Raw genomic sequence first — 144,179 nt, 5'->3', positions numbered from 1 at the left:
ATCCATACATAGATACCATATTGTAAACATAGCAATCGATCCTGTTTCTCATTTTCATTTGAATGACCACATTGCCAGTTACCAAGTCTTGTTCTTGAAAAAAATATAGGAGACAATTTACATCAAGCACAAAAAATGTTGGAAGTGTAGCCTTAAAATCATTCATGTTGCTTTACAAAGTAGTAGAAACTTTAAACATGCTCCACCCATTAAAATCAGCCCACAAGCTTCAGTTCTTTGATTTCAAATAGAAACAAAATTTATAAGATAAGTAGATCCAAAAAAAAACCCAAAAAAACTCAACACCTATGACCTATTGAATCTACATAGTATAAGATAACAATATTGAATGATTTAATATGGGAGCTCACGAGTTAGGAGTTGACCCATTACCGCAACATCCGTTGCTACAACTTACCTGGGCCAAGTATATAAATGGATTAGGTTCCCCACTCTCTGGTATTGCTTGTGCTGGTCTTTGATCAGCCATTGGGCATTAAGTATGGCCCCATGGCAGGCCTCTTTCTAGCCCCATAGTCAGCTTTAACTATGGGCTAACAATCAGCCCATGATGTTAACAAGGGTGGCCCATCTATAAGAGGTCAACATCTCATGATGTCACCTAGAGGGAGAGGGCCTTGCTTTTGGGTGTGCCCACCCAGTGAGTGAGGCTAGGGTAGATGAGTCAGAGCTTGTGTTGTCGGTGTTCCCACCCCTTGCGAGCGTAGAGTAGGATAGGCTCTCCTAGATGCATGTGTTGTGGGTGTGCCTACACCCTGTGAGGGTAGAGTAGGATAGGTCCTCTTGGAAGTCTATGTTAGGGCAATAGGTGTCATCTCTTGGAGAGGGGCTGTGTAGCCATGGGGCAGGGCCTATAGCCTTCATATAGGAGCTCTGCAGCTACTTTGTAACACTCCTAATGTAAATTTACTCAATCACCATTGCATAACACACCATGGTTGCTACTCAAAATATCCACGAAAGTAAGATAAGGGATAATCTCCACCATCCCTACATTCACTTAGAAGTGAACAATCCTAAATGCGAAGTGAAAGACAATCGGCCTATATACACTATCAATTGTATAATGATGATATGTACATCTATATTGTGGATACAAGTTGTCCAATAATTAAACCTTAAGGCTAATAACCTTAACCAACAAGAGGACACAATTTGTGTGCCCGACAGCACTGCCCCATTATCTATGGTCTATAATGAATAGTGGAAGCTTGGAAATTATCTGTGACTTATAATGAATGGTGTAAGCTTGGAAATTATATATGATCTAATAGGGGGCTATGAGGACAAGATAAAGTGGAGGAAGGTGCATGAGGAAGGTTGCATGCCACAACTTCCCGAAAACTTGAGACTCACTAGGTAACATGGCTAACAAGTGTCACATAACCCAATTTCAAAGGGAAAATGACACGATGCTAAGTGAAAATTAGATTATGAAAACTAGATACGTTCATTTAGCTTTCTCTGCACAACTCTATAAAGTGCCACACTAGTGCCTTACTAAGAAGTGATTGAAGCTTGTATATATATTCCATTATTTGATATTGTAACTTGAATTACAATCCAAAACTCGAAAAGATGTCATAAAAGACAAAGGAGCTGGCTGATGACGCAAATTAAACTGGTTCTGATGACTCGCTTCAAAGAATTGAGATAGAAAACGAATCAGACTCTTCTGTTGAGGCCCATTGGACATATTTTGTCCGCTCCAAGATTATGCCAGTAATGGCTTGAGTAATCTACTATTTGACCTTTTCGTCCATTTAGCAAGAGGGCAAGTCAGCAAGTGAAGGTTCAATAGACTGGAGCGGCCCAAGCCCGTTTTCAACGAGAAAAGCCGTTTCCAGGCCCCATGTCCTGTGGATTTCCAGATGGCAATGCATGAACCAGATTCCTGGAAAACCCCAAGACAATTGGATCAGTCCAAGCATGCTGCTATGATCAGACGTGGTAGGTGTTTACGTCATTTGGGCATATGTATACATTTGATTGCGATAGATCAAAATAAGCCTCGTATGAATGCAAAATAGGCACCCCAATATGGCAACGAAATTGACAATAGCTTGAGAGGCTGATCAGTCGTCTTTGGGGAAATTGAATCGCACCCTAGCCGACTGGATAGAGAATTAGCACAGCTTGAATAGTTCAAAGGGCCTTCTCTTTGATACATACGAGGTGGTGGCCTACAAGGCAGAGAACGAGGCAAAGATGAGGCATAGACAAGGAGATTGATGGAGGGGAGAGGAGAATTGTCTACCTTAAAGACAAGGAGATTCATGGAGGGGAGAGGAGAATTATCTACCTTCAAGCATGGAAACTCAAGTGCTTATTCAAGGAGGCGGAGAAGGTAGGGGAAAGGATGAGGGGAGCTATGGGGGAGCAAATCTGAGCTCTTCGAGGTGGAAGGGAGCATCCCTTGTTGCTTTCATTGAGTGATACATCTTGGCAATTTCCCTGCCACCTTCATTGAGACTAGAATTCTCCAAATCGGTCACCCTCAAGCAAGCAAAGGTACCTTAAACCTAAATGACGATTGTTGCACCAATTCTCTTCTCTTGCTGCTGATGCTGCTCTGCTCAGTTCATGAGGCAAACGATGAAGAACCCCCTCAAACGATAAAGAACCTCTTGAAACGAGCAAAAACTGCAACTATCTATCGGCCACCTACACAAGATAATGGCGCAACTATAATTGATGCATGATTTGCAAGCCAACACGAGCTCACAATCTTTGAACAGGATGCATACTAGATCAACAGCTCATTCTACACTGTTCCTTACTCTCACCTAAGTCGCCTTAAAGTAGCGTTCTTCTCAGTTGTTTGCAATACGCTCAGTCACCTTTCAGATAAACCTCACCAACTAGGTACGATGATTTGTGTGAGAAGCTGGAAGATAAGGAGGCCCCAGATAAGCAGGGTCCCCATGAGCAACAGATCAAAGAACTGCAACAGTGGTGGTTGGATCTATACAAAATTCACGTGTCTCAAGCATAGCAAGGTCCCTCTATCATTAAGGTGCATGGATGCTTGGTGAAAAATGGTTCGCAATGCATGTCTCTTAGCTTTCCGCAGCAGAATGCCCGACTCTCGTAGCCAAGGATGTCACGCTTGAATACAAGTAGATTCTGTCTTTAGTTCTTCGACAAATTCTAGTGAAGCAACAACAAAACAAGACGTTCATCCTCATTCTGCACTCAACGGTGATTTCGATACAACAAATCAGATAATAGTCTACATGCACTATGCAGATTTTAACCAGGTTTGGAAAGCAGGTTATCACATGCTTGCCAACTATCCGCAGATCACTCCAATGCCACCCGAATTCAAAGGAGCAACTTAATCGTTGCTATAGCCAGGGCAGTGCTAACAAAACCACAACTCATCTTATCAACAAGGAAGCATGTCATCATCAAAGTTAATAAAAACAATTATAAACAAGAGGCACCGGGTGCCGGTAGCACTACCCTTACAAAACTAAGGTCGTTGTTGCCCTTGTCTCACTCTACGGGAGCCTCGTGGCAGCCTTCGCTTCTCCAACCTTGGACTGCAGACTTCGATTACTAGAACCCCAAGGCTCCCGGGTTTGCCGTTGGCCCTTAGACCTCTTCTAAAAGAGATTGCCTCAGCCTTAGGAGAGGTCAGAGATGTTGAGCCAGACCACCTCTTTAATAGCTCAACCCCTAAGGCTTGTGTTGAGATTGACACGACCTATGAGCCTCCCTCGCAGATAGAGCTCCCCGACTGGAGACTGGCAAGGCATTTTTACAAGAGGACTTCTCCAAATAGAATCATGGAACTACTTCAATCCTGGGCTGCCCAATCTGCAGAGAAGAGGCTTGCAAACAATACCACTTTTCATTCAGTTAGTGAGACTGGTATTTTGTGGATGCTACTTCCCAAAAAAATCGTTCATATAATGCAGTTTGCACTTGCAGACAGTAAGTGAGCAGATTGCTGAAATGCTTGTTCAGGGATAGAGAAAAATATGATTCAATTGTGCAGGCCAATTTCTGGCAGAAACAAGAATGCTGCAGGCCTGGTTTGGGGATGTATGCTCCCAGAGAATGGAGTGCAGACAACCAGAATAGATGTGCCCGGAATTCGCGTAGTAGGTCCTCTAAGAATTCTGTTGTCAGCCCAGAAATGTGCGCCAAAATTCAGCCTATCAACAAATTTGAGAAATAGCAGCAAATAGAGAGACTTTCGCCATCAGAGCTAGCCAGGGAAAGGAGAGGACTATCTGTTGATTTCAGGCAGAGAAAGAGGGTGATTTTATAGGTTGTATTCAGTAGTAATCAGCATCGTACAAGGAGGAAGAAGGAGAGTGATTCAACAAGTGGCTAGGGCCTAGCGTGGAGCATATGCTGAAGGTAGAATCCATAAGATGGTGAGTAAACATGGCAATAGAAGAGCGATGAGAATTGCATGATGCTTTTATGTCTGGAAGGAGACCATCGTGCGGAAATATGAAGGTGAAGGACCAGCAGCATGCAAGGCCATGACATAGTGCACCTCCATTGCAAGCTCTGTCGCCCAGCATCTCGCTTCCTTGCTCTGCCCGTGCAACCAGCCTATTCGCATGCTCCTTGGGTCTCCAGCTGCAACCTTGACATCGCTTATCTTTCAGTGAGATTCGCCTCTCCTTGGTTAGCTGAGGGATTTGCTTTACGTAGTCACCTCAAGCGCAGTGGCTTGGCTAGCAGAGGAAGGCCCTGCCTCCTTCTACAAGGCCTATCCTCACAATCTGGTTCTAGTGATAGATCAAGCTAAGGTATAGAACCTGAGGTTCGATTCTTCAAAGGAGGACTACAAGAGCAAGAAAAGATCTCGAAGTCTAGAAATCTCTCAAAAGTGCAACCACCAAGGCAAACACCTTTCACAATCATTAATTTAAAAAAATTGCTATATCTATAATTAAAACTTCTAGGTCCCCATTATGCTTAACACTTTCTTCAGACAATATATGGCAATTCTTTGACTAACAAAAAGATGTGCTAGACAAAAGCATGCATAGGGACAACAGAAATAGTCTCTACACTTACTATATGCAATGTAAACCACACATTATATTATCATGTCATCACTCATCTTAATTACAATGACATAAATCATCATTGATCACTATGTGCTGGTGAAGATACCTGCTGCTATCATTGCTGCAAACTCACTCTCATCTGTGTGCCTAAGGCAAGCTTTGATGGATGGGTGAGGTAGTGAGAGCCAAGGTGGCTCCTAGTTATAGGTGAGGGAGGAGTAGTCTGTCCTCCCCTAAACCTTTTTCGCTGACCATTTCACTAGAGAAAGCTGACTAAGGTTGGCTTTGTTGACCCAGATCTAGGACTAACCTAGCCCTTATTCACCCAAGAAAACCTACTCTAAATCCAACCAGTTGGCTGACCCTCGTCCTGCAGTAAACCAGCCCCTAGGCAATCAGATCTGGCCCTTGGCCAAGTCTTCCACAAAGGCCTTCTCTAGCCCATAAACCTCCATGAGCAAGGCCATCAGCTTTCCATGGCTGGGCATTCATCTGCCACATATGGCAGTCATGCTTGTTGCCCATATAACATACCACAAGTAGCCCTTAGGCAGACAGTCATGTGGTCGTCCCGTGTGGACTCCAAGTGCATAAATGTGGGTTGCGTGCAATGCTCATGTGGCATCTGTATCAGTCTTCAAAATAAAATCCAAGGAGCATCCAAGGGTGTCAAGCCCTGTTGCACTCCCCCTTTGTAGACTCACAGCTAGGGCATGGACCCTTCTGTCAGGACACCCCCAGTCAATGACCACCAGTGGATCCACACCCTCATGGCCAAGATATCCTACAACTACTCCCTTGGAAAAAATACTCGAGCATACTGAAGATGTCCTCGGTTGTTGAGCTGTACACCCACACGTCCTGCTTGTTCTATTACAGCTCACTAATCAAGTGGCACTGAACATACGTCTTGCTTGTCCTATTACACCTCCATGTGCTCCATCCAAACAGCGTCCATCTAATCTTCTCCATTTGAGCCTGAGAGGATCATGGATGTTGCTCTAAGCTCCATCAAAGATGCATCAACTATTTGATGTAACACCATCAAGAAAACCTGTCCTAAACTATCTTAATGCCTAGAATCCCAATCCCCAACCCACTCAGACCCACATTACGCACCAAATTTAGTACTGCCATGCTAAGTCACATATCTGCCAGAATCTCTAAACTGCATGAGTAATTTGTAATCCCTGGCTAGATCCGAAGCACAAGCTGTTATCAAACCTCCTACTCTGTCCTGCTGCTGCATGCCTCTCGAGCGAGATCTTGATTGGCTTAGGGAGGAACCCTACCATGGCTTTGTCCAGCACCTTATCTACACCTCTGTGCTCGTTGATTGAGCTCTCCACATGTGATAAGGGCTCCTACTTGCTGGTGTCTTTGCTGCACCATGCTGCTGCTGCCACTATGTGCCTCCTCTAGTGCCTAGGGTTGCACTCCTGAAGGGCTGATATGCAAGTATGATAGTTCTACTTCTGCCCCCACACTGAGAACTATATATAGGGCTAACTGCTTGCTGATTTGGACTATCTAGTTCGTGGATCTGCTGACCCCACAGACCAGACTAGTCTGTTGACCAATATATGCAATGCACAAACTGCCCTTTGACTGGCCGACCAATCCCTCCTTCCTGACCTATGAATGGCCCATCTCCAGCACACCTTTGCTGGGCTGTGCTGCCCAGCTCCATTGCCCATATATAGGGATATATGCTGGGTTTAATCCAAGCCTTGATCTCTCCAACAGGCCGATGAGCAGCCCCAACAAAGGGAAGCTCCATAGCAATCCTACATGGGCTGTTAAGCCCTATGTGGAGGGCCCAATCAAACACAAGAAGGTAATCAGTATAGTGCCAACATGGCTGCCTATGTTATGCCCTAGTGCTCTCTACATATGTGGGCTTACATGTGGGGACTCGGGGGTTGATCCATATGATCAAACACTCCCTCTCAATGAGCCAATGTGAGCTGATAGCCCCCTCCATTCCCATGGGATCATTGTGTCATCAACATTGTTTGACGCTTGATTACTTATGAGAGTATCGCCAAGAAACTTTAATCTAAGAGGCATCGGTTGGAAGCCCATCGATTCAAACTACATTCCCATGGGATCATTGTGCCATCAACATTGTTTGACCCTTGATTACGTATGAAGAGAATCACCAAGGTTCCCTATAGTTACTTGGACCTTGTAGATAAATAATGTCATACTGGCGATGCTCCACATACAATGAGCCTCAGCAGGACCTCTGCTAGCATTTAAAACAGGAAAGGAAACATGACCAAATGCAAGACAGCCATGTAAGATCCCAATCCCTTTGGTGATAACCACAGTAAGATATCAGATCAATTGATTGAGACGCAAAGCCACACTAAAAATGCAAATCCATCCCTGAAATGAGTCAAAATACTCATACTCACCTGGAAACAAAACTCGTGCATGCCATGCCGCAAGACAGAGGCCCAAGCGTTGCAAACGGACTTCAAAGATAGGAAGGAATAGGACTACATGAGTAGAAACGGCAGCCATAGTTATTGGCGAATCCACGTTGCTCGACAATGCATATCCTCGCTGGCATGCAAGCTGACTCCGTGCGATCAAAATCTCCCACAAAAATGGACCGACCAATGAAGCAATGGCCTAGAAGAGACTATCTGAGGCTGCGAGGAATTCCTTTCTGCCTCTATCCCACCCCCCCTCCGCTCGATCTCCTCGCTCTGCCTCCCCTTTTGCTTGCCGCAGCTACTCTTTCTCATGAGCTCCTCCTTTGCTTCAGTCTGTTGAGCGCTTCGTCGCTTCTGTCCCCCATGTGCTCGTGACGCTTCCACTTGCTGCTCTCACCAATGACCCTTCAGTCCCCCATGTGCTCTCCACTAGCAAGGACGTGGTTTTTTTTTCCCAAAATCTATTTCTCCCAACTTCCAACCCCCCTTAACTCTGCAATCGACTAAAATTAGCTTCAAATTAGCATAGTTTCTTGATTTTCCCCCACAAACCCCCGCTGCCCCCCCCTTTAACTCTACAATCAACTGAAATTAGCTTCGAATTGCCTGCATTGAGTGCAACAATGTTTGCACATAGGACCGGTGTAGTTGCAGATATTGATATCTGGCACAAATGCATTGGTCATGTTAATGTACAGTGACTTACATTAATGTAGGCCCAAAATATTATTGCAGGATGCCTAAGTTCAAGGTTGCAGAAATGCATAAGGTATGTGAAGCCTGTCAATTTGGAAAACAGGCAAGGAAACCATTTCCTAGACATGTTCAAGAGAGTAAGAGGCCATTGGAATTAATCCACTCTGATGTGTGGACTACTAAAATTGCATCTATTGGAGGCTGTCATTATTTTGTCTCTTTTATTGATGACTACAACAAAAAAGTTTGGGTGTATTTTATGAAAAAGAAAAGTGAAGTGTTTCGGCATTTCAAAGCTTTTAAAGCTATGGTTGAAAAAGAAGCAAGCCTGCAAATAAAATGCCTAAGGTGAGATGGAGGGGGAGAGTACCTCTCAAATGAGTTTGCAAGTTACCTGCAGGAGCATGGCATAAAGCAGCAATATTCATGCAGTCATACCCCACAGCAAAATGGACTTGCAGAAAGGAAAAACAGGCAGATTGGAGAGGTATCTCGTGCCATGCTCAACGAAAAACACTTGCCAGATTATTATTGGGCTGAAACAGTTGCTACAGTAGTCTACATAATGAATAGGACTCCCATTGTAGCAATACATGGCATGATGCGAGAGGAGAGGTATACTAGTAGGAAAACAGATATTTCTCATTTGAATGTTTTTGGTTGCATTGCCTATGTTCATGTGCCAGATGAGTTGAGATCCAAGTTGGATCCAAAAGTTGAGAAATGCATCTTTATTGGTTATTCTCTGCAGCAGAAAGGGTATAGATGCTATATCCCTTCTACTCGTAAGTTTACAGTGAGCAGAGATGTTATTTTTTATGAGATGAGCAGCTGGTATAAACCAGTAAATGTGATTGATGATGTAGATGCACAAAATGGTAATGCTGCACCGAATTCACAGCAGCAATCACAAAATATTAGTTGACCTATAGTGTCCTCTAGCAGTGGTTCACATACTTCGCCATGGATAGGCAGATTGAGATTAGGAGGATCTCCTCAAAGCAATGCAGATAGTGGTATGCAAGTATCACGAAAAGGAAAAGAGAAAGTAGATCAGCCCATGGTTGATGTGAATGCAAGTCACTCTTATGTGGATGGTGAATCCAGTGACTCAGAACAGAGCCTTGATGATGAGTTGGGTATTCCTTCTGTTGTTACACCGGGAGTAAGGAAGACAAGGGAAGTTTTGAGAGCACCTAGTAGTGAGCCTATTTTGCGCAAGTCTACCAGAGCTAGGTATCCTATGGATATTGGTTGTGGTGACTCCAAGCCCAAGGATTGGCTAGATGTGATGATGATGACTGTAGATTCAGTGCTTCTACACTCAATTTGCATGAAGAGCTTGTCAAACTTGGAAGATACTTATAGATCTATGCACTACCTACAATACAATGCAAATAGAAATAATAACATTGGATGAGGCAAAGTTTTCAATGACCATTTGGTCAAGGTGAAGATTCTGAAAGCTCACATGCGAGGGTTGGCCAATAGGTTGATAGCAATCAGTTAGTTATGATATTCATATGCAAGCTTCTATGCAGCTTCAATGGCTTGGTGACTATTGCGATAGTTGGAGACCTCCATGCACCACCCCTCCACCTAGGTGGTCCCACGCCTGCATTTAGTGAGATATGGCCCAAGGACTATGGGAGAAGTAATATAAAATAGGTGGAGATGGATATTATATTGGATTATTCCCTCCATGTAGGATAGGCCCATGTGGGGGGGTGTAGAAAGTCTAAGAATGCAAGTTAAATAATGGGAAAGTAGGATGAGGTGGCAAGATTCCTTGTTCCAATCCTCCACTTTTCCTCCTAGATGTTTGAACGTATTATAAAATTGGGAAGAGACCAAGGGAGTATCTTAGACTTGGGATATGGGGGTTGATGTATGTGGAAAAATAAGGCAAAGGGTTGTCACACACAATTGAGAGTGTGTAACCGCCTAGCCCACATGGGACACTCTTCCACACACACCATGCATGTGGGAGGATGCATTTATTGGGAGAGACCCCCTTTCTTGGCTATAAAAGAAAGGGGCTATTCGTTGATAGAACACGCTCATTCTTGTAAAGCTACCTAGCTGGTACTTTGATTTCCCCCCCCATCTTTTCAATAAAGCATGACTCTCTTCCCTTGATGTCTCCATCTCTACATTCCACCTCCCATCATGTACGCCATAGTTCCCCTCTTCATTCCCACCCCTCTTAATCTTTTTTCCCACCTATGTTAACGCTTCTTCCCTCATGTTCCCTTTTCCTCCATCGCCCTCAAGTGTCGCCATGCCTAGCATCTAGCCTCATGTGTTGAATTCTTTTCTAGTTAATAGAATTGGTGTGGCTATTGTGATCGAAATCTCCACGGTTAGTGGTGTAAAATTCGTTACTCCTATGGTTGTGCGGTTCTTTGCTTTTGCGCCTCCAATCTGCGTATCTCCTACTCGTAGTTCTCTAGCCACAGCGAAATATGATGGATTTACAGCCATTCACTATGATGGATTTACAGCCATTCACTATGCCTATATGGTCAAAGTGATACATGGACGAGAAGCCACTTCTTTTGAGCAAGCCATGGGAAAAGAAAAATGGGAGAAAGCCATGGATGAAGAAATGGATGCCTTGGAAGCAAATGCTACATGGGAATTGATGCCTTTGCCTAAAGACAAGAATGCAATTGGCTACAAGTGGGTTTATAAGGTGAAGCACAATGCAGATGGTTCTGTGAACAGATACAAGGCAAGATTAGTTGTTAAGGGGTATGCACAGACATATGGCATTGATTATGAAGAAACATTCAGTCCGGTTGCAAGGATGGCAACCGTAAGAGCAGTCATTGCTATGGCTGCATCAAAGGGATGGTCTTTACATCAGATGGATGTAAAGAATGCCTTCTTGCATGGTGATTTGCAAGAAGAGGTGGGAAGTAGCAAGCTAAGGATGTCCACTTTTTGTTCACTCCCCAATCCTTAGGAGGTGGAAAAACAAGCTTTTTAGCACACAAAAATGCAAATCTCACCTACTTTCCTATGGATCTAGTCTTTGAAGTCTTCAGACACAACATCACACATGCTATTGTGCACACAATGGTATAGTCTGATCGAAAATTCGATGCACACACAAAAAATTTCTTTGTATCACACGGCATGGTTCCAAGGTGGTCACACCTTTGTCATGAATAGAGAGTGTCATATTAAATTCTAAATTTCTCACTCATTTTAGATTAAATGTTATTGAAACTTTGTAGGTGGTCTCTTTACATTATGTAGAGCTTAGCTTGATTTATTGGTAATTATTTGAATGATTTATCTAATTATAAATAATAGTAGCACAACACATTTTTTTAGTATTTTGAATAATTAAGCAAATCCAATTCAGTGGAAGGTTAGTAGGCACATAAGGGTGTGTGGTTCAATCATCAAATCCCAAATCCAACGGTTAGATTTAGGAAGATTGAAGTTTAATATTTACTTTTACTCCTTAGAGGATCAACAAAGAATATTAAAAATAAATCTAGTAATTCTCAAACATGACCAAACATTTCAAAAATGTCAATATTTTTAGTCCTCCACATGATGAATAAGTGGAAAAAATTTTGGTTAAATTTGAGTAAGGGAAACGTACAATATGGCCTCCAAGATTAAAATCTCCCTTTTGTGGGGGAAAAAGGGCCACCCAAGCCTAATACCAAGACAAGGTAGGCTTAGTATAGGGCTTGGTGAGGTAGGCTAGGAGCATCACCGACCCTAGTGGCAAGCCTTTAGAGTGTGCATCCTACCCATGTGGAAGGCTAAGCCATCTATTTTTGCCTTGCAACCATGCCACGTTAGACTGCATGGTGCCATGTCATCAAGGAGATGTGACATCACTCCTTGCCATGTCACTTTAGATTGCCACACGTGCTACCACATGTGCCACCTCATCATTCCACATCATAGGAACTCTTGGAGCCATGTCATCACACCTTGCCACCTTGGCATACCTCGTCAACATTGCCATGTCACCAATCCCTCCACCTCAATTTGTCATGTCAATCTACCACCTCATGAATGCCAACTCATCATGCCACATCACATTTCCACGTCATGGAAGAGACTCATATATTCCACACCATATTGCCACATCATCACCATGCATGGTTCCACATCAGCCACATGTATACACATCATGATGATGGTGAGCCACATCATCAACATGCATGGTAAGTTATACATGCATGTGTTTTGAGTGTGTGAGGCATAGAATACCACGATCGAGGTTAAAGACCACGATGTGCGTGAGGCATAGAATACCACGATCGAGGTTTATGACCACGTCTGCGTGAGGCATAGAATACCTCGATCGAGGTTTATGAACACGATGTGTGTGAGGCATAGAATACCTCGATCGAGGTTTATGGCCGAGGCATTCTAATACCTCGATCGAGGTTTATGACCACGATCGAGGTATTTGGAGGTATTTGAAAATGGCAAAATAATCAAATGACAAATCAAATTGTCATGGTTTATGACCGCGATCAAGGTATTTGGAGTAGACCACAAAAATTAGTTTCAAAACAAAATCCAACGTAATTTAGTAGCCAATTATTTTCAATCTTAGCACCTTCTCCACCAATAATAATCAAGAGCAATCTAGTGGGTAAATGAGTAAGAGCAATCTAGTGGATGAGTTGAGGCTCTCTATAAGACACCATGTTTTGGTTCATTTCACCCATTCTTAGCCATTCTTGTCTCCCCATCACTTTGTCACACCTTCCATCCTACTTTCATTGAGAATGGGTTTTGGGTTCTCAAAGCCATAGAGTTGGTAGACGTGAAAGATGTAGGAACCCCCCCCCAAATCTCATTGATGAGGAGCGCAAGCGGAAGGCTCGTGAGCACAAGAGAGCCTCTAGAGCTAGAGCTCGTGCTGCCACCACCAATCCACCTCCACCTCTACATCCCACCTCCACCCCCACCCCCACCTCCATTGTCCCCCCCTCCACATCCTCATCCGCTCCCCTACCTCCAGCCTCCACCCTTCCCCTAGCCACCTACATTTTTCCCTCCACCTCTACCTCTTCCCCCTCCACCCTCCCCCGCCCCCCTCCCCCTCTTCCCCTTGGCGCCTCCCTTCCCCCCTCCACCCTACCATCTCCCACTGATCCCCTTGCCCCACCTTGCAGCAGCAGTGTTGCTTCACGATGTGACTTGCCGAAGTCAACTATCCGTCATCGTACTAGCAAGATTGTGCAGTCTTTTTTTAGTGACCTCACGCCAACTTCGCAGTCTACTTTTCGCACGTCCCTGATTGATCACCCTGACTTGGTAGTGTAGGAGGCTTGCTGGTCTTGGTGCACGTAGAGATAGGGTTGTATGTAGCAAGGTCCTTAGCAGTGTTCGACGTTCCTATGCTTCTATTAAGCATAGGAACTCCAGTGATGCCTTGGTAGCACGTCGTGCTATTGTGGCTGACATTAGTAGACCTCATATGACATGCCATGTGTGTACTGCTTCACGTCTTCTTTAGATTGCACCACGCACATTGCAAGCAGGCATGATTAGGAGGCAGAGTCTAGAGGATAGTGAGACTGATGCTCTTTGGGCTTCGCGTGGTCATGCACCTCGTAGCGATCGATTGTGGATGATTCCACTAGGTCCTTCATACAATTGTTTTGGGAGGAGCATTGTAGAGCATCCCCGATGTTCAAGAAGGCATTGTGGAAGAGGGTGTCACGCAGTGTGTACATTGAGCATGGTGCATGTTTTTTGGAGTGTACCCAGACTGAGTTGTACACTCAGTTTGTAGAGGCGCACCCGGAGTTCAGGATTGGGCAGAGGTCATTTGAGCGATGCAGGCCATGGTTTGTGCGATGCTCTCAGGAGCGTGACACAGGCTATTGTCACTACCATGTGGATTTTGGATTGATGTATGACGTATTATATTGCCTTGATGGTCATAAGGGAGTGGTTCCTACTAGCCCTCGCGACTTTATTCATTCCATATTGTGTACACGAGATGGCGATGCTTTATTCCACTCCCTTGATTGTGTGGAAGGTAGGTGTACTTTGTGTGGTGACTTTGCTAGAGTGCCACGAGTTGCACTAGATACTTATGATGTGCAGATGGTTCATTGGCAGCAGTAGGAGTACAGTACCCTGACATTAGATGGTGGTGCATAGTCGAGGAGGTTGCAGCTTGTGGGGAAGGAGACACCACGTGTTGTATTCATTGATAGTTTTTGAGGGAAGCTGTACTGCTACATACGCCACTCGCACACTGCAAAGTGGGAGGATCATCAGTTCCATGCATGTTTGAGGACATTTCCTATAGGGTGGTTGTCTCAGTGGTGGACTTTGTGGAGAATTATACCTTTGCACCACAGCATGAGATCCAATCGGAGTATTATTTCTTAGAACAGGTGACGTGTGATTGAGTTATTGGTTTTCAATAGTCATATTTTTTTTCAATGCCATATTATAGGTTGCTATATTTGTGCACATTAGCTATCGTCATGCACAGGCTCGTGGATGGCATTGATAGCACCATGGACTCACGCGTCATTGTGCGAGAGTATCACTTCTACATTAGTGATGATCGATCGCATGATGCCCATTTTGTGTAGCATTGCTTCACTTTGCATGATAGTTTCTTGAGGGATCATGGTGTCACATGGCAGCGGCACTGGATCTGGTCAGATGGTTGTGGTGGTCAGTTCAAATCTGCTAGATAGTTTTATTGGTTCTACAGATGGCACCGTGAGACAGGCATTCCGATCACATGGAGCTACTTCGAGACAGGGCACGGTAAGGGAGAGCATGATGGTGCAGGTGCTTGCATGAAGCATGCTTTGCGTCAATACCAGTTGCGTCACAGTGCCGATCGCTTCAAGGATGCACATGATGTGGTGCAATGGTGCAGCCAGCACTTATGCACTAGTGCTATCTCCTCGTTTCAGTCGCGTGACGATAGGGTGGTGAGCCGGTATTTTTGGTGTGTGGACATTGGGAGTCTTGATCGGTCTAGGCCTTTTGATTGTCGTTCAGTGTCTGGCACTCTTGATTTCCATTCCATCAGGAGCATAGGTGAGTCTCACCCCATGATCTTTTCTCGACAGTTTGCATGTTTTTGCTCCGCATGCATTGATGATGATTGGGGAGGGTGCTCCATGATACCATGGGCCGATCCATGGGCACGGTGAGTGCTTTCTCCCTTCCAGCCTTGGGAGGAGGTACATGATGATTAGGATGCAGGATTCAGTTCCTCTAGAGATTATGACCAGTTTACAGATATTTTGTGTATTGGTGATATCTTCGCGGTCATTGCTTCGGAGGACAATGAGGAGGGTGTGGATTATTACTTGTTGCGATGCTCTATGGTGAAGAGTGTGCTGAATGAGGATATAGTGGATGGGCATGGGATGCACTTCAATGCTCATAGCATGATTGTAGGTGGCCACTATTTTCAGCAGATACAGAGGTGTGGTCGCTATATTGAGTTCCAGGAGTACATGCGGATCTGGAGGCATACACTATTCTCATATTGTTGTTGCGATCAAGATTACTTTGAGTCGTGTTCGCACTCGCAAGGCGACGTCCACTCCACGATGGCGCCTTGCAGTGGAGGATCACGAAGCATACTTGCAACTATTGGCATGAGAGTCGATCCTAAGGAGTAGCACATTACATATCATAGTTTTGGGATCATCAGTTGATCAGATAGATTTTTTTGGGGTATCACTAGTTGATTACATATTTTTGTATTCGATATGTATAGGCTCACTGTGTGACTGTACCTTTGTAATTTTCATGGACTCATATTTTGTATTTCACTATGATGGTTTTATACATGTTCATACACATCATTGTATTAGATTCTATTTTATACATGATGTCCGTTGTCTTCTCAATGGGATTTTTTGTTTCTATAAAACAAAAAATTGTTTATTAGTAGTAATGTTGTAATTGTGTTTTGTGCTTTAGGACATTTTAAAAATGTTCGTACTAACCAAATACGTATGTGGACTTATCTGTTGGGGATGAAACTCTTCACGGCTCTTAGGCTATCCTATACCTATATCCACGCAAGATTGGGTCTCCAACTGATTTAGTATGTGCCATGTGGAAGGTATAATGCATACATTTTTACAATCCCTACTAGTGACTATGTATGAAAAATGACACAAGTACTAACCAAATACGCATGTGGACATATCTACTGGGGATGAAACTTTGCATGGCTACCCTAGACGTACATCCATGCAAGATTTGGTCTCCAACTGATTTGGTATGTGCCACGTGGAAGGTATAATGCGTACATTTTTACAATCCCTACTAGTGACTACGTATGAAAAATGGCGCACATACTAACCAAATACGCATGTGGACTTATCTGTTGGGGATGAAACTTTGCACGACTCTTAGGCTACCCTAGACGTACATCCATGCAAGATTTGGTCTCCAACTGATTTGGTATGTGCCACGTGGAAGGTATAATTTGTACATTTTTACAATCCCTACTAGTGACTACGTATGAAAAATGACGCACGTACTAACCAAATACGCATGTGGAATTATCTGTTGGGGATGAAACTTTGCACGGCTCTTAGGCTACCCTAGACCTACATCCACGCAAGATTTGGTATGTGCCACATGGAAGGTATAATTTGTACATTTTTACAATCCCTACTAGTGACTATGTATGAAAAATGGCGCACGTACTAACCAAATACGCATGTGGACTTATCTGTTGGGGATGAAACTCTGCACGGCTCTTAGGCTACCCTAGACCTACATCCACGCAAGATTTGGTCTCCAACTGATTTGGTATGTGCCACGTGGAAGGTATAATTTGTACATTTTTACAATCCCTACTAGTGACTACGTATGAAAAATGGTGCACGTACTAACCAAATATGCATGTGGACTTATCTGTTGGGGATGAAACTTTACACGGCTCTCAAGCTACCCTAGACCTACATCCACACAAGATTTGGTCTGCAACTGATTTGGTATATGCCACGTGGAAGGTATAATGCCCCTTCGAGGGAGAGGCATTGGGTGGCCCAGAGATTGCCCCGAGACGCATCCGTTCCAGGTTTTGGACGTGGTATGTGGCCACATCAATGTCAGCAAAGCATACAGGGCACACTGATCATGCCAGCATGTGGTGGGTCATGCAATGGAGATGTGTGATGTGGCCGCACCCTAGTCCAAACCACCCTACGGTGTCAAAATCCTTGTGGCAAAGGACGCAAGTGGTGGTAGGAAGCCTGGCTATGACTGGTGTGTCTATGGGTCTCCTAGTCGGCACATCTACAGGAGGAACAGGGTATAGGGCCACACTAGGGTCGATCCTATAGCGAGATGGATCACGACTAATATGTCTCAACTACAAAATATAGTGCTCCGCTCGATGATAGGCTATGCATGTTCGAATCCTCTGCTCCTCCAAATCTGCCTCCAACAGTCGTACATGGTAATAGAACCAAAGCCTTCTGATTGGGCAGAGAAACTAAATGTAGCCTTATGGGCATACCAAACCACAAGGTCAGTACAGGGAATACACATTTTCAATTGGTGTACGGCCTTGAAGCTGTGGTCCCACTAGAATTTGTAATACCCAACCTATGCATAGCAACACAAGAACGTATGGGAGATCATGCATCATGAGAGAAAAACAAATACCTTCTGAGCAGGCCACACATGAAGCTACAACTGAGCTCAATGGTGATACTAGTTCTAGCAGTGAGTCAAATGATGCTACTATGTTGAATGCACAGCTTGCAAGTGCAGTGACTGCTTTGACTCAGCTGACTCAAAATTTGGCTCAGATTGTGCAAACAAATGCCAAGAAGAAGAAGAAATCAAGAAAGCACAAGCACGGAAAGAGTGAGTACACACATGCATCAGCTTCTCATGGCGGACTGCACACTCATGCATCAGTTTCCCATGAGGGACAGCCGCCTTAGCAGAAGGCATAAATCGAATTCTATTGGACAGGATTGGTAGCATGCTACGATATGCAGGTCTTACCGAATGCTATTGGGCTGAGGCATGTAAGACAGCTGCATACTTGCTTAACAGGTTACCCAGGAGATCTCTGAATGGTAGAGTGCCATTTGACTTCTTGACAGGCAGGGCACCATGTTATGAGCATTTACGTGTATTTGGCTGCGAGGCTTATGCTCATGGTTCCAAGGAAGCTATCTCTAATACTTGAAGGACCTTGCTAGGCCACCGCCCTACTATTCTGAGTCAATGTGCATCTACTTCCTAGCTTACAACCCTCTGAATCCTAGACCTCAAGGTGCCACATGAACGGCTACCTCGAACTCTTCCATGTAAGAAATGCTAGTCCAAATGAATCCCCCAAGCCAAACATTGCCAGACCCTGGAAAGGCTCTTAATAAGGGGGGATCCCATCCCTATTAGGGGGCCTCCTTTGAAAAAATCTCACCTATGGGACTTCTGCCACTGTCTAGGGGTCTACACTTAGGGTGATACCTCATATCACTAGCTTGCCCAAGAGGGTTCTACTATCCATCTCTAGATCAATGATACCCATTCCTCCTCATGCTTGTGGCATATCTACCATGCAACTCAGGCTCTAGTATTCCGCATGTCATCCAGTCCCACCCAAAGGACTTTGAGCACTAAGCGTCTAAGCTGCCCCATCCACTCTTGATGTGAAAGCACTAGTAGAAGGCTATGTAGCAGTAGGCCATGGCAAGAAGACCTGGTTGACAGACATCTATTGGCAATGGTTTTAGTCCAAGGAGGAGTCACCCTAGACTCTTTTAGCTTGAGAGGCAATTCGGTAGCAGGTTTCATTAGTAGTCCCATAGAGCTTAAGTAGGCGTTTAGAGGCTCTGTTCGTCGCTTTACTTGTTGATACCATTTACAAGACTGATCACTTTACTAGATACCATTTACAAGACTAATTGCTTTATTGGATACCATTTACAAGACCTTGGCCAAGGTCTTGAGCTTGCAATTGTGGTTCCACCTTCCTAATATCATTCATGACACACATGCATATTCTGTTCAGGGGGATGCAGCACCTTGGACAACATCTTCACCTTTTGGGAGACAGTGGATTTGCCTAGGGAAGAGTCAGGGCCTCTTGCTATACTTCTTTTGATTTCGAGAAGGCTTATGACAGGGTGGAGTGGTCTTTCTTGGAGGACACTATGCAGAGATTAGGCTTCTCAGAGAGGTGAATCAAAGGGGTCTCAACTCTTTATGCAGAGAGTTCCAATTAGGCTACTAGGCTCAGCTACTGCGTGATGCACCTCCGCCTCCTCAAGTAGATCATATGGGATGTAGACCCCCTTTCAGGGAAGTTTGAGGCAGGGCTACTCTAAATGGAGTACAATAGGGGAGTGATCCGATATGATGGTGCCTGCTAAAATTCCAATGGAGGCTCCCCTATGCAATGCCCAATCCCCATGTAAATCTATCAAGGCACTCAAATAGTTCGCCATGCCTCCTCTATCTAAAGGAAAAGTGGAGGTTGCCAAGGAGCCTTCTGAACTGTGCCTCCCTTAGACTCATGGTTTATCTACTGCTCATCTACTAGTAGACTCTGGTGTTCTTGTAAATATCCTTCAAGAATGCCAAAACCTTATGATCAAAGACCTTTGGGGCCAGGCTGAGATGTGAACCACTCCACTCTGGCCTACTAAGGGGGACCAATCCTCTAGGCCCCTCCTTAGGAGAATGTGGAGGTGGCATCCGATGTCCCTTGGTGAAAATATGTGCTCCTAAATCATTAGAAAACCTACTATCCATGCTACCACTACTCTTTGTAACACTTGGTGAAGTAGTAGATATTGTGGCTATCTATGTGCATGATAATGAACTCCATGCATGTTTCAACTCACCATGTTTAGCTCATGTGGAGGGGGAAAGAGGAAACAAGGCTCACTTATGAATGGGAGTTTACACAAAAAAACCCGACTTCTGCGATGTTGAAGGGGGTTCAAAAGGAGAGTAGTTTGCATTTGTGCAATGGCGAGCAAGGATCACGACAGGCTTTATGGATACCTTCCCTGCCCACTGCAACATGAAGGGGACATCTGTCCCATACAAGTTGACACACAGCTGAAGTGATCGATAATTCTTTTGGTGAGTAATCTCCAATTCTCGTGGTTGGTGAGGATAGATCTGGCACTTTCTAATTTTGGAGAAACATTACCAAGAAGATTTTTGGGGGATGCTGCTATGGGGGGTACAATAGGTGTTTACGATGCCACCAAATTGTACAAACCTTCACATAACCCACTATCTTGGCACCCTAGAGCAACAATATTGCAAAAAGTGGAGGAGGAAAAGCAATAAAAATATATTTTAAATTGAAATCATATTGTAATGATGTATACCGGCAACACTATAAATATGCATTATTGAAATATAATATTTAATTTACTTTTTTCTAAGATGTTGGTAATTTTGCGATCCCATTAAATTTGATTGTGGTGAAATTGCATTTATATGATTTGCATTCATTGTAAATAAGTTTTATGTGGAATACCGATTGAAAGACTTTAAAGAAAATATCTCGAAAATGTGTCAGTAATTTGTAATGGATTTGCCAAGAAATTCGGACAAAAGGCAATTAAAGTGAATCATAGAGGGTAGGTTTACAAATTATATCTTCTAGAACAAGAGCAAGGCATCCTTAATTAGATAATTCTATTATTTTTAAAATTTCAGGGGAAACATCCAATCAAATGTTTCAAAAGAATGTTCATCTGGCCCTATGAAATTTCACTATGAAATTACTGTTTATTGTTTAAATTTGGAAACCTATAAGCCACTTGCCCTAAAACATTTTCAAAAACCAAAGGACATGTGGCCCTATGTAAGGATTTGCACAAATACCAAAATCTTAGGCATTTCCCCTACATTGCCATCTGGCCCATTTTCACGCTCATGCATATATGGGCCTGAAATGGCCAAATTTCTTTAAAGCATCCCTCCATGGAAGCCATGGAGGCCCAAATCACTGCAAACATGAAACTATTGATATCTATTGATGATGTTTTTGGGAAAATGGCTATGGTTTCTTTTTTTGGAGCCCAAATGTGAGGTAGATGCCTAATGATGCCTTCTTTGGGGTCCAAATGGCCACTTTGTTTGTGAATACATGTCCCATGGCTGCCATGGAGGGATGCCAAAAAGAAAATTTACCAAATTTGTTATTTTCAGGCCCATGTGCAACAGGCACAAAAATGGGCCATATGACATTTCTTCAGGGCATCCCCATGGGGCAGTCATAGAAGGCTAAATCACTACAAACATGAAACTATTAATGCCTATTGATGCTATTTTTGGGGGCCCGAATGTGGGGCAAATTCCTATTCTTCTTGCAAAATACACTTCTCATTGAAACCATGGAGGATTGCCCAAAATAAATTTGCCAGTGGATCACTCTTGCTGTCACTGGCCTCTCTGGGGTAAAAAGCCCGAAGTTGGGTTCTCTGAGGACACACTGTCTCCCCTTGGTAGCCACAAAGAAGTAGAGTCTTGCAGTGGGAGGGGTGGGTTGTTGGAGCAAAGAAGAGGCTACATACCAGGGGAAGGGGGGGGAGGAGCCACGGCCTTATCCTTTCCCAAAGGTTGGGAGTTAAGGCTATGATCAGGGAAGGGAGGAAGAAAAGCAGATGAGCCTATTGTGGTGGAGGGGGAAGAGGAGGGGACAGGGGTGCAGATGGTGAGGGAAATGACAGCAGGGGGGACGGGCAGAGGGGGAAAATCCAAAGAGAGCAATGGGGCAAGGGGGGAGAGGCCAACAGATAGGAAGGGGTGTCACCTGTTGGCAAGGTAGAAGCCCGTTGTGCTGATTGAGTGCCTAAGAGTTGTGAGTCCATTCCTCTATAATCATAGCAAGGCAAGCGGGATGGTCGGTGACCATTAAAGCAGCATGAGCTCCTATGTCCTATTTCTATTGTGAGGGTGCCTAGGTACTCTAGACTCCTACCCTAGGGGGATCTATGAGAAGGTCTAGTCCTCTAGCAGAGTCTACAACTGTCCTGAAGGCGGGTTCCCTAGTTAATCCCCCTAGGTGTTGAAAACTACCTCGTGCGCTGCGCTTTCCCTCTCTATCTTCAAGGCCCACTTGCTTGATTTCTTCCTTTTCACCTTGGTCCACTTTCTGACCTCTAGGGAAATCTCGAGTTGGATGTCCCAACTATATGTAGTGGAGGCACTATCTTGGTAGCCCAAGAATCTTGATCCTCTGACGGAGCCCACCCATCAAGGGTCTCGAGAAAGATCGCAGAAGGGCCTCAAGGCTCTCTATAACTAGCTTAAGATGGGGAACTCCATCATCCGCCACACTAGAGACTACAGACTCAAAGAGGGACTCTAGCACTATGCCAAATTCTTGTCCAATGGAAGGAAGAATAGCCCTATAGACGAGAAGCATAGTGTCACGAGGAAGTGAGGCTTGTGATGTATTATATCCATGTCCTCCACTATGAAACCATGGTACCAAGGAAGAAGGTACACAAATTACAGGGTCTATTCCACAAGAGATGGGGTAGTTTTGGAGGAGCTCAAGTGGAGGAGGAAGACCCCCTTCCCATATATGGTGAACTCCTAAATGTGATCATCTTCCAATGCTAGGCTCACCTGGATCCAGTCATGGGCCTAGTGCTTCGAGGGGGTGAGACCAATAATCCTACCTATCACTACATTCTCTTGAAGAGATTGGATCGCTTGCTTAACATGTTGCTTGTTGGAAGGAGAGAGAAGGACCTTGATGGTTTGGGGACTCAAGGGTGTTGCCCTGAGAGCCCCTCTAGCTAGGCCAAGGGTCACCTTCTCTCCATGTCGAAGCAAAAACCCAGTGTTGCAAAGAGGGAAAGGGGGGGCAAAAAAGGAAAGGAGGAAATGAAAAAAGTCAACCAAAAGTTTGGAAAGGGAAGATGCACCAAACTCTAAGGAGGGTTGCCAAAAAGGGGAAAAAAATGCCGCTCTTTGCTCATGAAGGGGGCCTATAAGGGCCAGGCAAAGGGTCCTATTCCAATGGCCTCCAAGAGGGCAATCGAGCTCAATGTAGAGCTTAGCTGCTACTTAGAGAGGCTGCCTACTACCTTTGGACTCCAATAAGCTACAGCAAGCTACGATGAGGGAACCAGGGGAGCTACACCAAGCCTGATGGGGGCATGAGGAGAGCGAGCATGTGCCTATGGCTCCTCGATTAGCTAGGTGGGATGGGAACACTGCATAGCCAAGAGCAATGCACATCAAAACATGCACGAGCGGGAGCCAAAAGGGTGGTGGGAGAAGGAGAAGAAGGGTGGGGGGAAGGAAGGAAGGTGAGGGAGAAGTAGAGGTGAGGGGAGCTATGGCGAAAGGGGAAGGTCGAGGAAGCGAGGGGGAGAAAGTGCAAGTTGGCACGGAGATTGATATATTATGAGGTGGGCATGCTACAAGCTTAACCTTATATATAAAATATATTTACATAGTCAATGACAATTTTACATTTTAAAGCAATATCCATTTTTATATGTAGAACTTACCATTTACATGGATGATCTCAATGCATGCACTATTCTTCTGGTAGCTCTACCATTTCTATAGGGCCTAAAATTCTTCAAACAACAACACAAATTTCATAAATAGTCAACTAAATGTGTGTTTAATTTGCAATCCATTCTTAGAATACTACGTGAAATCATATATCAACAACAAATATAGCTAAAGCATAAAAGAACAAAGCTAAATCATATGATTAACTTCCAAGCTACATTAGGGATGAGTGTTGGAAAATGGGAGTTGAAAGAGGTTCTAAATGTGCAAAATTAAACATTTGAGGTGGATAAGTTTATTTTTTCAAAAAGAAAGAAGAAAGAAGAAAGAAACACAAATGGTATTCTATAGGTTTTGTCAACACTCATTTTTGGTGCCTATCAATCTTTCAAAAAGAGAAAAAAATGCTCATCTTTGCTATAGTGTGTTAGTCTCAATCAAAATTATAACATCAGGCATAGTTCGTGTTGTCCACTATATTGATGCTCATCCTTTTATTTGTGATTGTGCGAGAGAGAGAGAGAGAGAGAGAGAGAGAGAGAGAGAATCAATGGACATGAAGAGCAGATTCTTTCATAGTTAAATGAATAAATTCTCTTATAATTTAAGTAATGCTATTCTAATAGGATTTTGTTAGATGATTAGGTGTATATATATATATATATCCCTTATTAATGGCCGTGCCACCTTTTCCATATAAATGAAGAGTAACTTAAGCCCTAATAATGTGGTGGGAAAAGGGGTTTTATGGGAAACACTAATTCCCCATGTTAAAAATAATAATGTCTAGTAAGAATATGGATTTTATGTCATTTTCACCCCTCAAATGCTTCACAAAATCATTTTTCCGCACAATAGCTGAATGGGCTTTTTTTCCAAAGACACCCCTTGAAAAAGGAGCACCTAAGTGGCCTATCCTACCATCGTTATCCTTGAGAAATGATAGCTTAAAATGGGTGATCGTGCTTAGCTTCATAAAATGCTTATTTTGATGCATGCAACTTTACTACATGCCTGATAACTATGTAAACCATGTCTCGTCATTTGAATTGATATGCTATATGACCCAATTTGAATTTGTCAATCAAAACTTACAGGTTGTCAAAGTTTGGCAGTTTTAGCGACCAACATAGATTTTTCAAAGAAACTTGAATGCCATGTTCTCCTAGCTTTTCGTCCGAAACTCAATGAAGCCTAATTTCTAACATTTGCTTAGAAAAAGAACACTCATTTTTTTTTAAAATAGGAAAAAAGGTGGGGACCACATGCAACACTCCCCCATGTTACTGCCAAGGTTGAAAGTCAAACAATGCAATGCTCAAGCTAAGATACATCCCCATGAAAGCTAGCTTGATTTTAGGTTAGAATTGATGAGGCTTGATAAGAATATTGCAGGCTCTCTTTGCCAATTGCATGCAAGATCAAAATCAATGAGCCAATCAAAATGCTTGGGCACTATAATGCTATGCTTCTAACATTTGTTTATTTATTGCTGCAGTACGGTTATATCTCAGTTTCCTAGATCAGTACAGAATCGCGTCTGTATGCTCGATTCTCTTCTTTCAGCTGTACTTAGTGATACCAAGAAGACAGTAGATGATGTTTGTTCAATTCTACAACCTTTAGACTTGGATGGCATACTACTTGTCTTTATGCCATACTATGAGAAGTAAGTATGGTCTCAATCTTTCTTTTACTCTCTTATTTATAATATTGTGTCAATTAATACTTAATATTGTGATAAATCTTATCGCTCTTTATTGGTGATGTAGTTCACATTGGAGCTTGATAGTATGGGACCTTGATGACAACCATTGTTGGTTTGTCAACTCAATTACAGGCTTTCACGGGGTGTTCAAGTAAGTGTTCTTTTATCATATCATTATGAACATGCATCAAGTTACTATTTACTACACGAATTCACTTTGTCATATGGCATGATGGACAGGTCTGCAAACAAGTTAGTTTCTGCGATTATGAAAATCAGGGAGCATCAAGACCAACCAAATCTCCAGACACGCCTCGCAGTGGACCAAAAAGACATGTTTAGTAGTGGGTGGAGAATTGCCTACAACTTCATGTTGTATCTCAATGAAATTTTTGAACATGTCTCCATAGAAGCATTCGAGCTACAAGAATTTGTGACTAAGACTATTCACTATCTAACTGCTATCATTGGGAAACAACATGATGGACTCAATGAAGAACCTGAGGGAGCCAAAGAAAAAGAAGAGACAATTCAGTCTCCTTCTGTATCACAGCCTCAAGTAGAAGCATTACAGTCTACACTTGAATTAGAGACTCAATGCATTCTTCCTACACAAGAAGTGGAGACTCAATGTGCATCTACAACATCACATCTTGTAAAGGAGGAAGAGATTAAGTCTTTCCCGATTGCACCAGAAGTAGAATCTCAATGTACACCATCCACACAAGTAGACTCAATGTACTCTTAGAGAATCACAGCCTCAAGAGGACTCATCAGACTCTATTCAGTTGTAAAACACGGGCAGGTTATGCAAGCTCCTATGTGGCTTAGGGTGGGTTCAAACGGGGTGGACACCGTCCATCTCACGTGGGCAAAAGACCACGAGATGGGACATGTCCGATAGAAGCAGAGTTCGCCTGGACTCTGGCAACCCTCGCTCGCCCGCCCAAGTATCGGTCGAAATACTTTGGACCAATTACAGGGTTTGGTGCCCAAGTACCGGTCAATGACTTTAACAGAGGGACGGTGTGAGATGCCCGGGCCCAAATAGTCACTTCAAAGTATTCAAACACGTGGCTGAATGTGGAGCTGATATAAATACGAGAAACTACTGATCAATCAGCTGGAGGTTCCAAGCTATGGCGTCTCGAGCAACATGCAGGCTTGCACGCTGGCTCTCTCCTCTCAATCATTGTTACTTCAACGCTCAACCACGTCTCCTTGCCTCTTCTCTGGTATCCCTTCCCTCTCCCTCCCAGTATGCTTTCTCGACTTACTCTTTCGGGAAAGAGGAAGCCACAGCAATGGACATGATCAAGTACGCTGCATCCCTCAAGAGCGACGGTAATCTACCCACCTTTTGCTGCTATTATATGGGTTCGCTTTCAATTTATGGAAAAACACCGGATTGGTTTACTGCCCGACAGATTAGCAGAATTTAATTGTGTGCAGAAGCTTCATATGCTGAAGCTATTAGAGTTTTGGAGCAAGGGCTTACGTATTTTACTGGGGACGAACTATCTTCTACCATTGCTGCTGGAAGAGTGCAACTGGCTCTAGCCACAATACATGCCAACAGGTACTATTTTGCACCTTCCAATTATCGTCCACTCTGGTACTCATGTTACAGTCATGTGATCAAAGAAGAAGAAGAAGTTGCTACTAATTGCAGCGTTTTTTACTGCTGCATTACAATGAGACAACCACTTCTTATAGGCAAACACAGCAGAGCCAAGTCTTTTGCCACTGCAAATTTAGAAATTCAGTCATCAAAGGCTAGCCACCCACCCAAAAACCTTTGCCAAAAACCATGGCAACCAATAGGTCAAATAAAGAGCTGATGTTGTAAAACTCGCTCACGTGTTGAGTTTCTATCGTGCTGCTCGGAGTTTTCAGCTTCCAAACGACGTCCATCCCCATACGCGATTCATGCTAGGCAGTTGCGATAGTCTTGCCTTGCTGTGAGTTGAATTCCAGCCTGTTCCAGAGCTCGTTTCCGTGCGAACCAACAACAGAGCTGCATTTTGACCACGGGAGTTCAGTTTGGGGTTTGGTTAAAGTTTTAGTGGTATTAGAGCATGGCTTGCCACTTTTCTTGGTGGAAACGATCCTAGAACAAGTCAAATTGAGGAGGGACATCAACGATTTGGGAGAGCCAGAAAATTCCCGGCCTGAACAAGAGTTTTTCAATGCCAAGATCTGGACTAGAAGCTCCTTCTTGCCCCAAACCTTGACCAATTGGTTCAGCCCTGTTTGCTGTCCCAAATCAGCAATCTTCTTGATCGAGAATATGGCACCTTCGCAAGATAAAATCAATAACGAAGGGATTCCAAAAGAAGAGTCTAGTCAAGAAAAGAATATGGAAAGAAGGCAGCTTGGAGATGAAGATTAATATAGAGTTTGTTGTCACGACTTGCTGAAGCAAGAAAGCACCTCCTTTTTAGGTAGCTTGTGGATGATATGGACAAGCGTCCTTCTACACCTGCACTATGTTCCGTTTTTAGAGGATAAGTTTGGGAATGTTCCTGGATTCATCTAGGTATATGGTTCTACCGTATTAGTAGACATGCAAATTTCACCCTGTGAAGTTTTGTCCAAGTTGCGGCCTGCTGGTATTGCGATAATTCTTTCTATCTTAAATGGTGCGTTGCCTATCAGCTAGATTTAGATGCTCGTTTGGGAGAGACTAAAATGAAATCGTTTATACTTCACAAGTAGTTGTAACTTGAATGAAGAGATATTGGACTACTTTTTGATTAGCCTTCTCCTATAGTGCTAGCCTTTGTCATGGCTGAGTCTGTCCTTCACCTTCGGAGTGCCGACAGAAACTCAGTATGAAGACTTTGAATAAATGGATGCTCAAGTATTTGTGGGTGTGTGGATTTGTATGTGTGAGAGCATATTTTTATACTAGGGTCTACACCCAGTATTGGGCGCTGATGGGAGTTTGAAACCGGCCTCTAATCACTCAGAGGGTAGTGGAACTAAACCTTTAATCACTTCAGCACTTATTTACAGCTCACAAAGCATATATCACAACCATTAACCATTGCATGATCACCATTTGGCATTTACCCATTTGTTCACAAACAAAACCACTGAAAAAGGGATGGAGGCTAGAATGCCCTTGCTCAACAGACATAGACAAGTGCACCCGATTGGCCCCAAACATCGTGACGCCCCTTTCGGTATTTCTTTATATTTCACAGTGAAATGATTACAAGTTGCATCTGGGAGACCTTCCCTGCAACTGAGCACGCAGCCCCAATTCACTAAGCCTTCGCAAGGCTTTCAAGCATAGAACACCATCACATAAGTGCACTTAACCCATAGGCTCAATCCAAAGGCATTCTCTTTTCCGAGTGCAATTCCATTGGCTGTCCAGATGCAATCACACTGCACCCCAGCTGCACTCTCTTTGAGTGGTTTTCAGAGGGCATTCACAAAGCTTTTCAAAGCTCCAAAATAAAATTAGCAAAGTAGCCAACCAAAGAATGACTCATGTAGCACTGCCTGGGTACCTGTGAGCCAAGAAAGAGATGGCACACGAGGCCAACCAATAGCTTATGGCAAATAGAAATTGGAGCAGCAAAATCACAACTCACCAAGCCCTGGAAACTCGAACCAAGTCCTCAATCGCCAAGAGGACATAGTAGCCAATGCCCAATTGCATTCTCAGCCAAAGAGGAGTGCAAAAGCATGAAGAAAGAGCATTTACAAGAGCCGACCAGCAAGAATTCCACTGAAAAATGCGAAAAGAAGCACTTTTGTCGCGAAGAAATGGGAGTTCTTGGGCTCAAAAGAAGCGTGCTTTAGAGAGGAATGCATTGAGAAGGTTTTGGAGAAGTTTCATCGCCGGAAAGTTCTCCAAAACTGAGAAAAACCAGTCAACCAGTGCGTGGGACCACTCGAAATTCAACAGAAAGCTGTAGCTTTGCAAGAGGAGAGGCCCAGGAGGCGGTAGAAGCAAAAAGGTCACTTTTGCAAATTTGACCAGCAAAAGAAGTTCTCAGCTCTGCCCGTTCTACCAAATGCACGGAGGGAAAAGCATATCACTACGAAGGGGAGGCAGAGGGGAAGCCATCGGGCCAAACGGAAGTCGAGGAATCCAAACGGGTGAGGAGTTATGAAGAAAAACGGAATTCAGCTGAAAGAGGCTGAAAAACCAATCCAAAGTCTCAACAAAGGGAGAAGATGAGAGAGAAAACCACACATGTGAAGTTTAGAAGGCCCAGGAAGGTCCAGGAATGGCAAAGGAGCATGTAGAAGGCACTAGAGCCACCTGGAACTCTAGGGGGGCCACTGAAGGTACATGGCCCTCTAAGGGGCCCATTAAAAATGCCACATCATCATTTCCCAACAACCACTCTTTTAGTTCCTTGGAATGCCTTTGGGCCTAGGGATTAATTACGCTTATGTGCTAGGCACCATGCCGCCTTTAATTACACATTATTAAGCCCACGCTTGGACTTTTAAAACCAAAGTTGTTACGGTCTTGTAGTATATTAAAGTACTTAGAATTTCACGCCCCCAAGACAGAGTTTATGGTTTTCAATCTTATGAGTGACTCTTGTGAGATTGAAAGTGTTTTTAGAGGATGAGTTTGGGAATGTTCCTGGATTCATCTAGGTATATGCTTCTACCGTATTAGTAGACATGCAAATTTCACCTTGTGAAGTTTTCGTCTAAGTTGCGGCCTGCTGGTATTGTGATAACTCTTTCTATCTTAAATGATGCGTTGCCCTATCAGCTAGATTTAGATGCTGGTTTGGGAGAGACTAAAATGAAATTGTTTAGACTTCACAAGTAGTTGTAGCTTGAGTGAAGAGATATTGGACTACTTTTTGATTAGCCTTCTCCTTTAGTGCTAGCCTTCATCATGGCTGAGTCTGCCCTTCACCTCCAGAGTGCCGACAGAAAATTAGTACGAAGACTTTGTATAAATGGATGCTCAAGTATGCGTGGGGGTGTGGATTTGTATGTGTGAGAGCATATTTTTATACTATGGTCTACACCCACTATTGGGCGCTGATGACGTCAGTGGGGATGTCATAGTAGCTAGTCCTTGCAATGTGTGATGGAGTTTATGGTTTTCAATCTTATGAGTGACTATTGTGAGATTTAAACTGCACTATGTTGTGTTTTTCGAGGATTAGTTTAGGAATGTTCCTGGATTCATCTAGGTATATGCTTTTGCCGTATTAGCGGACATGCAAATTTCACCTTGTGAAGTTTTCATCCAAGTTGCGGCCTGCTGGTATTGCGATAATTCTTTCCATCTTAAATGATACGTTGCCCTATCAACTAGATTTAGATGCTCGTTTGGGAGAGACTTAAATGAAATCGTTTAGACTTCACAAGCAGTTGTAGCTTGAATAAAGAGATATTGGACTACTTTTTGATTAGGCTTCTCCTTTAGTGCTAGGCTTTGTCATGGCTGAGTCTGCCCTTCACCTCCGGAGTGCTGATAGAAACTCAGTACGAAGACTTTGTATAAATGGATGCTCAAGTATGTATGGGTGTGTGGATTTGTATGTGTGTGAGATATTTTTATGCTATGGTCTACACCCACTGTTGGGCGCTGATGACGTCAGTGGATGTCATAGTAGCTAGTCCCTGCCATGCGTGATGGAGTTTATGGTTTTCAATCTTATGAGTGACTATCATGAGATTGAAACTGCACTATGTTGTGTTTTTAGAGGATGAGTTTGGGAATGTTCCTGGATTCATCTAGGTATATCCTTCTACACCTTCACGCAAGAAGAGCAGTTCAAAGCATGTATCTAAGGCACATGCCTCCGAGTCATTATCCTCTTCAAAGCGAACCTCTTGACCTCGACATAGAGCCAGACCAGAAATGTAGAGAAGATCCCCTAGCTCCAGCTCATCATGTTCTAGTAGCTCTTCTTCCACAATAGCTAGCCAGCAATCTCCACATGGTCAAAAAAGGAGGAGATCGAGATTGTAAACAAGGTGGTAAGGCCATTCAACTCACCACTTTTGATTGAAGGTATGGCGAAAGTGGAAAAGCTTTACAATTCATCTGCCAGTTTGACATAGCTTTTAAGACAGACATTATAGAGAGAAGTCAAAGCTGAAGCTAGCAAGTTCACATCTTACAAGCAGCGCAATTGCATGGTCTAGAGCTCTCCTTGTTGTTTTGTAGATGAATCACCAGAGTGGTGGAAAGACTTCAAGAAACGGTTCTATGAGCAATTTTTGCCCAAAGATTTCTATGATGATGTTCATGCAATGTGGGAGAGCTTAAGTATGACAGCTTTAGATACTGTCAAGACTTACAACAAGAAGTTTTGGTCAGCTTATCATTAGATTATTCCCTTCAAAGATGTTACAGAAAAGGTGAAGCTTCGGAAGTACAAGGCTGCTTTGCAACCTAGTATTTGTGCCTATGTGGGTATTGATCCCAAGATAAAACTTTGAGACTTGATGCATTCAGCTTCAGTGGTTGAGTTAATGAAAGAAGATTTACTACGGTCAGTAGCAGCATCAAAAAGAAAGAATGGAGACACCATCAAGAAGAACGTGGTATCTGCCCAAGGTCAAAGGAAGGAGGTTCAGCCACAGAAGCCAAGGGGTGAACCAAAGCCCTATAAAGGAAAGTCTGGATCCACTCCAGAACAGATTGCATTCAGCTTCACTAGTTGAGTTAATCAAAGAAGATTTACTACGGTCAGTAGCAGCATCAAAAAGCAAGAATGGAGACACCATCAAGAAGAACGCGGTATCTGCCCAAGGTCAAGACTCAAAGGAAGGAGGTTCAGCCATAGAAGCTGAGGGAAGAACCAAAGCCCTATAAAGGAAAGTCTAGATTCACTCCAGAATAGATTGAGACCTTCTGAACGAAGGGGAAGTGTTCTGGATGTGGGATAGAAGGACACTTGGTAGCTGACTGCCCTGAAAGATCCAAGAACTCAAAGGAGCAGACAAAGCCAAGACAAAGGACACTTGGTAGCTGACTTCCCTGAAAGATCCAAGAACTCAAAGGAGCAGACAAAGCCAAAAGAACTGCCAGAGACTTTGGTGGGAGCAGCCCCTGACATATTAGGGAAAGTACGCGATCCAAAGGCCAGAGAAGTTTCTTGTGGCAAAGTCAGAGATCAGACACTTTGATTTTGTTTTATATTGGAGCAAGAGATAACTTTATTTCTCATGACCTAGCCATGCAGTCAGGAATTAAGATCGAAGGGCCAGGACAGTCTCTTGATGCTCGGCAGATTTTCCAAGGACAGTCACTACCAGTGACACCTCATTGGGAAGCTTAGGATCTATATTCAGGATGATGGTTTCACCTTTGGAACAATATGATGTAGTTTTGGGGCTGCCTTGGTTCTATCGGAAAGAAGTGCATCTCAAGATGCCCGAAAAGACACTTGTTTTCAATCATAGAGGAAGACAGCATCGAATTGTTGCTAAGGGGAAAGGAGAAACTATTCCTGTTGTATCTAGTGCTCCCTTGGAAATTAATAAAGTCTTCAATTTCGGCCTACATGATTTATGTCAAAGAAAGAGAGAATGAAATGAGAGTTGAGCTAGATTCTCTAGAGCAATAAAAATTTCAGTTTCTAGATGCTTTTAAAGACTGTTTTTTAGATTCGTTGACAAGGGAGTCACCTCCAGAGCGGTCAGAGGACCACGTCATCAAGCTCATTCTAGGGAGCGAGCCTCCTATTCAGCCACCTTATCGGGTGGAGATCATTGCTGGGGTATAGGATTTGCTCTCCAAAGGACTAATCCATACACTAGAGTTATAGAGCCCAGGAACTGGTATATTTAAATCTCAAACTTCTGTCCTTAATGTGTACTATGCAGAGATGTGCAGATAGTAGAGTATATTTCCATCTAATGTGGGCAGAATACAAAATTCATCTCCCATGCCTCACCCTCTATCGGTGGAGTGCTGACTAGATGTGGATCCCTGTACATACACAAGCTGTTCTCCTACCTCCTTGGCACTTTCAAAACTCTAGGCTTGCATGCTCTCCTAGAGCTTGACTTGGCCTCACCTTCTGACTGATCCTCTGGACTGTTAGAAATGACCCAACAGAGGGTACGCACAGCGGAAGACTTATAGTAATGCCCAGGAGCTCACACAGTGTGCGTGTGGGGTGTGGAATCACAAACTTCTTTACTTAATGTGCATCACATAGATGTGCAGACTCATCAATAGACAATGAATCAGCCAGATATAGAAGACACCAAAACTTATATATTTCCGTCCAAAACTATGGAGACAATACAAAAGAGATAGATCCAGAGTCCCACCAATGGTGTGGTCGTCTGATCTAACCGCAAGGTCCTTCTCCTATCGGCCGGCTATCTCTAGACTCGAGCCCGCGTGCTCCACCTCGAGCGTAAGTAGACTTTCCGTCCAGATCACAACACCTTGCTGCCCTGAGAGACAGCCAAGGTTCAGCCCTTGAGAGCTCATTCTGCAGCACACCTACTCTCCTTCACCTCCAAGATGAGGCCCAAGGAAATGTCTTCTGGCTGCTCCTGTCTGCTGCCTGTTCTGCTGAACTGTTGGATAATGAAATGAGGCAAGTGCCTCTCCTTTTATAGCCCCCAAGGCCTGCTGCAAAAAACCAACCAGCCTGCTCTAATCTGGCCGACCAGACTGTGGCTGGTCCAGCCCTTTAAGGGCTCTAAAACCGGGGCCCTTTGGCCCACACTTCTAGGGCCTTTGGCCCTCCAATCTAGGCAAGGGCCCAGCCCTATATAAAGCATGCCCCTGCCCCCTAGCAGCCCCATTTGCTGTTCCACCTGGAGACCCTATTGCAGGCTGTACACCTGCCCACAGACCCCCGCCATGCTGCGCCATGTGCCAGCTCTGCAGGCGCCTTTTGCTGCGCCACATGTCTTAGATCCATCGCAATCTGTCCCAGACTATCTTGCCTCTGCTCCAGGCTTGTTCCAGCTCTAGGGCTCTTGCCCGAGCTCCGTACATGTCCCTGAAACCAGCCGTACAGCAGGCATCTGTAATCCGTACAGATCTGCCATGCTTCTGCACTATTCTGACCCTCTGATCTGCCCATAACAGCTCTAGATGTGCTGCCCACATGACAGCCAAGATGCTGTCCATGTGGCAGCCCATCTTATCACTCAATCCCTTCTGGCTCTTGTCCACATGACATCCAATCAGATGCCCATGTGGCAGACACTCAAGCCCTAGGTTCCCCCCCCCCCCCCCCCCCCCAATGCTCTCCTCATATGGGGGCTTACAGATGGGGAGGTGACCTTTCCAACATGGACAGCCTCTTGTGAGCCTGTGCTTGCTATGGAACCTTGACCTCCCTGCTGCTCTGAAGGCAGCATAATCTGAGGCACAAGCTTCCTCCATGATCCCATCTTCCTTGCTGTTCTTTAGGGCAGCCAATGGTGAATACTCTTGAGCTTCTTGATCCCTGCAATCAACCAGTTCCCTTGCTGCCTTTGTACCCTCCTAGAAGGCTGCTTGAACCAGGCTAAAACGCTCCACAAGTTGCTCTTAAATTGAATGGAGAATGGGCCCTGAAGGGCTCCCTTTTATAGGCCCCCAAGGGACTGCAGAAACAGCGGACTGGAACACCCGGCCGCTCCAGTGTGTAAACTAACCTGGACAGTTAGCTATTTGGTGACCCGCCTGACCACGTGGCAGCCTGCCACTGTTCCAGGCTGGTACTGTGCTGCCCTGGGTGTTTCCCAGGCCTTTGCCTGTCCAAATCTCCACGCAAATCAGTCAGGGGATCCTCCTGGTAGCCCGCCTCCTTCCTGGACCTGCACCTGCCCTGAAACCTCTGCTCCAGCTCTGTACAACCACCTGTAGCCATCTGTACTGATCCGTACACACGCGTTCTTGTTCCATACTGCTTCTACTTGATCCTGGGCTGCTGACAACCTGTTCCGGACCACCAGACCTGCACCAAACTGCATCGTACTAGTCCTGCGTGCCATGTGGCAGTTTTGTACAGGCTCTGTCCTCCAGGGAAGCTGCAACCTGCCAAGTACCCTTTTGGTTGTGCTGCCCATATTTGCAGCCCATATACTGTCCATGTGGCAGCCCTGTTTTCTCTGTGTTCTATGTTTACTTGCTGGCCACATGGCAGCTGTCCATCTGGCATCTTGTCTTCTCAGTTAGATCTGCCCATGTGGCAGTTTCTTCTCCTGCCCACATGACTCCTAACCTACTGTGGTCTACCAATGAATGCAACCCTAGTGATAACAAGACATGGCACATTAGACGCATTCTATTCGATGCATGTGTGTGAATGTTAACAAAACCAAATGATGGCAGTGAAAACAGTACAACAGAACAACACCCCAGGCATTATGTACAACGGACAGCAAACCGAGACGGTACGATCATTCAAATGTCTGGGGCCAGCAAACTATAGATGGAACCAGTGCGTATAGAGGAGGACTGATGCTGAGTGGGGAAAATATTTATCATTTTGAGAATGACTGCAGCAGTAGTGATAGCAAGACATGGCACATTACACGCATTCTATTCGATGCATGTGTCATCTCTGGGGGCTAGAAGTATAGAATGGGAGTATTTCATCATCAACAAGGAATGACATTGAGAAAACGCAAAGGTCATTCCTTAGAAGGCACTTGGGAGTCAAAACTACAATGTCTAACTTGATATTACTCCTTGAAACGGGCAGTGGACCCATTCAGCTCAAAGTGATAATATTTGCCCCACCCAGCATCAATCCTCCTCTGTACGCACTGGTTCCATCTATGGTTTGCCGGCACATCAACTCCATTTGAATGATTGTACCATCTCGATTTGCTGTTTGTTGTATATGGGGTGTTGTTGGGCTGTAGTGTTTTCACTGCCATCATTTTGGTTTCATTAACATTCACTGCCAAGTCACTGCCATCATTTTGGTTTCATTAACATTCACTGCCAAGCCACTTTCCTTACAAAACTTATGAAGCATGTGCATCATCTGCTGCATGTTTGCTACTGTATATGAGAAAAAGACTACATCATCTGCAATATAGTATATCCACAAATCTGAGGGTGATCTAACTGTTCAACCTGCACTGTTTCCTTGGCCACCTCTCCGAACCTATTAATGCATAGGCCGAACAATGTGTTGAGAGAAGAAGAAGAAGAAGAATGTATTACCGTCCTCTGGGGGCCGAGAAACCGACCCATGGGACCCATGAAAATCACAATACAAGTGTCTCCCTTCTTTTATGGAAGGGGTAGGAAAACAACTATTCTGAAATACATTGAGTAATACAACATTCCCGATATTGAAGAATCTTGGCAATAAAATTGCCCAGAGTGGCTATATGGGTATGTGAAAGCAAGCTTGCGAGGGTGTCGTGTTCCTTTGTAATGTTGTTAAAGTCCCTCCTTATGCATGCATATCGTGGGCATGTAAGGAGGACATGTGCCTCTGTCTCTACTTGTTCTTGGTCACATAACTTGCAAAATCTTTGTTCCCTTGAGACATCTCCCCAAGCACCTTTCTCTACCTCCAAAGTGTATGATCGGGTGCGGATGAGTGCAATACTTCTTCTTGCATTTGCAGGTATGGGTATAGTTATGTACTTTTGTGCATTATCTTCCTCCTTGGAGTAGGTGTCCCAATAGATGGGATTGATATGTGTACAATAGTACTCATACTTAGCCCTTTTCTCAGCTGATTGCCATTTTTGTTGCAATATTCCCAACAAAGCTTTATGAAATGCCTTCTCATCCATTTCCCCGGATGACATCTCAAGGTAGGATGTTACTCTCCATCTTTGGAACCATCTTTGAATGTCTTGCCACCAACCAGATGATAACATCTTGCTTTTGTTTGTCTTTTGAGGCCTTTTACTTGCTTCCCATGCTTTCATTGGTAATCTCTGCCACCCCATGTTCTTGACCTTCTTCACATATTTGAAAACCCTTCGTAGTGCTCTCAGTTCAATGGGCCTTGTACCAGTCTCAATAAGCATGATTGAGTACGGTGTAGTAATTTTGACTCCTAGATGCCGTCTTAGAAATGATTTCTGTATTTTTTCAATATCATTCCATTTTGATGCTGAGATGCTTCCTCCCCATACTTCTACTGCATATAGCACTGTTTGCACCACATATGCATCAAATAGAATCCGTTTGATGCTCCATCTCTTAGTGTCACTATTTCTGCAGTCATTTTCAAAATGATAATACTTTCCCCACCCAGCATCTATCCTTCTATGGACACAATCATTCCATCTATGATTTGCTGGCACATCTATTCCCAAGTATTTGAATGTGTTTACCCTCTCAATTTCCTGCTCATTGAACTGAGAGAGAGAGAGAGAGAGAGAGAGAGATCCACATGTGTGACGTGTCAGAGCTTTCCCCATTTCGGAGCTGTATTGTGCAGAATCTTCTTGAGTGCACTTTTGGTTTTGTCATTTATATTCCTTGCTCTAGCATGAGTGCAAGAAAGTGCCAAAGTACTTGTATTCAATCTTTAGTTCAAGCATCTTATGTGGACATGACATCATTATGTAGACATACCTTAAAGCACTTAACTGGTTCTCAGCTCATCCTAGATTTATGTCTCCAACACACTTTTTGGAAGCTATGTAGGTATATGTAGGCTGTGCACAATGTGGAATCATGAACACACACGACATGCTTTTCAGGTCAAATGTTGAAAGTGCAGCTGAATGCTTACAGAAATTGGTGAATACGACATCTGCAACTTTGGAAGTCAAGGGTAAGATGTGAATTTTATGACAAAATGATAATATTTCATAAATTTCAATGGATGTATTATCTATCCTTGAGAAAACTGCAGTATTATGCAAGTGGCAAGTAAGAAGCCCATCTAGATGTGAAAGTCAAAGGAGACTAAACATAACCTAAGGATCTTTGCTATTCAATGTCTTCAGTAACTGATTAACATTCTATGTAAAGCAGCTTGTGGGCTATGTTCTGCATGTCTCCAAAGGATTACTGAGTAGCTCTTGGGCAAGGTTCTAGACTCACTTTTGGGGGATCATTAGAGCTAAGGCAGTTTCATACTTTCTTTGGATTACCATTCACAAGGGTGTCTAGTGGGCTCTTGGGTACAGTAGATGGGTAGACCTTCTCTTTGTATGAGATGTCGAGATCTTGGGATTGTTCCCTTGTTTTCATTTGACACTACTTGGGATGTTGTGGCACTATAGACCACCCCCTTGGCTTTTCTGTCATATTGTAGAGGTCAAGGATGGAGTTCTTACTCTCCCACGTCTTGCATGATTTGTTTTGCGTGGAATAAATTACCACATTTTGTAATTGTGTGAGCCAACCCACAAATCCCCAGTGATGTAGCAAGTACCTCTTCTCACCTTGCCAAGCATGACTTGCCAAAACCTCTTCGCCTCTTTTTTAAGCGCTAACTACATGCTGAATTTATTCCATGAAGCAGCATTGTGGGCATTTGGGATTTGTACCAAAGGCATGTTTGTAGGTGTTGATCGAATCCACTGTGCTTGAAGAGCCAAAAGAACATGGAAACTTCTCTCATGGTATGATCTCCAGAGTTGTCTCCAAAAGCAATATTCTTGACTGTGTTGTTGAAGAAGGAGAGTAGTTGATCCTCTGGTTCTAGCTAGAGGAGGAGCTCAAATGGCTGTAGGAGCTCAACAAGAGAGCAATCATTGGGCATCTGGTGGATCTTACCCCGTCTAGACATAACGTGGCTCTTGGGAGTGGGGCCTCCTAAGAATACCAGCTAGGAAGAAGACCGTCTAGGCCTATGATTCCCTAACAACATCAATGCGTTGATAGGGCTATGTGGTATGGGACACACAGTCTTTACTTGGGAGATCACTGGTCTGGTGTTAGTTTGACCTCTAGCTCGAGCGTGATCCTTGCTAGGATCTACAATTGGTGGTGACGCACTAGCCTATAGTGTGTGTATCCCTCTGTTTGTATACTAACATTGGTGGTGTTTGTGTAATAAAGGGGTAGGGTGGATTATGAGAAGAGGACATAATTATTAGAAGTGAGAGAGAGGAAGGGGGGAGGAGTGAGAACTGAAGAAAAGGAGTGGATAGAGACAGAAAGAAAGAAAGAAAGAAAGAAAGTTTATTAAAAGTCTTCGGAAGACCAAGGGTCTATGAGACTGAAAGAAACTGGTACAATGGGCTGAGGGGTGGAGCCACTAAGCGGCCATGGCGAATACAAAGGAAAAAACAAAATCCTAAACATAATGGTGTTGATACATAGAGAGAGAGCTCTTGGACCACGAAGTGGAAGCTAGTGGGGGCATCAACTCTGGGAGGGGGCGTTTGTGTGCGAGGCTGATGTGGTGGCATATAACTTGTGATAGGTCACTGGCGATTGTGGACGTGTGTGGTCCACTTTGATCTCCTGGCTATGGCCGTATGACGAACAAGTGCCACTGTCACTCCTGTGGATCTGGCCTCCGGTTTGATGAACGTGGAGGGAAGGTCCCCTAATGTGATGTGTCTCAATGTGCCAATGAGTCTGGCGTGTCTCTTGCTCTGGTTCGGGTCCTTGAAGTTGCCATCTTTGTGGGTTCTGCTGTCTAGCTGGGAAAACTCAGTGATCATACTCTGAGTGGGGTCTAGCTATGGGTCCTGATCACCCCTATGTGCTCTGAGCAACAGCTCCCTATGTCGGACAGCCTCATGGATGAAGGCCACCAGGCATCTTTGGTCTGGGTAGGACATGAATCTTGATAGGGATCCAAGACCATCTCTAAAAAGGCAATGATAGTGAGACCTTTCATCTTGTAGTACATAGGGCATCTAAAAGCAAAATGCTCCTCTGACTCGATCTCCTGGGACTCACATAAAGTGCAGATGCAGCCCTCTCTAGGTATGCCCTCTACCCAACCACTGTCAATATGGAGACGGTGTGGCGAGACTCAGAACTGCCCTACGCTATCTTCAAGCAGTGGGGGAGGTGGATCCAGGTGTACCTTGGTGGGTCGATGAAGCCCTTTGCTGAAACCCGGAGATACAAGATACAAGCAGTATATCCACTACTTTTCAGCTATGTGAGCCACACCCTTATCTTACAATTTTGACCACACAACTCCATACCTGTTGGTTGGACCAAAGAGTCAAATAGAAGAGTCTTGGTCTGACGGTCCTGAAGTTGAGAATGAAAGCATTGTCGCTTGAGTTTGGGTAGTGCAGCGTACTCCCTGCTCAATCGAGCATGTAACGTTGGTCGCATCGTAAAGATTGATAGGATCCCTAGGTATGTGTAGGATGCAACCACCTCCACATGTAACCCATCCAAGGTAAAGTGCTCTCTGTGCATGGCTGCCTAGGACATGTTGAAGATTATGACCTTGATTTTACCAAGGTTAACCTTCAAGTCATATGTCTTACAGAAGGTATGGATTAGGTATGGATTGCATCTAAATGTCATTGGAAATCCTTAGCTGAGGAAGATAGTAAGACCACGTCGTCTGCATAAAGGATAATTTGGAGCAAAGATCCGGCTAGAGGGCAACCAGCCCCTCCAAGGGTCCCAATAAAACTCTCAAGCTCCTCGATGTAGAGGCCAAACAAGGTTGGTGATAATGGACAACGTTGTTTGACCTCAATGGTGCTCATGATCCTCTGTCCACCTTGTGCGTGTTCAAAACCCTACCTGAGACTCTCTCATAAACTATAAACCCCACCTTAAACCCTAAACGAGAGAGAGAGAGAGAGAGAGAGAGAGAGAGAGAGAGAGAGAGAGAGAGAGAGAGTCTTTTAACGTCCACTGGAGACCAAAAGGTCTATGGGACAGCAAGAAACCCTCTAGTACATCTGCTTTAGGGAGAGCACATGGCGGCTCCCAAGGAGTGCAAACGCAACCCCCATTAGAGTACCTACATAATAGTCTGAAAGAGTAAACAGCCATATGAGTTTAAGACTGAGAGTCTTTTGGTTTTGATTTAAACTCTCTGATTAGGGCTATGCCTTCACGGTAAACTGCCCATTTTCCATCCTTTCTAGCAGCCTTGACTTTAGCTAATTAAGTTGCCTTATTCTTGAGTTCAGCTTGTGTAAGCTCCTCTGCTATCCATACTTTGGTACCCTTCAACTTGTAAGATTGTCAAAGAAGCTTGATCCGCATATCTTTTGACTTCAGTGTAAGGATTGCATGACCTTTATAGTGCATAATAGAAGCTGGCTGGAGTCGTCATCATCTTGCTCATCATCATCCACCCATTCAATGTTGGGCAAGCTTTCCTTGATCTTTACTTGGCCAACACCAGAGCATTTTATGAAACTCTAAAATCCTACGAAGCCATGTGGCACATTCTAAGCCATTAGATCAACAGGCCTATGATTAGCTGTTTACAATATTTTTAGCAGTCGGCCAAGCATTCTAGTTGTCAATATTTTACTATATGTGTCCTCCTCTTTGTACCAATCTTCTGGGAGTCCCCCTTTTCTGATCTTCAGTGCATTATCACATCTAGCTTCGTGTTCTTTAATCTCTGCTTGAATATCAGATTTACTTGCTTTTGTTGGAAAGGTCACCTCCCCATCTGTAAGCCCCCAAATGAGGAGAGCATGTGGGAGGGAGACCTAGGGCAGGATGTGCCCAAAGAGAGATTACCTGGATGTGTGGATCTGGGACAGATCTAGAGCATTCATGGTTGGTGGGGTATCCCAAGGATGAAAGGTTGCATCAGGAGCAGCTCATGTGCAGGAAGATGGTGGGGACACAGTGTCTTGGATTAGGCCTGGCATGAGGCACTCAGTGGAGTGCAGCAGGACCCTATGAAAGGCGCTCTGACATCAGCATGTGTACGGAGCAGGGTACAAATCTGTATGGATCTGTACGGGCTGCTGCAGGGCAGTGTACGGAAGAGGTACGGCTAGGACAAGGCGCCGGCAAAGGGCTGCAGCAAGGCGCAGTATAGTGGGGGTCTATGGGCAGGTCTATGGCTTGCAAGCAGGGCTGGCAGGTGGCAGGACAGCAGCAAAGGAGCTGGACCCTGCATGGAACAAAGGGCCAGCAAAGGGCCCTTATATAGGGCTGGTTGGGCTGAGCCAACCAGGTCGGTTGGGCCAGCCAACCTGGTCTGTCCAGTGACCAGTCAGCCCAGTCAGGGCAGACTGGTCGGTATTTTTGCCAGGCCTCAGGGACTATAAAAGGAGAGGCTTCAGGCCTCATTTCTCATCCAGCAGAGCAACTTTGGAGGAGCAGACAGGAGCAGCAGATAGGGCTTCCTTGGGCCTTTTCCCAGGAGGTGAAGGAGACCTAAAGAGTGCTGCAGACTTAGCTCCAGGGAGAGGCTGAACCTAGACTGTCTTCTAGGGCAGAAGGTTGCTGAGATCATCATCACTTGCAGCAGCAGGAACCAGCAGATTGGAGCAGCCAAGGAACCCTCTCTTGGGCCTATATATCAGGAGGTGAAGAAGGTGACAAGGAGCTGCAGACTGAGAGCTGGAAGAGCTGCCCACCTAGGCTGGTGCAAAGACAGCAAGGTGGAAGGGATCTAGACGGAAAGTCTACAGAAGCTCGAGGTGGAGCACGCGGACTAGAGTCTAGAGATAGCCAGCAGATAGGAGAAGGACCTTGTGGTAAGATCAGAGGACCACATCATTGGTGGGACTCTGGATCTGTCTCTTTTGTATTGTGTCCATGTTTGTGGACGGAAATATATATTTTGGTGGTTTCTCTATCTGGTTGGTTCATTGTCTACTGATGAGTCTGCACATCTATTGAATGCACATAAGTAAAGAAGTTTGTGATTCCACACCCACACCGCACACTGTGTGAGCTCCTGGGCATTACTATAAGTCTTCCGCTGCGTGTACCCTCTGTTGGGTCATTTCTAACATGGTATCAGAGTCCAAGTAGGAGGCTCACAGGTGTGGGAGCCTGAAGGCAGGGACCTTGCTGAAGGACGACCCTGATTCAGAAGCTCTAGGGAATCGACTTCCACAACTGGAGGATTGTGCCCTTGCAAGAAGGAGGGTGACTCAGGTTCAGTCAGGTGCGTTTAAAGTTCGCAGTCCAGGTGATCTGGAGATGTACTTTTGTTGCACACCTTGCCAAAGGAAGGACGGGTTCAAACAGACCCTTAGAGCATGGTGCCTGGAAGACTCCAGGTTGTTCACTCATTATGAGGGGGACGATTGGAAGATCGTGGATGTTGGGTTGCTCGAATACAAAGGCAGGAATGTGACGGAAGGGGGTGGTGCCAGGAGGTGCTACCAGAGATGGACCTGTGTACGAGGATGGTGTGCGGAAGCGGAACCGGACCTGGTGGAGCAGGAGCCACTGGATGAAAAGCCAGGAAAAGATTTCGACATCGAAAAGTTCCAGAGGACTACGACTAGGGAGTTACTGGAGCATCTTCATTGACGTGTTGGCATTGGGCCTGGATGTGTCGGTGAGAGGGGGTGTTGGAAAGGTCACCTCCCCATCTGTAAGCCCCCAAATGAGGAGACCATGGGGGAGGGAGACCTAGGGCAGGATGTGCCCAAAGAGAGATTACTTGGATGTGTGGATCTGGGGCAGATTTGGAGCATTCATGGTTGGTGGGGTATCCCAAGGATGAAAGGTTGCATCAGGAGCAGCTCATGTGCAGGAAGATGGCGGGGACACAGTGTCTTGGATCAGGCCTGGCATGAGGCACTCAGTGGAGTGCAGCAGGACCCTATGAAAGGCGCTCTGACATCAGCATGTGTACGGAGCAGGGTACAAATCTGTATGGATCTGTACGGGCTGCTGCAGGGCAGTGTACGGAAGAGGTACGGCTAGGACAAGGCGCCGGCAAAGGGCTGCAGCAAGGCGCAGTATAGTGGGGGTCTATGGGCAGGTCTATGGCTTGCAAGCAGGGCTGGCAGGTGGCAGGACAGCAGCAAAGGAGCTGGACCCTGCATGGAACAAAGGGCCAGCAAAGGGCCCTTATATAGGGCTGGTTGGGCTGAGCCAACCAGGTCGGTTGGGCCAGCCAACCTGGTCTGTCCAGTGACCAGTCGGCCCAGTCAGGGCAGACTGGTCGGTATTTTTGCCAGGCCTCAGGGACTATAAAAGGAGAGGCTTCAGGCCTCATTTCTCATCCAGCAGAGCAGCTTTGGAGGAGCAGACAGGAGCAGCAGATAGGGCTTCCTTGGGCCTTTTCCCAGGAGGTGAAGGAGACCTAAAGAGTGCTGCAGACTTAGCTCCAGGGAGAGGCTGAACCTAGATTGTCTTCTAGGGCAGAAGGTTGCTGAGATCATCATCACTTGCAGCAGCAGGAACCAGCAGATTGGAGCAGCCAAGGAACCCTCTCTTGGGCCTATATATCAGGAGGTGAAGAAGGTGACAAGGAGCTGCAGACTGAGAGCTGGAAGAGCTGCCCACCTAGGCTGGTGCAAAGACAGCAATGTGGAAGGGATCTAGACGGAAAGTCTACAGAAGCTCGAGGTAGAGCACGCGGACTAGAGTCTAGAGATAGCCAGCAGATAGGAGAAGGACCTTGTGGTAAGATCAGAGGACCACATCATTGGTGGGACTCTGGATCTGTCTCTTTTGTATTGTGTCCATGTTTGTGGACGGAAATATATATTTTGGTGGTTTCTCTATCTGGTTGGTTCATTGTCTACTGATGAGTCTGCACATCTATTGAATGCACATAAGTAAAGAAGTTTGTGATTCCACACCCACACCGCACACTGTGTGAGCTCCTGGGCATTACTATAAGTCTTCCGCTGCGTGTACCCTCTGTTGGGTCATTTCTAACATGGTATCAGAGTCCAAGTAGGAGGCTCACAGGTGTGGGAGCCTGAAGGCAGGGACCTTGCTGAAGGACGACCCTGATTCAGAAGCTCTAGGGAATCGACTTCCACAACTGGAGGATTGTGCCCTTGCGAGAAGGAGGGTGACTCAGGTTCAGTCAGGTGCGTTTAAAGTTCGCAGTCCAGGTGATCTGGAGATGTACTTTTGTTGCACACCTTGCCAAAGGAAGGACGGGTTCAAACAGACCCTTAGAGCATGGTGCCTGGAAGACTCCAGGTTGTTCACTCATTATGAGGGGGACGATTGGATGATCGTGGATGTTGGGTTGCTCGAATACAAAGGCAGGAATGTGACGGAAGGGGGTGGTGCCAGGAGGTGCTACCAGAGATGGACCTGTGTACGAGGATGGTGTGCGGAAGCGGAACCGGACCTGGTGGAGCAGGAGCCACTGGATGAAAAGCCAGGAAAAGATTTCGACATCGAAAAGTTCCAGAGGACTACGACTAGGGAGTTACTGGAGCATCTTCATTGACGTGTTGGCATTGGGCCTGGATGTGTCGGTGAGAGGGGGTGTTGGAAAGGTCACCTCCCCATCTGTAAGCCCCCAAATGAGGAGACCATGGGGGAGGGAGACCTAGGGCAGGATGTGCCCAAAGAGAGATTACTTGGATGTGTGGATCTGGGGCAGATCTGGAGCATTCATGGTTGGTGGGGTATCCCAAGGATGAAAGGTTGCATCAGGAGCAGCTCATGTGCAGGAAGATGGCGGGGACACAATGTCTTGGATCAGGCCTGGCATGAGGCACTCAGTGGAGTGCAGCAGGACCCTATGAAAGGTGCTCTGACATCAGCATGTGTACGGAGCAGGGTACAAATCTGTATGGATCTGTACGGGCTGCTGCAGGGCAGTGTATGGAAGAGGTACGGCTAGGACAAGGCGCCGGCAAAGGGCTGCAGCAAGGCGCAGTATAGTGGGGGTCTATGGGCAGGTCTATGGCTTGCAAGCAGGGCTGGCAGGTGGCAGGACAGCAGCAAAGGAGCTGGACCCTGCATGGAACAAAGGGCCAGCAAAGGGCCCTTATATAGGGCTGGTTGGGCTGAGCCAACCAGGTCGGTTGGGCCAGCCAACCTGGTCTGTCCAGTGACCAGTCGGCCCAGTCAGGGCAGACTGGTCGGTATTTTTGCCAGGCCTCAGGGACTATAAAAGGAGAGGCTTCAGGCCTCATTTCTCATCCAGCAGAGCAGCTTTGGAGGAGCAGACAGGAGCAGCAGATAGGGCTTCCTTGGGCCTTTTCCCAGGAGGTGAAGGAGACCTAAAGAGTGCTGCAGACTTAGCTCCAGGGAGAGGCTGAACCTAGACTGTCTTCTAGGGCAGAAGGTTGCTGAGATCATCATCACTTGCAGCAGCAGGAACCAGCAGATTGGAGCAGCCAAGGAACCCTCTCTTGGGCCTATATATCAGGAGGTGAAGAAGGTGACAAGGAGCTGCAGACTGAGAGCTGGAAGAGCTGCCCACCTAGGCTGGTGCAAAGACAGCAAGGTGGAAGGGATCTAGACGGAAAGTCTACAGAAGCTCGAGGTGGAGCACGCGGACTAGAGTCTAGAGATAGCCAGCAGATAGGAGAAGGACCTTGTGGTAAGATCAGAGGACCACATCATTGGTGGGACTCTAGATCTGTCTCTTTTGTATTGTGTCCATGTTTGTGGACGGAAATATATATTTTGGTGGTTTCTCTATCTGGTTGGTTCATTGTCTACTGATGAGTCTGCACATCTATTGAATGCACATAAGTAAAGAAGTTTGTGATTCCACACCCACACCGCACACTGTGTGAGCTCCTGGGCATTACTATAAGTCTTCCGCTGCGTGTACCCTCTGTTGGGTCATTTCTAACATGGTATCAGAGTCCAAGTAGGAGGCTCACAGGTGTGGGAGCCTGAAGGCAGGGACCTTGCTGAAGGACGACCCTGATTCAGAAGCTCTAGGGAATCAACTTCCACAACTGGAGGATTGTGCCCTTGCGAGAAGGAGGGTGACTCAGGTTCAGTCAGGTGCGTTTAAAGTTCGCAGTCCAGGTGATCTGGAGATGTACTTTTGTTGCACACCTTGCCAAAGGAAGGACGGGTTCAAACAGACCCTTAGAGCATGGTGCCTGGAAGACTCCAGGTTGTTCACTCATTATGAGGGGGACGATTGGAAGATCGTGGATGTTGGGTTGCTCGAATACAAAGGCAGGAATGTGACGGAAGGGGGTGGTGCCAGGAGGTGCTACCAGAGATGGACCTGTGTACGAGGATGGTGTGCGGAAGCGGAACCGGACCTGGTGGAGCAGGAGCCACTGGATGAAAAGCCAGGAAAAGATTTCGACATCGAAAAGTTCCAGAGGACTACGACTAGGGAGTTACTGGAGCATCTTCATTGACGTGTTGGCATTGGGCCTGGATGTGTCGGTGAGAGGGGGTGTTGGAAAGGTCACCTCCCCATCTGTAAGCCCCCAAATGAGGAGACCATGGGGGAGGGAGACCTAGGGCAGGATGTGCCCAAAGAGAGATTACTTGGATGTGTGGATCTGGGGCAGATCTGGAGCATTCATGGTTGGTGGGGTATCCCAAGGATGAAAGGTTGCATCAGGAGCAGCTCATGTGCAGGAAGATGGCGGGGACACAGTGTCTTGGATCAGGCCTGGCATGAGGCACTCAGTGGAGTGCAGCAGGACCCTATGAAAGGCGCTCTGACATCAGCATGTGTACGGAGCAGGGTACAAATCTGTATGGATCTGTACGGGCTGCTGCAGGGCAGTGTACGGAAGAGGTACGGCTAGGACAAGGCGCCGGCAAAGGGCTGCAGCAAGGCGCAGTATAGTGGGGGTCTATGGGCAGGTCTATGGCTTGCAAGCAGGGCTGGCAGGTGGCAGGACAGCAGCAAAGGAGCTGGACCCTGCATGGAACAAAGGGCCAGCAAAGGGCCCTTATATAGGGCTGGTTGGGCTGAGCCAACCAGGTCGGTTGGGCCAGCCAACCTGGTCTGTCCAGTGACCAGTCAGCCCAGTCAGGGCAGACTGGTCGGTATTTTTGCCAGGCCTCAGGGACTATAAAAGGAGAGGCTTCAGGCCTCATTTCTCATCCAGCAGAGCAGCTTTGGAGGAGCAGACAGGAGCAGCAGATAGGGCTTCCTTGGGCCTTTTCCCAGGAGGTGAAGGAGACCTAAAGAGTGCTGCAGACTTAGCTCCAGGTAGAGGCTGAACCTAGACTGTCTTCTAGGGCAGAAGGTTGCTGAGATGATCATCACTTGCAGCAGCAGGAACCAGCAGATTGGAGCAGCCAAGGAACCCTCTCTTGGGCCTATATATCAGGAGGTGAAGAAGGTGACAAGGAGCTGCAGACTGAGAGCTGGAAGAGCTGCCCACCTAGGCTGGTGCAAAGACAGCAAGGTGGAAGGGATCTAGACGGAAAGTCTACAGAAGCTCGAGGTGGAGCACGCGGACTGGAGTCTAGAGATAGCCAGCAGAAAGGAGAAGGACCTTGTGGTAAGATCAGAGGACCACATCATTGGTGGGACTCTGGATCTGTCTCTTTTGTATTGTGTCCATATTTGTGGATGGAAATATATATTTTGGTGGTTTCTCTATCTGGTTGGTTCATTGTCTATTGATGAGTCTGCACATCTATTGAATGCACGTAAGTAAAGAAGTTTGTGATTCCACACCCACACCGCATACTGTGTGAGCTCCTGGGCATTACTATAAGTCTTCCGCTGCGTGTATCCTCTGTTGGGTCATTTCTAACAGCTTTGGTGTCCACTTCCACAATCACTTCCTTCTTAGCAATTTGTACTTCAATGTGAACAAGATCTTTGATTGTAGAGACTAGCTGGGGAGTAGGGGGGGAATCCTTACAAGATTTTAGCCTCATCAATTATTGCCTGCTCACCAGACCCTTCCAGAATGTGAAGGCGAGCCTTTACTTCTGCCAGTTCCAATCGTAGCTCTCTCACTGCCTGCTGCAGATAAAAAATCTGATCTTGTTGCCCAAGGATGGGTCGTTTTGAGCCTTCTTGTTGGTAATTCCGTTCATATGGAGAGGGTGTCATGGCTGCAATTGTAGAGTACCGAGTCCTGATGGAGGTTGAAGGAGTTGAGGGGGACTTGGAGGAGAGGGTAGGCCAATCCATAATTGGCTATCTATTGAACCCCCTAGCTTAACCTCACCCCCCGGGGTTGGGTTGGGGGTTTAGCCCAACTTGGGGGGGGCTTGGAGGAGAGGGTTGGCCAATCCATAATTGGCTATCTATTGAACCCCCTAGCTTAACCTCACCCCCTGGGGTTGGGTTGGGGGTTTAGCCCAACTTGGGGTTAGGGGCATTGTACTGGGTTGCACTTGCGGGTGAGCTCTTGAAGGGAGTCCCTTTGTATTTTGAGCTAACCGCAAGGCGTGCCAAGTGTTGGGGCCAACAGGGTCACTCTTTATGCTTCTGAGTAGGGGCATTCTAGCCTCCCTTGTCTTGAATGGTTCCATGATGCTATGCAGTGAAGTTTTATGCTCTGAGTTTTGTTTGTGGACAAAGGCAATCTTTCAAGTTGGCTGTATTTTCAGTTTTGTGAGATAGTAGAGACAGTTACACTTCCGTTTGTGATCAAAGGCCGGTTACAGTGGTTCCATTGCTGGGATCCTCATCAAATCATCCAGAGGAGTCCCTGGGCAGCTTGGGTAGAGAAAGCATTTGCTGATTTTGGTACAGCCATCTATTGCTTTTGGATATGGAGCATATAAGGCTTGGTTATGATGCAGACTCAGAGTCTAAGCCAGAGCCATAGATAAGGGGAGCATATCCCAGAATAAGAATGCAAGATGCAGCCCATGAAGGGCAAAATGTTCAAGTTGATGCATTGGGGCAGCTAGCTCCACAAGTGCTGTGGGTACAGTTGCATTTTGTGTTGATCCAAGTGTACAGGCAAATGCTATGGCAATAATGTAAACACAGATGGCTTTTGTGTGCAAGTTTTGACTCATCTCACTCAGAGCCTTGCTGAGATTGTGCATAATCCAGCTTTGATGCTGAGGGCAGAGACACAACCCATTCAAGGTCCACAGATGCATGTGGGACAGCCACTACCAGAGCCACTGACACCAGTGGTACAGCCACTATCAAAGCCACCGACACCAATGGTACAGCCACTTGTAGTGCCACAGAGGTAGGGACCAAATGGGAATGAACATGGTAGCAATGCTCAGAATGTGCAGCAAGGGCAGCAAGCCCAACCACAGTATGTGGTTCAGCCTACACACTTTGGAGGAGGATCCATATTTCAGGCCATGACCTCACAGCCAGCCCCAAATTCTTTGTATGCTAATGTGGGGATACAGCCTGGATTGCAGGGAGGCAGCCTCATGATGTCACACACTCAGCCAGTACCACATGTGCCTCCAAACCCAGCTGTGGGGGGTGTTCTTCAAGATCCGGAAGGACCCCAAGGACAGCAGCCTCTTTATTTGCAGGCCCTTGGCTATGATCAGTTGGAGCCCAGGCTCAAGATGAAGGATTACAAGGAAGGGGGGGCAGCAGTGAAGTTTGAGACCTTCAACGTTCATTCTGATAGAATGAAGGCTCTTACTTTCTTGCAGCAATTTGACTTGGCTTTTGCAGGAGGGTACTTCAGGGAGTCCTCGAAAATCAGGAAGGCAGCCACATTCCTTAAGGGTAATGCCATGCAGTGGTGGTCTAACCTTCTCTTTCAGGGCCAAACACCCGCTACGTGGGTTGAATTTAAAAAGGCATTCTCAGTTGCATGGCTTACCACTACTTTTGAAGTGGATGTCATGACTCAGTGGCATAACTTGAATGCTAGGGAATGTAGGAATCTAGAAGATTACAACAATAAGTTTTGGGATGCGCTTCTACCTGTGAGCTCTTACAGAAGAGTCCCCATTTCAGAGCAAGCTGAGAAGTATCGTTGTTGTCTTCCCAAAGAGTTGAGGGACTATTGCACCAAGACACATTTCCAGCATGTCACAGTTGATAGAGAATGCCAACACAGCTTACTCACTCATGCAGGGCAGTCTCAGGTTTCAAAAGCAACTTCAAGGAGGAGCCAAAGAAACCACAGCAGCAAGCTGGAAAAGTCCCTCTTAAATCAAAGTTTGTGGCAAGACAGAGGAGAAAACAACAGCCCTCTTCTCTCACTCCTGAAGAGAGGAATAAGTTGTTTGCTGAAGGGAGGTGTTTTCTCTGCAAAGAGACGGGTCATAGGGCAGCAGATTGTCCTAACAAGAAGAGGAAAGAACCTGCAGCAACTCGGGCTGATTCTAATCAAGGCACTAGAGAGGACCCCAGAGGCAAGAAACCCAAGCCAAGTGATGGCCACGTACCTGGCATAATCGGGGGTGAGCATGATGAGAAGAAGACAGAGATGTGCAGAGCATGGGGCAAGTTACGGGATCAGCATTGCTTGTACTTCTTTGACTCAGGAGCCAAAGCAAATTTTATAACTCCTGAACTCGCAGCCCAGTTGGGTCTTCGACCAGAGGAGATTGGTCCTCTTTGTGAGGCCAACATGGCTAATCCGGACCTTAGTACCCCTGTCACTCCTACCATAGGGAAGCGACTATGAGGATTTCTATGTGATGCCTTTACCTGAGTGCGATGTTTTGCTGGGGATGCCTTGGATGTACCGTGTGCATGCTATCATAGATACTCATGATAAGAAGCTTACCTTGACTTATAGGGGTAAAACTCAAGTCATTGATGTAAACTCGAAAGGGGAATCAGTCCCAGTTGTATCCACTTCAGCGATTTCTTCTGTAATGAAAAAGCATCTTTCAGCGTATTTGATTTTTGTCAAAGAAAAAGAATCAGTTGGGAAAACTCTAACTTTTCCAAGCTGGAAAAACAGCAAACTGAGTTTTTATTTCAGTTTCAAGATTGTTTTTTAAATGAACTGCTAGAGGAGTTACCTCCTGAGAGGCCAGAAGATCATACCATTGATATCATTCCCGGCAGTTCTCCACCTAACCGACCACCATACAGGGTGAGTGCGGCACAGCAGAAGGAGATCATGTGTTAGGTGAATACAGTAGGGGCAGATTCAGCCAAGCTCTTCTCCATATTGTTCTCTTGTCCTACTTGTCTAGAAGAAGGATGGATCTTGGAGAATGTGTATTGACTATAGGGCTTTGAATAAGATCTCAATCAAGAATCAATTTCCTATTCCACGCATTGATGACATCTTGGATCGATTAGAGGGATCAGCCATCTTCAGTCGCATTGACTTGAAGAGTGGTTACCATCAGATACGAATCAGGCCCGAAGATGTACATAAGAGTGCCTTCAGGACCACTTTTGGGCTTTATGAGTTTCTTGTCATGCCATTTGGTTTGACTAATGCTCCTGCTATGAGCTGATTGTGGAGGAGACTCTTGCTCCCTCCTGGTTGCTTCCTATATCTCTCTTCTTGTTTTTCTTAATAAAACGTATGATGGATCGCATTTTCAGAGAGCACAGGAAGTTTGTGGGTACATTCTTTGATGGCATTATTGTGCACTTGAAAGATGAAGAGGAGCATAGGCACCACTTGGCAGTTGTATTTGTAGAACTCAGGAAACACAACTTGTTGGTCAACACAAAGAAGAGTGAGTTCTTCATGCCAGAGATACATTTCCTGGGACACATCATCTCACGAGATGGAGTGAGGATGGACCCTGCCAAGATAGAGGCCATCAAGAATTGGCCTCCATTGAAGAACCTACATGAAGTCCATAGTTTTATTGGCTTGTGTTCATACTACAGGCACTTCATTCGCTATTTGCTGAGATACCTTCACTCTTACATGCTTTGCAGAAGAAGGCAGTGCCTTTCCGTTGGGGGAAGAAAGAAATTGCAACAGTTAATGAGCTGAAAGAAAAGCTACGTTTTGATCTTGTTCTTCAATGTGATGCAAGCAGCAATAGTGTTGGTGGAGTCCTTATGCAGGAAGGCAGAGTGGTTGCATATGAGAGCAGGCTGCTCTGAGATGCTGAACACAACATGAATGTATATGAGCAAGAGTTGGTAGCTGTAATTCATGCTCTTACTGTGTAGAAGCACTATCTTTTGGGTGCTGATTTTTATGTGCAAATTGATCATCAATCGCTGTGATACTTTCTCACTCAGAGAAAGTTGTCAAAGAAGCATATGAGATGGGCAAACTTCCTTTTCATTTTTCATTTTCAGATTGTATATGTGGCTGGAAAGAAAAATGTAGTCACTGATGCACTTTCCAGAAGGCCACGTACGGAAGCTATGTCCAAGAAACCATAGGTCTTTGCCGCATTCGGTCAAAATGTCCAATTTATTTGCAAAATCGCGATTAGAAATCAAAACCACTCTAATAGCACCAGGAGTTGCACTTATTGCACATGAAATCATAGGTACCTTTTGATATTAACTAAGGCCCCTAGTCAACATGTCGAAGCCGCAGGTGTTCTACCCGCAAGGGGATGGACAATCAGAACGAGTAAATCGAATCCTAAAACAGCTAATGATCAATGAGATTAAGTCAACACAATCTGCGCCTCCAAGCAATCCGACGCTGCAAATCAATTAGCCATTTTTCAATTGCAAGCATGAGAAGAGAGAGCATATGCTCCTTCGTGCAAATGCTGTGAAGCGGAGCGCATGTGGTAGAACGAGCACACACAGAGTCTAGTCTGTGAAACGAGAACCTCCAACGGTTGCAGGGAGAAATCAATATTCTCTACCATGCTCTCCAATCGCTAAGGAATCTCCAACAAACAATTGTGAACGGTGGGAATTGTGAAGCACTTCAGGAGATTATCAACAATGCGCGGGAATTAATCCGTGACAGGCATAGATAATTCAACCTGAAGACCGAAGAGAGAAAGAGTCGAGCAATCTTACAGAATGTTCGTGGAGAGTAGCGGATGTCAGACACGGAGGAAACAGAGTCATCTCCTCGGCGTATCAGTCGTCTCTACTTTACAAGGGCCCGAGCAAGGGGTCGTCTCGATGCAAATGAGGAGGACCTGGTGAGACGGTTGGTACGCAGGGAGAGATAGGAGAACCATCCGTAATCCAGCTAGAATTGGATGAAACCGCTCCGAGTTTGGAAGATGAAGGTTGGGTTCCTGGTAACACAGCGTCCGGTGAGGATCCCTTCACGAGTTCAAGAGGAAGTTCAGAATACCAAGATGCAGTTAATGTAGAAAATCTCACATGGTCTCCATCAGAAACCTTCATTCGGGAAACTTTTGGGTACCACATAGCAGTTGGGCTGTATGTAGGAGTGCAAAGGCAATTGTTTGATCCACTCTCGAGCAAACCCCGCCCAAGGAGAGCAAAACCAGTAGTTCCAATCAATCCTACAGTCAATATGCAGAACCCCAGAGTCCGCTCTGCTAAATTCAGTGGCAAGACAAAAGAAGACCCTGATAGTCACATTGGGCAATTTGAGATCCGATGGGTAGCAAGTGGTTTCGAAGGTCAGCTTGGCGATGCGGTCAAGAAGGAACAATTGGCAGCAACCTTGGTAGGCAAGGCCATGAGTTGGTTCATTTAGTATGGTATGAATCACTTTCCAGACTATGATGCTTTGAAACAAGCTTTTCTGTCAAGATTCCGACAAGAGAAAACACCAAAAGCAATCCTCAAGAAACTTCGACTTTGAAACAGAACGATTTGTTGGTAGAAGACTATGCCCAGAAGTTTCGAAATCTGAACCAGAGGCTAGCCACCGTGTAGAGACCGACTGAGGAACAATTGGGGGATTACTTCTGCAAAGGGTTAAAAAAGGAATTGAGGAGTGCTGTGGCGGGAAGGGACACGTTGGCAGGAGCCCAACGACTTCGACAACATGGTCGCAGCGGCACAACGTGCAGAACGGAGATTTGGTATGACCAAAAGCAAATCAAAAAAAGGAAAAAAGGAGGCAGAGGATTCAGTTCGGACACATATTCGGACGAAGACTCTAGCACCAAGAGTGAGGATGATGATGCAAAATCCGAGTTTGAGGAAGATGATTCGGATGCTTCAGCTGATGAGGACATGAAGTCCAAGAGAAAAAGGAAAAAGGAATCCAAGAAGGGAAAGTCCAAGGGGAGCTCCAAGTCAAAGAAAAAGGCAAAAGCTTTCTCAGGGGATGAAAAGCTAGAGAAAAATATACAAAAGCATTTGAAAAGTATGGGACTATCAGAAGCCGGTTCATCTGAGAAAGCTCAATGTGAGTTTTGCCTCAAACGAAATCATGACAATGCCAATTGCTGGTACAATCCGAATTATAGGGGGCGGTTGCCTCCTCACATGCAAGCTGCTGTAGCAGCAGTACAACCTCTTGCAGCCAATCAAGTAGGGGTAAATGAGAATGCTAACCAGATGAGAAGACCATCATATCAAAATTAGGGAAACAATCAATAATCCCAGAAAGTGTCAACCATAAATATGTGAAAAGTTGATGGCGCATTTAATAATCCAAATGGCATCACCTGATAACATACACGGCCTATTCTATTGTGAATATCATCTTGGATTAATCTTTAGGTGTGTAAAAGCTATTTGATTATAGCCACTGTACCCACCCATAAATGAGTTTATTTCGTGACCTACTACTTGTTCTAGGATTTCATTTGTGAATGGAATAGGAAACGAATTTGCTACTATTTGAGCTCTGAGCAGTTTCCTATAATCAACACAAATTTGAAGCTTACCATCACAATAAGAAACAACCAATTACTTCTATCAATGGCATAAATAAATCCTACTTGGTTACCATCACAATAAGAAACAACCAATCACTTCTATCAATGGGTGAATCAGTACAACTAGCAGAGAACAAAGTACAACCTCAATGTGCAAATCCAGCAGTGATTGAGGTGGAACCAAAGGAAGATCAGGTTGACAGTAAAGGGAGCATAGCACAACTTGAGGTATGTGATAGGCAAGATGAAAGCTAGAAAGTAGACATTCTGAAAAAGAAAGGGGCTTGCAAAGAGGCTCAGCAGAGGATTGGCGTGCTTAAGGAATTAGAAAAGGAGGTGACAGGGGAACAAGAAGAATTGTTTCACAGCTTGCTCAAGGCGAAGATTAATATCACATTGGATCAGCTTCTTAATTTGGTATTAGAATTTGAAACGCAGTTGTTGGCTAAGTTGTCAGTTGACATGGGGAGCCTAACGGATAAGGCGAAAAAGGAAGAGGGAGAGTCTTTTGAAGTTGACCCAGCTGTGAATGCAGCACAGATAGAGGATGTGGATTATATTGTACCACTTATTCAGGTGGAATATAAGTCACAGATGATATCAGAAGTCCTGCTAGATGGTGGATCGGGTGTGAAAATCTTGTCTGAAGACCTTTACAGGAAATTCTGCCTCAATGAATTAGAACCAGCCCCTTTTCAGGTGAAGATGGCGGACCAAAGAAGGGTCCAGCCTCTGGGAATTCTGCGGAATCAGCAGATTGGAGTTTGCGGATTGACGTTTATGGTCAGTTTTGTGGTCCTAAGATTGGAGGGAGATGAGCAGTCTTATTCGATGCTATTGGTAGGCCGTGGTTTCGGGTAGCCAAGATCAAGCAGGATTGGGGGGCTGATAGGGTGACTATCAGAAAAGGAAAGAAGAAATTTAAGATGGCAATGGTTCCAACAAGGAATGTACCGAAAAGGGTTCAGCCCTTGGCAGCTGAAGGCATTAACATGGTGGCTGAAGTGGAGGATGATGAGGAGAAATGGTTTTTGAAAAGAAATCCATCTCTTGTCCCAATTTTTGAAGTGGATGTACTGAGTATTCTTGATCAGTACAAGAGTCTTTCAAGGTGCAGTCTTCCAACAATGGAGATGTCCGTAGTTCCGATTTCGGATAGTCTCAGTCCGAAGGAAGCTCAAGAAGAAGGCAAAGAAAAGAAGTCAGATGGAGTTTATGTAGACCAATGGGATGTTGATGAGGAGAAGGAAGAAGTTTATGTTAAAACCGACATTCAAGCAATCATTGAAGCTGAAACAGCATTTGAGGATCACTTAAGGAAGTGTGCTAGAGTCCAGGAGGATGATTTCACTAAGATGAACCTTGGAACATAACAAGATCCAAAGTTGGTACATGTTAGTGCTTTGTTAGATGCAACTTTTTTTGAAGCTTTGCATAAATTGTTATTGGAATTCAAGGATGTGTTTGCTTGGCATTACATGGACATGAAAGAAGTTGGTCCATCTTTTTGCCAACATAGAATTAACTTGAAAAAAGATGCTGTCCCAGTGGTTTAACAAAGATATAGAATCAATCCATGCCATGCCAACCCGTGCTACCTCTAGGTCCTTTCCAGAAATGGAGACTTGACTTTATGGGTTCTATCAAACCACCTGCCAAGTATACTGGGAACAAGTATATCCTAGTGGCTACAAATTACTGTGCAAAGTGGGTGGAAGCAATTGCATTGAGGAATAATACAGCTGCAAGCACAGCTAAGTTTCTATATTATAATATCATGACTAGATTTGGGTGTCCAATTGAGATAGTTTCGGATCAAGGAGTTCATTTTCTGAACAAAGTAATGAAAAAGCTAACAAGTTTACATATGATTGTGCATAAGAAGTCCACTACTTATTATCCACAAGCTAATGGTTAGGCTGAAATTCAAATAAGACATTTAAGAAAATCTTCAGGAGAACAGTTTCAGAGAATAGTACTGATTGGGACCAGAAGTTACACTCGGCATTATGGGCATATCAGACAGCATACAAGGTGACTACTGGAATGACACCGTTTGTCTGGTATATGGGTGTGAAGCTGTGGTTTCAATGGAGTTCATTGTACCAAGTCTTCGACGGCTGAATGCAGGTTGTCTCGAGATGAGTCCGTTTCTCATAGGATCCAACAGTTGTTGAAGTTGGAAGAAGATTGGGTTGTTAGCTCATACATTTCAGATGTGATCCAGAAGCGGAGACAAGCATGGGTCAATAGGAATATCAAATTTAAGGTATTCCGGAAGGCGGATCTGGTATTGATGTTTAATTCTAAACTGGGCCCTCGTCTTGGTAAACTAAAGTTGAGATATAATGGTCCCTACAAGATTGTTGAGGTCTTAGGAGAGGGAACATTCAAATTGGAGGATATGTATGGGAATGCAATTCCGAAACCAGTCAATGGGTATCGGTTGAAACCATATCATGCTCCAACACTTTTCCGAATGCGTTAGTAGTACTGTCCGTACTATTGGTGACGTTTCACGCATGTCGGTGATGATTCTCTATGCCCAAGGCGGGAGGCTGATGCGATGTTCGGCATGGTTGGTTTGTCTAGTCCGATTACGGTTGGTAACATCTCATCATTATAAAAATTCTCTTCAGTTTGAGTTAACGTGTGTGAGGCTTAGCTATTTTTATCCCTGCCAGTATCAGTTTGCTCTGACTTCTGTTTGAAGTTGTGTTCAAGCCAGTTGTTCTTGGAGAATGTCCATTGTGAGTGTGGATCTTCATAACGACGGAGAGCTCCCGAGGTCGTGTCCAGAGCTTGATCTGCTATCGGCCGCGGCAACTGAACAGATAGCCCCAAAATCGAAAGTAGCACCTGTGCGACGCAGCAAGAGGGTGTTCTAAGAATTCCTATATGATCAGCAAAGTACGGGATCCTGTCAGGAAACAACAGTTAGTCTGGTTCGTAGAGAGAGTGGTTCTGTTGGTTCACAATGACTATATGGCAAAGGAAAATTACGCTTATCTGGCGGCAGCAGAGCAAGGGGAGAAGGTGTCGTGGTCTACACTGTTGTGCACAAAGCTGTTGCAGGAAATTTTCAGAAAGCAAGTTCGCACTCCGAATCAATTTTCGAGAATCGCTTCTTATGTCACAACCTTATTCAGTCATGTTACTCCTAAAAAGGAAAAAACTCTATCTTGCAAGGAGAAGGACAAGCGGTTATTTGGTGATGCAGATGAGATTATCAATAATACAATTGATGATTTGGTGCAAGCCAGATACACTTATCAGCAATTAGTAGAGATGGTGTCTGGTAAATCACTGTCTTCAACTTTATGGAATACACCTATTGTGAGCAAGGAGAAGCTACTACATAAAGATCAACCTGTTACGAAGTCAAAGATTTTGGTAAGAAAGGGAGCTATGATGGATTGAAAGAAAACACTAGCCATGTCTCAAGACCAGAGCGTGGAGGGTGTGGATGCAATGGATACATTGCTCGTTAGTAAGAATTCGGTGTCTGGTATTTCATTTGAGCAATTCAACCATGCAGATTGTACGTAGTTTTGGGAATCAGATGCAGGCAGCTCAGCGTCAAGCTGCTACTAATATTTTTGATCTGCAAGAAGAAAATCGTAAATTGTTGCAACAGGTTCAGGAAAGCACTGAGATGCAAAAGATCAAACAAGATTTGGCACAGTTACAGAAAATTTTTCAGGTGTATAAAGAGCAGAAGGAAAGTGACCAACAGAAGCTCATGCAACAGATAGAAAAACAGCAGGCATGTCTTCCTATTGTGACTAAATGGCTAAAGGAGATGCAAGATTAGTTTTTTACTGTTTTGGAGGAAGTGTCTAAACGCAATACAGAATTGCAAACCAATAACTTATGGTTGCAAGCAAGACTAGAGGCATTGCAGAATTTGGAGCAGCAACTAAAAGACATTTCAAAAGAGACAGAGTTGGATGGGGTATTTGTAGCAGCGGATGCTGTGGACAATCTTAAAAATGAGTTGGTAGTTATATCTCAGGGTGTGTGGGATAATTTAAAAGAGAGGCTGTTTATTTTGGCTCAGAGGCCTTATGAAGCTTTTGCTTCTGAGGAATATACAACAAATATCTTGAAGGATAAGGTTCAGGAACAGGAGAAGTAGATTCAAGAATTACATCAACAACTATTGCAGTTCTAGCAACAGTCCCAGGCGACCTCAGTAACACTTCAGGGTACTAATTCGGCAGAAATGTTTTCTAAGCTTTTGTCTGTACAGGTACCTGAAGATATAGCACTAGTGCCAAGTAATTAAAGTAGCGGTCGGGTCGAGCTGAAGAAAGACTTTCAAGAGGAGTTGTATAACTAGAAGAAATACTTCAAGCTTTTAAAGTGGTTAATGATTTGACTCGTGGAAACTTGGATACATTGATGTTTAATAAAAATTCGGAGGATATATCCAATGTAGTGCAAAATAAAGATGAGGATATGACCACTATTGATCCAAAGAAACATGTACAGGATGAACAAAAACAGTTTGAAGATCAAGTAGAAGACCAGGATGAAGAGCAGTTTATGGGAGTTCAGCTTGAAGATTATGATGTGTATCATGAATTAATTCCAACTAGTTCAGTCTCAGTGGACCATTGTACTGGACGGATAAATGAGTGGGTTCGAGTCTCAATAATTTTGTGGCACAAAACTGATTGTTCCACCGGGTGTGCTAGTGTGGGCGAGTGTAGCCCAAACACATTTAAGAACTATTTATCTTTAACAATGATATAGGATGTATGGAAAAACCTTAATGGGAGTTAGTTGTGCAACTGCTGATGAGGCGCATCTACAAGCTAGCAAGCAACTACCATATGTAGTTAGTTAGTTGTTCGACTCATGGATCTGTCACGTAGTATTCCGAATGCGGATATGATGTTGTTGCTCGAACTCTATTTTGCCTAGTTCTATGCCTACTTTATATGCTGTTGTTACAGAAGCATTTGCAATACCAGAAATATGTAGTTGTTTACTTCAATCGACCATCTCTATTGCACTCAATCTTGAGTTGATATGTTCTCAGTTCTGAATGCATTCATGAAGATACCGTATGTTTACTAATGGGTAGATTTTGGGATCTAATCTCTACCTGTTACACGTTGGCCCAGGAGAGGATTGGGGCACTGGTTGTGATACTCTCTTCCTAGGGGTGCAGTGGCTAGCCTTGGGCCGAGTAATGGCTTGGATATGTGTGAATGCATTGCTTGGTATGCTGTCAGATTGGTCTACTTGTGTTATGCATGACTTCTGAAAGGAACCAAAGGAATAGCACTGGGAGTTGGTCACTAGCACAGCCACGGGTTGGCATTGTACTGGTTTGCACTTGCGGGTGAGCTCTTGAAGGGAGTCCCTTTGTATTTTGAGCTAACCAGTAATTAAATAAATACCGCAAGGGGTGCCAAGTGTTGGGGCCAACTTGAATGGTTCCATGATGCTATGCAGTGAAGTTTTATGCTCTGAGTTTTGTTTGTGGACAAAGGCAATCTTTCAAGTTGGCTGTATTTTCAGTTTTGTGAGATAGTAGAGATAGTTACACTGCCCTTTGTGATCAAAGGCCAGTTACACAAATCAAGGACCAGACTATTGCATTCTTGAACCGCATGCCAGGGAGTCGACACAAAGGACCTGTTCAGGGCGGCCTACACTAGAGACCCAAGAGGGCGATCATTGCTCGACTTATGCTGCCCTAACATGTGAACAAAGTCTTAGGCTCAGTGTGGGTATTAATGGCTTGGAGCTGAAAGATGTCTTCTTGGATGGCGGTGCAGCCGTGAACATCATGTCCAAAGGCATGCTACAACAATTGGGTTTGAAGTTGACAGTGATGTCTATTTCCAAGTCCGCATGGCTAATCAATGCAGAGTGAAGCCTATGGGGGCAGTCAAGTGTGATTGGTGGTGCTACATTCTTGTCCAACTTTGTTGTTTTGGACATGACTGAGGATGAACAAACTTATCCTTTACTTCTTGTCGACCATGGTTGCGGTCAGCAAAGATTCATCCACAGTGAAAGTTAGGTTGCCCTTAGGATCCACATCCCTGGAAATAGATATGGTTATGGGAAAGGCACGGCATTGACCAATCGAACTAGGTGAAGAGGATTTTGAAGAGCAAGCTGGAATGGAAGAGGAGCTTTGGGCTCTTGGGGACTGGCCCATTGCAGATGACCAAGATGAAGGAGAGGAAGCACAAGCCGTGGAGGGTTTTGAAAGCTTGACCTACTTGTTGGATCATGCTAAACTAGATGAGGATGAAGTTGTTATCTTAGATTGGATGGGCGCCTTGGGCTCCTTGTCTGTTAACATGGTGGAAATAAGTTCTCCAGATCGTGATGACTAGCCTCCAAGTCAGAGGGACCAAGAAGCAGCAAGCCTTGATAAATCTTGACCACCGGTCTAGGTGAGCTCATCTATCACATGATGCCCTTCGGTCTCTACAACAATCCTCACATGTATCGGAGGATGGTCTACACAACTATCAGGGAGGTTGCCAGCCGGACCAGAGTCAATGAGCAGGAAGGTCCAAGGTTGACACACGACATGGGCAGCACCAACCCTTGAGAGCTAGGTCTAAGGTTGACACACGACATGGGTGGCACCAACCCTCAAAAGCTAGGTCCAATCTTCACACACGACCAACCCTCAGAGGGGCCATTCCACAACCATTGCGCATGAGCAGACTCATGATACTAATAGTACAATGGAGATCAGTGATAGTGACGCAGAGGACTTGGAGAGTATTGGATGGGTGGATGATTATTCGGATCAGTCTGATACAAAAGTCGAGCATGATCACAACATGACTAGTGTCGGCCAAAGACTAATGGTGTGGGCACTGCCTCCTCCAAGGACATAGAGCACTTTCAGGCATGCTGCTGGACATAGCTAGAACCAAGAGCAAGGAGAGCTAGGAGGAGTCTACTTCACATACACACTGGAGTCAAAGATTCTAGAGCATCGGGCAGACACACCTTGTACCTGAAGAAGAAGATGTTAGGGACCTTACCTTGCTTGACGTGTACCTTTCTGAAGCAGATCTCAGTACGATAGAAGATCTTCCTGAAACCACTTATGAGGTGGAAGGCTTACCATACCGTGGGATGCTCAAGCAAGCTCAAAAAGGTACAAAGAAGATCAACCAGTTCCGGAGATCACATCAGCATCCTTTCCTCCATCTTGGTTGAGGGACGTGAGTGGGGACTTTCCCCTCGAAGACACTCCCGCACATGTAGCGTTGGGAAAGGGGCAACCAGCGACCCCAAGTGGCTTAGGCACAGGATTGGCGGTACCTCAAGATCGGGACTCAGGATGACCTTCGACATTTGAAGGTAGCAAGTTGGGTTTGGGAGTGCTTTAACTGATTTTTTCAAGGAATATGTGGATGTCTTTACTTGGTCCTACAAAGGTTTAAAGGGAGTTCTGGCTGAGTTCATGGAGCACCGCACCGACCTATACACGGAGGCAGACCCAGTGATCAAAGGGCCATACCGCATGAATCCCAACTATGGCAAGGCGGTCCAAGTTGACATTCAAAAAATGAAACAAGACAGGTTAATATATCCTGTGGACTACTCTAAGTGGGTCGGTGGAATTGTAATTGTGCCCAAAAGGGAGATGGGCAAGCTCCGGGTGTGCGTGGACTATCGGAATTTAAATCCCGCCACAAGACGAGATATGTTTCCCCTTCCCTTCACTGATAGGGTGCTGGAGACAATAGCTGGTCATGCTCTGTACTCCTTCCTAGACGGGTACAGACAGTGGGTACAATTAAGTTCAGGTCTGAGAAACAAGATCAATTGAAGACCACCTTTGCCACCCAATGGGGAGTGTATACGTGAAGGATGATGCCTTTTGGCCTCTGCAATGCCCCGGCAACATTTCAACGTCTTGTCACCAAACTCTTCCAAGAGAATATTGGAAGGTTTCTTGAGGTATTCTTGGATGATTTTTGGCTTTCAATGGTAAGAACGCCTCTCACCTTGACACTGCTGTACAAACTGGTCACATCAATAAGTTGAGATGGGTTTTTGACGAGTGCAGGGAAGTCTGGTTGTGCTTGAATCTTGACAAATGCTTTTTCCTAGCATTGCGAGGGGTTCTCCTAGGTCATATTGTGTCGGTTGAGGGTATGACCCAGCTAAGGTAGAGGTGATTTTGACCTTGCCCATTCCTCGCACACCTCGCGAAGTTATGTCCTTTTTGAGACATGTGGGTTATTATTGCAGATTCATCCGGTTCTATGCCGACATAGCAATGGCACTGACAAAACTCCTCTGCCAGGAACAATCGTTCCTCTGGTCCACACCTCAGCAACTGGCATTCAAAAATCTCAAGGACCATTTAGTGAAGGCGCCGGGATATCATTTTTCATGTACATGTCGATGCAAGTGGACTGGCCATTGGCACAATATTGGCCCAACCAGATGTGGAGCACAAATTGGACCTACCCGTGTACTTTGCCAGTAGACAACTGAACCGTGCAAAACGCAATTATAGTACCATTGAGCGCGAGGGCCTGGGTATGGTTTATGCCATGACAAAATACCGGCACTATCTCTTGGGCAGTAAGTTTGTTATCATCACTGATCATCAAGCTCTAAAGTATTTGTTGAACAAACCCGCACTTGGGGGTAGATTAAGCAGGTGGATACTTCTTGTTCAAGAATTCAACTTTTGGCATTGTAGTGGGAGCAGGCTGATTGCATAAACCTGCAGTCAAGGTCTTCTCAGCGCACACAAGCTCACAAAACTCCTTGGTCAAAAGCGTCTCTACCCTCAGCCTCGAAATGATCGTGTGCCCTGAATACCAATCAGCTCATGTTCTCGCTGCAGCACCTTCGTCATCTATCTCCTTCACGTAAAGGTACCCAGCTCTACAGCTTCTCTTCCCTCACAAAGCACTTGGAGCTCACACCCTCCCCAAACAAACTGTCCGTGAAGTAGCGACGCCCTTTCAAAAAAAAAACTCCAGCCATCGTCAGACTCCTTGTACAGGATCTTCGAGCTGCTTTCACCAAGCCACAGTATTCCTTTCCTCAGTCCGGATCCTTACGATTCCCACAAAGCAGTCATCTACCAAACCACTTCTGATAAACACCTCCAGCAAGAGCCACAGCCTCTCAGTTCATGGAGCTCACAGACTTTCGTCAAGGTTCACACACTATGATAGCTTCCTGCTCATGGAACACGCATGTCGCCATGGTTCTCCAGCTTTCCTGTAGAGACCCCTCCTCATCTGGTCGTCCAGCCTTCCCTTCAAGGAGCCCCCCCCCTGCAATGTAGATCCTTCCAGCATCAACCCGATCAGCTCCCAGCTGCCATCTTCACGTAGCTCCACTCGTCAGCCAGAGCATCCCAATTTTCGATCACATAGCCACCTTGCATGTGCACGTTCCCTTCCATATTTTCCAGCCACGTCATCACGTGGAATTTACCACTCTCCCATCAAAAAAATGCAAATACCCCCCAAAGCACATTCAATGCACATTTTGGACCTTTGGTCACACAATTCCCACACACATTAGCATGCACATTAAGGCTTGCATGCACCCCCATAAACCCACATGAAAAGCCCCTTGACATGGGCACCAAAACATATCAAATTCCCGTAACATGCAAGACCATGTTGACTCAGGAAAATATAAAAAAACCCTTCATGACTTGACTTTACATGACCCCAAAAACATTTCACTTGACCACACACTGGACATCCTTGCTCTGGAAGTCTGGCACAACCACATTGCATTTCATCATTTCCCATGAAGTCCCTGCAAAACATACTTTATTGTCTCAAAAAACTATACATCAGTCCATCATGCTTGTGAAAGAAAAATCCACAAATGCCAAAAGCCCACACCTACCCTAGATGTGTACAACGATGTGCCTACCCACAGCTATATACAGTGCTCAAAAACTTGATACAGGTTTTGTCCTATCACCGTCTACTAGTGGCTGCGCTAATTCAGTCAGCACCTTCTTGTAGGGTTTGTATGTAGCTTCTTTGAGTCTTGTCCTCCACCCATTAGATAATTATTTGCTCAAGGATGCTTTCATATAACTTGGCCATCAATTTTCTCACCATGATAGTTCTGTAGTTTTTTGCCATCTTGCTGTGCCCTCCTTTGTGGATTGGCACAATCCTACTTAGTTGCCATTCTAGAGGGAAGCCCTCCTCTAAAGCCCTATTCATGATCTCGGAAAGTATCTTCTTTGTCTTTTCCCCACTCCATTTCAGCATTTCAGCCACTAAACCTTGTGTGTCTAGGGCCTTTCTGTCTGCTAGCTTTTTCAGCCCTCTGTCCACATCCTTTTCTGTTATGGCATCACTTGTTGATCTTGTAGAGAAATCATGATTGATCTTCTCCTCTCCTTCCCTTTCATAGAGTTCTTTGACAAATTATATCAGGTTTTCCCATGATGCTTTCCTTTCCTGTTGAGTGCTGCCATGTAGTTTTTGAAAAATGTTCTTGGGGTTTTGTTTAAGTTCCTGGAAGCTCTCAATGTGTTTGCTCTTGCGAAAATTTCTTTTCTTGTTTCTTACCATTGCTTGTACTCTCTAGCTTTTCCCTCTTCTTTTCCCTCTTTCTCTTTGTTTGCTGTTTTCCATGCTTTATTTGCTGTTTTGCATTCCTGGTCGTACCAGTGGTTGCAGGACATGCCTTTGCTCCTCCCCTTGCTTTTTGTAAAGCATATGTGGGCTGTTTTCTGCAGTATTTTTATCATGCATTTACCCTTTTTTTGGCATGTAGAAGACATCTGACATTGTGAATTTTATGTTTCTAAGTCCTGTTCATAGATGTCAGCCTTTTTATAACCCATTCTCCACCTGGGATGAGCAGTATTTTTCTGTTTTTCTGCAGCAAACTTTGTCCCTTTGCTTCCTAGTGACATTGATTTTTGGTGGACTCCAAGGTCTCCTCCTCAATCTTGAGGTATTCCAATGCATGTCTTGCATCTTATCACAGTCAATTACCCTTGATCCTTGAGAGGTGTTGCATGTATATTTCTTGTATCTTTGAAAAATGATGTGAGAGAGAGTCTATGTTTGCAGGTCCTTTCTATCTGGGGAATATTTTTTAGATTGAGATTGATGTAGTATTGCCTTTCTAGGAGTGGCTCCTTCAAAGCTTCAAGACACATACCTCCAGGAGGGATGTGGTCAGCTCTTTTAGGGCTGCTCTGTCTGGTAAACAGCTTACCTATGCTAATAATTGTGCCTATCCAATCAAAGGTGTATCCAAAATAGAATCTTTCTGATAAAATAACCATCGCCAAGGCACTTTGTTTGTGTAAATTATTTAAAGTGATGCCTTTGCTTGCTGAAGCTGTTGCTTTTGGTAAGAAATCAAATAATTTCTCAACTGGAACATCCTTGTTTGAGCCTTTGATCTACATGCGCTGCATGTACGCCTTGAAGTTTAGCTGCAGCTATTCTTTGAGAGGCTATGGTGGCCTTGTCGATTAAATAGAATCCTGAATTGTTTCACAATTTCCGATGGAGTAGCTTTCAAGAAGATTGGTCTATGAAGATGATTTTGCAAGCCTTAGGAACTGTGTCTTGATGTAAAAGTTGCAGGCACACCCTGTAGCGTCCATTTCTTTTATCCATCATGGATGTATATGGGAGTATGCCACCTTATGTTGCCCCTTAAGAATCTCTAATTGCTAACAATGACACTATGTCATGGCATGATTGACCTAGTCCCTGAGAGTTAATTAGCACTCTAGAAACCTATTAAAAATCTAGGGAGGACCATTCATTCACTTTCCCAGCATAGTTTTTGAGTACATTTATTCCATTGTTTTTTTGGGTTGTTCTTTCATCCATACAGAAGTAAATGTCAACTATATGGTGTTCAAGTAGCACTAGGCAGCCAGAAATAGCGCAAGGTGTAAAATCATGGCATCTTTTTCTTGTTTATAGAGTATGGCATGAGGTGACATTACACTCAAATAACATAGAGATAGGGAGCCAGCTTTGTTGGCTCTCCTATCTAATACATCGTTTTGATTCTTTTCCCTCGATTGTAGAGTTTCCTTTTAGATCTCCCCACAATTTATACTCTGTATGAGACTAGGCCTATTCGATGAGACCTATGGGGAGAGTGCATTTGTAATATTTGGATCAAGATTTTGTGGTATCATACGAGACACTTTCTACGATATTAAACTCTTGTAGAGCTTCTGATGGCTGCCAAAATGGTGTTAGTGCAGTACATGTGGTTCCAGTATAGTTTTTGAAAATAACGTCATTTTTGGAAGAGTATCCAAATGCTGTTTGTAGAGCTTCTGATAGCTGCCAAAATGGTGTTTGTGCAGGGTCTGGGAATGTTTAATCTTGAAATATGAGATATCATCCTTTCAGTATAGTATTAGAAAATAATACCAGTTTTGAAAGACTATCCAAATGCTGCTGTTGGGCTTGGAGCCAACATAGAGAGTCAGGAAACACTTGATGACCAATGAAGGAATACTACACCCCTATGATAAGAATTTATATGAATTCTCAAGTGATTTGCAGATAAATCTATTGTTTTTTGTTGTTTTAATGGGAACAAAGGTAGTTGCCTTGCAATATGAATCTGGCTGAATGTCTGCACACTGGCAGGCTGAATAAATGATGAACACTGGCTGGATTTCTATCTTTAAATGGTGTGTTTATGTGATATCAATGTACATTAGATTATAACTTTTGGTTTGAAATGCTCAATGTCTGGGGATAAACTAGTGTGCACGAAAAGCCGCAGAACATTCTCAAGCAACAGAATGCCTGATTATTACTGTATATGACACTTTCTTTCCACAATGTGAAAAAGGAATGAGAGATTGAAATGGAGTGTTCGATCTGGGTTTTGCAGGCTCTCCTAATGCTATATGTTCAAAAGCCCCTAGGCAGAAACAACCAAGATAAAGAAGGAAAGCTGAAACTATTTCAAGCAAGTAACAGATATGGGTGTATAACACCTAGCTATTTCTGCATGTGGTCTTAGGAGGTTTTGCTATGATGTTAAAATATGTGAATATTTCCTCGAAAGAGTTGGAATGATTTATCTCAGCAGCATGTACAATCATGCAATCCTGTACTGTAAATCTATGCATACATGCATCTTTCAGCTAGCTAGTAAGTTATGATTGTGTTACTGTATTTAAGACTAATCCTCATGAGTCTTAATGAGTGGCTGATTTCATGATTGTTTGATTGAATTCTGTACAGGGGCTGCTTTAGAGGCGTTGAGTGGATTGTGCCTTCAAACCCACCAGGTCAGTTGTCTGGAGTTTGATGACTGCGGTATGCATATTTGTCTATTCACAAAATTTCATACTTGCCCATGCTCTCAATATAACCAGCTATATATAATTCTTTTCTGTTGTTTCTTTCCAGTGCTTGCAGTTGGAGAACTGAATTAGGATTTAGGAAGCTTTTGTGTGATTCCAGATTAAAAAAGACCAATTTATTACCTTTGTTTGTAGGACGATGCGGCTTTAGAGCATGCCGACAGATTTATGGAACTAGTGCATGAGACACATGAAATTCGCGAGGATTTGAAGTATCGAGCAGCTGCTTCAAAAAGACTTGCTGAATTGGCACGTGCACCTCCGAATGCTGGTGAGAGCAATTGGTAATGGAGGGTCTTTGCAAGTGCAACATGTTTCTCTATACTGGTTTTCTGGATAATATTGAATTTTGAGTGAGCATGCTTTACTCAGAATTGATTGATACACTTTCAAGATAAAAGTATCCAACATAATGAAGTTTGAAAAGTGTGTTTTTTGGAACACAGGAAGCGTTGTCTGCATGTCATTGATCAGATGCTCCAAAAACCAGGAATAATGTAGTCTCTCTCATGTTTCTTGTTTTATGAGTTTTAACGGGAGAAAAACTCCGTCCATTACATATTAGAGAACTGAGCAAACTTGAAAGACATTTGGAATGTAAAGTACTATTTTGCCTGTGCATATTGCTGAAAAAAAGAACAGAAAGCTCTCCGCAGAAATCTATTTTGAAGGAGCTGACTTGAAAAATGGTCTGATAGAGAAAGCAATGAATCCAGCAGAATTGAAAACAGGGCCTTGGATGGAGAAAGCAATGAACCCAGCAATGGTGAAACTTGAAAGTTTGGAGCCTTTGTGGAGGAAGACTGAGAATCTGAAAATTGAATATTTTGCCATCTGTCATTCTCTCTCAAGCACTTTTTATTACATTCATTATTTACCTGTTGAATCCCGTAAAAGATTTGACATGCTATATGCCATCCAAAACTCGTGAACTTTTCCTCTTCATATACAATGTATATGACAGCCTGATAGTTCCTGATCTAAAGACTAAACCAGCATATACAGCTGAACATCATGCAATGTGGTGCAAATCCTCCCTTCCTAATTACATGTTTTGTGTATTTTGTATGATACTTTGAAAGATTGTCAAGCATTTAGGCAACAACCCATATATCTTTGGACAAAATATCATGATGTTTTATACCATTTTCCATATACTTATGCCTAATATGGTGTAGTCTAGTGCAGTTTTAAGCTATTTTTGGCGATAAAGCGGCTTTAAAAGCCTTTTTTTATAAAAAATTGTGCACTATTTTTTCAAGTTGTAGCAAAAAAACAATGATATTTTCATGCAAGATTTCTTGCGGTGCCTGAATTTCACAAAATTTGCAAAATTTTGCCCCCCAAGAAAAAATTATGGTTATCATTAAAAATATTATACTACTCTATAGGTTAGTGGTAGGGCACTGTTCGTTTATTGTCTACACCTCTCTCTCTCTATAGCACTGTGTGATTCTTGGGCACTATCTTGTTGTTAAGCTTCCATTGCAAAGCGTTGGCTTATCAAGCAACCTCCACCCTGTTTTCTAACTTGCTATCAGAGCCCTAAGGGAGATTCAGAGGTGTTGGGAGCTCAAAGTTGAGAACCCTGAGAAAGGAGATCTCGGTTCAGCTTGTAGAAACTGACTTTTACGTCTGAAGGACAAGGTCCTTGTGGGAAGGTGGGAGATCCAGATTCAGGCTGGTTAACAAATTCCTAAGCCCTTCACATCCTCTTCATAATAGATTGATCCCTAGCTCTGGGAAAACAGGTAAGCTTGACGGAACCAATTAGCCATTATGGAAGATGAAGATTCGGATGATTTGGGAAATCACTACAGGAGTGGAGCTAAAGCCATAGCCTACCACAAATGCAGCTAGAGTGTTGCTTACGCTAGGGATGAAGGATTCCATCAGAACAAATTCCTCAAAGCCATGAGCCAATTGACAAGGCAGATGACGTTTGAGGAGCTAGGGCCTCTGCTCTTGCAGGAGAAATCCTGGGAGAAGAAATATGATGCGTCTGATGAGAAGGGCTTGAATGTTCAAGACAAGAGTAAAGGCACAAGTAAGGGCGGACTCTTCATCTAGAGGAAGCACGAAGAAAAGGAAATGCTTCTACTATTGTGACCAGCTAAGGCATTTTGCGAAAGATTGGAGAAAGAAGAAGGTTGACCAGAAGATGGGGAAGGAGTCCAATCAGGAATTAGGAGTTGAAAGTGGCAGAAAATGTGGTAGTCACAGTGGATCTTTAACTTTGAGTGGTGCTGAGGTAAAATTTGCAGATCTTGGTGTACCAGTATGTATGTTGAAAGGTGGTCTGGAGAGGAACCAACAACCTTTGTGGAGATGAAGGACAGCAAAGAGTGCTCAGATTGCTCTGAGTGCAAAGCTAATATCTTTGGCCTAAGGGAAGTCTCTTTAAAAGGACCTTAGGAGTTAGAGTCAGATGGAAGCTCGGACACTGAAGGGAGCACGAAAGAATACACAGGGGAGTGGTGAGTACCTTCATGAAGTACATGGCTTGTATTAAGAGCAAGCAAACAAGTGGGTGGATCAACCGGTACGTATATTCATTGTGTATTTATTAAGACCTAAATAGCATGCTTTAGGGAGAAACTTTGCTTTATGTTTCTCGGGGGATGGGACATTGGAAAGTGAAAGCCTTTTGGAAGGCAAAGGGGGAAGAATTGGTGCTTCTTTGAGGCTTGATTGCAAATTGCTAGGAGGTGAACGTGATGAGCCATTTGAAGCCTTGGTGGTGGCGACGGGGACATCTATAGGTGAAAGGAGTGTGCTGTCATTAGAAGATTACCTACTTGAGAGCTCATCTGGAGCTCATGGTACAAGCTTTCTGGAGATACACTTGGCTTGGGAGATCTATGTGGATCAAACATTGGGGTATCATTGCTCAGGTTTGTTACTTGGCTGTGGATACTGCGAGAGTGAAGATAGATTGAAACAGACCTTGGGAGCATAGTGCTTGGAAGACTCCAATCTGAGGGGGATTGCTGGATGATGGTTGTATTAGGATTGCTCAAGATCACGGATGGGTGCATGACTAAAGATGGTGGTGCCATGGACCTGCGGCAATGGCTGGATTGTACCTACGTACCAGGGTGGTTCCCTTGCATGGTTAGGGTTGAAAGACCAATGAACAAGGACAACTCCGACTTCTCCAGAGGGCTCCTCCATGGGAGCCAATGGAGCACTAGGATTGTTCGTGAGAGGGGGTGTTGGAGTTATAAAGGTCACCTCCCCATCAGTGAGCCCCCAAATGAGGAAGCATTGGAGAGGTGCACCAAGAGGGAGCAGAGATGCCATTGGGGGCAAAACTGATAGTACTGGCAGGGCTGCCATATGGACAGCATTCAGGCTGCCATGTGGGCAGCAAGAATTGCACAAAAATCTGGCAGATAGCTGCGACTAGAGCAGCATCAGCCTAGAGCACAAGAAGCCCTGCAAGGACAGCTAGATGGAGCTGTCGGGGCAAAGACATATTACCGAGGTGGTTTTGACCGACCCATTCTAACTACATATCAATCTCATCATCATCATCATCATCATCATCATCAGGACATCAGGGTGGGTGGGGCAATGGAGGCGGGATCGGTGATAGAGTGCTATCGGCTGCTCACAGGTGTGGCCCTGTGACGTCTCCTGGTCATAGCTTTGCGCCTAACAAGGGATATAGTAACCCCTGTCGGCCGGGCTCCGACTCTGAATAGAGAGGGGATATCCCCAAGTGTAATTTGCGTGTCAACCCTCTGTCTGAGCTGTCAAGTCACTGGCTTTGGGTCACGATCATGTTGAGGCCTCGTATCGTGAGGGTCCTTGTGATTTAGGTAGGAAGAACTCCATGATAGAGCTCTGAGATGGATCTGCCAAGGAAGAAGTCTGCTCCTGTCTCCGTGATTGAAGTTGCCTCTCGCGGTGCCTGATTGCCTCATGAATGAAGGCCGCCAAGCATCTTTGGTCTGGATATAGGAGAGGAATCGGGACAAAACCCCAAAGCTATCTCTGAAGAGGCAGTAGAAACGTCCTCATAGTAAATAGAACACCTGAAGATGAAGTGCTCCTCCGTCTCAACCTCCTGTTTGTCACATAATGTGCATGTGCGCCTCTCCCTTGGTAGGCCCTCTGCTCTGCTGCTATCGATACGAAGTCTATGTGAAGAGGGCTGAAACTGCCCAATAGAGACTGCCAGATCATAAGCAAGTCCTTATGGTTTCAAATATCACAAAATTAGACTAGCTTGTGTGGATTCATGAGGGTGCACGATGCACCTATGCATATTATTAAGAGCATCTTGTTCATGCAAGACGTACCAAGAATTGCTTGACATGTAACAACAAAACAAGCAATTGCTAAGTGGATCTGCGTGTATCTTGTTGGGTCAATGAAACCCTCCTCTGTGATATGCAAGGAGTGACCTTTGTAGAAGCTGAGCTTCACTGGAAGCTTGCTCGGTCCCAGCCAGGTCCGGAATGTGTGTAGCTGTAAGAGATCCTCACGGATTACTTGGTTGACCTCGTGCGACAGGAGGGGAGAAAACGGAGTGTCCATACTGTACTGGAAGGGAGGGAGTCTATCCATGTGGAGCCCCAATCGCTCAAACCATCTCTCTGTGCGTGCATACTAGCATCTTTGGTCACCTCCTGTTGAAAGTGCCATAGAGGAGGACAATGCTAGTCATGGTAGTCTGCTGCGTCCATAAGTGTAATCCCCGTACTCCTTGACTCAATACAGATACATGATGACCTGAAATGCAGCATCTAGCTGTAATGGGGATGACCCAAAACTCATCTTGAATGATCTGGTGAGGAACGATGGCTTACTGTGAATCATCCACGATAGCATGAGAACCTGTAGTTGCTCCACACGAGCCCACTCTATATTCGACAAGTTTGGCCCCCAGCAAGGGCTGCCATACATCCCCGCTGGGCGGACCAAGGAGTCAAAAAGCAGCCCCTTGGTCCGTGGATCCTGAAAGTGTGGGCAAGCACTGCCTCTCTAGTCTGGGCAATGAAGCATATCCCTTGCCCAGGCGGGCTTGCATCGCGGGTCGCATAGTGAAGATGGGTCCGGAGAAGACAACCCCAAGATACGTGTATGACGAAACTATCTCAATAGGTGACCCATCAAACGTGAATTGCTCTTGGTGCATGACGGCTCGAGATGTATTGAAAATCATAACCTTAGTTTTACCAAGGTTGACCTTCAAATCATGAGACTCACAAAAAAAATGTAGTATGTCCAAGTGTCTCTGGAGCCCCTCTGCCGAGGAAGCAAAAGTGCCACATCATCTGCATACAACAATATCCGGATCAGAGTGCTAGCAAGAGAGCATCCATCCCCCCCCTTGTGTATGCATCACTGTCTCCAGCTCATCAATGTAGAGGCCAAACAGGGTAGGTGATAAAGGACACCCTTGTTTGACCCCAATAGTGCTCATGATCTCGTGTGTCCACCCAAACCCTGCTTGGACTCTGTGTGAGACTCTCTCGTAAAGTGCCATGACACTGGACAGCTCAAATGATCTCTTGGCCATAACCCAAATCCTGTAGGCCTCGGAGGAGGCAAGCTCTGTGAACCGTATCAAATGCCTTGCGGAAATCCACAAAGCAATAGTAAATCCTTTGCTTCCGTGCCCTCGCCTCCTCGATGATACACCTGAGTATGAGAATTCGATCTATGGTTCCATGATGACGTCAGAATCCAGACTGTCTTGCTGCTCTAAGTCCTTGACACTCTGCAAATTGACTGATCTCAGAATCAAGCATCGATGCATGAATATTGGACATGACATGCCCAATCATAATGGTCGTGTAATTCTCTGGGATCGTGGGATTCCCTGCCTTGTGGATGGGTGAGATAGTGTTAATGGTCCAGGTGCGTGGAAACCCCAAACAATCAGCTTCATTAAAAAGCTTTGCTAAGATTGGGGCTAGGAGGTTAATCCCATATGCAATGAACTCAGTGCATAGCCCCTCATGATCCTTTGCTCGGCCATTATGAAGTTTCATTACGGCATCCTTCACTCCCCCCTTAGTGAAGAGGATGCAGGATGTGGGACGTGGCATATGTGAGAGGTCAGAAACTGGCTGATTTGGGATGTCATATAGCGTGCGTGCATAGTTATACCAAACCTGAGCGTCAGTGAGTGGTGAAGGGGGCTGTCCCTTAAGAAATCTCCGCCAAAAGTCCTTAGAGCTTTTACTAAACAAAATGTTCAGTAATTCCTCCTCGTTTTGGCAAACGAAATCTAGTTTCTTTCTACGTACCAGTTGACGATACTCGTGTAGGGTCTCTGGCTCGCTCGGAAGATTGTTTTTGGTTTCAAATTTGAGCTGACGGCGTAAAGCCTTACACTCATCATTGTACCAACTATTACAAGGTATGGTCCTAGGTGGTGGTGGGCGGGTGGAGCGAGTGGTGTGATGGAAAGCGTGAAGGGCAGCCTCGTGTAGTGAGCGGGTGATTAGGGCAGTACGGTTCTCTAATAGGAGTATGAAGTCAATATAAGTGAGAAGTATGTACAGACGACCTGAGTAAATAGGTGAGATATCATGGTCGAAGCGTATGTCATGATAGGTGGAGCAAGAAATCAGTGGGGTGGAAGGTGCTGTGCGACGGAGAGTGGAAATTGTAAAGCAGATTTTTAGATACTTCAGTGGGACAACCAATCATGAGCTGTCATATTTGCAAGAAATGCAATATGTAGTCATAGGATTTTGTATATGTAGATCAGGAGAGGCCTTCACGGTCAAGTTGTTTCAGGATACACATTACCTTGAACTCTCATTGTGTGTCCTGGTCCAGCTAGAAGCAAGCAACGTGGCAGTGGTTTTCACCATGAGCCTGCTTTAGGAGTTGTTTCTTAGTGCATATGATCTCAGCAATATGTGCACCCATGCAGTTGTGCATCTCCTTTGAGAGCAAGAGGGTGTAGCATTGTGCCAGGAGACAATGTGATGGAGTTTGTCATGTACTTCTGAGTACGTAGCACATTTCAAAAGAATGTGCTGCTTGGTCTGTGCAATCTCTCGGGCACACATGCTTTTCTGGGGGGTATTGTAACTGCCCCTTCATGGCCATTGCTCTGTCTCAAAGCTGAAGTGGTGGGATTTCATCTGGATGGGCACAAGTCCTCTCTGGTTTTTCAAGGAGCTGGCTCTAGCAAGCCGGTTTAACCTCTGGCTGCGAGGAGACTAGCTCCATTATCTGGGTTGATGTATCGTGCGCAGCAGCAAAAATTTGAGTGATGAATGCATCTCTCCCAGACATTGCTACAGGTATGCCCCTACTTCCATACTGCTCTGGGTGGCATCAAAAGGGGTTTACCTCTCCATTTCTGTGAACAGATCTTATGCTCTCTATAACTGTGACTGTAATTTTCTTCCTTCTACAGCTTTTTTTTGCGAGATTTTGATATAGATAGATAGATAGATAGATAGATAGAGAGAGAGAGAGAGAGAGAGAGAGAGAGAGAGAGAGAGAGAGCTAAATCTGATATTTCATGGCAGAATCTCAACAGTTTACACGATTAGACCTTGAGCATGGATCAGGTCAGCCCTTGGAGAACGTCACTGCTTTCATAAATTAATCGCTATTTGTGTCAGTACAATGTGAAAATGTGTACTTCCAGATGCCTAATTTTGTTGCCGTGTGGTATTTGGATTAATTGCAAGTCAAAATATAGCATAGGCTGATTACTTGTTTGATTGATTTTTTATCATAGACATAGAACAAAAACACAGTTTTGGGGACCAGAAACTATGCATTAACCATAGGGCATATGTCAATGAAACCTTCATGATTGCATTTGTTCATGTAATATGAATGACATTTGTGAAAAGTTAAAGCTGTAAATATGAAAATTCATGCATATACTTCTATTTTCGATGATCATGAGAATGTTGATGTAACTTACCTGTTCCAGGTTGCTATTCCCCCTTCCCAAACTAGCATTCCACATTCTCAACACGTTCCTGTTCGATAGTAAATATGGTTTGGATGCATGCCTCTTTGGCTTTCGTGAGCCTTCGAATTTGTTACCTTCATTTGAATAAAGTCAAATGGATGTTTGTCAATAGTATGGTATGTTATGTTTTACATTTGATTAGTACACTTGTCCTTATAGGTTTAATGAAAGAGCTATCTATCTGCCTATGGATGATGCAATGATTTTCATTGAATATATATTGCATTCGGTTGTCTTGATGTTATTCCAATATTGAAAGTGGCCAGAGGATCCTTCAGGGGTGTTTCTTATATGAAAGAAGTCATTTCTCGTGGTTAGTCTGCCTTTAATGGTGAGTGAATTCCTGGTTGGCATGCTTTTAAATATGAAATAGTGAGGTAATCCTTCAAAGAGGGTTTCATTTGTGTATTGCTTATACTAGGAATTGGTTCTGGAATTTCCATTTTCAAAGTGAGCAGGAAATTCTTTCAATGATGAGTGAAGTGTAACACGTCTTTCTATTGTATGATGGATTATAATTTTTTAAATAATGAGTGCATCTTTCGATTGTACGAGGGATGATAATTTTTTTGGTCCACAATAAACAAGGATAGAATTTGCAGTGTATTAAGACCAATTCATTATCTTTTCAAAGCCTTTTATTGCTTCAGGGGCAGCTATGTTAGCTTATGCAGAGTCTTTTCATGTCCAAAAGTCGTTTTTACTTTCAAAGGACTTCTATGAGAAATCAATAAATTTCTTCAAGCAGCACCTTGAAGAGAATGGCCGGCAGTTGTCAGCTATTGCTATGGTGCCTGAAGTAATACAGATTGGTGCACTGGGTGGTTTGGGCCAGCTTCTTACAATTATGGGGTGAGAGTTTTCTGGATGCCTTGGTCATGTTTACTGGTTCAAATCTGTTTAAAATCTCACATAGGTTGGTGTCTGGTCTCTCAGTTTCCTAGAGATAGCTAAATGTGATATGTTGTGATATTTCAAACATATGGCTTAGCATGGAAGGCAATTGTATGCATGCGATGAGCTACTCATTCCGTGCTGCAACTTGATGTGTCCATTGTCCCCATTTGTTTGATATAACTTGCAAAGCTGTTTGCCACAGAAACTTTGATGAAGCAGAGTCTCAACTTACTCAAGCCCTGAAACAGGCAGAGATGGTGAAAGGTGAAGACACTTTGTTTTGAAACAATCTTGATACTGTATGTCCTGGAAAAAGACGACGAAGAGGAAAGTTTATGATAGTACAAAACGTTTGAGGGTTCTTGAGTGCTAACCAACCCTGCAGGGGTTTTAACATTAACATTTTTTAGCACGATCTGAAAATTCTCCCATAATATATTGGAAGAGAAGGTAGTTTCTCTCATTGAGAGTTCAACAATTGCAATGCAGGTGAGAAACATCCCCAGGTTGGGATAATTCTGTCTTGCATTGGAGACTTGTATCAGCGTAGAGGAATAGCTGAAGGGAAAAGCGACTCAGTGATCATAGAGGTACATGACTTGTAGTCACTCTTGAACTGATATTTTATAAGTAGGTAAAGTTGGAGTGTAGTGTTGGCACTATGCTTTTACTCATAGTTTAATCTATTTCATTGCAAATGTTTTGAACCAAAAGAATTCCAATACTGGTGTACGGCTTTCTTAAGTGGCCTCATGTTAAATTCTTACATGGATTGGAGATGATAAACTTCATGAAAGCCTCAAATGATGAACTTAATAGATACTGATATGTTATTGAGCTAGTGTTGCCCTTATTTTATCTTTATCTTTGCTTCCTTTGCTTACTTCAAGGACACTTTGACACAAAAGGGCAAGTAGTGATTTCAATAATCTGAATTTCATGCCACTGAACTGAAAATATACTCATGATTAACAAGATTGGATCCATGTGACCAAGTTATTTGTCCATGAAGAGAGGTTAACTTTTCGTTCTAAGGAGGAATGTTCTACATGACTACACCATTTTTAAAACTGTAGCTGTATATGCAAAAGACGTGGTAGTGCTATGTGAATCATCGACTAATTTTTCCAAAGATCCACACATCAGAATGCCGCCTAGATCAGCATCTAATCTCCTTCCACAATCTATAAGTCCAAGCACCATTCCAAGTTCTTTTTCCATCCATGTAGTGTTTGATCAACCTAAAGTTTATATGTAGTGGACTCTTTGAATTTTGTCTATCTTTGGAAATGCAACCGTTTTATTTGTATTGTAAAGCCTATGAAAGAGCATGATTTTTTTGTAAGCATGCAATCAAAATATCTAGAGACTTGCTGCACCCTCTCCTTCAGCTCCTCCCTCAGCCTCCTCCCTCGCCCTCAGCCCCTCCCCCTCCCCCTCCCTCAGCCTCTCCCTTCCTCCCCCTCCTCTCCCTCTCAGCCCGCTACCCCTTCCCCTCCTCTCCCTCTCAGCCCGCCCCCTCCCCTCTCAGCCTGCTCCCCCTTCCCTGCTCTCCCACTCCCTCTACCCTGCTCCCTACCCCCGCTCCCTGCCTCAGCCCTCCCTCTATCCCGCTCCCTACCCCCTGCCTCTACACCCCTCTCCTCTACCCGCTCCCTACCCCCCGTCTCTACCTCCCTCTCCTCTACCCCCCTCTCTCCTCTCCCGCTCAGCCTGCCCCCTCCCCTCTCAGCCCGCTCCCCCTCCCTTGCTCCTCTGCTCCCTCTACCCCGCTCCTTGTCTCAGCCCTCCCTCTACCGTGCTCCCTACCCCCCGCCTCTACCCCCCTCCCCTCTACCCGCTCCCTACCCCCCGCCTCTACCTCCCTCCCCTCTACCCCCCTCTCCTCTACCCCGCTCCCTCCCCCCCGCTTCAGCCCTCTCCTCTACCCCCCTCTCCTCTCCCCTGCTCCCTATCCCCCCGCCTTAGCCCTCTCCTCTACCCCCCTCCTCTTCTTCCTGTCTCCCCTCTCTTTCTTCTCCCGCAGCGCTTTTTGGAGCGGATGGAGGCTCAAAAGTGTTCAAATCGGCCTCCTCACCTCAATTGGTGATGGATATTCCGTCAGCCAATCCTACTCCACCTCCACCGGCCACGAAAACTATTACTTTTTCTAAAGATGAGTTGCAGCAGCTCAAGAAGGATGTAGAGATTGAATGCTCTACCACGTTGCTCGCACGCATCTTCGGGCCTCATCCTTCCAGATCCCAAGCCAGAGACTGGATGCTTGCGGCTCTCCCCCCAAACCTCACTCCATGATTGTTAGATGTTCGTCTTCCAGGTTGTTTTTGACACTCTAGAGGCTACGAGCACCGTGCTCAAAGCTGAGTTTTTACACCTGGGACACATGAAGATCTTCTTTGACGCCTTCGATATTGGTTTCGACCCAGTGGAGGCAGATAAGGAAATCTTTTCGCTCTTCATCAAATTTTTCGGGCTTCCCCAGGTTTACCATCGACTTCTTTCTGTTATTGGGGAGCATTTCGGCGCGGTTGCTGAGATCCCACCCCTCCCTGGGTTGCCGTTGACTGCAGCAGAGGCAACCAAGGCTGATGGGGTAGCTAGAGTTAGGGTCCTCCATAAGGATCCCAACCTCACGATGGACCATGCTATGATCCAACGCTTGGATGGTTCCTTTTTTCGCCAAAGAGTAGAGATTACAGGCAGGCAGGACCAGTGCAGGATATGCAGGACCATTGGATACTTTGCTAGGGATTGCCCAAGGAAGACGAAAAGGCCCAAGAAGTCCTCTGGTACAGCTACCGCCCCACGGCCTCGACAAGGGGGTGGTACAGGTCTAGTACCTGCTCCTCGACCTCGACAGGGGGGTGGTACAAGTCCAGCACCTGCTCCTCGACCTCCACATGGCGGTCCTTCTCAGGGTGGTGGTACAGCTCCTACTCGCCAGAGTGCTCCTCGACTGAGCGCTCCTTTGGTACCACCACCTTCTACCTCAGGTGTCTCACGACCTGCAGGGGCACCCGTCGCATACCAGTGGGTTTTGGTTCGTGTGCAGATTCCTCCTTCAGTTCACGAGGATACACTAGTGGACTCTGCTTCACCTCGAGCTATTCCTCCAGTCTCACCTCACATAGTCCGAGGTGCTTCAGCTTCGACCTCCTCCCCGGTTGCAGCTTCTCCCTTGGAACCAACAGTGCCATATACTCTCCTCGAGGTAGTAGAGGTCTCCGCGGCCGTGCAGACATAGGATCGAGAGCAATCCTCACTTTCTTCCTTAGATAGGGGGAAGGGGATGGTTTACACTATTGATCCTCTTTCTTCAGAAGGGATCTTTCGCACTCCAGTGTCTGGCCTGATTCACAGGAACTCATTTTCAGCTTTGACAGATGCTTCAAATTTTCCAGAGGAGTTTGTGCCCTCTACTTTTGGTGAGCCAGTGATTGGGTTTCCTGTTGACAGGGCGTCAGGTGGCAGGGTTCTTTCCCCTATTGATTTTTCGCCACTTGGTTCCATTCCTCGCTCCTGGAGCAGGAGGTCTTCCCCTGTTGAGGGGTTTGTTTCCGCCACTAGGTCGGGTAAGGTGTTCCACTCTACATCCTCTCGTCGATGAGGATTGTTAGCTGGAACATACAGGGCCTAGGTGGCGTCCCACATCGCCGCCGCAGACAACTGATCGAGGATCAACTTCATCCAGGTGTTACTGGGGGTTCCATTGATATCTTATTTATTCAGGAGCACAAACTGGATTCTAGAGATTGTGCCAAGTCAGCCAAGTTGCTTTCTAGCCATACATTTTGGTCGCCTGCCTTGGGCACTAGGGGGGACACTTCTATTTCAGTTTCACAGTCGGTTCTCCCCTTAGTTGTTGGACATAGAGTCATTATCTCCTCTAGGGCTCAGTGGATTATTCTCTTGATTGGAGGGCGTAAGGTTGGTTTCCTTAACCTGTATGCCTCCAACATTAGAGGAGAACGTGTCATTATGTGGAAGCATTTGCTCTCCTGGGCCGCTATTGCAGATTTATGGGTGATTGGAGGTGACTTTAACATGGTTGAGTTACCGTCAAACAAAAAAGGGGGTAGAGAAGGAGGACTTCACTCTTTGGAGAGAGCAGCTTGGGATGCCTTCCTTTTTCACTACTGTGGCAGAGATACTTGGTTGGACAATGCTTTTCTTATTCAGCCATAGTCCCTCTGTTGGGGTAAAGGCTCTATGGCCACCCAAGTACAGTTAAGTACACTTAGTACTTTATTTGTTAAGTACACTAAGTACACCGTACTTAGTGTTGTAACCTTATCCTTTCATATAAAAGCTTCACTGTGTGCTAGGGGAGACACACACATACCTTTTATCCCCACACTTCTTGTTGCTTATCCTGCTGGTGTGTGTGTGTGTGTGCTCTCACACTCTCCCTTCCACAACTGGTATCAGAGCCTATTCGTGGGTGTGCCCAAACGTGGGTCTTACCAGCAGCCAAGGAGCACCAACAACCATCGCTAGGCAGCGGCCAGCCATCGCTAGATAGGAGCGACAGCCTGCAAGAAACTCGCCCGTACCAGCCTCGACAGCTGCTCCTGCTCTCCTCGCCTACCAGCCTCGTCGATGAGCCATCGCTAGGCACAGTGCCACGCCGTCAGACAGCGCCATCGGTGCCTTGAGCTGCTAGCGCTATGCTAGCAGCCCTTTGAGGCCGTGTGTCGCCAGGGCCAAGGCCACGCAGCACCAGCCAGGGCCAAGGGCCACCGGCCACGCGGCGCCAGCCAGGGCCAAGGGCCACCAGCCACCGGCGCCAGCGGCCAGTAGGCCACCAGCAGCCAGCGGCGCCAGCTAGTGAAGCGGCGCCAGCCAGTGACGCCATCGGCGCCACCAGCAGCCACCGCCGGCCAGCGGCCAACAGCCACCAGCGACGCCATCGGCGCCAGCCCGGGCCAAGGCCACCAGCAAATTCGCCACAAGCGCCAAGTGTCCACAGGTGCAGGTCCTCGCCATCGCCGGAGAGCTCGGAGATAGCAGCCCGCTTCACCCGTTTTTTGGGTTCCTTCTGTTGACAATGAGGTAGATCTGCAGATCTACGCCTCCAATGTGAGAGAAATTCTCATTTCTGAACTGTGGAATCAAGGGGCTTTTGCAGCCACAGCCAAGCATTGGCTTCTACACGCACTTATTTGCGTATATCCTCCTGATTGGAGTTGTTTATGACTTACGGGACAGTGGCAGATGCATATGAATTGGGGCTTTTGACATTGTTATGCATATCAGTGTTGGGGGAAACACCTGGATGCTTTATGTGATCAGTGGAGCTTTGGGAAAGCTGTGTATGCACTAAAATCTTCAAAATTGGCTTCTAGTCAAGGGGCTTTTGCCTCATTCAAGTTCTAAACTGTGTAACACAGTTATAGAGGCAAGAGAGAGTCTAATTCCGACAGTTTTGGACAGTTATACAGTCAATTTCTGTTGCTGTACTAGAAAGTACAGTCGGGTACTGTCCGGAGTCAATTTTTGGACTGTAAACAGTCACTTTACTGAAGTTTAAAGTGCATAAAACAGTGCTGTTTTCACTGTTACAGCAGGGACATACATTGTGTCAAATCAAGGTACTGCTGTACTGTACTACAGAGCCTCAATTAATGCATTAAGTATTACTTTTCTGGATCTGCAGCCGGCAGGAAACAAACAGTATTTACTGTTAAGTGGGAGAAAATTGCAGGAATTAACTTTTGAGCACAACTACAAGTGCATCTGTGCACTTAGTTTGCAGGGAGTCAGGCACCCAAGTGTGGGTTATATTTCTTGCTGATTGTAATGGCTTCATCCTCGGAATCTTCTCTTCTCAATATTAAAAAGTTGCACGGTGCTGCTAACTACCCAATTTGGAAAAAGATGGTCCTGAATGTGCTAATTCTCAGGCAGTTTCATGCTCCTATTATACACAAAGGTGTGAAGCCCATTGGCACATCTGATGATGCTTGGGCACTAGCTGATCTGTCAGCAAAGTCCATAATTGAATTGTCACTCCATGAGAGTGTTGTTTGGAATGTGGATGGTGAAAAAACAGCCTGGGGTGTGTGGAAAAAGCTACAGGACACATATGAGCAGCAGAGTGTAGCCACAAAGATATATTGGCTGCGCAAGTTCTTCAATCTGAAGATGAAGGAAGGGACCTCCATGGATGCACATCTCAATGAGTTTAATTCAATTGTCACTCAACTTGCAAATCAAAAATATGTGGTGGATGAGGAAACCAAGGGTATGGCACTCTTGATTTCTCTTCCTGAAAGTTGGGATACATTCACCACAGCCGTAACAAATGCAAACACTTTCATAAGTTTTTCAGATATCACAGGGCTGATTTTGCAAGAAGAGCAGAAGCTGAAAGCTCAAGATGCAGTAAAGCCTAACAATGCCTTAAATGCAAGGGGGAGAAGTCAGCAAAGAGGCAAATCTCAGGAAAGGGGAAAAGGGAGGAGCAAGTCCCGCTCCAACAAAGATGTTGAGTGCTACTACTGTGGCAAAAAGGGACATACTAAAAAGCAGTGCTTTAAACTGAAAAATGATAAGAGAGACAAAGCCAAAAATACTGATGCGTCAGATGCAAAAGCAATTGTACCAGTAAGCAATGGCAAGAGCAGTGTGAAGATTGAAGAGCTTCATTCTACACACGGTTATGACAGTGAGGGAGAGGTTCTATTTCTCTCTACTTTGGATGCTCATTCTCTCCATGCAGGAGATCTTGCAGACATGCACTCTTGGATCATTGACTCAGGTGCCTCATTCCATGTTACACCTTACAAAGAATTGTTTGTAAGATATGCAGCAGGCAGTAATGGAGTCGTTTTTCTAGGGGATAATCATGCATGCAGTATTGTTGGTATTGGAGATGTCAGGCTTGTATTTGCTGATGGTACTCAGCTTATGCTTCACAATGTTAGGCATGTACCCGAAGTCAAGAAAAATCTGATTTCTACTGGCATGTTGGATGATGAAGGTTTTGTGACCAGCTTTGGTCATGGTTTCTGGAAGGTCACCAAAGGTGCCCTGGTTGTTGCCAGAGGCTCTAAGGTTGACACAATGTATACTCTTCATGCTAAAGTATGTAATCATGCTGATATGAATGCCACCGAGCTGCCGAATATTTCTATGTGGCATAAGCGGATGGGACATATGAGCATAAGTGGAATGGAGCAATTGGCTCGCCTTGGCTACTTACCGTCTCTTAAATTTTCTGATTTAAAGTTTTGTGAGCACTGCATATATGGTAGACAGTTACAGTGTCCTCATAAAAGGAGATTAGGACATAAAGATGCTCAACTTGAGCTTGTGCATACAGATGTGTGTGAGATGCCTAATCCTTCACTTGGAGGTGCACGGTACTTTGTCACATTTATAGATGATTCCACAAGGAAGGTGTGGTTGTATCATCTTCGATTGAAGAGTGATGTCATTCCAGTGTTCCAGAAATGGCTTGCTATGGTTGAGAACCAAACAGGCAGAACACTGAAGGCTTTGCGGTCAGATAACGGTGGGGAGTATATGTCTAATGCATTCAGTGCATTTTGTGATGCTAGAGGTATTAAAAGAGAACTCACTGCTCCCTACAGTCCAGCGCAAAATGGCACTGCAGAGCGTATGAATAGAACCATACAGGAAAAGTCTCGCTCTATGATGTCACATGCTGCTTTATCTCATGGATTTTGGGCTGAAGCTGTAAAAACAGCAGTACACCTCATCAATAGGTCACCAAATAAAAGACTAGATGGCAGAGTGCCAGAGGAGCTTTGGACAGGAAAACCTCCTTCCTATAAGCACTTGAGGGTCTTTGGCTGCACTGCGTACGTGCATATACGCAGAGAAAATCGCAGCAAGCTTGATCCTAAATCTCTTAAATGCATTTTTCTTGGATATGGTGACAGTGGTGAGATGGGTTACCGCCTATGGGATCCAGTGAATAAGAAGCTAATACGCAGCAATGATGTCTTTTTTGATGAGTCATGTATGTTTAAGGCAGCAGATAAGCCTTCTGATGCTTCAGAGGTTGACATTGATGACTCGGGACATCCTGTACAATTCAGGCAGGCTGCAAATCAGCCACAACAGCAGCGTAATCAGCCAATGCATGATGCTGCAGCAGGTCCAAATGGACAGCCCGCAGTGGTGGAAGATGTACTACGGGACATGCCACCTTTGGAAGACCTCCCAGGCATAATTCTGCAGCCTGATCTACTAGAGTAGCAACCTGTTTTAGGTGAGCAGCAAGTTGGACAGCAAGACCAATGGGTCCGAAGGTCCACTAGACAAATGAAACCGCCAGACAGATTTGTTCCAGGAGCAGATTTTATTATGCTTACAGATTGTGGAGAACCTTCCTATTACAAGGAAGCCGTGCAAATGCATGATAAAAGGCTATGGGAACTAGCCATGAAGTCTGAAATGGACAGTCTCCATAAAAATGGTACTTGGGAATTGGTGCAGTTGCCTAAGGGCATGAAAGTACTGCCATGCAAGTGGGTGTATAGATTGAAAGTCACACTTGGAGCTAAGCCAAGGTATAAAGCCAGGTTGGTTGCCAAGGGCTTTAAGCAAGAGTATGGTGTTGATTTTGATGAGATCTTTTCTCCAGTGGTTAAGATGACCACACTCAGGATTGTACTCGCTTTGGTTGCATGTGAGAATTTGGAATTATGCCAAATGGATGTGAAGACAGCCTTTCTTCACGGTGATCTTCATGAGGAGATCTACATGCAGCAGCCAGAAGGATTTGCAGTCAAGGGCAAGGAGTCACTTGTATGCAAGCTTAAAAAGAGCCTTTACGGGCTGAAACAGGCACCCAGGGAATGGTATAAGAAATTTGATACCTTCATGAAGTCCCAAGGTTTCAGGAGAAGTGATGACGATCACTGCTTATATACCAAAAGGGCTGCCAATGGCAGCTTAATCATTCTCATTTTATATGTGGATGACATGCTTATTGCTGGTACAGCTCGTAAGGAGCTTGATGACCTTAAGAAAAGACTGCATGAGGCCTTTGATATGAAGGACCTTGGTGATGCAAATCACATACTGGGAATGCGGATACGGAGAGACAGGGGACAGCGTTTGTTGTATCTGTTTCAGACCGAATATATTGGCAAAGTATTGCACAGGTTTCATATGGAAGGGGGGAAAACCCTTAGTTCTCCATTGCCTCCGTATGTGAAACTCAGTGCAATGGACAGCCCACACTCAGATGCTGATAGGGCCGAAATGGCCAAGATTCCGTATGCTTCAGCTTGTGGCAGTCTCATGTATGCCATGGTTGCTACCAGACCTGATATTGCGTTTGCAGTGGGAGTGGTTAGCAGGTATATGGCAAATCCAGGCAAGAAGCATTGGAATGCAGTGAAAGGTATCATGAGATACCTGAAGGGCACACAGGAGTTGTGCATATGCTTTGGCAAGCAAGATGCAAAGGTGCATGGTTATGTGGATTCAGATTTTGCTGGTCATCCCGATAACCGGAAGTCTACTACCGGTTATGTTTATACATTCACTGGAGGTGCAGTGTCATGGATGTCAAGGATGCAGCAGTGCATAGCCTTGTCTACTACGGAAGCTGAATATATTGCAGCCATAGAGGCATGCAAAGAGGCCTTATGGTTATCTCGGCTAGTGGGAGATTTGGGCATTACAGGTGATATTCCATTGTTGCATTGTGACAGTCAGAGTGCTATTCAGTTGGCACACAATCCTGTCTTTCATGCAAAGACAAAGCACATTGATGTAAAGTATCACTTCATCAGGGAGGTGATAGATGATAAGCTGATTCAGCTTGTCAAGATTCACACAGATGATAATCCAGCAGATCTGTTGACAAAAGGCTTGCCTGCAGAGCGGTTTGCACATTGCTGACAGTTGATGGGTATAGGTTGAGCCTCATTTATTTTTACTTGAGGGCATATTGCCTTTAAGTGGGAGGTTGTTGGGGTAAAGGCTCTATGGCCACCCCAAGTACAGTTAAGTACACTTAGTACTTTATTTGTTAAGTACACTAAGTACACCGTACTTAGTGTTGTAACCTTATCCTTTCATATAAAAGCTTCACTGTGTGCTAGGGGAGACACACACATACCTTTTATCCCCACACTTCTTGTTGCTTATCCTGCTGGTGTGTGTGTGTGTGTGTGCTCTCACACTCTCCCTTCCACACCCTCCTGTTCTCTTGGTCGAACAGGAGGCAACAGATGCCTATTCATGCACGCATTGACAGATTCTATGTAGATGATTGGGCACTAGACAGAGGTGGATCGGTATGCATTGCTACTAGGGTTTCCACTTCAGATCACTTTCCTGTTGTGCTGGCTATCTCAGAGCCTCACTTGAGAGGCCGGTCTGCCAGCATCAGGATTCCAGATGCCTTGTACACAGAGGAGGACCTTACAGAGGAAGCCCTGTAGATATGGGTTTCTCATGTCCAGGGTGGGCAACCATCTCCATCACATGTAGCTGCTGTCCTTTCTGGTATTAGCGACTTCTACCACTCAGTTTTGCTTGTACCAGGAGATGAGATATTCTCAGACGTGAGATTGGTGTTCGCTAGCAGTCGGTAGCTTTGCAGAGGGAAGAGCAAAAACGGCCTTCAGACGCTTGGATTCAGGAGCGCCTTGCTGCAACAAGGGCTCATCAGTTGATATTGCTTGATCAGAGAGCAGAGTATGCCTTTCATGCACGGGAGTCCTTCTGGATTCAGATGGGTGGCAGAGTCAATAAACACTCTCTTGGCCCTAGACATAGTGTAGAGAGAGTGTATTGACTCACATGGGGTTTTATAGACAGATTCAGATGATGTCATGCATAGCTTCATATTTTTGTGCCGCCCTTCTTACTGCAGATCCTGACACAGGATAGAGAGGATGCTAGACAGGTTATTTGGCAAAGCATCCCTTTGTTGGTGAAACCGGATATGCATGTTTTACTTGATGCACCTTTCACCAACACAGAGTTCAGGACCGCACTTTCAGGCCTTCACAAGGGCAAGTGCCCAGGTTCGGATGGCCTCACCCCTTTTTTCATTGCATTTTGGGATATGATTGGAGACTACATTACATCAGCCTTGCAGGGCATTTGGGACTCTGGCGAGATGCCCAGGTCACTCATAGAGGGTCTCATCACCTTATCCCGAAAGGAGGTTGCAGAAATTTAGTGTCCCAGTGGGCTGCCCTCCTCTCTCAGCCCTCCTCCCTTAGCTGTCCTCTCTCCTCTCAGCCGTACAGCCCCCCCTCTCCTCTCACCTGAACTCCTCCCCTCTGCCAGCCCTCTCCTCTTCTTCCCATACCCCCTTAGCCTCCCCTCTTCCCTATCTGTCTACCCCTCCCTCTCCGCCTACCCCCTTAGCCCTCTCCGCCCTCACCCCCTAGCCTCTCCGCCTACCCCCTAGCCTCTCTACCATCACCCCCTAGCCCTCCCTCCCTCTCCGCTTACCCCTTCTACCCCCCTTGGTATCTCTGCCTACCCCGCTGGCCCCCTTCCCTCTCCGCCCTCGCTTCCTAGCTTAAGGAACGTGGTGGAAAGAGGGAGAGAGAGAGGTTAGGCTAGGGAGAGAGGAAGTGATACTAAAACGGGATTTATGCTCTCAAAAGCTCTCCCTCACTCCCTCTCTCTGGAGATGCACTAGGGCCCAGGACAAATCGTCGGGCTGGACCCCCCCCGAAGGTCTTTATTCATTCAAGAAAATCTGTTACAGAAGCTCAGCGTAGAGCTATCTCGTAAATTTTTCCATATATCAAAACGTGAGTAATCCTTTTTCTTACAAGAGCTTCAAGCTCCATTCAAATTGGCAACATGCCACTTGTCTAAAATCTAGACTAAATCCTATTACAAGCCACTAAGGGCCATTCTGGAGTCTTCAAAGCTCTCGGTCACACGAACCGCCTCCTAGATGCTTGTCAGGCTCCCATTTCGCTTAGGAAAAATAATCCTTCCTAGTACCTGCAACAATTAATTAAAGCGCACCACCATGGTACCCATTAATTGTTAGCGCTTTGCATGCAAATAACGCACTGTGGACTAATCCTAGTCACGGTGGGCGTCCCCACTAAACACATGTGCACATCTAAACAAATATATATATATATATATATATATTCTCTGGTTGACCGGAGTCAACACTCTTGATTATAATTAAAGAGCTTTGACCAAAGGTCAAGGCGCCTTAATTATAGCCAAGTCTTTCCAACCAAAGTTGGCACATCTTGGTTAACCAGGGTTAACCCTCTTGGCGCATGCCAAGTCTTGTTGACCGAAGTCAACACTCTCTGACCGCAGTCAGGTTTACTTGACTAGAGTCAAGTATCTTTGACCGTAGTCAATCCTTTGACCATTAAAATAACTCTTTGATCATAATTAACACATATAAAACTCTTTAATTATGATCAAATAAATGGTCAACTGTACTTTGACTTAGGATATTTACATTGTGGTGACATCCCCTCGGCTTCTATTCAGTTGACCTCAACTGAAAAGCTTCCTTGTAAACATCCAAAAGTTGTGGATGATCGGATAGCATGTCTTCGTCCATCCACTTGGCATCTAATGCGGTATAATTTTTGAATTTTACAAGATACCTGTAAAACTCCTTACCCTGAGGGCCTTTACGTACAATATGGTACACAATTTGCTCTGGCTGAAGGACTTCCTCCAGCTCATCCACTTCTGGTGGATCTTCTGATACTGGTTCTGTAGGCTCTGGTCCCTGAAATTTCTTTAGAAGACTCACATGGAATGCATTGTGAATCCTCCAATGCTCTGGCAATGCTAATCTATATGCAACCTCATTTATTCTTTCTGTAACCCTGAAAGGGCCATAGTATCTGGGAGATAACTTTGCATACACTTTCTGTTTGCCTTTAAACTTGCGGAGCCTAGCTTTTTGAAACCTCAAAAGTACGCAGTCCCCTTCCTTGAGATCTAACTGTCTCCTATGCTTATCTGCAGCTCTTTTATGTTTCTCTTGAGACCTTTGAATTGCTGTCCGGACTTGGCTGTAAGCTGTCTGGAGGTCTCTCAGAAACTGATCAGCTGCAAATATTTCATCTTTGGTCCTCAGTATAGGTGGCAAAATCACCTTCCCATATATGACTTCAAAAGGGGCTTTCCCTGTAGAGCTATGTACTGTATTGTTGTAAGCAAACTCTACTAACGGTAGGTACTTTTCCCAGTCTGAACTTTGGTCACCCACGTAGCATTTCAGCATATCCAAAATTGTAGAATTTGCTACTTCACTTTGACCATCTGTCTGGGGATGGAAAGAAGAAGAAAAATTCAGATTCGTCCCCATGTTATCAAATAAAGCTCTCCAGAATAGACTGGTCATTCTAGGATCCCGATCACTAACAATGGACTTAGGCATACCATGATGTTTAAAAATTTGTGCCATGAACAGCTTAGCCATATGATCTGCCTTTATGGTTTTGCGAACCGGAATGAAATGGGCTTGCTTGCTGAATCTATCTATGATAGTCCAAATCCCATCATTCCCTGACTTTGATCTCGGCAAATCAAAAATAAAGTCCATTGTAATACTTTCCCATGGTGCCTGAGGCACGGGAAGAGGCATAAGTAGGCCAGGTGCCTTCTGTCTATCATACTTCATTTTCTGACACGTAAGGCATTCAGTAACAAACTGATGTATATCTTTCCGCATTCCTGGCCAAAAGAAATACCTCTCTAGTGCTAGAGTTGTTGTTGTAATTCCTCTATGTCCAGCATAGGGAGGTGCATGGCATTCCCCCAAAATCTTTTTCCTCATCTCCTGGGTGATGCATAGGCAATCATCTTTCATTAAATACCCATCTTTCAGGGAATAGTGACTGGTGGATTGCCCCTCTTGCATTTGCTGTAAAGTTTCACCAAAATCAGAATCATGAGCATATTGTTCCCTCATGCCTTCCAGGTCCTGATGATAAGCAATAGTTACATTATTGACCTGGGGTCTTCGGGACAAGGCATCTGCCACTCTGTTCCGAATTCCTGGAGTATGGACAATCTGAAAATGATACATTGATAGCATGTTTGCCCATTTCATATGCTTCTCAGAAAGCTTGGTCTGAGTCAAAAAGTATCTCAGACTTTGGTGATCTGTTTTGACAGTAAAATCTGCACCCAAAAGATAGTGTTTCCATGTATGGATGGCATGAATCACAGCCAATAACTCTTTCTCATAGATTCCTAAATATCTTTCCGCATCCCGAAGTCGCCTGCTTTCATAGGCTACTACATGACCATTCTGATGCAATGCAGCCCCAACACATTCTCCACAAGCATCACAATCAACATCAAAAGACTGATAAAGATCCGGGACTACCAGAATAGGCTCTGTAGTCAACTTCTCCTTGAGTGTATTGAATGCTTTCTTCTGTGATAATCCCCATGTGAAGGCTGCATTTTTCTTAGTGAGGTCATGTAATGGAGCTGCGATATCAGCAAAATGTCTGATAAACCTTCTGTAGTAAGAACACAAGCCTAAAAAGCTTCGAACTTCATGCACAGTTTTCAGCTCTGGCCATTCCTGAATGGCACGGATCTTCGCTGGATCCATTTGTATCCCATTCTTGGATATTATATGCCCCAGATAGTGGATTTCTTCCAGGAAGAATTCTTTTTTCTTGCTATTTGCATAGAGCTGATGATTTCTCAGCTCTTGAAACACTATAGCAAGATGTTCTCTGTGGTCTTCCTCTGTCTTAGAAAAAACTAAGATATCGTCAAAGAAAGTACCCGTAAAATGCCTGTACTTCCGGAAGATACGATCCATCATTCTATTGAATGTGGTTGGAGCATTTGTCAACCCAAAAGGCATCACTAAGTATTCATACAACCCGAATGTAGTGCGGAATGCTGTCTTATGCACATCTTGAGGCTGTATCCTCACTTGGTGGTAGCCACTCTTTAAGTCTATCCTGCTGAAAACTGAAGCTCCATTTAACTGATCCAGGACATCATCAATGCGCGGAATAGGGAATCTATTCTTGATGGTCATTTTGTTCAGTGCGCGATAGTCGACGCACATACGGAATGAACCATCTTTCTTCTGTACTAACAGTACAGGGGAACAAAAAGGAGACGAGCTGGGCTGAATCAACCCTTTGGACAGCAAGTCCTGTACCTGAGCCATAATCTCCTCTCTCTGAGTCGCACTGACTCTATAAGGGGGTCTGTTTGGTGGCTCACTACCAGGCATTAACTCTATCTGATGATCTTCTGGTCTCTCTGGGGGTAACTCCCTTGGCAAAACATCAGAAAAGCAATCTTTAAAGTTTACCAAAAACTGAAACTTATCTTTGTCTGCATCATTCATTTCAGCATGCATATCATTCTCTTTTTCTTTTACAAAAACCATGTACGCAGAAATTGCAGACTTTATTGCTTTACTGCATGAAACATCAGATACAATGGGGATAGTGTCCCCTTTATTCCTGGCAATTACACGCTGATTTTTCCCCCTATGCACAAACTCGAGCACTCTTTCAGGAAGAGTCAACCTCACTGCCTTGCAGTGAAACCAAGGCATCCCCAAAACTACATCATAATGTTTCAGTCGAGAAATGAAGAAGTCTTCCTGATCCACATAACTTTGAACATGAAGACGGAGCTTCCCTATCAAGGGAGTAACTGGCACAGGATTCCCACAAAACATTTGATCGGCATCCAAAGCCCTGCCTAACTCTTCCGTCTTTATTCCGAGCCTCAGGGCTAGATCCTCTGATATGAAATTATCAGTAGCCCCTGGATCAAATAAAATTAGCGCTTGCTGGTCTCTAACTTTGCCCCATGATAGCAGCAATTCTCGTTCTTCTGGGTTCAAAGCATGACCCAGTATATCAGGAATTCCCCCCGCCATTGGCTTTTGCGGTCCTCGTGGCTTCTCTGCCTCTTTTCCCTTCGATGATGAAGGCTTTTTTGGGCACTGGGCAGCCACATGCCCCTCTTTACCGCACCTGAAGCATTTCCCATCTCTATGGAATTCCGCTATCTGTTCAGGGGTAAATAGAGATTTGCCCTTATAAATCTTTGAAAACTGAGTACCCCTCGGCTTCTGAGGCTGAAACCCTTTCTTTTCAGCCTTGGTGTACTCTTTCTTTTCTGATTTTGTAAAATCAGTTTTCTTTTTATCAGCACGTCCTGCATGCAAGGATGGCACTGTAGATGGATCTTGTAGCGGCACAAGACTCGCTACTGAAGCTGAATGCATAAGATCTTGAATATTCTTTGCCCCCAAAGCATTCACGACTGCCTGAATTCTTGGAGTGAGACCTGCTCTGTACTTCCTCATTTGGGTGCCTTTGGAGATCTTTTTGAACGGTGCAACCTGCAAATAAGCATCCCAGAACTTTTGGTTGTACCCATCCACTGTATCTCCTGCATCCATGTGCAAGCTGTCCCAGTCTTGAAGAACATGGTCTCTAAACTGTTTAGGCATAAACTGCTGGTAGAAGGCTTTCTTGAAGCCCTTCCACTTCCTTGGGGCTGACCCATCTGTGGTCAGTGCACTCCACCATGCACTAGCCGTTGCTGTCAAGTGTAAACTGACCATTCTTAATTTGGAGGATTCTGAAAATTTTTTTGTACCGAATGCAGCATCAAACTGTCTGATAAACTGCAATGCTTTGTCTGTATGACCATACTGTCCATTGTAGGTCATAAACTTGACAGATTTTCCTCCCTCTTTAAATTCCTTGGTCGCTTTGGAAGACTTTCTCTTCCTAGACTTCTCGTGTTTCCTTCTTTTCCTGGATGATTTATCTGATAAGGAAGAAGAAGACACAGAGGTCGAACTCGAGGTAGACGATGATGGACTAGGAGATCGGTGATAATGCCTCGATCTCTTTGGTGATAATGCCTCGATCTCTTTTTACTATGGGACCGTCTCCTATGAGATCTATGAGATCTCTCTCTCTCAGGCTGTACATGAGAGTGTGCCTCTGGCATTGGCACGTCATATACTGGATTAGGCATAGCTTCTGCTGGAAACAAATACTGAGCCCTGGGATCCCTTTTGAGATTTTCCAGCTCTTGTATACGAGTGCGTACCATCTGTTCAAATTCTTGTTGAGTTTGCGGCACATTTCTCTGTCCTGGATGTACATCCCTATCTTGTGAATCCCACTGGATAGGTGATTGATCCATATTCTGAGATTTGCAGATTTCTCACACCGTGTGGGTTACTGATGCACACTACTTTTGCTTTTCCAACAGAAAAAGTACCTCAACAAGAGGTGTTTTGCATTCACAATCTATGCCAGTACTGGCTGTCAGTTCAAGGCATATACCCACACAGTTGCCAAAGCATCAACAACTATATTGCCCTTTTCTGGCTGCTGCAGATGGCTTCAAAAGGCATCTGTTTTTCCCTCTTTTTACTGCTCAAAGGCATGCATACTCTTTTTCTGTAAGTCTCTGATTCCTCTGTTTTTTTTTCTGCTGTTTTCTGACAGTAGAGATCTACTTTCTCTGTTTTCTCTGCTTTCTCTGTTTTTCTGCTGCTTTTCTGACAGTAAAAGTCTGACAAGCAGATGAAAATTGCTAGCAGAAACAATCTCTGCAACTGTCTTTTTTTTTTTTTTGTTGGAGACAGTAACCAGATGGGTAACTACTGGTTACTCTAACCAGACTGACTGGTTCTGGTCTGGTTAGTCTGTGACTGGATAGTTACTGTCTGGTCAAACTGACCAGACTGGTTCTGCTCTGGTCTGGTTTGGTTGGGCCAGCTAACTGGACCTCTGATCAAAGTCCAGCTAACCAGAGTTACACTAACCACGGGTTAGCCACCTGTCTGCCACGTGTCAGTGCTATGTCAGCATCTGAGCTGGCTGCCACATGTACTGCCACGTCACCTGAGTACTTTGCCGCCTGGCTGCCACGTGTACTACCACATCAGCACCACACGTGTGTGCACCACGTCATCTGCTGACCTGCCACATCATCTGCTACCTGGCTAGGCACCACGTCAGTGCAGTACACGTGTCTGCCATGTCACGAAAGCCATGTCACCCTAAGGTTGAACCTTGGATGAAAACGGGCGACAAAAACTCTATACAACAGTCACGCGCCGTCGCGTTCACAGGCTGGTGGTCTGCTCTATTGTTCTCGAAGCGCCCACTGCAAGGAATAAAAGAAAGTTGTTCAAAGCAGATGCAGCTTCATTCGTCTACGCTTCATCAGCACCTTTTTGATAGCATTTGTTGGTTGTGCCGTCTGCGAAGAGTAGCCTTTAAAGGCATAGCTGTAGCGTGGCATCAACGCTGCACGTCGGGTGAGTTCTGTGCCACGGAATCACGGAGAGAGATGGTTTTGGGGCTAGCCTGCTTGGCAGGGTCTACGCAGGTGCGTTGCTTGCAGGAGCGCCTACATATACAGACCAACTCACCACACTTGTGCGGCACAAAATTATTTTGTCAAAACCGTGTTCCGCCATACTATCAAAAGTCCGTGTATCCTCTTAGCGCCTGACGAATACTTTACGCTCAAGACCGTCATCTCCAAGGAAAAAGATGAATCCGGCTCTGATACCAATAAAACGGGATTTATGCTCTCAAAAGCTCTCCCTCACTCCCTCTCTCTGGAGATGCACTAGGGCCTAGGACAAATCGTCGGGCTGGACCCCCCCGAAGGTCTTTATTCATTCAAGAAAATCTGTTACAGAAGTTCAGCGTAGAGCTATCTCGTAAATTTTTCCATATATCAAAACGTGAGTAATCCTTTTTCTTACAAGAGCTTCAAGCTCCATTCAAATTGGCAACATGCCACTTGTCTAAAATCTAGACTAAATCCTATTACAAGCTACTAAGGGCCATTCTGGAGTCTTCAAAGCTCTCGGTCACACGAACCGCCTCCTAGATGCTTGTCAGGCTCCCATTTAATCCTTCCTAGTACCTGCAACAATTAATTAAAGCGCACCACCATGGCACCCATTAATTGTTAGCGCTTTGCATGCAAATAACGCACTGTGGACTAATCCTAGTCACGGTGGGCGTCCCCACTGAACACATGTGCACATCTAAACAAATATATATATATATATATATATATATATATATATTCTCTGGTTGACCGGAGTCAACACTCTTGATTATAATTAAAGAGCTTTGACCAAAGGTCAAGGCGCCTTAATTATAGCCAAGTCTTTCCAACCAAAGTTGGCACATCTTGGTTAACCAGGGTTAACCCTCTTGGCGCATGCCAAGTCTTGTTGACCGAAGTCAACACTCTCTGACCGCAGTCAGGTTTACTTGACTAGAGTCAAGTATCTTTGACCGTAGTCAATCCTTTGACCATTAAAATAACTCTTTGACCATAATTAACACATATAAAACTCTTTAATTATGATCAAATAAATGGTCAACTATACTTTGACTTAGGATATTTACATTGTGGTGACAGATACTCAAAAGGAGACATAATGAAATGGAAATGAAATGACTAGAGCAATGAACAAAAATGAGAGTACTCACATGTAGACCAAAGAGCTTGTAGCTTGATACTTGATTGATTTGACACTTCTTATATAAGAGCGCACACACACACATATGAACACCTATACATATGGGATAACTCCCAATATGACACGTGGCATCCATAGAACACACTAGACTAGAACTCACACTAGAACACACCAAACTGACTCAACTTGGCTTCATATTCTAACATCCCTCCATGAAGGCAAGGTGAGAGACTACTGGAATGGAACCAAGGACAGAAAATGATAATGACAGTCTAAGGTGAGGGACTATTGGAATGGAACCAAGAATAGAACATGATAATGACGGTCATCAAACTGTGCACCCTATGTAACTCAGAGGCTAAAGTCTAAGCGTGTTCAGATCCAAGCACTCTCGGCTTGAGACTCAACATGCTCAGAGGCTCACGTTATAGCATGGCTACATGACCAGCTAATAGGTCGAGGAATACACCAACATCCTGGAACTCGGCCAGGCCTGATAACGAGACCTATCAAAGCGAATATAGGGCTCCCACAGTACATCCCCTCTTGGCTCCAGGGACTAATGAGAGACATGGAGCGACACACCAAAACAAAATAGGAAAATACATCTTTTTAGGAGGAATATCCAAGGCAGAGAACCTTTGACTCAACACACATGATTTATTTGCATTCATTTTGGGGGACAACCTAGGGCAGAGTACCCTTGACTCAAACAAGAAAGTAGTAAAGATATATTTCATTCATTTGATGCATAGCAAGGGCAGAGAACCCATGTGCCCGAAGTAGCTGCCGCACAAAAGTGTGCACACCTTGATGCAAAGAGGTATGTCGGTGAAGAACCAGGCGAGAATGCCCTCGAATGATGTGTCGATGAAGGCCGTAGGAGCAGCTACCAAGGGAGACCACGTCTCTCAATGCGCCGATCGGAGAGTCACCAAATGCGCAGAAGAGGCTCAAAAAAATGAGCGAAAGTGCTCAAGGGAGCTCAAATCATTGCTGGAGGTCACGGGAGTCCAAATCTGAGCAAAAAATGCCAAAAAATAGCCTAAAACTGCTAGGAATCGCCTTCTGACAAGTTGTACGGACTCCTGGCATTGTTGCGCATCCGCCTGCAAAGGTCCGTATGGACGTACGAACATCCGTACAATTGTACAGACAAAAAAATTCCCCCAAAAAAATCCTAAAAAGGTGCGGGACAGGGTCGTTTATGTTTGGGAAGTGCCAAAATTTCAAAAAACGTAGAAACCAGACCTCAAAAGGTCAAAAAACAGCCACTAGACTGCTCCAAAACAAGTTTCCGACGACCAACTGATGAGGAATGTCTGCCAGTGCTGAGGGAGAACTATGAACTGATGCGGGAGTGAGCTGAACTCACAAACGAGGACCGCGGAGTGCTTGATGGCGAGGAACCATGGCGAGGCTAAGGGAAGGGAGGCTCTACCTTAGAGGAGAGGGGAGCTTCCATTTGTGGGCTTCTCTCATCCTCTAGATTGAGCAAGAAGAAGGGGAAGGGAGGAAGGGAGGCTCTGATACCACATGAAGAAACATGGTGGAAAGAGGGAGAGAGAGAGGGTAGGCTAGGGAGAGAAGAAGTGATACTCAAAAGGAGACATAATGAAATGGAAATGAAATGACTAGAGCAATGAACAAAAATGAGAGTACTCACATGTAGACCAAAGAGCTTGTAGCTTGATACTTGATTGATTTGACACTTCTTATTTGAGAGCACACACACACATATGAACACCTATGCATATGGGATAACTCCCAATATGACACGTGGCATCCATAGAACACACTAGACTAGAACTTTCCGCCTACCCAACCCCTCCTCCTCTCCTCTCCTAGCCTCCTACCAGCCCCTTTCCCTCACAGCCCCCCCTCTCCCCTCCTCTCCCTTTCTCTCCTTTCTCCTCTACACTCTCTCGTTGCCCCTTCCCTTTCCACCTCTCCTCTCATTGCCCCTCCTAGCTTCTTCGTCCATCTCCGTGCCCTTCATGGGCTCTCCCCACCTCACAAAAAGGGTCAGACAGAGCTCGTTGTGTTTAAGCCGGCCTCACCGCCCTGATCGACAAATGGATCCCCATTCAGTCAATCAACATCCGCTTCCACTGGCCACGAAAACTGTTATTTTTTCAAAAGACGAGTTGCAGCAGCTCAAGAAAGACACCCAGGACCTTTAGCATGTCCCACTTCTGTTGTCCCCCATTGGGTACCAGTGAGGGTTGTCGCTCCTACTTCTGCACAGGAGGACGCCATTGGTGCCACGGACCATTCATGTTTATAGGCAGGTGACATCTCTTTCATAGTTTGTGGTGCTAATGTGGTGACCCTTGTTCCCCGGGTTGCAAAGCAGAAGGGGTTACACACTTATGGCTCACCCGTGGAGAGAGTCATAGCTGATAGTCACACTGATAGTCAATCCCCTGACCTTCCACCTCAGCAGCCCCCTTCTTCTTCGCATCATCATGTTACTTCTCTTGATAGAGGTAAGGGGGTTATCTCTTCCACACCACCGAGTGCAGGGATTCTTCGCACTCCGGCTCCAGACCTGCTCACAAGAACTCTTTTGCGGGAGAGATGGGAGAGTTTGATATGGAGGAGGAGTTTGTTCCCTCCACTTTAGGGGAGACTGTTATCGGGATTCCTATAGTCAGAGCCTCCTCCTTTGCAAGTGTGGGGATTCCTTCCCTATTGATTCTCCTCCACTTGACAGGAGGGGTTTTTCGTAGGAGAGAATTGTCTCCGCCACCAGGTCAGGTAATGTCTTTCACCCGACCTCCTCTCGTCGATGAGGATTGTCAGCTGGAATGTTCAGGGCCTAGGTGGTATGCCACATTGCCGCTACAGGCAACTGATTCGTAACCAACTTCATCTAAGTGTAACCGGTGGTTCAATAGACATACTCTTTCTTCAGGAACAACAATTGGATGCAGAAATTGTGCTAAGTCAAGTAAGTTACTTTCAGGAGACACTTTTTGGTCGCCTGCTCTCGATACCTGGGGAGGTACTTGCATTTCTATTTCTTTCGCTATGCTCCCCTCGGTGGTTGGAGACGGGGTTATTGTTCTCTCTAGAGCTCAGTGGATTATTTTATTAATTGGGGGACGTAAGGTTGGCTTGCTAAACCTGTACGTCCCAAACATTAGAGGGGACCATGTCCTCCTATGGAAGGGACTGCTCTCTTGGTCCTCTATTGCAGATTCTTGGATTATTGGAGGAGATTTCAATATGGTTGAGATGCCTTCAGATGAAAAAGGGAGGAGAGAAGGTGGGATTCACTCTTTGGAGAGAGCAGCATGGAATGCCTTCCTATTTCAATTCGGTGGCAAAGATGCCTGGTATGATGATGCTTTTCACACTCAGCCACAATCACTCCTATTTTCTTGGTCAAACAGGAGGGTGCAGATGCCTATCGATGCATAGATTGACAGATTTTATGTGGATGATTGGGCTCTGGATAGAGGTGGGTTAGTATGCATTAGCACTGGGCTGTCCACTTCATACCATTTTTCGGTTGTTTTGATGGTTTCAGAGCCTCGGATGAGGCGACACTCTGCCAATATCAGGATTCCACCTCACGGATGCTGTTTTTGCAGATTTGGGATTCTCACATACAGGATGGACAACCTCACCCATCACATGTGGCTTCAATCCTCACCCATATTAGTGATTTTTATCACTTAGTTGCTCGCACTAGGAGATGTGAGATTCTCAGGCGAGAGATTGGCATTCGTCAGCAACTGGCAGCCCTTCAGAGAGAAGAGCAGAAACAGCCTACAGATGCTTGGGTTCAGGATCGCCTTGCTGCAGTAAGGGCTCAACATCGGACACTATTAGATCAGAGAGCAGAGTATGCCTTTCATGCCAGAGAGTCATTCTGGGCTCAGATCAGAGGCAGAGTTAATAAGCATTTTTTCTCTACTCTTGGCCCTCGAGTAGAGAAAGTGTCTCTCAGCTTATTGACTCAGACGGCATTCTACAGACAGATCTTGATGATGTCATGCATATTGCTACAGATTTCTATACCTCCCCTCTTATAGGAGATCCAGACACGCAGGCCAAAGATGATGCTAGGGATGCTATTTGGCAGTCTATACCTATGTTGGTGAAACCTAATATGAGAGTCTCACTTGATGCACATTTCACCAACATAAAATTTCGGGATTGCTCTTACTGTCCTTCACAAGGGTAAGTGTCTAGGTTCGAATGGATTGACTTCTTTTTTCATTGCTTTTTGGGATCAGATTAGGGATCACATTACCTCAGCCCTGCAGGGCGTTTGGGACTCCGGTGAGATGCCTAACTCACTTACGGAGGGTCTCATTCATATTATTCCGAAGAGCAGTTGCAAGAATTTAGTGTCCCAATGGAGACCTATCACTCTATTGGGCACTCTGTACAATATTTTGGCAAAAGCAATCAGCCTTCGTTTGCAGCCCATTCTTCTAGAGCTCATTCATTATTTGCAGATGGGCTTTGTACATGGCAGAAGCATATTTGATAACATCTTCTCAATTTGGGAGGCTTCTGAGTGCGCCATGCACAGTGGCACAAGGTTGGCCATTCTACTTTTGGACTTTGAGAAAGCTTATGACAGGGTAGATTGGAGCTTTCTGGAGGAACTCATCTTCATTTCGGATTCTGCTTGGATTAGAGGGGTGTTTGGTCTCTATAGATCAGCCCACAGCCATGTACTTATTGGAGGAGTCAGGGGAGACAGGTTCCGGATCTATAGATCAGTCCGTCAGGGGTGCCCTTTAGCCTCCTTTCTTTTTTTGTTTTTTGCTGAAGCTATGAATATCCACATTAGATCTCAAGCTGATATTGGTGTGCTGAGACTTCATTGAGGCAGGAAGATGAGCTTTTGGACAGTGAGCTGGCAGATGACATGGCTGTTTTTTTGGATGCCATACCATAGAAGCTCACTTCTTTCAGGATAGCCTTGGATTTGTTTTGCATGGCAGCAGGGGCACATATAAATTGGCACAAATCCAATGGCTTTTGGATCAGCGATGAGGACGCTCCAGAGTGGGGAGATGATTTTGGTTTCACATGGATTCAGAGGGGTGTTTCTGTCAAGTATTTGGGATGCCAAGTAGGTATGGGCACCTCTCCTGCACAACAGTTTTCTCCTGTGCTGGAGAGTATAAGGAGGAAACTTCTCTTCTAGAGTTCGGCCAAACTAGACTTAGCATCTAGGGTTGTGGTGGTCATCCAGGTGTTATTGGCCACTGCTTGGTTTGTTTGCTCATGCTGGGTGCCGCTCCAGGGACAATATCAGTTAGCTCGAGATCTATCAGAAACTTTTTGTGAAGTGGACTTGATGGGACGGTTGATGCCATAGGCAGGGGGGCTTGGGAGACCCTCATACTCCCCACTGGGGAAGGGGGTCTTAATATCATCAACCCAGACTTGCAGTGCAGGGCCCTACTCTGTAAGATAGTGGTTAGAGGATTGATGCCTGGATAGGAGCCTTGGAAGGATTTTTTCATACGCAGCATACATACATGTACTCCCACCTCGGGAGAAGAGTGGATGGACAACACTGGATGGATTTTTACTTCAGCCCCACTCAGACCTCCCTCCTCTCCTCTTATGGATGCCATTCTGAAAGCTTGGGATAGCTTCAGAAGTACACCTCGGAGAGTGCCACCCTCCTCTCGCAAAGAACTTGATAGGCAGCCCATGATGTGGAATGAAAGCATACTTGATGAGCTCTGCAGACCACTAGGCACTTTGCACTACATGGAGTGGTCGAGATGGGAGAGTAGCCCCGCATCCTCTGTGGGATCTTGAAAAGCTTTATTAGATTGATGCAACCACTCCAGTGGAGTGGATGGATACATATGATATGCCCCTTACGGATTCCACTTGGCTGGGTTCTTTAACTGGGACGGGTATTCTTATTCAGGTTATTGCTTTGCGGGATGCACATGAGGATGCCCTGGTTTTTAATGTTCAGTTTGGAGGGAGGCTACATGTCTTATCCTTCAGGGGGTTCCCTTCTAGTCGGTCAGGGTTGCAGGTGTTATGGAGCAGGGCACAGATTCATAGTGGTACCTAGATCCTGACCATTTTCTTCTGGCTCTGGGTTCATGGAGACTTTGGCTCTATGGAGGTGTCCTTATTAGATGTTTGCAGTGGGACCCTGGAAAGTGGGAGTGGATTCATGAAAAGCATTGAGAGAAGAGCATTCCCTTCTTTCGGTTACAGGGCGATAAATGCCAAGAGATTACAGCTTAGTTGTAGAGATTGGAGACCCTCTAGATCTCCTCATTGGGACAGCTTTCACATTTCTACAGATGTGCTGAAAAACTTTTGGAGGAGACTTTGGAAATCCCTCAGGAATAGAAAAATCACTCTCTTCTTTTGACTTTCTATTCATGGAGGGATTGCGGTGAACCTGTGGAGATCGAGGTTCGGGGCTAACCCTACATGTCGTCGTTACCATTCTGCGATTGAGACAGTTCAGCATTGTCTTTGGAGATGCAGACAGGCAAGGACGATGTGGAAGGGTGTTGCGAGGATATTATGTATTTTCCATACTTGACCCTTCTTCATGACTTGGGATTTTAGTGGCTTGGCTTTCTCTTATGGGGCCTCAGGTCTTTTTCAAGGGACATGATTCTAGATGGGGCTTTTTTGGCTCGCCGACGCTTAGTAGAGTCATGTTCCCTACAAGATGTTGCTTTTATTCAGAGCTGCACAGGATGGATCCGAGGTTCACCCCTCTCAGACTTTGGTTAGTATTTGGACTGATACTATACATACCTTGATGGCCATCTGGGCGAGTACACAAGGGTCATCGAGAGCAGCCTCTGCTAGGAGGAACACTTACTTAGAGTTTGGAGGGAATCTCCTTTCTTCTCCGATTCAGTCTCAGGGTTGGCTTGGCATTTTCTGGTTATTTGCTAGCTCTTTTTCAGCTTTGATTTCTCTCATGTTTTTATTGACATGATGTACTTTCGCATTGAGCTTGCTTTGTGGTTTTCATTCATACTTACTAGAAGTTTTAAAAAAACATCTACAGAAGTTGTGGTCTTTGTTATTAACATAAGGAAATATATTATTCTTTATCTTTGAATGACATTGCTATTTAGATGGCAAATCGATGGTACCTTCTACCTCTCCGAGATTTTACTAGTACATGTATTGGGTGGTATGTGAGTGGTAAGAAAAATATCCCCTTGGGCGTCAAAGTCCCCTATGCCATTTATGAAGATTCACGTCGGAACCTTTGATAAAAAATAATGAATATGATGAGTTGCCTTGCTGCAAATCACCTTGGACTGCATGGCACACTTCAGGTTCCATGCTTGCAGCCTTGAGCTGTGTGGAGTGATCCCAATGTCATTCGCCAGTTGTATGTGTCTAGATTGGAGCAAGTTTTTGCGATAGGACTTCATGTAGCCGTTGTTTGTGTCTTCGAATCACCTCCAGGGATTCAAAGGTGCACGTGTATCTGCAAGACTGCCCTGGGAGAGACGCTCTAATGCCACTTGTGAAGTTTGTGAGAACGGGGAGAAAACACACAGTGTTGGAGAAAGCTTGAGAAGCTGAAATGAGTTGCATACAAGCGAAACATACAAAGAGACAATGGGTTTTGTAGAGAACCCTAAACCCTAGAACTAGATAAGTCATACAGCAACACATGGCATAGTGCTAGTGTAAGAAATTATTATCCATCATTTTCTTGGGGACTTTAGTCTCCTTTGAACTAGAGTCAGATTCTTGATCTGAACTATTTTACAATCTATGAGGGCATTGTCCTATCTGTGGTGAGCATAATCTTTTTATCCTGAACATGGTGATCATAAGCCTAATAGGATGTTATAGTCGACCCACTTTTGGACAGAGATGGAGAGTGGCTGGTGAGCAGGATGTCAATGGTGGTCCAGATGGGAGAGGGGATCTGCCTCCATGGGGGGCGCTTGAGATTCTTTAGGGAGTTTCCCTTGTTAGAGCACCATACTATCACTCAGGACATGTGTGGCACTCAGACTGACCTTTTAGATTGACTTTGTCATACCCTTGACTGGCTTCATAAGCAAGCCCTTTATAGTCAGTATCAGTCCTATCTTTTGCAAGCTGTCTAACTTGCAATTCGCTCCACGATAACTCCTCAAGCTTACGGCCAACCATAAGAATCTCACACAAGCTTTAGGGTAACTCCACGGTAACTCCTCAAGCTTACGGCCAACCATCAGAAGCTCACACAAGCTTCGGGGTATTAGTACTTTGCTCCAATTAAAGCTTGATGTGTTTACGGCTTGTTCCGATACCAAGTTAAGTCTCATACCACGGGTAAACACCTTGAAATAAGAATCTGTTCATGCCACATTATAACCTCACAAGAGAAGAAAGCATGGCATTTAGCTATATGTGTGTCTTATATCATAGGAGCCCCTTGTCAAAAGCCAAACTAATACAAGGCCCATTAGGTCTACGCTTGGGAGGATCACTAACCAAGAACCTTGATCAATGACCTTGCCTAAAGACAATTATGTTTGTACACCCAAGATGCATGGGGGCTTGAACATTCTGAATATTCACTCACATGTTAGCTCGCAAGGCCATGTTGTTGCTCACCTTTTTGGAGCAACATCAGCCTTGGACAATTATGATTTCTTGTCTAATAGGTTTTCTTCGGATAGAGGCCTCTGGCCATTGGATCCTTGCTATTCCAGATTTTATTTTTGGGCATTTATATGGCCGGATTACTAGGTGACCCTTTTCTACCTGTTTGATCCATGACTTGCAGCAACTCCAGACTCATCTAGTTTGGTCAGGTCCTCCTCTTGATCCTAGGAGTGCACTCCGTCAGTGGAGCATTGGTTGGAGCCGAATGTTTGATCCCCTTTGGCTCTCTTCAGCTTCACAAGGCATATTTCTTGCATCATTTGGGTGTTTCTACTGTGGCCGATGTGGTGGATGATCGGGGCTGTACACTTTCTTTCCCTCAGGCCAGGAGACAGTATTGTTTGGGTTTGCATCACATACATATTTGACACGATATTACCACTATGCAATGTTGGAGATATCATAGCCAAAGAGTGTGTGAGATGTGTCGTGTGGTGTGTTGTACTAGGAGATCTAGTACTAGTTCATGTGTGAGTCATGTGTGAGTGCCACGTGTCACCATGGGACTTATCCCATATGCACTTGGTGCTAGTGTGTGAGTGTGTAGCCTATAAAGGCTTGTACTTCACTTGTCATGTCATTCTTGATGAATGAATATGAGTCTTTCCATTATGTCTTCATTTGAGTATCATTTCCTTCCTCCCTAGCCTCTTTCTTTCTCTCTCTCTCTCTCTCTCTCTCTCTCTCTCTCTCTCACACACACACACACACACACACACATTTTTTTGGGGTGAAAATATTGTTGCTTTTATTTTACAAGATGAGCATCCCAAAGCAAGATATGCTCAAAATACATCAAGCAAAGATGTCAATATATGACAAATATACATCCTGATCTAGAGACCCTGTTGGCAAACAATCATTAAATGATTGTTGCAAAGAGTGCCTGAAGAAAGAGTAAGCTGAGAAAGTCGGGTCACCAAAAACTCTATGATTTATGTCCTTCTATAGAGTCCAAAGTGCCCAATATCGAACCCAAATAAAGAAAAAAACAAACTGATGTCGAGGGGGATGTATCCCAAACAGCCATAAGTACTTGCCAAAAGTAAAGCTTGGAAATCTGGTGCATAAAGTTTGACCCAATAGTGCCAAGAAATCACATGTATGAGAACAGTGCAAAAGAGATGAGACATTGTTTTCCTGGGAGCCAAACATCGACGACAAAGTGCTGGAGCAACACGGCGTTGTGCCAAAAACTATCCAGTCGGAAAGACTCCCAATAAAACACGCCACAGAAACACCTATTGCCGAAGAGGAATTTTTACTTTCCAAACCCCATGCAATCTTTTTCACCACCACTTTGCTGTACTATTCATATGCCAAATTTTATTTGTTCTTTGAGCAGCCCAAGGATCAGGCAAAAGAACTTTATAGAGTGCTGAAACTGTAATATTGGACAGCCGCAAAGGAAGACATGTCAATTCTGGCAAATGAAGAGTCCAGTCGTGCAGTCGATCCTCCACTTCCAAAGCAGGTACAGGAGTAAAATTCTGAATCAAAGAGGGGTCCCATCATCATGAACAATATCTGAAACCAAAAGGATCCCCTTTAGACTCAAAAAATAAGACCGTCAAGGCTCTTGCAAGGCCAGCGGAGGGGAAAAGACCCAAGACCAGTGTACACTTTCAGCCCTCAAGGAATTACCCTGTAAAGTATCCCGGCCATCCCATTCTAAATGCGAAAGAATATGTTTCCAATCCATCAACGTATTGGAAACTAGAGGGCAACCTTTGATTTTCCCTTGAAGAGCACCGAAAAGAAAGTCCCAAGGAGTGGGCTGCCAAAAACCAAAAGCAAAAGTAGTAATCTGAGAAAGCAAGTGACGATCATGGCAGCCCATGGCTGTGATCCTTGCAGAAATTGCAGCATCATGTTGCCCTTGTGAGCCAGAATGTGCACATGAAGGTTCAGAATATTGAGGCCTCCATGCATCTTAGGTGAACACAGATGCTACATAGAAAGCAAACGCAAACTCTTCTTGCCATGTTTGGAGTGCCAAAAAGTCTCCATAACCATGGACATGAAAACTGTCAAATCCCCTTTGCTGAACATAATCAAAGGGAGATAAAACTGTATATATGCCATCAAAATAGATTGCACAATACGAAGCCTGACATGCAAGGGCCAAGTAGCAAGCTTCCAGTATTCCAGCTTCTTTTTTAATTTTTTCAGATCTGTCATTTGAGCTTGCTGACGACGCGTGATCATCCAACCAAGAGGGTAACCAAGATGACGGATCAACTGAGTAGGTTGGATAATACCACCCGGCCATAAAAGAGAATGTCAATTTTTAGAGTGCAGAGGCAAGAGCTTGTACTTCTGAAAATTCACATGAAGACCAGCAGCTAAACCATAAAGAGAGAGAGCATGCATCAAAGAAGAGAGATCCTGCTGCGTATTCCAAGGAGTAAAAAAAGAATCATCAGCATATGCCTGAGCAATCATAGTACCACTCCCCAGAATTTCTAATCCATGAAGCATGTCCATGGCAACCAAATGATCCATATATTGTAGCATGGGATGGGTGGCAATGGCATAAAGCAAGGCACTAAGTGGACAGCCCTGCCGAACCAAGCTTCAGAAAGATCCCCAAACAGTATACAAGCGGCCTGACTGTCACTATAAAGCCAATAAATACTATGCTGCAATTTTCGACCAAAACCCAATGCTCGCATAGTCTGAGCAATAAAATCCCATTGGATTGTGTCAAAAGACTTGGCAATATCAACCTGCAGTAATAAAACATCGTGCTCAGTATATTTGGCATATTCTATGCCAACATATGCAATAGCAATATTATCTGTAATATGCCGGCGAGAAACAAAACCATCCTGAGCAGGATGAAGGCCATCATGCAAATATCCTTTAATGCGATCAACCACTATTTTAGTGATGATCTTATAAATAACAGGCATAAGAGTGATGGGCCTCCAATCAGCCAAGGAGTCACATATTTGAAGATTGGCTCTTGGAATGTAAACTTTTAAAAAATTCCTTAGATGAGCAACCTTTATCCAGGAAAGCTTTCTGCCTCACACGGGTTTCCCATTTAGATACTTTCCTGAGATCATTACTTTGCAAGCAAAATCTAGCCTAACAAATCAAGTCATTTTCTTCTCTGGAGAGAGGCTTGGAATGACTCAGCTCAGTTAATGATTGACAATTTTGTTTTGCTCGCGCCACATTTGCCCTCAAATTCTTCATGTAATTTTTACCATAATCCCTGATAACAAATTGCATTCTGGCAACAAAAGCAGTCCAGGCATAGTCTAAGTCAATGAGACTTTGACGAGAAAGAGACTGACACGCATCATAGACCAAAGCCTTGTAAGCATCATGCTGCAGCCTGCAAGTAACCGTTGTTCACGATAAGCATCCTTCTGTGTGACAGGCGATCATCTGGCATGTCATGGAAAGAAATCCTCAACCATAGAGGGGCATGATCTGAATGCACAAAAGTATAATCCACCCACATTTTTGTGGTCAAAATGTCACAATGCTGTGGATTGATCTTGTACCAACGATCCAGGCGTACGCGATACGAGGAAATTGCATTATGCTGAAAAGTGAAGCCTAGCAAAGAAGCCTGAATTTCTTTCCAAAGATCAACTAATCAAAGCTGAAGAAAAAGCTGAGATCAATGATCCCGTTCACAGGCCAACATGTGTGTCTTACCAGATGTATTATCTCCTGGCTGAGGCGCATTATTAAAATCACCACAAATGAAAGCATAATGACGCTAGGGATAGCTCTGCATATCCTCCCATATCAAACCTCTACCACGAGATGATTGTGGGGCATAAACCGAGGCGAATTAAAAAATCTCGCCTTGAATTAGACACTGCATAACCATCCACCTGCCATTTGCATCATTGTATGCCACTACAAGCTGCAAATCATGCCTCATAAAAAATACTACACTCGAGAAAGAATGCTGCCCAGCATAAAAAATATCATATCCATTAAAGTGACCCTATTGTCCAGCATACATGTGTTGATTGCGCTCTTGCAGAGTCACAATGTCAGGCCTGAAGCTGTTTAGATACCCCCAAACCAACTTCCATTTTATAGTATCACACAAACACTGTACATTGAGCGTTGAACAGTTAAGATGTGACAACATATTTACAGAGTATGTACAAAGGACAGTAAAGAAATCAAGATTGCATGTCCACCTCAGGGTCAGGGTCCCTATCTCGAGGTGTCACCAAAGTCTGTGAAGAAGACAGCAACCCCACAATATCCTGCTCTGGGAAGAGGGTTCGATTGGCTGTTACAGCAGCCCAAGTAATGCCCACACTAGAATTTTCTTGAGGGGTGTGGCCATTAGAAGAAGTACCACTCCAAGTGCATGAAGGCAAAGGTCTTCTAGCTGTGATAGTTTTCCTCGGAGTCTGCCAAACTTCCTGCAAGGTCTTCTCTTTTCCTTTGGATTGAGAAGTTGACGGTACTGAAGGAGAGGCATTCCCATTAACAACAGCCAGCTCTTTACCTTTCTCTTAAGCAACATACACCTATTTAGTCCCTTTATTTTTTGTCACAGTTGAAACATTACTATCCTTGTTTTTTTGTCACAGTAGAAACATGACTGTCCTTGTTTTGCTGAAAAATAGGCATTGAATCTTTCGACAATTTCTGCAAGCGTAAGGGGCATTGTGATGCCATATGCCCAAATTTTTTATAGTCAAAACAAGCTCCTGCAAATAGACCCCATTTGAGCTTGTAGAAAGCAGTGCCCATCAAAACATTATTGACCGTTACTGAATAAGACTCAGGTGTGGGATTATCAGTGTCCCATAAAATACATAATCTGTTTGAATTGCCATTCGGTCTCGGAGGACAGACCACCTTGCCTACAAAAGCTGCAATCTAAGGCAACAGGGAAGCCAAACACTGAGGAAAATCCACCACCTCCACCCAAACTGGGCATTTGTGTCGAATCAGGGCTTGATAATCCTTAGTTGGGGACCATGATAAGACATGCACCATCTGCTGTCCAAAGAAGAGAGGAGAATGCTCTAAGAGCATTTGCTTATGCTCCTCATCAGTGAGAATGACCTCAAAGAAACCTCGTGCTGCATAATGAACTTTGCGCACAAAGGAACCCCCTAAAGTGCTTGTCAACCACTTGCCAACATCTGCGGCAACATGCATACATCTAGGAAAGAAAATAATAATAGCATGTTAGGCGTAATCCCTGACAGGGTCCGCAATATCATCTATCTCAATTGTGAGACCAACAGTAGGGGCTGAATCCTTCCAATCTTTACGCGTATCCTCAAAGCCCTCATGCATGACATCATATACCAGTTTGGCTTCTAAGGAGTCATGAATAGGGTCATCCTAACCCTCACATTGCTTTTGCTTCTTTTGCTGTCCCAGACGATCCCTGTGGAAAATCTTTTCAAATGCATATTCAGCCATGGTGAATTATCGAAAGTCTATCACCTGTATAGAACCCAAAAAACCCCCCAACAAACTCTGGATAGACTCGCGTAAATGAACGCTGAATGATTCCCAAAAGACATAACCTATTCAGGAAGAAACCTTGTAGCCTGTACAACTCTTTACAGAGGCTGTACAAAGGACACCCTGGCAGAGCGTGATAGAAGAACCCATAGCACATGTACGGAAGCAGAGGCTATACGGGAAAACAAATAGGACTGTATGAAAAACGCGAGGCAAAGGGAAGCAAGAAAAGGCTCTATGAAAACTGTATGGAATCACAGAGGTGACACGTGTACTATACGGGCAGATTGTGAGGTCGTTGAAGCGATGGAAGGCTGTATGGGAACGTAGACAGGATCGCACAGATACAAAGAAGGCAAGCTGTACGGAAACTGTGAGCAGACTGTACGGGAACACTGAGGCGAGAAAACTTGCGTTGGGCTTGCACGAGGTCACAACCTGAGTGACGTGTAGTTTGCAGGCAGAGTCTAAGGACTTTGAAAACGAAGGAAGGCCAAGAAACGGGGAAGTAGAGGGCAAGAAACACCATACACACACACACTTTTTTTTTTTTAGTGAAATCTTTATATTTGTGTGTGGGAAACCTCAAAAGAGGTAAAAACCCACCAATAAGTACAAGGAAAAAGTTTTTACAAGTAAAACCTCAGAGCAAAAGTCATGAGGTAGCCAAGTAAAAAGTGACATATCAAGCTGGAGGAGGATCAAACACGGCATCCTCCAGCTTCAAATTGTTGCTCTGTAAAAACTGATGCAGTGATGAAACCACACCATCAATAAAAACAAGCTGTTTTTTGCCCTTGTGATTCTTCTTGATATAGGCACCAACCCGAAATTTTTGAATCAGAGGGTCAAAAACCTGTTGTAACATGGGATGAAAAGATTCCAGTAAAAAAGGTACTTCTGCATCCCGGACAGAAGAAAACTCTGGCATAGGCATCAAAGGCAGAGAAGCTAAATCAACATCCGTATCTTCCGATGAAAAAGCTGCATCTGATAAAGCAGGGTTTAGCATTTGAGCTTCATTCTGAGGATCAATCTGAGTAAGAGCAGGGGCAGCATCTTGAGAGAGAGCATGCATATCATCCTGTAAAATGCCCTCTGCAAGGGGTACATCCATATCCCAAGTAGAAGGAAACTGATGGTGCTCGACAAGGGTGCAATCCTGAGCTTCTTCAGCAAGAGGAAGATTTGCCTGTGATTTATCAACCTTCCTCCAGTAGTGCTTCGGAGCAGTAGAGGGCTTCGCCAAAGAATCCATAGCAGAAACCGGAGGAGAAGGGAGAGTAACCTTGACAACTGAAGAAGGAGCAGGAGGAATGGGCCTGGATGTAGAAGGGCAAGCACGTGCAAAATGACCAACCTGTCGGCACCGATAACATGCAGTGGGAAAAGATGCAAAATGGAGCCTGATGCGTATCGGATGGGCACATCTCAAATCAAGATCCAGAGTAGATGGCAGGGGCTGCGTCATATCCCACAAAATGCAAAGATGAACATCACGGGAGGCTTGCAAGAACTCCTGTCTCGAAACATGAAGAGGCCTTCCCAAAAAAGCTGCAAGAGTTGGAAGATGCTGAAGAAGAGGCACAGGCAGCGCTTTGAGAGTAATCCAAACCGGATAGTGAGTTAGAAGGGTTGCAGAAGGATCGAAAAGTGGATCCCAGGGCATGACATAAGCGAAGAAACCAGCCCCAGGAACACCAGCATGACTGACAAGGTGCTCTACCACCTCAGTCGAAGAGCAGTGGGCATAATAAAATCCTTTGCCCAGAAAGACAAAGGAAGAAATACAATCCAGACCCACTGCAAAATCAGCCCAATGACGAAGCTGAGCTGAAGATAAAACCCTGCCCATGAAATAGAGGCAGACTCCAAATTGCTGAGCCTGTCGAAGACCAGAGACCAAAAGGGCAGAATCCAAGGAACAAACAAGCGGGAAACTCGATGAAGGAACTTCTGTGACAGAGGCAGAATACAATTGGCGAAGAAGATCCAGCTGGAGGGAAGAAGAAGGGTCATCGGAAACATCCAGCTTTGCCGATTTGATCAAAGGTGAGGCAGACAAACCAACATGCTTCCATCGAAGAAAAACGCGAGTAGGAGGAGCGGAGGCAGAAGGAGGCGTTGAGGGAGAGAAAACAAAAGAGGAGGAAGGAGGCTGTGCAGTTGACTGTACAGCCTGCACGGATGGTTGTATAGCAGGCACGAAAGGTCGTACGGGGAGGTGCAGGGAGCACAGGAGCTGTACGGGGGGCAGCAGGCTACACGGAAATTGTACGGAAGGCCGTACAATTGACGGCAACTGTACGGAAGGCAAGGTAGGTAGCAGGGACGTCGAGGGTGACTGTACGGATGGAAACGGGGAGGAAGACAAGGCTGGCAGGGCAGAGGAGGAGGTCTCCATACGCGCGCGCGCGCACACACACACACACACACACTTTTTTATTGCTTTATATTACACTATAGCTAGCTAGAAAAAAAACTGGTAAGCGGAAATAGTACATCAAGCGAAGGTGTCCATATAGGACGAATATACATCCTGATCTATGCAATGAGTTTGCAAACAATCGAAGAGAGATTGTTGCAAGGAACGACAGAAAAAGACAAAAGTAGAAAATATTGGATCACCAAAGACTCTGTGATTTCTAGCTTTCCAAAGAGTCGAGAGTGCCTAGTAGCGAACCCAGGGAAAGAACAAATCAAAATCTAGCTGTTTGGGATATATCCCAAACAACAAAAAATGCTTGCCAAAAATAGTGTGAGAGAATCTCAATCTCAATCTGTTGCAAAGAATACCCAAGAAATTCTTTGTCTCAGAGCAATTCCAAAAGATATGAGATATAGATTCCCGGGGAGCTAAACACTGATGACAGATAGCAAGAGCAATACGTCTGCAAGATAAAAGCTGTCCTGACGGTACAACCCCCAGTAGAACACGCCTTAAAAAGACCTGTTGTTGGTGTAAAGGAAGCTTAGAGTGCCAAATCTGCTTTAATCCCTTTCTCCACCATCTGAGGGGACGATGCAAAGTCCAAATCTGATTAGCTCTGTTTGAAACCCAAGGTGGTGATAACAAAACTTTATATAGAGAAGAGACTGTGATATGAGACAGCTTCAAAGGACAAATAGATGAATATAAAGGAAGAGGAGTCCAATCCGGAAGCCTATTTCGAAACTCTAATGGCGGTACTAGCTGAAATGGCTGAACCATTCGAGAAATGACCTGCCATACTGGACGATAGTGCATGCCCAAACCATATTTTGCAGCAACCAAAGGGAAAGATAAAATAGTGCCATCATCATTGATAACATCTGCAACAAACTGAAATCCCTTTTAAATTTAGAAAATAAGAGCGTCGAGGCTCCTGCAAAGCCAAGGGAGTAGAGAAAGCCCGTGACCAATGGATGCTCTCAGCTCGCAAAGAGTTACCCTGTAAAGAGTCTCTTCCATTCCATGCCAAGTGTGAAAGAATATGCTTCCAATCAAAAAACATCTGAGAAACCATAGGGCAACCTTTGATTTTGCCTTCAATACAGCCCAAAAGAAAATCCCACTGTGTGGGTTGCCAAAAACCAAATGCAAGAGTGGTGATGTGAACCAGTAAGGAATGCATCATAGCAGCCCAAGGCTGATCATCTTGAAGAAATTGAAGCATCATCTTGCCTTTATGAGCTAAAATGTGCACATGTATATTAAGAATATTCAACCCTCCATGCAATATGGGCAAGCACAATCTTTGTACTGGAAGAATCCGCAAGCTTTTCTTGCCATGCTTTGACCTCCAGAAAATTTCCATAATGGTGGACATGAAGGAAGACAAATCCTTCTTAGTGAAAAAAATCAATGGTAAATAAAACTGAATATAAGCCACCAAAATAGACTGAACAATGTGAAGTCGGACATGCAACGGCCAAGTAGCCAATTTTCAATATTTCAGTTTTTTCTTTAATTTAACAAGAACCCAGCCAATCTGTTGACAGTGGGTAATGCTCCAACCTAAAGGATATCCAAGATGACGTATCAATTAAGTTGGCGGAACAATTTCCCCTGGCCATAGCAGCCTTTGCCAATCCTGGGTATGCAATGGCAATAGACGGGATTTCTGAAAATTAATGTGTAGGCCCGCAGCCATTCCATACAAAGAAAGAGCTTGCATTAGTGAAGAAAGATCCCTTGGAGTGTTTTTTGGCATGAAGAAAGAATCATCTGCATAAGCCTGAGCAACCAATGAGCGACTTTCAGGAATTTCCAGCCCATGTAATATATTTGTCACCACCAAATGATCAATATATTGAAGCATTGGATACGTGGCTATAGCATACAAAATAGCACTGAGAGGGCAACCTTGCTGAACTGAACATTTAAGTGTCCAGGATTCTGATAAATCTCCAGATAGAGTGCATGCAGCTTTGCTATCCTGATAAAGCCAAAAGATAACATGCTGTAATTTTTGACCAAATCCCAAAGCCTGCATGGTCTAAGCCATAAAGTCCCATTGCATGGTGTCAAATGCCCTTGCAATATCTACCTGCAGAATAAGCGCATCATGCTCTGTATACTTGGCATACTCAATTCCAACATAAGCATTTGCAATGTTATGAGTAGTATGGTATCGTGGAATAAAGCCATACTGTGCTGGGTGTAGGCCATCATGTAAATATTCCTTATTCGATCAACCACCATTTTAGTGATGATCTTGTATATTACCGGCATCAAAGTAATAGGCCTCCAATCAGCTGAGGACTCACAAATGGGCTTGTTGGGAAGAAGTTTAACCAACCCTTTCTTCCAAGCAGTTGGCATACATTGATTTTGCCAAGCAATATTAATCATTTGCAGCAAAGGCATTTTTAGCAAATCCCAAAATGCCAAGAAAAATTCCAGCATGAGACCATCCCAACCAAGAGATTTCCATCTACCACGGGATTTAACAGCATCAAAGGAGCTTCCAAATCCAAGGCCTGTGCCAAAGAGACAATTGGAATGACATGCTGTAATAATTTTTCTCTCGCTGTAATAGCCTCACAGCCTCTTGTGAGGGTAAATCTGCTTTTCCAAACTGAGAAGAAAAATGTCGAACACAAGCTGCAGCAAGCTCTGCCCTGGAAGAAGTCCAAACACCATCTGATAGCAAAGCCCTGCAAATATTTTGAGAAGACCTTTTGTAATGCAGCCCTTTAAAAAAGGCTTTAGAGGAGCAACCTTTATCCAAAAAGGCTCTCTGTCTTGCACGTGTTTTCCATTTAGCTATTTTCCTATTGTCATTGCATTGCAAATAATATTCTGCCTGACATAAAATCTGATTTTCCTAATAAGAAAGACTCCTGAGATGACTCAACTCTGTCAAAGACTGACACTAAGATTTTTCCTGAGCAACATTATCCCTCAAGGTCTTCATATAACTTTTGCCATAACTACGAATGACAGCTTGCATTCGTGTAACAAAAGCTTCCTAGGCAAAATCAATACCAATGGTAGCTGTCGAGATAGTGGTTGAAGGGCATCTTTAACTAGATTCTTGTATGCTTCATGCTGCAAATAACTGTTGTTGACAAGATGCAATCTTCTGTGAACAAGCCTCTCATCAGGTATGAGAGAATCATAATGCTGAGGATCAACTCTTTACCATCGATCCAAATGTGCCTGATAAGCAAACTAAGCATTATGTTGAAAGGTAAAACCAGGCAGCATAGGCTGTGATTCTTTCCACAAATCAATAAGAGGGAGCTGAGTCAATAAAGCAGACCAATGCGACGCTCAGATGCTAACATATGAGTATGACCTGGTTGAGGAGCATTATTAAAATCTCCACAAATAAATGCATGCTGTTTCTAGGGATAACTTTGCATATGAGCCCAAATCAAACCTCTGCTATGAGAGGATTGTGGTGCATAAACTGAAGCAAACTCAAAAACTTCCCCTTGTATAAGACATTGGATAATCAATCATCTATCTTGACAATCATTTACAGCAACCACTGGTTGTATTATCGACCAGCATACATATGCTGATTATGCTCCTGCAATGCAACTATATCAGGCTGTATTTGATGTAGATAACCCCAAACCAACTTCCATTTCCTGGGATCACAGAGACCCTGTACATTGAGAGTAAGACACTTTATGTATGACAGCATATTCACAAAGTATATACATTTGAGAACCCAAAAACTCAAGTTTGCATTTCAACCTCAGGATCCGGCCCCCAACCCTGAGATGAAACTAAAGTCTGTGGAGAAGATAAAAGAGTAGCTACTTCCTCTTCAGGAAAGAGGGTACGACTGGCTGTTACTGCAGTCCATGTAATTCCAATCCCTGAATTTTCTTGAGGAGTGTTCCCACTTGATGACAAACCATTCCAAGTGCATGATGGAAGAGGTCTCCTTGCTGTCATAATCTTTCTTGGACTCTGCCAAGCTTCCTACAAAGTTTTTCCCTTACTTTCGATTGAGAAGTTGAAGGCATCAATGCAGAGGCATTTGCATTTGATGCAGCATGAGCTTTCCCCTTATCCTGAGCTGCATTTACTGGTTTATTGGACTTATTCGTTCCTTGAGAAGAGATAGAAGTATCCTCATATCAGCCGGCATGGCATTTGGAGGCATTTTCTGAAAGACTAGCGGGCATTGTGAAGCCATGTGCCCAAACCTTTTGCATTCAAAACAAGCCATGTGCCCAAACTTTTTGCATTCAAAACAAGCTCCTACAAATAAACCCCATTTCAGCTTGTAAAATGCACTGCCCATAGCAACATTGTTTACTATGACAGAATATGAGTCTGGAGTGGGATTATCTGTATCCCACCCTCCACCCACATAGGACAATGATTTCTAATCAAAACTCAATAGTCCCTAGTAGGTGACCAGGGAAGAACATGTACCATCTGCTGGCCATAAAAAAGAGGGGAGTGCTCAAGTAGCATCTACTTGTGTTGTTCATCCACCATGATCACTTCAAAGAAGCCCTTAGCTGCATAATGCACTTTGCGAACAAAACAGCCCCCCAAAGTGCGTGTCTGCCAATTTCCAACATCTGCTGCAACTGGCATCCTTCCTGGAAAAAATATAATAACTGCATGCTTGGCATATTCACGCACCGGATCCACAATATCCTCTACTTCCACCATAATTCCAACGGTGGGAGCAAGATCCTTCCAATCCTTGTGTGCATCATCAAAACCTTCTTGCATCACATCATAAACTAAGTGAGCCTCCAAAGAGGCATGCCCAGGGTCATCCTGACCCAAATCCTGCTTTTGCCTTTTATTTATGTATGTCTTCATAGTAGCCATTGAGAACTTGTAAAGCGGAGAAGGAAAGGTAGAAAAGGAAGAGAGATTTGAACAGAAAGAAGGTAAAGGGTAGAAAGTAAAATCGGAAGAAGGTAAGAGAAAGGCTGATATATACGGAACGAAAAAGTCTGGGTCAAAGATTGCGAGAAGATAACGGAGAGGATGTCAGAAGAAGAGAAAAGTTCGAGGTCACTGAAGGTGCTTCTGAGCTGTTCTGAGGCTGCTGCTGCATAACCACCTACAACAGAGGTATTTTCGAGGTGTTTCTTGCCTTCCAGCACATTTACATTAGCCGATTCTCTGCTTGAAGACCTGCTGCAGCACCTTGGTATACCTTGAACAGCCGCCTTTGCATTTTGGAGCTGTCTTGATCAGCCGCTTTTACATTTTTTGGACCTGCTGTTGCGTTTCGGGACACCTACACACCTGCTGCAGCACTTCAAACAGTGCTACATCATTTCGGACTGTCCTATGAGCTGCCTTGCTTATTTCAGACCTACAGCATTTGGAGCTGTTGTCTCGACTACAAGGGCTCCTATTTTGGTTCAGGTCTATATTTTAAATCATTTTCTTGCTGTTTTTTCATGAGGATTTGCATTTTGGAGCCTTTGAGGTCATCGACCAGCTGCTGGACACATTTATTCAAGTGTTTCTTCAACTGCCTTGCATTTGTGAAGGCTGCTGATCCATTTTAGAGCCCTAGACCAACCCCTTCATTTGCTGGTTATTCATTTCAGCTTGCTGGCTCTTCATTTGCTGCTGCAAAATTTGCTCCCTCGTTTGCTACTATGGAGCCTTGTCCTCGCAGTGAAGACTCATCAGCACAACTCTCAGCTAGGGATGAGCAAAATGACAAACCATTGGCGCTTATTGGTGTGAGGCTGGCTAACAAACTACTTCATCATCTTGACCTCACTACTTCAGCCACGGAGACACTGGACAAGCTCGAGAATATCTGCTCCGCATCTACTGGACTCGAGGAGCAATCTTTATCTGCTATATAACATGATCTCTCCCTCTCTGAAGTGGTAGATGATGGTCAGTGATGCTATGTGTTTTTGTGTTGAGTCAATACAAGGTTCTCAGCCTTGATTTGTCCCCCAAAAATGATTGTATGGTTTTTTACTTTGGTATGATAGTATTGACCACCCAGTTCAGAGTAAGTGGGGGTGACGAGTGATGGTCTACCCTTGCCGGTCGCAAGCTGACTGAGAAGTCATTTCACATGGGAGGTGTTGGATATTTGGACTTGCTCTTTGCAGTATTGCAGTGGAGGGGGGAGTCTACTTCTTCCGTCTTGGGTCTCACACTCTTTTCTTTGAAGAGGGGAGTTGGAGATATCATAGCCAAAGAGTGTGTGAGATGTGTTGTCCTAGGAGATCTAGTACTAGTTCACGTGTGAGTCATGTGTGAGTGCCACATGTCACCATGGGACTTATCCCATATGCACTTGGTGCTAGTTTGCGAGTGTGTAGCCTATAAAGGCTTGTACTTCACTTGTCATGTTATACTTGATGAATTAATATGAGTCTTTCCATTATGTCTTCATTTGAGTATCATTTCCTTCCTAGCTCTCTCTCTCTCTTTCACACACACACACACCATGTTTCTAACATGCAGCAATCTTTTCGGCCGGTACCCCACCTGTTTTCGACTCTTCCTCTGTTAGATTGGAAACTTGATCGAGGCTTTTGGGTCGCTCCCCATTCTCCTTTGGTGATCATTTTTTGCGCTTGGACAAGTCTCTTGCTTGGTGGGAGACTTGCCTTAAAGGCATTACCAGGCATTACTGTAAACTTCCTCTCAAGTAGCGAGTGTTCTTGTGGCGCTGTTTGGTGGGTGCATTACCGGTGGTTTTTTGTTGGCTACTAGTCGAATTGCTTCCTCGGGTTGCCCTACATGTTCCCATTTGAGGGAGACCATGTTGCATCTTCTCTGGACTGTCCTACTGCTCGTGATTTTCTTCCTTGATTGGCAGCATTTCTTCATGCCTGTTTTCCCAAGATCTCCTTTGGTAGGCATTTCTGGTTGTTTGGCAGATATGCCTTTGCGCTAGATTATGATCATTTCTTTTACTGGTGTCGTCGTTACTAGGCTCTGTGGTCATTATATCATGCTTGTAATATTCGACTGTACGGACACACCCCGGTGGATTTTTATGCTTTCTATTGTACTGCTTTACATCAGTCTCTCCAAGATGCCGAGTTTCTTGGAGATCTTCCTTTGGTCAGCTGGAAGTGTTTTTTCATTGTTTCTGGTTCTTCAATAGTAGTTGCTACCTCATGGGGCAGCTATGAATGTACATTACTTTTGCAGTGAAATCAATCTTTTCACCCCCCAAAAAATGTGTGTGTGTGTGTGTGTGTGTGTGTGTTTTTTGGGGGGGCACACATGCATGCATGCACTTGCACATTTACCCAGTCAAGAGGGATGGCAGGGGCATAGTAGGTCCAAAACAAAGAGCATGTCAAGATTGTTCATTAGAAGAAGGAAAACAAGAGAAGTCGTCAGCGAAACTCTCTTTCTAAAATAGAAAATGAAATTCGAGTCCTCTTCCTCGATGCATGCTTTAATAGTTCACTCTGATTGATCTAGTCTGTGAGATTTGTTCTATTCAATCAAGGGGTTCCTAAGATCATCTTTTGCAGCGATGTGCTTGGACATCTTTTTGTGACTTAACAATTATGTGAACTTTTTGGGCTTGTGTAGCCCTTATCTTTGGTACATAAGATGATAAGAACAACACAATGTTGACCGGAAATTTGCATGTATGAATTTTGATTTCCTCAAGCTGACATTTCCTATTTTGTTTCTCTTTCAACAGGGTGTGTACAAAAGTGCACTTGATTTAATGCAGGCCCCACCTCTTGACAAGGGTATGTTCCTGACCTTTGCGTATGGAGAAGACGTGTTGTTTTTTACCATTTACCATGTTTTGGAAAGATCTCTGTAGCTCTTCATTTTTCTGTTTGCATGTTTTATGAGACTTCACTTTTCTCAGTACCTCTCGGCAGAAAACATCACATCTATTTGCAACTCTGGCTTGCAGATATCGATAAGAACATGAGTCTCATAGATATCATAGCACTTACACGAGGTGAGTACTTGGATACCACAAGATTGAAAGCTTGAGTCGCAATGTTTAAGAGGAAGACAGTCATCCAGTTTAAGTTGACATTTCCATGCATGATTTTGTTGTTCTCTTATGTCCATGCCACAAAATTCATGCTTTCTTGTGCCTTGCTTAAATTTTGATCCCTTGCTTATATGTTATCTCAGCACGCCTGGGTGTGAACCTTGCACTTGCAAGTCGGCGGCGTGGTGAGGCAGAAAAACTGAAACAATGGGTGCAGGCAGCCTGGAAGAATTCACGGCCTCTGCCAGAGTTTGGAGTGTTGGCAGGGCTGCTTGCCAATGATGCCACCAAGCTTTCTGATCTATATGAGAATCTGAAAGACAACACTACCTTAGTTGATGTAAGAATTGGAAGAGTATTCTATAAATGACCTGAATCATGTATGTAGCACCATACAACTTGACTATGCTTATAAAAATCGGCAGCTTTTCTTTTGCGTCTAATTGTCTTGCAATCCTGATTTGCATGCTCTTTGGGGCCTGGTGGGGGTTCCTAACTAGCTTGCAATTGAGGACTGTTTTTCCAATGTACATGTGCAAAAATTTAGCAAATTTCCTATAATCTTCGCAATGTGCTTATGTGTCCCAAAGTAATTTATTTCGCACTCCTTGATTTGATACTGATAGTTGTTCAACGTCAGGATTATCCACAACAAAAAGGATTCTGCAATGGTTCGATCCACTTATCCTAAATACATGTTTTGTCCATCATTTTGCGTTTATCTTTTTCATGACCACATAGCATGCTGGATACATTACATGTGCACGCCCTTGCGTCCTATAGTAATTTATATCACACTTCTTGATGGATAATTGCTTGCATTTCTCGTTCAACTTCACTTTATACTCTAGTCCAGCAGCCTCCACTAGATTAGGTGAACACACGATTTAGAGTATATGCTAGACACAACAATACTGGACAAAGCAAAGATTTGTTACTTTAAATCTTTTTTGCTCAAAAAAAAAAAAAGATTTGTTACTTTCTTGCTATGATTATCCTATTGGCACAAAATCACAATTTGGGATGCAATTTTATCATCAACCCAAAATATCTAACTCAAATAAGGATGAATTTCTCCACAACTAAGCAATGGTGATGAGTTTACAACCTCCAAGCCTCAACCAAAATGAGTGAACACTTTTTGACAAGCTTTGTGGAATTATCTTGAGCCAACCTAAAGATCTCATGTTGACAAAGGCTTTGATATGATATTAAGTACTAGAACAAACTCTTATTTTTTCCAAATATATCCTTTAGCTTCACATCTGTCAAAAAATAAATAGCAAATTTGTGGCCGATGATTGACTAGTAGAATAATTTGAATCTTGAGTTTAACTAGATCACAAAATGTTGTGGAACCTAACCATGAAGAAAAACATTCAATTCTTGTCAAACCATGAGATCCACTACCCTCAAATCACGAGATCTGCTTGTCTCAAGCTTAACACCTCGTTGGTCCACCCGGAATAAATATTTTAGAGCTTTGCCATACCATCTATAACAAAATTGTATTTCTTATATTTATTGCTATGGATATTACTTTCTTTTTAGTCATGACTACTATGGCAAAGTATTCCATGGGAGTGCACCAAACGTGGTAGGGATCCTAGTTAATGCTTTGCATGGTTTAGTTGGGGATGCCTAGCCTATGTTTACCATGCTGGATGGTCAGTATTGTGGGATATTGATCTCACTCGTGTTATTAGTGTTGTGTTTAATTATTGTAATTTGACACAGCTATATTGGGATTGATTGATTTAGTGATTCATTCAATTGATTGTAACAACTAATGTAATTGGTGGCTTGAGTACAGGTGATGGAACTAATGATGAGGATTGGTATTAGTGTGAGGGTACTGATTGAGGTGTTGCATGGTACATATTAGATGGCCATGGCCCAGATTTGTATTTTGTAAACCTTGGGCAATATTTGTGATAGGAGACATAAGTCATAAAGCAAGCCCAAAGTGGCTTTGTAAAAAATAAGGGACATAAACCATTTTTGGATAAAGCAAGCCTAAACTGGCTTTGTAAAAAGTAATCCCGTACTTTGGAAAAAAGGGATGCTTTTGGATGTACCATTATTGGCTCTTTGCTTTTGGAATAACAATTATAGTAACTCTAGATGGGAAGCAAGAGCCATCATCTAGAGAAAGTAGATTGAACCCCATTCCGTGTCGCTTTCTCTTCTTTCTCCCTCATTTTCACTCCTTTCTTCACGGTTTGAATTTGCGATATGGCTAATTTTCAATTTTATGACAATGGTACTAGAGCTTAGGCTATGCTCAAGGTTTGGTCAGAAGATCAACAAGAAGAAATCTTCCTCATGAGCCGTGAGGATTCCAAGAAAAGGTCTTAATTGTTTGTGGTATAGCTTTGAAGGTAGAAGAAAGTCTACGACAAAACAAAGCTTATCTAAGAGTTTTGCAACGGAGTATGGAAAAGCAAAAGAGACCTAAAGGAGTAGCTGGTAGCAATTTGACAAGCATTAGAAGCTTTGCACAGTTTGTAGAGGTGCTTCATCAACGCCTGCAATCCGTGTCCACATTAGTATGATCCAGAAAGTGCAACAGTCTGTCGTGCAAGGCTCTTTGCTCACAGAGCAATAAGCTCTAAGGAAGGCAACGTTATCTTCAAGCTCCATGGATTCAACAACAACAATGTTTATATATGTAGAACTGCCAGTCTTAAGCTTTATAATTGCAATTCAAAAATCCTAAAGCTGTAAACAGGAGTGCCATCAAAGCTCAGATTTCCTTCATTGAAAAGTATTATTTTGGAAATTGGAAAAAGGAAAATACCTGACTCTAAACTAAGCTGACAATAGTAGGCCCGACCAAATGATGTGTGTTTAAGCGTTCCCTTCTTACGAACCCCTTGACACAGAAATAGAAAAATAAGAATTTGGAATATGCAAAAGCAAAAGAAAACAAAGAACATGTAATGGAAAATAAATAAATACATATACATATAATATATATATATATATATATGTATGTATATATAATTTATTATTTATATAACCACATAGTGTGGACAGGGAGGCGGCGCACTTCCTTTCCCAAAGAGTTATAATCCGAGGGAACGGGCCCTTCCCTGTGCGCAGAGATTGGAATCGTCGAGAATATTAGCGTCGAGATTGAGTATCATGAATATGTAAGAGACTGATATATTACCTAAATCTCAATGAGCGTATCTGTATTCCAAGTCGAGCATCGACCAAATTCTTGTATGCACTTTGCATAGGCGTCTGAAAAAAGTCTGAAATAGAAACAATATCAAAATACGGTATTATTGAACAACAAATTATTAATCTAGCTTGTATCAAAATTTCATAGATGAATTGCTACATGAAGTGTTACAATATAAAATGACAATTCTGAGATTACATTTATATATTACTACATGTAATGTTGCAATGTAACACAACATTTTTGACAATACGTTTATTATTTAGTTTATAAAAGTTAAAAAATCATAGCTCAAAATCTATTGTTTTCAGTTCATTATTCAATCACATAAATGCAAATGATTTGTACATGGAAGAAAAATGAAAGCTTCGTATGCAATATAATTGTAGCAATTGTCTCGCAACCTCAAATCTATAAAAAAAAAACCGAACGCACGAGAGAACCTTACCTCGGAATCTTGGTTGAAGACACTGCAAGCAACCAGACCTCTCCACTGTTGCTTGACGACAATGTCACAGACAATGCTTAAAATCATGTGCTTGTTACAAATTATATAGATTTATGACAAAAGCACTTCTATGCTTTTCTCCCATCCTTTTGATAAAAAGCTTAACTATGCTTTTGCACCTTGCTTTTCACACGGTTAGATTTGCTTGAAATCAATGCCCACGAACTATGCTTTTGCACCTTGCTTTTCAGACGGTGAGATTTGCTTGAAATCAATGCCCAATAAGGGATTTGACTATCAGAGCTCCACGACCTTGACGGTGATAGTTGTACCAATAAGGGATTTGATGATGATTTGCATACCACCACACTAGTGAAAGATGAGAGGGACGATGGTCAAGTCGTGAGTGGACTCCTTCAAGATGTTGTGGTCAGTGAGACTACTGTCATTCTCAAGTTGCAGCTTGCTAACAACAATAAGGCTCGGAGGGATGCCTTCTTTCATCCTATCTAGGTAATTAGCCTTAATATTGTCTATGTTGTCCTACTAACTTTCCACCATATATATGGGTAGTTGGTTCCCTGTGGTTCAGACCAGTTCCCTTGCATAAGAGTACCTATTCCAATTGTACTCTATCATCAAGATAAATGAGTTTGCAAGGGCCCGTTGGCCATGTACTCGTTGACCAACATTTCACACAGCAAGGATGCGAAGCCGAGTAATGATACGATAGGTCCGGTGAGGAATGTTGAGGTGTTGGATGATAAGGTGTCTGTAGCTATGAAGTTCACTGCAGCAACGGTAGTAAGTCTAACATCAGGGGGAGTATCGAAAGGTTTCAATGTGGCAATAGGAGTTGAGAGTGCGGGCATGCCCTTCCATGAAGGCAATCATAGTGTGATCAGTATCAAATGTTGTTGCGACCTCCTCCTCAAAACTGAAGGTATGCTACTGAGTCTATTCCTTGCAGCTCTTCTCTCAGGCCCTAGTAGGACATTGAAATACTTGTTGTGGGCATCTCATCGCACTCATTGATTCGCATGATGCGAAACACATGCGCAATATCCTATTGTAAAAAATTATGTTGATCACTTGGACCCATAGCTGTTCTTTTGTAATTTCTAAGAGTCTTCTTCAGTTCTTTATTATCATACGACCATCATATTGGGCCTCCGACCTATCATCGCTATAGCTTCATAGAGTTCTGTGTTTTTTTGTTGATTTGCAACCGAGGAAAGCCTACGATTCTGCATGCGTTGAGAATGAAACGAGCTAAAATGGTGAACAAACGTGGCATTTCTTTCTCTGTCCATTAGATCAAATCACTCCAATGTAAAACCAAAAATCATCATCTACTAAAACCATCAAGCTGTCCTGATGATCCCTCTTAGATTTATCACGGTTTATAGAGCTATCGCAGCTTCTTGGATTTGCAAAAACAGCATCACGAATCAAAACACTCCCATAATGTCATTGGTGCCAATGGTGCCGACCCGCCTCTTGAAATTGTGCTCTTAGATTTGCCTACACTCTCTCCTTTTCGCACCACACTAAGGACCTATTTCAATTTTTACAGTAGTTGTGTAAAACCCCTGCGATACCCTCATGTTCAAAGGAACGTTAATCTTGAATTCTTACTGAAGGACGGGAATAACTCTTGGTCAAAATCCCAAGGCACAACCATATTGATCATTTCATGAAGACACTCTCAGAAGAAATTAGAAGAATTACAAGAAGCCAAGTATTTCCACGACTAAGTCTACACGTTGTTAGCTTATGGAGAGCTCGAAAACGACTGTTAACATAATGCAATTCAACAATCGTATGACTTATGGGACCTTAGAGCAAGAAGAAAGTAAAATACCTTACAGTAAGAATTGTTAGCGATGCCACTACAATCTTCCCATGTTGCTATAGTTTGGAGAATCTGACTCTCTTTATATACTTTAGTTAGAAACACTTTGAAAAGCACACACATGGTTTTATTGAATAGTTTTTCTCATATTCTTTTATACAAAAAAACATTAAACAAAATCAATTGAGATCAAGCACCTATATTCATGAGATCCACGGCCTATATTGATGACACGTGGCTGAAGGAGGTGTGAGCATACTGCAATGTGGACTTCACATACCTGAGTATGCGTCTAGCTGCATCCAAATGCGGTTTCCTTGTTAAAGGTGCGCTCTAAGAGAGGAAACTTCAGCTCATAGGGCTCTAGGAATGGTCGCTTAATGGAGGAGGGGTGGATAAAGAAAGCCCATATTGGCTTTGTAAAAAGTAAGGGACATAAACCATCTTTGGATAAAGCAAGCCCAAAGTGGCTTTGTAAAAAGTAATCCCTTACTCTACAAAATAGGGATGCTTTTGGACGTATAATTATTGGCTCTTTGCTTTAGGAATATACAATTATAAATACTCTAGATGGAAAGAAAGAGCCACCATCTAGAGGGGGCAGATTGGACCCCCATATAATCTTCATAGTTTAAAATTGTGATATGGATAATTTTCAAATTTATGACACCATCATTTGCCAATCCTTGCTTTCATCAATTGTAGACCCAAAAAACCTACATCACATCACTTCCCAAAACGAAATGAGGAGAATAGATCTGCAATGGTTCTTCCATTTCTAGTCAAATCCAATCTCCAAAATTGCTTGAAGAAATTGTACTAGATGTAGAGGCTAAGCTAGAAGTTGGGAAATGCTCCCCATCATCTTAACAATTGAAAAAGTGCCACCATCAACCGCTTCCCTTGGGACAAGCTTACAACTAATGCCGGTTGCTTGTGATCAAGGAAGGGAACTTCATGTGCTCTTTCTATTAAGCAAGCTCGTCTATGAGTTTTTTCGTCACCACCACACCTCAATGAAATTTTTATCTTTCAACGCATTTACCATCCCAGTGGCATTTGTCCTTTGATTTCTCGTTTCTTATTTGGCAGGATTTTTACTTTTCACTGGCCTTACTTTTCCTAGGAGTCTATGGATTCATGTCACATTTTTTCTCTGTCTATGAAAGTCAAGGTGATAGTATTTTCTACCTCATAATAATGAGTCCACATGACACATTTGTTAAGATCATTGCATGCACCTGTCTCCCTAGAAAGGGTTATAGTGTTTGCCACCTTATTTACTGTTTCTAATATTATTTGGATAATCTATTGCTTTCTAATTATGAGATCAATGCTATTACTTGGATGATAAAGAAAGCAAAAAAGGAAATGCTAGCTTGCTTAAGCAAGCCCTTCACTTTGTAAGACCCTAAGGAGAGCCAACAAACTTTCTACTACCCTATTAGCTCCCTATAAATCCAAATGAAAACGGTGATAGAAAATGAAATCTAATAGTAAGAGAAAGGAGTGCAATACTAAGAAGCCAATACACTTCTTTTGTGAGGAAGAGGGAGCGCCAAATGAACACAACCAACATAAGACAAGAGCAACATCAACAAAATTGATCAGGGCAATGTGGAAGAAACCCCATGAGCAACAAACGTAAAGTGATGTGTAGGGCAATTGGAAGATGATGCCCTCACAAACTATACATCCACATTGCCTTAGCTACACGAACCACGTAGATGAGCAAATCCAAACTAAAACAAGCACTCAACACTAAAACTTGGACATTTAACAAGAACCCCTCATCAACAGTAGTTGTTAGGAAGAGAGAGAAACAAGATATGTGCAAAAGCATGCCTTCAATGGCTACATCGAGTCTCATGAAGAATAGCAAACTATGAGCAAGACTTGAAGGCAGAAGGGGAAAATGAGAGGAAGGCATGGGCATCTAGTAGAGCCAAGGGGTTTAATGCTACCCTATCTACTATACGGTAGAGGGAGGGATTATAGGGCACTTAAGGTTTTTCAAAGGCATCAAAATATTTTCTCAAGTTGACATGAAATTTGTAGATGTGAGGGTACAAAATGCCTAATGATATAATCCCATCAATTATGACACAATCTAAGTTGAGTTGAAAATATGAAAACAAAGTCATGCACTTTGGTCACACCAAGGACAGAAAACTGTCTCAATTCTCTCCCTACTTCTAAGCGTCTAAAGAAAAGGCCCTCTCTCCCTCCTTTTCTATGTGTATCACAAAATGGGGCATAATTCTGGTTTTGCCCATCTTCAACATGAGGTGGAGTCGAATTTCACTTGTGATTACAAAGGAGGGGAGGCCAAAAATGAGGAAAAGGAGGGTCAGGTGGGAATGAGTGTGAAGGAAGGTTTTAACTTCATTTGTTGTTGTTGTTGGACTACTATCTTGGGATATGCATTGTGTCTTTATTATTATTTCTTCGTTGTTTTGGTGCAGAGCAAGAACTTGTACAGGGAGCCAGCTATGGCTAACTTCATCGCCTAGGGTTTGCTGCTCACTCCAACACTTTCACTCACTTTGCTCGCTTCATCCTCATCCTTCTCTGCACCCCAGGTTTGGCTTTGCCTCTCTGCTTTTTCCGTTTCGTCCCTTTAAGCTGTCGGGTTTTCGTCGCGAAGGAAGCCGGGATTTGAAGGGAAGGCGGGGGCGGGGGGGTTTGGTTTGGATGGCTGATTCATTCTCGTGGACATAACTTTCGTAGCGTTTTTAATTCGGCTGGTTGCACGCGGTGTGACTTTACATGTTGATCCATTTGCCTCTTATCACTCATGGTAGCTTACCTACTGGTCTTTCTCGCGGGCTCTTTGCACTTAATGCTATTTTATATCTCTTGGTTTTAGCGTGCTTCCCCCGCCCCCGCCTGAACAGTCTTGTATGGTGAGGAACACGCTTTGGTCGAACAGGTCCATTTGTTAGCTTGATTGGGTTTTAATTCTCGCTGGAGAGCCTTGAGTTACTTACGTGCTGCGTTTTTTTGTCCTAAAAACCAGTGCTACTAGCAAAGGCTTTACGATGGGAAAAGGTAAGTTCTTCAAGAAGGGCAAGATGGCGGATGGAGTCGTCAAAATTAATAGCAATGAAGCCACTGGCGACACTTTGGGAGAGAACAAGGTGGAGAACAACAAACCGGTAGGCAGCCAATCTAAGGTTGCCGAAGGGAAGGCAAATTTCACTGGGCTCATATTCATGTGTAACAGTTCCACGAAGCAGGACTGTTTCAAGTATCGAGTCTTTGGCCTTCCAGAGGGGAAGAAAGACCTGGCAGAGCAGGTGAAGAAAGGCATGAGGCTGTTCCTTTTCGACGTTGAGGTCAAACTTCTTTATGGCGTATACAAGGCATCGTCTCGTGGTGGCTACAAGCTGGAACCTGAGGCTTTTCGCGGTTCTACGAAAGCATTTCCGTGGCAGGTAATCCATATATAATATCTCTCCTTAAACAGAACGTTCACCGTAGACTATTAGTCCAATAGGTCTCATTCATTTCTCCTATTTTATGCCGTAGCCTCTGTCACGCTTGGCAAAAGAAAACTAAAAAGCCGTTTGACTTTGAAATTCTTGTCAGTGGCGTTTGAATGTCCCAAGCTTTTGCAATCCCAAGCTCCAAGGGAACCATTGTAACTAAATCTCCATCGACATCCCTTTGGGCAGGTTCGCTTTGATATTTTCCAAGAATGCATCCCACTTGAAGAGCGGAAGTTCAAGCATGCCATCATGGAGAATTACTATGCCCCGGGCAAGTTCAAGATCGAGTTAAACTTGGAACAGGTTTGCTCTAGTGGATGTTTAAAAATTTGTTTGTGTTGATTTCGTGTAGTGGAGCTTGGATGTTGGGATGATAGTTTTATAAGCTTAATTTATGAAGTTTTTCTACATGCAGTCTAGATAGCTTTGTTGATTATGGATTCATAATTGCTACTTTGGTTCAGTGTCATAATTGTTCCCACAAGGTATCTTCCCAAGTAGTCTTTGGGAGTTTCTGCAAGCATTGTATGCTGAATAACCTTGGAATTATAGGCTGTTGACTTGTTTCTTCTGGCAACTGATCCTTAGTGCGTCATGAGACATATATTTGTACCTTGGCACTTTTGGTTGTGATTGGTGGTTTTCCCGTACTTTGCCTTGCCCAAACAACCTCCTAATTTTTGTATTTGGTGTTAGTAATGCCTTGTGCACTGCAACATTCGTTGCATATTAGCTAAGCTTTGCATGGCGACGTTTAGACTATTGAAGAGGGGTTTGTCGAAAATGAAGACCCCATGTTAGTCTTTTGGACATGGTAGGTTCATTGATAGGAGAGTGGCATGCTTTTATGTGAATACATGTAAAATGAATAAGACGGTTATGTGGCTTGTACTTTATGGGTAAAAGACGAGATGCCTAGATGTGGTGAAGCTTTGCAAGTATATTCACATGAATTGGTGCATTTGTAAAGCATGGAAAGCTAGCGATTCTTAGTAGCCCTTGTTGTTGCATTGTGATAATTCTTTAGTATGTGTTGTAGTGCTCATACTTCTGTCCTTCCTAAGGGAGCTTTTCTTAAAAGGTAGGATCTATACCTATTAAATATCGAAGTAAAGAATCTTTAGGCGTCCTAGATCTCTTATCACTTTGGAGATCTCCGATAGTGGTAGCTCTCTCTCTTCAATGGACGAGATATCCTTGCGTAAGTAAATTCTAGCAAAAGTTTATGATTTCTTATGTAGACAAATGCTCAAATAATTGTCTTCACTTGCAAAAAGTTTTATTTGCAATCTCCACAAGGAGAGGTGAACTTTATAGCAAAGACGTATGCCAGTTGTTCTATATCTCAAAATTTGATTTTGAAACATAAAAACTTTTGTAAGTCGTTTGAATTCATTTGCAAGTCAAGTCGTCCTTATTGGAAGTTATGATAAAAATTCTAAGCTGTAAGACTTCTCTAATCGATGTCTGAAAGTGTTAGAGTTATTGCTTCATGGCCATATTACCAGCTGGCCATGAGCTTTGGAGAAACTTATTGAGAGAGTTTGATGTTTTAAGTTGGATTTTGATTGATTCGGTGAGAGTTACCAATCATAAAGTTTTTAAACTCCTCTCAGAGTGTAGAAGAGAAGTGTACTCCAATCTTGCTTGAAACATTTGAATTCACTACACTCTATAGTAAGATAGATTTGGAAGATTTGAATCACGAATAGGACATCTTGTTTCACAAATTTTCATAAAAATAGTAACACTTCTCTAACCGTTGTCTCAAAGTGGTAGAGTTATTACTTAAGCTGTATTACCAATTGTCCATGAGCTTTGGAGAAACTTATGATGTTCCAGTAGATTTAAGCTGGATTTTGAATAACTCGGTGGGAGCTCTCAAAGTGTAGAAGAAAAGTGTACTCCAATCTTGCTTGAAGCATGATTTTACTACATCTCTATATTAAGATAGATTTGGAAGATTTGAAGTCACGAATAGGGCGCCACAATGTTGGTTTAGAACAACAAAAATCTGAAATTTTGTGATTATATATATCCTAGACTTACAAAGATACATGAAACATTTGATTTTACTACACTCTACACTGAGATAGATTTGGAAGATTTGAAGTCTTGAATAGGAAAGCTTGTTTCACAAGTAAAAAGATAGATGCAAAGTTTAGAGAGTTGAAACGGCAGCTTTGAGTTTTGATTTTGTTGGATGAAATCGAGTTTGATTGGAATTAGAAAAGTTTCACAAAAGCTGTAGATGCTGAAGATGTCCTTTGCTGGTTAAACTTTCTTCTAGATAATTTGTAGGCTTCCGTGCTGTTTTCTTTGCAAACTTCTATCTTTGTACTTATGAATTTGAGTTTATGCAACGATCTCTTGTGAGACTTTTTGATTAGTACGAAGACTTTGTACAAATGGATGCTCAAGTATGTGTGGGTGTGTGGATTTGTATGTGTGTGAGCATATTTTTATACTATGGTCTACACCCACTATTGGGCACTGATGACGTCAGTGGGGATGTCATCATAGCTAGTCCTTGCTATACGTGATGGAGTTTATGGTTTTCAATCTTATGAGTGACTATCATGGGATTCAAACTGCACTATGTTGTGTTTTTAGCATAGTTACCAGGGAACGGCATTCCGTCTTCTTGGAACGTGGGAACGCCGTTCCCAAGTGGAGCGCCTATCGGGAACGCCAAGGAACGTTCCTAGTTTTGGGAACGCCAGGTATATAGCCGCCGACGGGGGTTTTCCCGCTCTCTACCCTCCCTCCCACTCCCTTCTACTCCCTCTCCTTCCACGCAGTCCCCTCCACTCAGCCCCCTCTCCTTCCACTCCCTTCAACTAAGCCCCTTTCCTTCTACTCCCTTGAACCTTCTCTACTCAGCCCCCTTCCCTTCCACTCCCTTCTCCACCCCTTTCCACTCAGCCACTCAGCCCCCTATCCTTCCACTCAGCCCCCTCTCCTTCCACTCAGCCTCCTCTCCTTCTACTCCCTTCTCCACTCAGCCCCCTCCCCTTCCACTCCCTTCTCCACCCCCTTCCACTCAGCCACTCAGCCCCCTCTCATTCCTCCCCTTCTACTCCTTTCCATGTGATTTGATGATGTGTCATATGATGTGGCGTTCTCGTTCCCACGTTCTCCCTTCCCGAAACGTTCCCGTTCCTACCCCCCTTGTTCCCGAAACGTTACCGTTCCCTGGTAACTATGGTTTTTAGAGGATGAGTTTGGGTTTGTTCTTGGATTCATCTAGGTATATAACGATTGATCTCTTGTGAGACTTGTGCAATCGTTCTTCATAAACCTATTAAGGTTAGGAGATTCGTAGTTGACTTTTTTGTCCCAGACATCCCGAACTTAAAAGATTTTATGTCCAAAGATCCAACTCTTTGGTGGAGGAATTTATCCTAGAGAGTTTTGTGAAGTTGATTGTATAGTCATTGGAAGCTATTGTAGCTTCTTGGATCTTAGCATTAGTCAATCTTCTTTATTTGATATTTATGATAAACGACGACAACTTGAGTATGCTCTATTGATTACTGCCCAACTCTATAGGTTTCCAATTCTATACGGAGTGACTAATTGTTTATTTATCTCTACATTTAGTAGTTAATCGTATAGAATGGGCTATGATACAAGAAAAGGAATGAAGAAACTCCGCTCTATCCAATGTTGTAGTCGTCATATCTTTGGAATTTCGGCTTTAGGTATGTTCAGGATCCTTGAACAATAAATTAACAACAAAAATCTGAATTTGTATGATTTTGATATATTCTAATCTTACAAAGGTATATATGTTGAATCAAAATTCAAAGTGGGGAGCTTCCAAGCCCATTTTCCAGTGAGTTTAGTTTAGCCCCCCCCCTTCCCGGTTTTGTTGTGGTGGAATTTAACCGATTCTCTCTCTCTCTCTCTCTCTCTCTCTCTCTCTCTCTCTCTCTCTCTCTCGTGTGCTCTGTCTTCGCATTTCTTATTCTTATTTTTTATTTTATTTCTTCCTTTTGGCTATCAAAGTTTTTGTTGTTTGGTTGGGATTATAAAATCTTGCGAAATCCAGATGGCAGCTTATGCTTGGGTAGTGATTAGAACATTACCATAGCTTTGCTTACTAACTTTTAATAATTTTTCTCATTTACTCATAATTTTGTGTCAAGGCACGTACAGGCTCCCTCGTTTACTTTGATATTTCTTTTGTTCTATATATTTTTTTGGAATTTCTAAGTTGGATATATTCTAGATCTTATGAAGGTATATACACTCTATTTGTTATTATGATCATTGTGTAACTGATATTTATGCATGAAAAGGGTACAACAATACCCTGCAGCATTGTTTCATATAGCTTTGTTTATGGAATCAGAAGTGCGTCATGAAGTTGCGGACTGAGTTTTTCTTTATATTTCTCTCAGTTGTGACTCTACAGCATACAGAACGAGTTTGTTGTTTGAGGCTTGCCACCTAGCTTGGTTATGTAGCCTGAAATTTTCTCACCCCTCTGCTTTATCTTTCTGTCACTGGAGATGCCACAGCATTTAGTATGTCTTTAGTTAAAGGCTGGATGAGTAGACAAAATGAAGAAAACTGTCTTCGTTTGTGTTTGAGTGCGTATGTATATACTTGAGTGCTGATTATGGGAGGATGGGTTGCCTAGCATGTAGGTCTGTATGTGGAAATGTTCATAATTAGATGTTTTTCCAGTGGGACTTCAGGATTATAAAGATTCTACATTTAATTGATGTCTTGCAGGAATTCAAAACTTCATGAGCGTTAGGATTTGTTTGCTGAAGCTTGTGATGTGTCAGTGTTTTATTTATACTCTTTCTTCACCTACTGCTGTCATGATTGCTCTTGAAATGTTTGCTGAATTGTTGCCTCCTAGATGGCTTTGCCTACGTATGTAACAGAAGGAAATTGATGGATGTTAAGACTTGGCAGTGTGATGATGACCCTTGATTGGTTTTGGCTTTTTGTTTTTTGGATCAGGTTCAAAAGCTGGTGAAGCTGTTCCAACCACTTCCAAAAGAGACGGCTGCATCAGGAGATCTTCCTCCAAGGATGGTCCCTCCGCGTCACGTGGAGGCTCCACCCAAAACTGACCAGGAGCCCAAGTTTCCAATACGGTCCAATTATGAACCTAGTTTTGCTGCAGAGGATTTACATCAGGCTCGTGAAGCTAGGTTGCGGCAGGAGACTCGTCACCTAGATCTGATCAACACAAATTCAGGCGAAACAGGATGCATTCCTGCGGCTTCTCTCCCAGCATATGGAACAGATACTATCCTTCCTGAATTCAGGCGTAACACAAATATAGATCTGATTAACACAAATTCAGGCGTAACAGGATACATTCCTCCGGCTTCTCTCTCAGCATATGGAAAAGATACTATCCTGCCTGAATTGCAGCTTCGAAATGCAGATCTTTATCAGAGTAGGGCTGGATACGATTTCTACTCTGCTTATCCCCAGGGTCATACTTTTGGTAATACTCTTGGTAATCTAGCTGGCGAGGTAGATGCTCTGTACAGGCAGAGACAGGTGCCACATGCACATGGAGAACTGCTCCGTGATATGAGAGTGTATGGTCTTGACCCATTGGTTGAGAGTTCTTCAAGCTATACTGGCCTGGAAAATCGTGGTCTACTGCCTCCCCCTAACAGGCCTTATCAACAGGAGCAGCCTGTGCCTAGGAATGAATTCGGTGTAAGACTTCCTTATGACGGAACTTCTGTGATTCCTGGTTCTTTTAGTGGAATAGCACCGCAGGCACGGCGTTATGTGGGTGGTGGATGGTAAGCCTTGTAAGGAAACTTTTAGGAGGAGTGAGCTGGGTGACATTGATAACTTGGCCCTTGTGAAAAAGGCTTAGCTACCTGAAAGTCTCTGACAGAAAGGGATGCAACTATTGAAATCTTTGTTGACTGTTCAGCTAGGCCTTTTGTTTGATCACGACTTCTGCCTAGACCTTAGTTTTGGTTCAAGCATAGGAGTTTTACCATTTTGAGAGAGAGCTCACATGTTTCCTAAGGCTACCACGAACAGTACCCTACTTGTGTGAAATGAAAGAGATTTAAAGGTTAACGGCTGATAGTCCCACCTTCCTGAGAGGGAATTGCAGGTCTGTAGAAAATACTCAATTCTAAAAAGGGACACAACCCTTTTGGGTCTCGTTCTACTAGTAGGTACGATGCAGCTGATTGTGAGAGGGGGGAAGCAGTCATCTCCTTTTTAAAGGCCATGCTTGTAGCTTGTGTTAGTGTAAGTGAGAACCTTGTCCAAAGGTCTGTTGTGTTCATTTCTTTAGGGTCAGCAGCAGTTTGAAACTCGTGATCCGTGAAGCAGTCTCTCCCACCTCCCTTCCCCGCAAGAGCCCCCCAACCCCGCAAAATAAAATATTATAAAATAATGAAATTGCAACTGCCTCATCCTTTCGATTGCATTCTTGTCCCTTGGCGCCGGACTTAGGGAAGGGAGAATGAAGTTATCCTTCTGTAGAGTGGGTACTGCTGATTGTTTTTTGACAGGCATTTATAACGCACAAGTTTGGAGTGAACCAATGAAAACGTATCATCTTAGTAAGAATGCAGATAGAAGTGTATTCCAGTTAAGGATGCTCCACTACTATCTGCATCATACTGGTAAGGATGGATGATATTTTTGTGAGATTTGTACAAATATCTCTTGTATCGGCATCCTTACTGGTACTGAAATATTATCCATCTGAAAAGGACCTATTAAGTCTTCATGAAGAATCTCTCTCTCTCTCTCTCTCTGTTAGACAGGTCTTAATTCATCTGAGATGTATTTTAATTTCATTGTCAATCCTCAGCAAAAGGTATGTGTTTCCCTAGATGAATGGATATTGGTAAGCAAGGCGTCCAATTTTCAGTGTTCATCTTTAGAGTGTTAACAATAGGCTACAATTAAAGTCCATTATTGCTGGCACATTATCACCAGCACCACCATCATCATCGTCGTCGTTAGTATCATGTATGCGCTCAACTTCCATAAAAGCTTTATCTTTTGTAAATTCAAATTATCACCTCCAAAAAAGCTTTATCTTTTGTAAATTCAAATTATTTCACAGGTCTCCACTAGGATAGTGAAATCTAAACTTCTTGTTTTTAATGCTTGGTGCACATAGAAGTGTGCTCATGTGTTTGAAGTTCTTTCGTATCGTCATAGAGAGAGCTTTTATGACATGTTTGTGTTGATCTATAAGACAAAATTTTCGTTTTTTTTGTAACTCTAAACAGGAGCTTTTTTCACCCACCAATGCTCCTGGTAACGGCCCTGTATGGAATTTAGTGACAAAAAAAGTACTCATTTATGCTCCCCATTATTTTATGGCCTTTTTGAATTAGATTTAACAAATTTTGGAGTTTATGTACGTAATATCTTGCACACTGATGTGTTCCACCTCAGAAGTAGTCTTGCCAAGCTTACATTTTGGGTTTGAAGGCAATTAATTGATCATTGGTAATTGTTTTGAAGACTCATACAACATTCACTGATACAGGACTAAGTCACCATGCAAAGCTTCTATTTGCTCCTCTACTCCTTAGGATTAATAGGATTAATTAATTAAGATTAATCAATTAAATTGCCTTCCCTTAATGAATTAACCTAAGCTATAATACTTAATAAATCTCATTAACCTAAGCCTCTCTTTGCCCTCAGCCTACCCCTTTACCTCTCCTTCTCTGCCCCTCGCCCTTCGCCTCTCCTCCCCCTTTGCCTCTCCTTCTCCCCCTTCGCCTTGTGTCTTCTCCCCCTTCCGCCCTTCCTTTGCCTCTCGCCCTCTCCACCTCTCCTTCTCCCCCTTGTGCCCTCCCTCTCCCCTTCTCTGCCCTCAGTCTCTCCTTCTTTGCCCTTAGCCTCTCCTTCTTCGCCTTGCCTTCTCATGCGCTCCACTCACCTTCCCTCCATCGTCCTGCATCACTCAGCCCCCGCTCCCTCCCTCCCTCCCTCTCTCTCTCTCTCTCTCTCTCTCTCTGTCTCTCTCTCCCCCCCCCCCCCCCCCCTCTTCGCTCAATTGTTCCTCCCCCCTCTCTCAACTCAGCCATCTCTCCCCTCCCTCAACTCTCTTTGCCTTTGATTGCCTTGCTCTCCCTAAACACTCCCCTTTCCATTTCGCCTTTCTTCATTGGGAGGCTTTCACAGCCCCCCTTATCCTCCCTCTAGCTTGCCTTGGTATTTATACTAGATGTAGGAAGCTTCTTGACGAGGCTACCAGTTGGAGCGGCTTCTAGAATCAAAGCTTCTCAATTTTAGTTTCTTAATCCTTCTATTTGCATACGGTAATTGTTTTCAAGCCCAATATTGTCTTAATGTTAATCAGCCATTTTGCTATAAAACTAATTAATTAATAGGGCCTTAAATTCAATTTTGGGGCCCCAATTTCTCGATTTTAGTTTCTTAATCACTTCTACTTGTTTACTGTGATCGTTTTCAAGCCATTGCCTTACATGAATCAACCATTTTGCCATCAAACTAATTAATTAATAGGGTCCCAAATTCAATTTGGGGGGCCCCTATTCACTCGATATAGGACTAAGTCACAAAGAAGGATGGTGTACCCAATTGCCACATCATGGCAAAGACCTCTTCTCACATCTCTTTATGATCTATTGAAGATCCTATTCTTGGTTTCAGCAAAATTTTCAATGTTTTTGTCATTATTTATATCTTTTGCATAGAGTGTTCTGTTTGCAACCTCCTTTTTTGCAACTGCACCCATATTGCATGAGTTGACATATGATAACCTTACTAGATTTGATGAAAAGATTAGGGATGCTTTGAGAGAGATTTTAGTGATTTTGTGCATCCACTCCTACTTTACAATATCTAAATATGTGATTCTAGAGTTTCCAAGACTTACAGGCTTATCAAGTATAGTGTGGGGAATTTCAATTCTTCACTAACTTATCTTGAAATAATTCCAAGGGTCTTTGATTATCACAAGGAGAAACAAATCTCACTTCATATTCATGATTAATCCATTGCTTTGCACTTTTTTATATTGTGGAGCAAGGTGTTTGTTTCTATCTTCATCTTTAATAATGGGTCTATCTATTGATTCATCTTATAAGTGCATGCAATGCTTTCATAATTAATGGATATGCTGCTACGTACATACTATGGTGTTTTTATAAGTGCATGCAATGCTTTATTATAAGGATGTATGGTCTACCATTACCAATACAATAAGTTGATGTGTAGTCCATTTTCTTTTATATTTGAGGCTTCATCATCTAAAAAGCGTTGGAGTATATTTTGGACTTTGTTGGTATCAATGCTACTTGTAGCACTGTGCTGCCCATTGTATGTTAGCTCTTTGATTTGAGCAAATGCAATTTTAGGAGCAACCAAGCAATCCTCCACCTCATTCAACATATTACTAGAAACATGTTGTTTAGCTTTATGTGAGTTGGAGTGAAGAATGCAGGCAAAGTATACTTTCTTATCGCATTGTTGCATTCTAGATATACTTTGTGATCTCTAGCATGGATGATTTTGTTTATGGATGCCCTGTTTGTTGTGATCATTTTCTTTTTTCTTAATCTCATATATTTTTGTTTGATCGGCTTATAGAGTTTTCATAAGGAGGTATTTGTCTTTAAAAACATTGATAATGTGTGAAATGACTTTTTCCCCCGTCTTACTTAAAAATTGTTCCATCTCTTATGTCCAAAATTTCTTCTTTTTACAGTTTGTTTGATAAGTGCATGGGATAAATGAATATAATTGGAATTTGATCATTCCTAGATATCTCATATTTCTTGCAATGTACATTAAAATTTTGATTATATAATTCTATTTTAAAGTTGTAAATGTGAACCGACATTTCATATATTAATGAATCAAGAGGGGACATTTCAAATTCTTTGTTTTGTAGTTGCATGAGATTCTTCATTGTTCTTTATGTTTGGGTTTAGGTCATGAAATGTTTCATCCTTGAAATATTCAAAAAAATAATTCTTTTTAGCTTTGTTAGTCATTTCAAATGTTTCCAAAAGCTTTGGCACTATTGCATTATGAAATGATGCTGTTGTAATATGTTAGTTCTCCATGTAGGATAAGCAATTAAAAATATTCTTATTCTTTGGAAAGTGACTTACAAAAGCATCATGGATGTCATAATCAAGAGATCTAGAGTTGCAATCCATTTTGTAATTATGTTGAAAAGAGGATATGCATGTAAGGATTCAAAAGTCTTAAACAACTCTCTTTAAATAATTCCTCACATATGAAGAATTGAATCAAGAATTACATTGGAAAATCAGCAAGACTATGAGAAGCACAATAGTAATGAATTGTGCAAGGAAAATCAGTAGAAAATGTGTTTCAAATAACTCGACATATGGAAGAATTGAATTAGGAATTACAAGTGAAAAGCACAGGACAACTATCAGAAGCACAACAAATGTAACGTTATATTAGTAAATTCATTGATGCAATACCTTGCTTCCTTCCAAGTACAACCATTGAATTCTTCACCACATCAAAAGGATTTCAGAGTAAATATAGATGTTTTGAGAACATATATACAATTTTTTGAGAGAATAGAATTATAACAAAATACCAATTCAAAAGTGAAGTGTAGATTTCTTTTTGTGAAGAAATTGATGCAAGATGAAACTTGGAATGAATATGAAGTTCTATTCCAAGGAAGAGTACATTGTAGAATCAAGATACATAATTTTCTTCAATAGATCTAGCAAACTTAGAAAGTTAATAACACATCTAAAGAACCTCAACCTTAGTGGAAATTAAGCAATCACAATGCTAGACGTACTTGTCAAGAAACACCCCTCCACCTCTTGTAGAGTTAACTGAGTATTGTCTTCAAGGAGTTGCACAGAAGGACTTTGCCAACTAAATCATCTTTGATACTTCAATTTCAAATCGTTCGAGGGTTGTGATAAGAGCCTTCAAGAGTGGTATCTTCAACAAGGTTGTATTTTTAACGCACACCATACAAAAGGCTTTGTCCACCTATCTGGAAATCTTGTTTTCCTTGCAAATGATGCAAACTGATTCATACAAGGTGGAATTGATCCCCACAGTGGAGAGAGTACCATTTTCATACAAATTCAAGCATAGATCATTGGCCAAAATACTCTTACAACTTGAAATCACAAATTCAAGTGCAGGGATGGAAAATTCAATCATTATAGCATGTGAAAATATTACATGGCTGATTTCCATAACCTATTTGTTATATATGTGTCAAGAAAATTTTTGATAAGTAGCTTGAAAGAGATGGATCTTTCAAGGGAGGAATTATTGTTGCATTCGGCACATTAAAAGCAATTGACTGGGTGTTTCTTGTGCATCCCATATTTCAAAGGACAAACTGGGGCTCTCCAAAAGTCTTAAAATTTCGACCTCAGATTGCTCCAAAAATGTGAGTTGCCCAAGGAATCAATTAGTTTTCAGGTCACATAATTTTGAGAACATCAACAACATAATCTTTTAAAAGAGAATTCACTTACTATGATCAAAACCTTAGATAATCGACCATATCTGATAATAAGCTCATCTCTTTGTTCCTAGCTTAATGAGAGTCACTAATAATTGTGGCCAAACGCAACTGATTTCCCTCTCCTTTGTTGATAAGATTCCTACAAGCTTCTTTATGCTTGGATGTACAAATTTCTTGATAGAAGTCACGCTCAACAACAAATTTTGGGGTTCAACTCTATATGCATGGAAGGGTCAAAGGTAATAGTACAATCGCTACTTCCCCCATCATTATGAACATTCTTAACACACACCGAGACGTTTACTTCAATAATGCAAACACCTACATTCAAAGTCTTGACAAAGTCCATGTAATATACTTCATCAAAGTGGAGGGGAATGCTACAAAGACATCTAATATCAGTCAAGTCTACTTTCATTGTCTTTGGGGAGGACATGTTCTATAACATATATATTCCATACTTCCTCAAAACCCTCCCCTTGAAAACCCCATTCTTAATAATTAGCTCGATTTCATGAATGGATAATGTCTTACAAATAGGAACAAGATCTAATCCTCAACCCTTTCAAAATGTGCGAATGGCACATATTCAAGAGATCGAGTAGCACTTGAAGATTCACTCACTAGATCTACAATTTTGGCTTCTTATCTTCTATTGCATATAATCATCTTTTTGTAGAAGATCTATTACCAGGGGGCCTCTTAAGAACATGAGGAGATGAAGAGCTCAATAAAGAAACAAAGAATTGGATTGATTTGGTGGACAGTGATAGAAGATAAGTGTATGAATGCTTCCTTTTTAGCAATTCAATATGTTCATAATAGTGTTCATAATATCTCATAATAGTGCAAAAGTTGGGTACTTGTAGGTTTTGAAGAGTGGATCTAGATTGGATCACATTTATGGCCCATAGTCTATTGATAGATGGAGCCCTAGTTTAGAAGAAAGTTTGCTAAAATGCATGGACGAGCTTTTTCATACTAGGTTGATGGGGAGTTAATGTTGAGAGCTCCTATCCTTTGAACCATTCTCTTTGGTCTTACTTCTTCAAGGATTTTGAAGAAAAGTGAACATTTCATATCATTTTATTTAAATATAATCATACGAACTCTATCATATAGTAGTAGAGTTATAGTAGGGATTTATAGTGAGAGGAATCATCCTTTCATGTCCTTCCAATTGAATGAAAATTACAAATGGCAAGTGATATAGGTTAGTCAACTCTATGCTTTGACTTTTAAAGGGTTGGCTTGATTGGTGTTTCATTGTTACATATAGATTTTATGCCTTCATCTTGCATTGATCTTTCTTCCTCTAGATGTTAGAGCACCATTTTTTATAACTACTCACATCCTTATGTCAAAACGGTAAGAAGAGGAGATCATTCTTGTGAAGAGCAACCATTACCATCCTTTTTTGATTGGGGGTTGACCAATAATTCTTAACCATTCTAGGTAGCACACAATTTGAAGCGATTTGTGAAGCATACATATTAATTTTGGCATCTAACTCCTATTTTCCCCAGATACATCCCTTTTGTCAAATCTTTATGCCTATAGCAACTCATTTTTCCATGTATATAACTTTGCATGGGTACCTTCCATCATGTTTTCTCCTTCGAATTTGGTGCATGGTTTGATTTTATTGTGTTTGCTCATAGCCAGCCTATCTGGTGGTTAGGAGGCAAGGTTGTT

General features: G+C 43.8%; 2 protein-coding genes across 3 annotated transcripts; both read left to right on the top strand.

The window, feature by feature from the left end:
- Nucleotides 1-26,491: 26,491 nt before the first annotated feature.
- On the top strand, nt 26,492-122,452 carry NDP1 (Tetratricopeptide repeat (TPR)-like superfamily protein). Its single transcript, XM_087388425.1, has 12 exons — nt 26,492-26,762; nt 26,871-26,997; nt 38,058-38,131; nt 69,030-69,076; nt 69,287-69,422; nt 76,657-76,698; nt 77,765-77,966; nt 78,214-78,275; nt 78,501-78,601; nt 121,707-121,758; nt 121,932-121,979; nt 122,162-122,452. The coding sequence occupies exons 1-12, from the start codon at nt 26,558-26,560 to the stop codon at nt 122,386-122,388; spliced, it is 1,323 nt and encodes a 440-aa protein (XP_087244551.1). The 5' UTR covers nt 26,492-26,557; the 3' UTR covers nt 122,389-122,452.
- Nucleotides 122,453-129,872: 7,420 nt separating this feature from the next.
- LOC147891867 (uncharacterized) lies at nt 129,873-136,945 on the top strand. 2 transcript variants are annotated; one of them, XM_087388795.1, is made up of 5 exons: nt 129,873-130,093; nt 130,531-130,669; nt 130,785-130,948; nt 131,189-131,305; nt 135,983-136,945. In XM_087388795.1, the coding sequence occupies exons 3-5, from the start codon at nt 130,823-130,825 to the stop codon at nt 136,790-136,792; spliced, it is 1,053 nt and encodes a 350-aa protein (XP_087244921.1). In that variant the 5' UTR covers nt 129,873-130,093; nt 130,531-130,669; nt 130,785-130,822; the 3' UTR covers nt 136,793-136,945. The 2 variants fall into 2 exon arrangements, with proteins under 2 accessions (XP_087244921.1, XP_087244920.1); XM_087388794.1 differs by having other exon boundaries at nt 130,531-130,948.
- The last annotated feature ends 7,234 nt before the right edge of the window (nt 136,946-144,179 follow it).

The sequence above is a fragment of the Dipteris shenzhenensis genome, chromosome 17 (genome assembly GCF_047967505.1).
Source record: "Dipteris shenzhenensis isolate YYH24624 ecotype China chromosome 17, Dip_SZ_1.0, whole genome shotgun sequence".
Classification (NCBI taxonomy): Eukaryota; Viridiplantae; Streptophyta; class Polypodiopsida; order Gleicheniales; family Dipteridaceae; genus Dipteris; species Dipteris shenzhenensis.
The sequence above is the reverse complement of the archived record's forward strand: the minus strand, read 5'-3'. Positions and strand labels throughout refer to the sequence as shown.

Coding starts and splice junctions, on each gene's coding strand:
- NDP1 (XM_087388425.1), top strand. CDS start 26,558: ATGGCGTCTCGAGCAACATGCAGGCTTGCACGCTGGCTCTCTCCTCTC. Junction 69,077..69,286: donor TGTGCCTTCAAACCCACCAG/GTCAGTTGTCTG, acceptor CTTTGTTTGTAG/GACGATGCGGCTTTAGAGCA. Junction 78,602..121,706: donor GCGACTCAGTGATCATAGAG/GTACATGACTTG, acceptor CTCTTTCAACAG/GGTGTGTACAAAAGTGCACT.
- LOC147891867 (XM_087388794.1), top strand. CDS start 129,933: ATGCATTGTGTCTTTATTATTATTTCTTCGTTGTTTTGGTGCAGAGCA. Junction 130,949..131,188: donor CGAAAGCATTTCCGTGGCAG/GTAATCCATATA, acceptor CCCTTTGGGCAG/GTTCGCTTTGATATTTTCCA. Junction 131,306..135,982: donor TCGAGTTAAACTTGGAACAG/GTTTGCTCTAGT, acceptor TTTTTGGATCAG/GTTCAAAAGCTGGTGAAGCT.